Source organism: Chlamydotis macqueenii, chromosome 3 (assembly GCF_036417535.1).
Source record: "Chlamydotis macqueenii isolate bChlMac1 chromosome 3, bChlMac1.mat, whole genome shotgun sequence".
In the NCBI taxonomy this organism is placed as follows: Eukaryota; Metazoa; Chordata; class Aves; order Otidiformes; family Otididae; genus Chlamydotis; species Chlamydotis macqueenii.
Window position 1 is genome coordinate 53597112 of NC_141558.1, and position 121896 is coordinate 53719007.

The 121896-nt window shown below is 41.1% G+C and overlaps 2 protein-coding genes across 4 annotated transcripts; one reads left to right on the top strand and one right to left on the bottom strand.

Annotated features, from left to right (window-relative positions):
- The first annotated feature begins 29720 nt into the window (after positions 1–29720).
- VGLL2 (vestigial like family member 2) lies at positions 29721–36697 on the top strand. Of its 3 annotated transcripts, none has more exons than XM_086744777.1 (4): positions 29721–29854; positions 32047–32338; positions 33833–34348; positions 35306–36697. In XM_086744777.1, exons 1-4 carry the CDS (start codon positions 29774–29776, stop codon positions 35347–35349), a joined length of 933 nt encoding a protein of 310 aa, XP_086600903.1. In that variant the 5' UTR covers positions 29721–29773; the 3' UTR covers positions 35350–36697. The 3 variants fall into 3 exon arrangements, with proteins under 3 accessions (XP_086600903.1, XP_086600904.1, XP_086600905.1); XM_086744778.1 differs by having other exon boundaries at positions 35468–36697; XM_086744779.1 differs by having other exon boundaries at positions 29764–30056.
- An 11869-nt stretch (positions 36698–48566) lies between these two features.
- ROS1 (ROS proto-oncogene 1, receptor tyrosine kinase) lies at positions 48567–121461 on the bottom strand. Its single transcript, XM_086744593.1, has 44 exons — positions 121339–121461; positions 119516–119569; positions 117784–117843; positions 117070–117096; positions 114145–114205; positions 113337–113485; positions 111827–111965; positions 111144–111345; positions 110382–110458; positions 107931–108053; positions 106741–106925; positions 105471–105568; positions 104425–104936; positions 103586–103798; positions 102599–102709; positions 101916–102097; positions 100725–100916; positions 95909–96009; positions 94118–94332; positions 93628–93785; positions 92877–93039; positions 91777–92039; positions 90832–90895; positions 90016–90218; positions 89065–89276; positions 88278–88564; positions 87177–87353; positions 84503–84720; positions 83700–83841; positions 78991–79223; positions 75603–75779; positions 74399–74573; positions 73873–73990; positions 71664–71848; positions 71126–71218; positions 70268–70403; positions 69707–69869; positions 69370–69434; positions 66521–66650; positions 65377–65474; positions 64496–64699; positions 63269–63403; positions 58626–58789; positions 48567–48712 (listed from the first exon to the last, which is right to left on the bottom strand). The coding sequence occupies exons 1-44, from the start codon at positions 121459–121461 to the stop codon at positions 48567–48569; spliced, it is 6933 nt and encodes a 2310-aa protein (XP_086600719.1).
- Positions 121462–121896: the final 435 nt, after the last annotated feature.

Genomic DNA, 121896 nt, shown 5'->3' on the forward strand with positions numbered 1-121896 from the left:
TCGATGACAGTGTCCAGGCTGTATCTTTTAGACACAGTGCCCAAGGAAAACCCGAGACACTTTTCTAGGCAAAGTAAGATTTTGCACAAAGAAAGAAGCAGAATGAAGCACACCATACAGACCGTCTGGAGATATCAAACAATCCCCAACTAATTCTGAGATACAGGTGCAAAAAACCTGGTCCTATGTTCCTGTGGGACAAATGGGGAACTAGCAATTTTATAACTTGCCCCTACATCACCTAGAAAGTCTTCATCACAAATTAAAGCAAAACTCCAGAGCTGCTAACTCTCCCTCCCACCAAAGTTTTCTCACTGAAACCACAAGTACAGCCAAAGTCTAACTCATTGTCAATTTTTCTTTAATTTGTCAGATGGCAAAGAGATGGAAGGAAGAGGAAGCAGCAAATTTCCCTTCCCCAGCATTAGGAGAAACTGGTCACAGGAATAAAATATTTATGGCTGATTACATGGGGACAGTCAAAAGACGGAAAACACCAGCTATTAGATAACCCTCTGGCTCCTCTCGTCTAGCTGAAGCATGTGTTACCACATCATGTCCTGCACATTTCCAGTCACCACTAACTCATTACTTGCAGACCTGCTCCTTTTCCCTAAAAATGACAGGTGCTGGTGCTCTAACATGGATCGGTCTAGATGCATCCCCCCACTGTCCCAGTCTTCGCCTGGCTGGCCTTGCGGGAGGCTGGCCGGCATGGTGAGTTAAGCCTAAGATTCTCAGGATTCTCCACAACATAACAGCAATGCTTCAGAGAGTTTCTGCAGCTTGTTATGGTGGATGCCGTGCGTGGTTACTAGAGGGTATATTTTCATTTAGTCTGAATGCTTGGCACCCTCAGACTGTAAACAGAAGCCTAGGTAGAAATAGATGGAATTATTTACTTACAGTCTCAGTGATGAAAATGATTAGTCAATTAACTTTACTAACATACGGTATCTTGTGAGAAGATAAGATATTAACAAGCAAAGCTAGCCTCCAGATCGTGTCAAAAAAAAACCAAGCCTGCTGGCATTTAGGCTGATTTATGAGGAACTATGACAAGTATGCAAATTATGAGAATTCCCTTTTATGTTTACATTTGTGCATTTTTCTTTGGCTGTTTCTGATGAAAGGCAGATTAGTGCAGCTACTTATAATTTGATCTCATTGACACGAGAGCATTCAGCCTGGAGAGACGTCCTGCAGCCCCAACTTCCTGTACTGCAACAGGCTGAGGGCACTGCATTGGTAAAGAGTTTCAAGGGGAAAATGGCAGCTAAAATTAGCCATGATGACATTACAGGGATCACTGAAAAAAAAGCCTAGATGAAAAAAAGTTTATAACATGAGACAAGTTCAATTAGTTATTCAGTTCATTTAAGTAGTCCAGCTGGACAATTATAGACAGCTACCAATTCCATTACATAACCATGAAGCAATGTCCTCATGAACTTCTATTTGTGCATCGCTGTATCCGTCCAGGATCTCTAAATCTCTTTTCAGTTCACTTGTCAAATCCACCTCTCCTCTTGTACAGGATAGATCCTGGACTATAATCTAGTATGCATTACCCACGCTACATAATATAATTTATTGGTGTCTCAAGCCATGTAGGTGCTTCAAGCTTTCTCCAAATGAACAGTCAGCTCAGGTACAAAATGTAGTATGATCATGGACAGTCTGGACAGAGGTTTCAATCCATTTTATGTACATTTAAGTTCGTCCTCTAACTGTGCACTTCCACCCTTCTGGGTGGTTTTACTCCCCCTCCGTTAATCTGCTGCTCTTGTTCTACCAAAGGAAATGGAGCCCTACGGCTTACAATCAAGGAACGGGATTCCCTCAAACTCATCTAGCTCAGTGAAATTTGTTAAGGAATTAATTTTACAAACACTGCTTAGATCAAAACAGCCTCAAACTCTCAGCTTGACAAAAGTCACATGAGAAGTCCTGCTAGGGGAACTCTGTGAACTCTCCGTGTCTTTGATTTCAGTGAGCAGTTTTGGTGAAGTGTAATTCCAAGTATTACGCTCTCCAGAGAGTATGCTTTAGAGATTTCCCATGAGCATTCATTTCCCATCTTTGACAAGAGTCACTCAAAACAATTTGGACTCCTTATGACATCAAGGGTCCTTTCAGATAACCAAGATCCATCACTTCATGCAATGGCCAACACATAGTCCAGAATATGAGAACTAACATGCCTACGCTTGTCCATATGCCAGTATAAACCCCAAACTACCTGCACCTTCCTGATCTTTTTTGTGTGTCTGGACATCTCGTCTGTGCTAGTACTGGCAGATGTGGCCTGGCATCAGCAGCAAGCAGACATTTCTGACAATGAGTAGCCCTGATTTTGGTGCATTTGCTAGTAAGGACCTTTCATCTTGTAACTACCAATTTTCCCATTTCTGGCAACTGTCTCCAATGTGTTGTGCTGTAAGATATTCCAGAGCTTTCAATATTATCAGCTACTAGTTCATATTTTTTAATGTACTTTGGTAATCCTCTCTCCACTCTGAAAATTTAAAGAAAAATAAAATTAGTTTGTAGGTATATTACTTTAATGTGCAAAATAGCTGTTGATTTGAAAAGCTATTGCATCAATTGCAAAAATGAAATTTTCCATTGTAAGATTGTATTAATCATGTGGAAGACCCTCCCTCTCCTAAAATCAAGTGATGCTCAGCCTCACAGCACTAACCACTGCTAAGTTCCCAAAAAGCTGAAAGGCAGTTCAAAGGGCAGCGTACCCTAGCACAGGCAGAAAAATTTACTCCAGTTTAATTTTTTTCCACCAAACATAATGCTCCAAGGCGACCTACAAAGCTGCATGGTCACAGGAGTTCCCAGCCACCAGCTCACGAGGCGAGCAGACCCTGCACAGTCACAAGTGAGCTCCATAGCACAGCTTCTCCGTTCCCAATCCGTCCTCATTCCTAGTGAGATGACACAGGCTTCTCCTTTAGCCCTGGCCGACAGTTGGATACAAAACCCACCGGCAACCCCAGGGTGTCCTACTCTGTGACACAGTTTCCACCCGGAGGAGTTTCCAGCTCCTACAGCCCCACACTGTGGAGAGAGAGCTGGGCTCTGCGATTTTTCCAGGCAGTAAGCCAGAGGAAGGAAGGATGGGATATCTCCATCCACATTTGACCCACTGGAGGTGGATTTTAACCCAGGGATGAGGCCAGGAGTCCCCAAGGACACAGATGGCTGTCACACACTCTCTTATCCACTGGACAGACTGCCTCAAAGCACAGCACGCAGCCTGAGCCTTTGTGGCCACGTATGGTCAGTGGTCACAGGTCACCCCATGACAGCAAAGCCCTTGCTGGTGGCCCCAGACCCTTTGTCTTAGTCACTTATTCAAGGGCAGAGTGTTTGCGTATGTTCTTCCTGGCCATGGATTCATCTCCTTCAACAGAAAGATACTAATACTAATACTAATACTAATACTAATACTAATACTAATACTAATACTAATACTAATACTAATACTAATACTAATATTAATGAGATAAATGGATGAAAATAAAAACACTTCACATGTCAGTAGCCAAGCAATTATTACAATGTCATAGTCGATATCTCTTGGCCAGAGCATGTCCTGAGTAACCCAGATTATTTGGATCTGATTCCGGTCTGAACTTCTCTCACAGATCTGTAAAATTTAGAAGAGGGTTTAAAGGGCAGCCTTCCTTAGCATAAGGAAAACAGTCAACTGTAGTTTAATCTTCCCCATTGGACACTACCTACAAAGCTATCTAGTCACGGGCATTCCCAGATATCATCTGTGAACAAAACTGTACATCTCAACACTACCAAGGCTTGAATTTAGATCTAAACTTTGAGCAGGTCTACAAGAGTAAGGATGATACAAAAAAAAAATCTCTCATCTGAGTGAATCCTGAGCATTAGCCAAGCACGGTCACAATTTCTTCAGGGTACAGGAGTATTTCCACAGCAGCTTCCAGAGGAGTGAAGGGTAAGAGGCAAGGTATCACCACTGATCTCTCTCTTCTTGTGTGACTCCCACATGCTCCAACCAGCGACATCCTTTCTGCTGATAACTACAGAGGAGATGCAGCACTTCTTCCCGCCCCTACAGGCTGCCTAAAGGCGTGAGGCTTGTTTTCTTGACCATTTTTTTTTTTCTGTGAATGGCTGTGTAAAATATTGGAAAACTTTTGAAAAAATGAAAAGGAAACTTTTTCTCCACAGAAGAAATACTTTATCTTGGAATGACCAGTGAAAGAATCTCTAGAATATTTTCTTAAAGGACACAGCTACTGAATATCAAGCAATCAATTTTTCCTCTATAAAAATAAAGTCTTTCACATGATGTTACTTCACTGGAAAACTTGCAACTTTGCATTATTAAAATTCCTCTATTCCTTAGGTCAAATGACTTAATACTGTGCACTGTTATCAGTACAAAAATATCTCCACATACATATTCCTGGAGTAAAGCTGAGTATTAGCTATTAGCTCTATTGTCATTATTTGAACCCAAAGAACACATATACAGACATAAAGATTTTAGGAAGAGGTGATGTAGCTAGACAAGCAGCTAAAAGACATTACTTTTCACGCAAAGTTCATATCTCTTGTATTCTTAAACCACCCAGGATTGAATACTAGTATTTCCACTAGAAATATACACCTGTTTTTCTAACTAAACAGTATAATTCACATTCTTAAAGCTAAGAAAGTTTTAGTTTAATTGAAAGTAGCCCACATTGGTGTTTCAAACTTCAGTTACTAGAAAATAAGCAACTACCAGAAAACCTGAAAAACCTTGGGGAGAAATGTTGCTTCCTGCTGCTTCAAAACTTCCAGAAACTTTGCACCTCTAGCTCTAACTAGAAGCCAGTGGAAATTACCTGGGGCGTCAAAAAATACATGAAATATACTCCTGAGCAAATAAGCTGTTCTGAGCACTTGATTTAACCACATCATGGTTCAGTTGGTCACATAACATTAAAACATACTTGATACAACTTGATTAAGCAGAGGCTATCTCAGAAGTTGAAATGAAAGAGGAATCAAAGATTGTTCCTACTCTGGAAGCAAAATAGACACTGTCAGGATAATGTAATTTACATATCTTCCTCTTTTTCTTAATAGAAAATGGCAGTAAACAGGAGTAAAGTAATCAATTCTGAGAAGTACTAGGCCTTATATACTGTCATGAATATCTACACAAGACACTTGGAAGTATGTTTTTGCAGGTCACTGTGTTCCTGTCAAACCACTAGTACATCTCCGGTGTAACAGAAACAATGTGAAATAAAAATGTAAGCTCATCATATGAGCTCATTTATGCTACTGGGCCCTGAGAACAGTAACGTGGGATAAACAGTAAAGGCTAGGGGAGTACCCATCATTAATTACTGCTTAAAAATGAGTAGTCATAACTTGGATGTCTGACTTAATCTTATTTTTAACTTTCAGGTGGTGCAATACGGTTATCAGATGACCAGCACTTTGTTAAGCTATACAAATCCTTAGTCAATGACCTTTGTTTAAGCCATCCATCAGCTCCATCCTGTAAGTTGACATCTATTGTAACACAACTTGTATGTAGAAGTTTACCTGACATGTCATATCTGTCACGTGTGTCAGTAACAGCTACTGATGAGGTGGCACCAGATACGCACACATCTCAGGGCTCCGTACTAAGGCCGCAGTTAGGGCATATGTTATTCAGTCACACAGAAAGAATCCATTTCCCTTATCACCCAGCCTGGGGAGGGCACTGTCAACTTTCAAAGATTTTTTTTATGTTTTGTGTCAACTGCTCGAGTCTTAGCCTTGTTTCTATACGATCAGCCAAGACTTCAAACATCCTGACTGCTGATTCTGTAGCAGCAGTCAAACGTGGAGCCATTGACTCCAGCCCCAGAGGATCCATTCATTTTAACATCTGTTAGGTGCTCAAACATGTCTAAAATTCAGGTTGCTGAAGCAACTAACCCTAATTTTTGAACAAAAACAGTCACAGTCTCATTAAATACCCAGTTCTCACACTCTCCATGGATAAATCACACACAATGAGGTATGCAGTCAAAATCTTCAAGAGTCCCTAAGGCATTTCTGTCTTAAAACCAGTTTGGAGGAAGCCTATTGCCAGAGACTCCAGTATTCCGTCTTTGGATACAACAGGAGTTGCAGCAATAACAAGAGCGAGATATTCCACGGGAGTCAGCCTGTGCAACCTCGCTCAGTAACCACCGAAACAAAGAATTTCACTTCACCACCAATCAACACTAAATGAAATTATCTCTGCTCCAAGTCCACAGCTCATTTCATACAGACTTGGCCATGCAGCAGTGTGCATGCATGTGTGTATGCACACATAATACTTTTAAGATGTCAAATCAAAAACCCTCTGCTGCACATATCCTTCCAGGGGAAAAGACAAGAGAATGCATGTGGGATAAGTGTTAATTGCTTTGCATGAAGCAATACTGTAAAATACTCAGACAGTCTAATGATGAACATGGTAACTGAATATATGGGGAGTAGAACTGAGTTTTAGCACAATATCTCTGAACTGGAATTTGTGTAATCAAACTCTGTAAAATATGTCTAGACTTGCCTGCTGCTTAGAATAGCACCAGTCTGAACATAAAGCAAACTGCATTAATTTCTATGTATACTGTAGTTAAGATCACGTCGATGGTTGTTCATCTTAAAAGGTGAAGTATGGCATGTAATCTTACTCCTTGTAGACCCAGCTCAGTAAATTACCGTACCCTTAAACACAGGATTCAGCCTCGAGGAACTGTTTGTGGAATGGAGGCCTGATGTGATTAGTGCAAGAAATGAGAGAGTTTCAGAAGTGTAAAATAAAAGCTCCTATAAAACTGTAGCTTTGCAGGACAGCAACAGGCACCTCTCCTCTTACACAGGCAGCTGCTCCAGAAATACTCACTTGTTTACTGTTGGCAGCGCGTGCCCAAGGAGAGCACGCCTCCGCTCCTGCGCCGCAATTCAAAGGCGCGTGTAACGAGGCAGTGCGTGCCTGCTGAATCCTTCTGTCAGCAGATCTTCTCAGTTTTCACCTCTTCTTCACTACTTTGCAAACTCTCAGCTATTTTTTTCCCAAGCCGTAACACGGGGGCTCTTGGAGATTATTGCCATTCTCCTCCTGCCTGTCATACACCTAGTTTCCAAGTATGGTCACTATGAAGGGACTGTCGCTTGGAGCCTTTGTGGAAAATTAATGGCAGACAGGAAAGGGCAAAAAAGACAGGACAGATGGCTCTGTCACCACCACCAGCCTGCTGCCATGAGGGAGCCTCAGTGCCTTTGCAAAGGCCACTCTGTTCCACAGAGTTACTCTGAAGTTGATCCAATCGCACCCTTGGCAGCTGTCTTTCTTCTTTTTTCTAAGGTTTTTCCTTGCCCTTTGACTTACCGTGCTCTTCCACGTGGCGAACGCAAAAGGTCAGTTTTTAAATTAGTAATTGGGGGCTGATGGTCTGAAATACTGTTTAACTATAAGAATACTAGCATCTCGCTAGAAGTGGTGTTGAATACTGTTGTTAATAGGGCTTGTTTACTTGCTGGTTAAAATCCAAATCGGGTCAGCTGAGACCTGAAGGGGCAATGGGTAAACTTCTAATTTAGTAGGCGAATGGAGTGATGTCACCTTGCTTTATTCTTTACATGGCATTCTGTCTAGTTTCACTTTCACAGTGAAGCACACACCCATAGTATACTGGGTGCACATTGCAAGCACAAACAAATGCATCTCCTCATGCGAGCTGTGCCAGGCAAATTGTGGTTTGGTTTATGCTCATACTTGTGTAAAGATGTGATAAGGATTGTATGTGTTCAAAACATGATGAACTTCAACAGGGTGAATAAACTGTGATGTGACACTGGGCCGTGCAGTGAGAGTCCACAGAGAGAAAGCTAACACCCTATCCATTGGAGAAGCGGGGCTATAATCTCTAGTTATGTAGTTTCAGCCAATAAGGTTGTAATTATAGGAAAAGTTCTACCTTGTGGACATCCTAAGACAGTTAGCTGTGACAAAAGAAAAATTAAAGTCAGGCATATTTGCTTGCAAATACTGGTATGTTTGTAATATTTTGTTAATTAGATGCAAGATTAAATGTTTTTCATTTCCACCACTTTCGATATTGCAGGAGAACATTTCCAGGGTTGGACAAAATTTAAGAACTGGAAAATTAGACTGACAACCAGAAGAGCTAGTGCTCCGCTGTGATTTGGAGTGGAACATCTGAGAATGTGTCACTGTCCTACAGGCAGTATTCAACTGTGTACACTTGATGTGAAGAAATATCTGAGATCTCATGTGTTCCTCGGGACATTAATGGGAATTCTGAGACAGAAGGAAACAGATCATCAATTACTGAGGATTCTTGCCATTCCTGTATCTCACTCTGGAGGAGAGGTGCAGGCTGTTTCCCTACTACCAAATCTAGTCCCTGCTTGATGACAGCTTTTCCCATGATGGTTTTGCATTGGGCACCAACACTACTGAGTACTCTAGTGTAAATACAGCTACAGATTGCTTGCAGGAAGACAGTTGACACCTCTCCTTCTGGAGTGGTAAAAGCTTTTTCGATTGTTGTGAAGCAGGGGGTTTTTTTTGCCATCACAGCACCATATCACCAAGTCAGTGATGTCATTTCTTATGGAGAAGTCTGCTATTCCATGTACTGGAACAGGTTAATTTTGTATTCCTGATCAGACTCATCTTCAAGCCTGATTCAAAGAAAAGTTACAATGTTAAAGTTCTAAGGCAAGATGAAGAGCCACTGCGATGAAAAATACTTGTTCCGTAATGATGACTTAGTATGAAGTATTAAAAGAATTTACACAATCTGCCTGGAAAATGGACCTGAAATAACTGAGCTAGCTATGCTATAGTACTGAGGTTGCCAGCACCCAGTTTTGTGACATTAATCCATATATCAGAGAAGACCACTTTGTGACAATCTGCAACATGGGTAAACTCCGGTTTTGTGAGAGCAGAAGCTGAGCAACATATGTAGCAGCAGGATTTCGGGAATATCAGGGATGAGGCACTCTTCCTATCATAAAGTAGTCATTAATAAGTTTTCTAGACTTACTTGAATCATTCTGTATTCCTCCTGTTTCTTTGAGCAAAAAGAAATTGTAGCTCGGTTACACCACTTCCAGCAGACCTCACTTCTGCTTCCTGTTCAGAGAGATTAGAATGAGAGTGAATTTTATCTTTGGGATTTACAAAGCAAGATGGTACACAGTGACAATGTCACTTACAAAGTTAAAGAGGGAAGGGTGTAAGTCATTTTATGCCAACATATCTGCTTAACAAAATAGTAGCCTTACCTTGTCTGGGCCTCCCTGACGTGTTGGTGCTCAATGCCATGAACAGCAAGCACACTGTCCACTTGCAAAGCCTAATGTAGACACCGCTGTTCAATCTGTTGCCACCAAAACAAGCTGTCAGAGTCATTCAGTTCCAGGCCTGGAAACATCTATTTGTGTATTCTGCACCCTGTCCTAACTTAAATCAGAGGCTGAAATGAAAAATGTTCCTGAGAAGTATGTGAAAACATAACTGCAGTCCAATATTCACTCTTGGCAGTGGACATGCTAGGTAAGGCAGGTGCCATGCTGCAGTCCCTCATGTAGGAACTTTGAATTAACTCATAGGTGCAATTTCATGTCTTATTTTAATTATGCAGGTAGCTTCCACACTCCCTAAATTCACTGAGGGTCATCATCTTTGCCTTTTCCAGGATGAACTGGAAATATCCACCTTCCTTTGTTGATATATATTTGCGGATTATCTCCGTTCCTCTCCCTTCTCATTTGTCTTGAAACTTTCCCTAACAATTACCCCTACTCCCCCTCTTTAACTGGTCAAGTATTCTGTCCTTTGCCCAGTTGGATGACTTGACTTTCTTGGCCCTGGACTAGATGTGATGTGACATTTCTACTTGCTGTCCTCGAGGAATACAAATAACAAAGTGTTGTCAACAGAAGACAAGCATGGGACTTTTGTTTTTGCAGATGGAAGCTTTTGCTTGTGTTTCCATCTGCTCAATATCACTTCGACATATCAAAATGCATCAGATAATTTCCTTCCATTACATTTCCTTGTCAACAAATGCTATAATCCCCACAGGAAAGTCATGTCATGAAGAATGGAAGGGAAGAGTCCCCTGTAATCTCCATGGGAGGGCAAATACTGTGGCATTCCTTAGCTTCTCTTTCACATCCCAGAAGCACGACCACCTTGACCATGTTCAACCCTTGTTCTGTGTCCCCTCTTTATATGGCAATAAGTATATGTCACCACCATGAGATCTCAACAGGACAGAGGGAGTTGCAGAGGGAGTTTATGAATATCAGGTTGTTAGGCATTACACAAAGCCTAAGATGAGGTTACTTTTTCCAGGCTGCAAGCCTGAGTCAGGTGCTTGATGGAGAGTAACTAAATAACATCTGCCAGCTTAGACCACATGTTTGAAAAAAAAAAAAAAAAGGTGTTGTTAGAGTAAGCCTGGAGTTACATGTGCAAACTTGGACTTCAGTTTGTCTCCTTGGCAGTAAGCCTTGGTGTTACGAAGAGCCTATGTGAGGCCTAATGGAAAAGTAGGGTAAATTAAAAAATAATTGTAATTTTAATTATTTCATTTGTCAGATAGACAAGGAAAGAACATTCTTCCAGAAAAAGACTCAAATTTGAAATTTGAAGATTAAGCTGTATCCCAGGATTGAATGGTGATGGTAACTCCTCAGTGGCAATGTGTGGATAAGCACTGAATCAAGGCTGCCTGTTTTAGGAACAGACAAACTCATTGTGAATGGGGAGATGGAGCCCCCATACTTCACAGGTTCAGGTGGCAAGAAAGGATGTGCTCCTTGGACTGCAGACTAGACAGGAGAGTCCCACCTGGAGGTATAGCCACAGTGGACCAAGAAGAGCTCCAGAAACAGCTGTGGGAAGCTTCATTGCCTTTCCCCATCAGCCATGTCTCCTGTTTTTTCCTATTTCCTCTCCCTCTGGAAGAGCAACACAAGTGCTCCCAATGTTGTGGCAAGAGAAAAGGAGGCAGAGATTAACAAGTGAATGAAGTCTCTCTGTCTTCACTGCTCCAAAATTTACAAGCAATACTAATGAGCTACTGCTACCCGCAGCTTATTAGGAGAGAGAAAGAGGTCACATAGTCCCTTTTTTTCTGCTAACAAAAAGTCTTTATTGATAAGCAGAGACCAAGTCTCTGCCTTTCACTAAACGCAGATGTAGATCAGAAGTGATGTGGAGGCAAGAACAGTCATGTCACAGTGACAGTGGACCCATTTCAGTGTCTACCTGACACACAGCTGCCTTGTACTCACTGAAGTCTGGGGAACATGGAAAGACAAGGGCTACTCAAAATACTGCCACTCAGATATCTTACAGATACATTGTGTTGCAGCAAAGGGCTGGAAATAAGAAGGTCATGTGCAGTGACTCAGAAGTCATGTTCAGGGTAAGCAAGTAGTAGAGAGGAGGAGGAGGGAAGAATGGGGATGCTGCGTGTGGCTGGCAGAGAAGACGTTAGAAGTCAGGACTATACGAACATGACATGCACATGGTCTTGGTAATACAGGATGCTTAGAATAGACAGGGTGCCTAGGAGGACACAAGCAAGGTGTTGGATAACAAGTTATTAAATGTCAAGTGAATGAAAGTGTATTCTACACTGGGTAAGGTGAGTGCTGATCAGTTATGCCTGTGTCAGCAAAATGGGTAAGCAGTTACAGTTGCTCTTGAACAGCAGTTACATGTGGTTCAATAAGATGCCTGTATCACCTGGATGTTTAGAGCAAGAGAGATGGTTTGTATGATGTGATGGTTACAATGCCTTTGTGAGGCACATTTAGTCCTTATGAGCAACAAACAAGAAAAACTGTGGAGACTATTATTGAAATTGTAGAATAGGAAATTAATGCAGTCAGAATATCGACTTGGATGGCTCTACGACAGAGGAAAATTAATCAAAAAGTAAAGCTTATGTAAAATGTAGCATGTGTAGCTATATAGACATGTGTGCGTAGCCTAAGGGAAAAGGCGTGAAGAAACAAAATCTCCCCTAAGACAAAACACAGCCAAGGATCTGATTACCTCCAGACTAGCCTGGAGAGTAATTCCTGCCTACCAGAATTTGAAACATATAATTTCTTGATTCATTCTTACCTGCTCTCTAGTATTGAAGATGCATTGCTCTCTCTAATATCCCTTCAAAAAGCCTGTCTTACACTGGTAAGCTCATGGATAACCCACAGCCCTACAGGCTGGTTCTTGTTTTCAAAAATAAATATTTTGAAGAGGGAGGCTGCTGAGCCCATTTTCTTCATTAGTTTGGAAATACTTTCTATCTATCTATCTATCTCTGAAGTTGGTTTTGGAAGAGCATTAGCATTTTGGAGCAGCAGAGTGGAAAAAGAACCAAAAAGTTTCACCGACACTTCTGACCATGGAGAGCTCCTCTGGTCAACCTGAGCTCATCACTTCTTGAGAACAATTCCTTGCCAAGAGGCAAGGTCAAGGATAGATTAAGGAGCTCCAGTTTGCACAAGATTTAGGCAGGGACTGAACTATGACAACAATGCACAGCAGTCCGCAAGGTGCTGTATTAAAACTTTGCTTTCCTTTCCTCCATTCCACCAGCTCCTGTTGTTAGGAAGGATACAGGGAAGGGTTGTTTTCAGGGAAAGGTGCTGTTAATGGCATGTTTACAGGAACAAATGTAAAGAATAAGCACATTTTTGGCATATTCTCTCCACTATAAATCTAATACACTGTTCTATCAAAACAATGGAAACAATTCTTCTATATTTCCAAGGGTCCTGGGAGTTCAGAGTGTCACTTAGCCACTATCAGCTTTTATTATTTGATCTGACTCTTAAAATATTGGCAGTTGCAATTAGTCAATACATGTATCCAGAAAAACAAGCATCAATAATGTCAGCCAAAAGAGATATGTGAGTAGCTTCTGTATATAGATGACATTTGTTACTACTGTGGAGACTGAGATGAATAGCTCTGTGTGACTAAGTGCAGACCACAGGCTCTTCATGTCTGCATAAGAGCTCCTTAATGACAATTTGGCCATCTACACCGATATACACTTTTAAACTTTTCCAGAAAGCCGCAGTCAGCATGCTGCTTAATTCACTGACAGCAAAGTCAGCCTGCATTAAACTATTCCTATAGGAAGTGGACTGTCAAAAGGAAGCAGTAAGCAATATAGAGGCGGCAGGAAATAGCAGCTGGGCCATCACTACTCAGGTCAACTGGCAACAGCAAGTGGGGAAGGTGAGATCCAAAAGCAGCAAGAATGGATTCAAAAACAAGGAATAGAAAGCCCTCCTATTCAATTAAACCTTATGCATTTGAAATTATTTAGCAGCTCAACTCAAATAAGTAATGTAGATGTTTGAGCATTTAAGGAGGAATCAATCTTCTGGACTCCCTCAGACATTAGTGACCTCTCTGTGTCCTTGCTTTTCCATAGTCTTAAGCCAAACGAACATCATCTCTGCTTCATCATGTTCACAGAAGATACAAACCAATTCTCAAATACTACCTTTTCTCTTTGATTCCGCAGCATGACAGCAGTGATGAAACTAAGTCAAAAGTTTGCTTTTGTAGAAAAAAAAATGAACTAGGGAATTCTAGTTTGAGAAAACTATTGAAGGGATGATTTAATGAACCATTCAAAATTCTAAGCTACTTTTCCTGGAGAGAGGGATCTGTAGCACCTGTTGTAGTAGTGTGTCAGAAGCCATTGAGTGATGCTTGGAAGGTAACATTTAAATTTATGTTAATGAACAAACGCATCACTTCTTTTCTTGTGGAGGGAGTCAAATGTACAGAGTCAAGCGAACAGAGGTAATAGTATGTGTTTTCATGAACCCAAAGAAGACTACATTAAAAGATTCAGACCATGCATCTTTAAATAAAGGTGTTGCTGTTAAAGATGGATTTTTACACACTTTTTGAAACTCTAGATTCTGCTATTAAAACATTTCATACAGCTTGACTGAAAGATATCAAGCAAAAGATTTAAATCTTAAGAGTTAACACCTCACTAATGAGAATGTATGTATAATCACAAACCAGCTCTAACTCTGGCAGCTCCTCTAACCCTGTTCCCCTTGGTGACAGCCCACTTGCCAGTTGGACAGGTCGGCTCTGCCTTGCCTGGAATTTTCTTGATCTTCTCTCTTGAGTGGCAGCTGCTGGCACCTTGCGAGCATGGGGAATTTGCTGGCATAGTGTGGGTCAGGCACAGCAGATGCCTGAGCACAGCAGAAAAGCCAGCTGAGACCTGGCTAACTGAAGTCATAGAGCACTGAAAAAAGAAAGAAAACGGAGGAGGTTGTTGCACCAGACCTGAAAGTCTAATGTTTTTTTAATTAATTTCTGTCCAAAGAGTAACCAACCCCGTGTGCCATTTTCTGCCTGGACCATATTGATTAACCTGACTGCAAAGGGAGTGTGTAAAACACACACATGCACATGTATCTGGTGACTGCTAAATTCAGGTGCCAACAGGCACAGCCACCTCTCCATGGTGCCAGTTAGCAGAAGGCAGGAATATCCCAGATAATCAAAAAATCTAAATTACTACCTTGCAGTTGGGGCTAGTGCTTCAGTCCCCAGGTCCCCCCATCTGGCTCTGTGTGGACATAGTACGGGCACCACGTTGCACGTAGACCTTGAGCCAGCTGCACCTCGCTGTGCCTTGAGTCCAAAGTAGGGCTGGGAATGCTGTGCTGAGGTGTCTGATGTGGATCTACCTCGGCATCCTCCCATCCGAAGGGCAGCACACATTGGCACCCAGAGTTTGTCTGCCTCTGCAGCATCGTTTATACCCACAAAGAGCAATCAGCCCACGAGTATCAGATGTATTTCCTTTGGCTTCAAAGCTTTCATTAGACTGGAAGCATTTAAAATACCACACTGTTAATAGCAGTAGACATTTGCAAAAGCGCAGCAGGCGCTTTTCTTACTGCTCTGTTGTTTAGTAAGTGTATTTCTTATTAACTTCAAGCATCTTGCTTTGTGCTGTAACTGAAGATCTCTTGGAAATTTCTGTTAGAGCAACATGTCTCAGGCTGTCTCCTTAGTATAGTTTTCTACAATAAATATGAATCCAGCCTGCATTACCTACCATGTTTTTCTCAGGGTAGAACTCTCCTTTTTAACATACACATTTTTAAGCAGCTTAGGGGTCAGTTCCCACAGAAGTTAGCTCTTGCTTTATGCAGTCAGTGGAGATCTGATGGGACATTTCCTGTCCCCAAGTCCCCAATATCCCAGACAATTCTCTGAGCCTCTTTGCTGTGTGAGGAGGTGGCTGTCCCTGCAGAGGGGTATTTCATACCAGCCCAGGCGGCTGTGCCCGGTGTACATGCCCAGGAAGGCAGTTCCAGCCGAGTGTGCTCCTCCTCACCAGCACAACTGGCAGATACTGCTATGCAGCTCTCAGGTCATCAAGAGGATGATAGGACCTAAAATTTTACATACGCTTGTAGTTTTTTCCTTAGGGAGAACAACAGAGATGATCTTGTAAATAATGGGATTTCGTTTGGGTAGAGAAACTCAGTTGTACTTCCTATTAGGTCCTTCTGGTGTTGCAGAGGAGGCCAAGGCTTTTCAGGAGCCTGGAAGAAGGCAGCAGTAAGGAGGACCACCTTGGGAAGTGTAGGGCATGTACTTTAACACATCCCCTTCACAGTCAATATTGTGCAAACATTAATTAGGAAAAACAAAACTAAAAGAAAGTAAAAGGAGAGGGGAGAGGGGAGGGAGAGAGGGGAGAGGGGAGAGGAGAGGAGAGGAGAGGAGAGGAGAGGAGAGGAGAGGAGAGGAGAGGAGAGGAGAGGAGAGGAGAGGAGAGGAGAGGAGAGGAGAGGAGAGGAGAGGAGAGGAGAGGAGAGGAGAGGAGAGGAGAGGAGAGGAGAGGAGAGGAGAGGAGAGGAGAGGAGAGGAGAAGCATTTTGACTGAATTGGTTTTGGCAAATGGAAACTTCTGATTACTGGGCGATACAAAATGCCTACTTGTTAACCAGCTAGTCTGCTGCTGTTTCAACTGGAAATAAACTTTCTCAATTAAAGTACAGCCTTGTGGAAACCAGATGTCCTGGTTTGTCATGCTCAGGTCAGGAGAAGTTGTCCATCATACAACTAGATCACGACAGGGTGAGAAGCCAGGGCTATGGAATCCTACCATGAAAAAAAACTAATGGCATAATCTTATCTTTAGCAATCATTATAGGAAGTCTTTGGTCAGAAGGAAGCCAGAAAATCCTGCTAAGTCCTCTCCATGAAGTGGATCAGCTGCTATCCGAATTATAGGAGCCCAAACTGATGAATTACACATGGCGCTGACATTAAATCTTGGTGCGTCTAGCTCTTTTTTGGTGTTCAAATATGTCTACCCTCCCTTGGAGAGTCAGCATGTGTTGTCACAGCTCGGCTGCCTAATTTTAACCACTAATGGGGCTCGCTTATCCCCAGGATCCAGATTCAGGCCAGAAATAGGAAGCCGAGTGATGGTCATGTGTTTGACATGGAGCCGGGCAGCAGGCCAAAACACATTTGAGCTGGATGGAATTTCTTGCCCCTGTGAAAATGCAGTGCTAAATCTTCCTCCCCCACTCGCCTCTTTACACACAAGTGGATCTCTCCAGTACAGTGAACTGTCACCCGAAACTAACAAGGAGGATGTGTCTCCCAGCAATCCGAGCTTCGGTCAAAAGTTCACCACTTGCCAGCCCCCCTATGCCAACTTGGACCAAGATTTCTGGAATGGTTAGAAAAATATTTTAATGTAATTCACCTTGCTATGCTATTTCATTAATAACCTCTAAAAATGCAAAGAGTGCGGCCTTAAAATTCCTTGACATCCTCAGCATATGACTAATAATAATGAAACTTTCTCGCTGTCGGTGGAGCCACTCCGTGAGCGCTCTGTTTTCCCTGGAGTTTCATGGAGCCTTTAGCAAATGCAGTACATTTGCCGTGTCCATTTTTTACAGCCTAGTAACTGCTGTTCGGCTGGGGTCTCCTGAGCTAGCTCTTTGTCCACCCCACCAAACTGCACTTTCCTTTCTCCCTGCACTGTGCTATTTTTCTCACAAGAATATTTTGTCCGGAGGTAATTTGGACATGCGTGAAATACTCTTTTACACATTATGTCTTTCTTATTTTCTCTATATTTGTTTTGAAGCCAGCATCTCAATGTCTTCCAAAATATGTCACCCATGTGAAGCACGGAGTTGTTACCAGCCCAGGACTGCATGTGCTCCATACCACACTGAGTGAAAAGGGCTCGGCCCTAGGATGAGGACAGAGCGTGTCTGACATGCCATTATATAACATGAGACCAATGTATACAAGACCGTCTTTAAAAGTACATTTTACAGAGATCCCCATTTCTATATCTTACTTCAAGCATTTATTTCTAAAATAACCTTTTGGGAGTCAGTGGATGAGACTTTGCTCACTGGGGGTAAGTCCAGGGTTATGGAATTGCTTTCCCCTCCATGCCTGCATTCAGGCTGCTCAAACCAGGAGTTTATAAACCACTGGGTGCTTTCTAGGATTAAATTAATTCTAGATTAATTTTTTCCTCTTCGCTTTAAATTTTGCCCCAATGGCAAAAGCAGCGCAAAGTCAAAAGTGTTTCAATCTCAACACCTCTCAAACTAGCAACAAAACAGAAATGCTCTCATCCTCAGTTTTTTTTAAGCATGTAACAAGGCCTGATTAAGGCATCTATAGTGTACTCCAAATCCATCCTCGATAGGTCTGTCTCCACTGCACACTCAAACCTAATGGGATCATGTTCCACAGGTCCCAGGTGACACGCAAGCATTTGGAGATGCCGTGCTAGATGATTTGAATAGACCCTTTACCCAGCTGAAGCCTCCTCTGCACCTGGGAGGTTTGCAAAAATTTAGTTATTCTTCGGAGCTGGTGATTTTCCCATTATGAGAAGCACTTGAGATCAAATCAAGAGTGCTACCAAAACCCAAGAGAGGTTATAGCCTGAACATATTCTCTCCAGCAAGCTCAGCAAGAGAAAGAATTCCCTGAGACCCACCCCGCGCAGTGCCCAACTGCCCTATTTTGTGTCATGGGGTCTGTTCATACCACACCCAGCCAGAGGCAAACAGGCAGATCCAGAAAAGTGTAGAAAGGGAAAGTGGTTAAAAATTATTTTTATAGCCTGATGACCTTCCGCTGTGTTAATTCTAAATTATCCCTTTCCTAATAAATTAAATTTTTTCCTAACTCTGCCCTGTGCCTGCCTCAATTAACAGTTCATTTTTAGATTAAGTTTGTGCCATATGCACTAAGAATTTATTTCCAACAACTTCGGTCACTAACAGATGTAATCTTCTAGCACAGGTGAGGTTGGCCAGTGAAAGAGTTTTCCAGAAGCAAAATGGAGATGGAATACTTTTTCCAAAATATTTCCCTATTTGCTCAATATTTTCCTATTTGTTCAAAAATTGAACCCAGGAAAAAACTGTAACTTTCCAGCCTGTTCTAGAGGTAAGCAAAAATTGAACAAAAAGAAACAAAAATTTATCAAGACAGTTTAGTGACATTTTAAAGTCCAGAATATTCATGGACGTCTGTAAATATTCCCAGCCACAGTTGCCTTGGATTTTGAAATAACACAGACAACTAACAGTGGGTTTGGAGTTGCACGTTTTGTGGTGTGGACATTTGATTTGATTTTTAAAAAAATCAACAGAGACTAGCTTTCTTCCAAAGTATCGGCAGTTGTTATACTTCCACCAAACACCGCCACATAAACACAAACAGTGCTTTGGGGTTTTTTCCCATAGGTTTGGCTAATGTCTTCAATCACCATTCATAACCCCGTGGTACGTGGTGCAGGAGCAGCTAGAGTCAGAGGCAGGGGGAAGTGTTCCTTTGTAGGGACTCTCTGGGAACAGCCACTTCCCATGACTTCCAGGAGTGAAAGCAGGACCTGCTTCTGGCATCTTCTGGTTTCAGAGAAGCATCATCTACCAGCCTGACCACATGCTTTATGGTGGTAGTTTGCTAAGTGAATACAAAGTTTTACCATTTCTTAAGTGAAGCATAATTTTTCCACTTTTTAGTGAACAATTGGTTGATTGCTGACAGTTTTAGTCTCCAGACTTTCATTATCATTGTCAGAGAATGAAAAAGAATACAGGTGTGTATATCTATCTGTACATTATATACATATATATATACACATGCATGTGCATGTATATTTGTATACATATACAGACATACAGTTTTTAACCACTTTTATTGTCTTCTTCACAATAAACTGCCCATTTGTGACAGCATGTCAGAATATCTTTATCTGGGAGTACATCCCAAGCGGCTGGTGTACCAGTGGGATACCATTCTGAGCAGTCACAAACCCCATTTACCCAGAAAAGCCAAATGTGCATCTATTGTATATAAGTTGATCAGTGGAAAGCAGTCAATACATATAAACTAACCAAGCTTTTGGAAAGAGCTGTGTATATAACAAACATTTCTGCAGGCTTGTTCTTGCTGCACTTGCTGTTGGCCCACAGTGGCAATAGTGTGCTTTTGAAAACTTCTGTTCTGCATTCCAAACCTATGCCTCCACTCCTTTTCTTCTCCCTTTCCAAACCATTTTCTTGTTTTCCCAACTGTTGCTCACTATAGGTCAGTAAGTCTGTGAAGCTGGAAACCTCAGTGCAGGTGGGAGCAGGCTGTCAGAAGCATTTTTCACACATCAACAAGACCTGCCCTGAGTAGGTTTACATAGCATGGTGTCAAAGGAGGTTGTAGCAGCCAGCTGGCCATCCACGCTGGGAATGCTGCTTATACTGGCAGGGCTGAGATGAGGGTGCAAGTTCCTAGGAAAATGTCCTGATACAAATCAGAAGTGAGGGGCACCTACTGAAGGCACACACAGAGCAAGATATCACCATGAAAAATGAAGGAACAACGTTGGGGTCTCCAGGGGCTCAGACTTCAGCTGACTACAGCAAAAAGGGTGGAAAGATGACTCTGGTGGAGGAGGGGATCATAAGGTGAAAGTCTCCTCAGAGGGACCAGCACCTGAAAGCAAGATCATCAGGGGAAGCCCTGTCAAAACTGTCAACTACAACAAAACCAAATGGTGATCAGCTGAACACTAATTAACCTGTGCTAGGGTTGGAAAGATGTTAACGTTCCCAATACAGAGAGATTTCCAGTCATCCTTGAAAATAAAAAAAAAAAAAGAGGGTGAGAAAAACATGAGCTCAGTTGAGCTAAATGACTTTAGATTGAGACAAGTGTTTCCACCTAACACAACAGCAAATTGGAAATGTTATGAGTCCCTAAAAGAGATTGGAGGTGAATCTTGTCCATGAATCTGCTCCATATTAGCCTTCAGCCTGCCCAGTTCTGGTAAGACAAACTGCTCTTTCCAGTCCTTGGTTTGGAAGTTCCCGTCATATATTTTAGATCCAAAGGCTTGAGTTCTAGATATTAAGTGCTTAGCCTTCCCTTTCCATGAAATCCCATTCATATTGCCTCTACTTAGGCAGCTAATAATTGTAAGAAATTTATCTAATAGGCTGTTTGGTAGGTAAGAAGGGAGGCAGGTAGGTTGGGTGGGTGGGTGGATAGATAGATAATCTAGATAGGAACAGTCTAGCAGACATGTAAACAACAACTTCCAAAGCATTTGGAGCTCTTCAGTATGAAAGACATTGTATGTATTTTGTGCACGTTTTCATATATATTTTAATTTTGGTAGTTTTCTTCTGAAAAGCAAAAGGATTGACTCTTTGTGTTGATAAAAAAAAAAACTTGTAACCAACTTGCACTTTAGAATAAATGGTGAGTACAGAGGAATACAGCTGAAGAGAAAAAAAATGTGTTGGCTCAGAAATAATTGGCTTTTTACTAAGTTAATGAGGACAGTAGAGTGTTTTTTTCTGCTTAGTGTTTCTTGTATGTGTGGAATCAATACTTTAGCATGTGCTCTTCCGGATGCAGAAGAAAACACGGTTCTGACTAAAGCACGTCTAGCTACTTGGATGAAAACATGCAGTCTCGGGATGCCCTGAATACCCATTGGAAAGTTCATTTTACCCTTGTGCCAGGTTTCTCTCATCTATGTAAAAGCTGCGAGGCAGCATCACTGATTTAGGAGATTAACACTGATACAATTCATGGAGCAGGAGTCATCTTGCTTTTCTCAAATAACAGAAGCGTACAGAAGGGTGCCATGGGGCAGTAGCTTTTAGGATGCTGCTGGGATTGAAGGAAGGATATGTGTTTCCACATTTCCTCCTGTGCTGCAGAAGGGATCCCTGGGCTGGGTAAACTGGAGAAAACTCAGCTGATGAACACCACCCTATATTTATGGGGCAACAGGCTTTTGACACTGTCTCAGGGTAATGCACAAAAGTAACACAAAAAAAGAACTGGCAGTTGATCTCTGAAGCTCCAGTGAGGAGCAAGACATGCACCCCAAATTGGCTGCAAGCAGAAAAGAAGCAGCATACCCATAATTCTGCACATATGGACTATGAGGCAAGAGAAAGAGCAGGAGCAAAGAGGTTATGACATGTTCTCCAACACTGGCTTCAAACAGTGTAAGAACACTTGCAGGTCAATGGAGTAGGCACCTGGGTGTGTTTTGCTGAATAATGACTGGTCTCTCCCTCATGAGAAGATGCTCACCTGGAAAAGAACACAAGACCCATTAATCTGCATGTGATTTCCCCTGGAGTGTGGCCACAAGCTGTGCTCCGTACAGGAAGCGGTAGGAGCAGAGTGTCCTGTGCTGCGGGAATGTGAGGACTGTGGAGTTTGCATGGTGCTGGAAGGCGAGAGACTGAGGTATGGCTTGGCACAAGCTGGCTGGAAAGACACGGCATACTGAAAGACATGCTTCTGTCCTCGGGTGTGCAGGAGGCTGGGATGCACCACGGGAGAGGGAGAAGTTGTAAGGGATTCCTGAGGCTCCTGCTCTTCCTCTGGAGTATTGGGTTGATTACAGGCTTTCCGAAGTTTTTTCTTGCCTATCTCTGATTTCCCTGGAAATCATTCTCAGACTCTGCTTCAGCTGCCTTGCTGGAGCCGCCTGAGCAACTGCCAGCCTGCCCTGGGAAGGTACACAAGGGCTCTGGGAGGCAGCAGCATCCCTGCACAGCAAAACCACCTCCTGCAGTAAAGCCAGGTCTCAGTCTATTTGCAGGCCAGAAGTACAGAAGATAAGGACAAGAGTTACAGAGGCCAGTACAATTGTCCCCATGACCAACAATAGGCAATATAACAAAAAAATATCTTAATGATGAGCAATCTGGTTTATTTAATGCAGCAGTTGTATTATTTCAACAGCCAGAGACATAGAAATGGCTTTGAGCTGCCTTCCCATTGCACTCTGCATTTGCCCAGCTCTTCAGCTTTTATGCTCTCCTCTACAATAAACCATCCTCTCCTCTGGTCAGTGAACTGTCTGTGAGTTAAAAATGAATTTCTGAAAAGCGTTACTGAAAAATTTATGCCACAATCTGATCCTAAATTAAGTGCTGCCTAATAATTTTTTCTGAAGTAGCAACTCCAAGTATTTGTCACCCTGGATGCTTGGCTTTTACCAGCTAATATAGAACCTCAACAGAAACTTAAAAGTACTTTTTAAAGTTTTTCTCAGTTGAGTTATCTTTCTGAATTGAAAAGTGCATTGTCTTGCCTTGAGTGGACCCGCATTTCAAAAACTTGATTTTTTAGGACAGTTTCTCCAAAAATTTAACTCAGTAGACCAGAAGTTCATTAATGCATGCGAGCCTTCTTTAAGGAAGAAAGTTTAATCATGTGAGAAGTATGAAATGGCATACTTTCTGTAAATTGATGGCTCTTACCTCTTCTACCAGACCACTCACTGATTTGTATGTACATGTAAAACACTGCAATTCACAAAAGTGCCTACCTGAGCATGAGAAAAGATCCTTCTCTAAAATGCACAATCATCTTGTGTGAAGACCCCAGCACATGATCCTTGGTATGCACTTTCTGATTCCCCTTTAGAGCTGTGTTTACTGCATAGGATTCCACAATTTCATCTTTATTCTGGTATTTTTGAGTACAGGCAGTGGCGTGGGTCACAGATTACATGTGTCTTTAATAGAATCTGGAGCACCATTATTTATTACAAATAATTAATCTGCATACTATTTTCTTAGCCTTCTGTAGTAAATTAAATAAATCTACACAGATACTAATAAGAGATTAAGGCAGAGTTTCCAGCCGGGCTACAATATGGCTATGTATAGACTGTTTTTCAGTGGATTGGTCTACAATAAATAGGTATTATTATGAAAATCAAATGACATTTTATTTTGTCCCCTTCTCCCTCACACAGATTCATTGCACACCTGCAGTGGCTGTACCTTCCCTTCTTCCTTTCTTACCGCCTTCCTCTGTCTTTTTTGTTTTTCCAAATAAATTTCTGAAGATGGGGTTGGCTTTTGCAACCATCAGGACTAAAAGTCCTCTGTTAAGTCTGGCTATAAAAAAATTTAAATGTGGGCTCTATTCAGTTTCAGAAGTCAGGATATTTTTCAGCTTCTGAAATCACACCTATTTATGCCTAACCCAGGAGCTATGTTATTTGGGGCAATTGCAGGCAATGAGAACACAATTCCCTGTACCATGGCTCCACCTCCAGTATTTCGCTATGAATTTTCTTTTTACTTAATTTTGCTTAAAATCTACTCTGTAAACATTTTCCAGTGACATTTTCTCAGGACTTAGCCAAATACACTTTGAAGAAAAGAGAAATGAACCAGTGAGCCCCTCCAGCATAATATAATATTGCCCACTCTGAGCAATAAAAGTTTCCACTTGAGGAAGGCTTAATCATAAATTGAGAGTCTTCCTTTTCCTCATCCCAGCTTCATGTTGTTGGTGTTACACAAAAGTCTCTACAGACAAAAAAGCATATACCTTACTTATTTGTGCTCAGTTGAAAACCTGATCATCTTCTTGTTTCCTTGCACTGAGCCGCTTACTCTCTCGAGCTGCAGTCTTTCTCTGCCACCTATCTCCCTCTGCCTGAAATATTATGTACGAAAGTGGAAAGAAATATGCTTCTAAAATGAAAACATTTACAGGAATTAAGGCCTTCACATAAAAACTGCGTTCTTTTTCAAGACAAAGCACGCAAATGTATGACACCGTGCCATTAAATACACTGTGACTGGGTATTGCAGAGGATCTACATATCGCAATTACATCAAGAGTGTAGTGCCTGTATTAATATGGCTTGTGCTTAAAAAACATCCACAGAGCTCAGACACAGCCTGTTTCTAGTTTCACATCATAGCAATTTTTAAAAGTACATTAAACCAGAAAAAAAAAAAACTATTTTGTGCTTGGGAGTGCTTGTTAAGAAACGTTTTGTCTGAAATTGCCTCTCCGTCCTGAACACAGAGGAAGTATGTATTATTTATTTTATACACAAACACAAAACTATCTGTAGAGTGTCTTGGTGAATGAATCCCAGAACAAGCCAGATTCACTCCCCCGTTCAGAGCCAGGGGAGGTAAAGGGGTGCACAGTGATCCAGCTCAGAGCCAAATGTGCCACCACACATGCATCAGAAAAGCTGCTAGCTCTACTTCTGAGGGCAAAACTGAGCCTATTCCTATGCTGATTTGTGAAAACACTTCCATGAGCTTTCATATTGCAAAATCAAGCCCTAAATTCAATGTGTTCAGTGTGTTCTCACGCATGTTAATATATTCCCTCATGACAGCTCTAGATTTCCCTTCCAGCCCTGCATAATGATCTCTTCATCTGCCGCGATCAGTAGAGGAGAGACAGGTGATGCCTCCAGCCCATAAGGGCTGGGTAGGACGGGTGAGTGACACACACCAGATGCTGCACCCTGAGCCGGGCTGCAGCTCCCCTGTAAATACATCATGGAGTAAAAATCACCGCGTACATTCCAGCTGCTGCAGAGAGTGTCACTGGAGTAGACGTGTTGTCACATATACAAACACGCACCAAATAGTCTCTGTGCATGTGATTAATTAGCAGCTAACAGTTAATTCTTAGAGCCACAGGGGGAAAAAAGGAAAAGAAAAAAAAAAAAGCATGCCCTCAAAGGAAGATTAAAATTAATTATAAAATGTCTCTGGGGTTGAAAATTAAAAACAAAACAAAACTGAGCTCCTCAGGACAGTGAAGGAGACAGTGACAGGGAAGTCAGTGATATGTGTCCTTGTGCTATACTACCATACTGATTTTTATCTTCAATGTCAGTTAATTCTGTGTCCATGAAAACTACCAAGGCAGCAGCTCTTGAGCCTAAAGTCTTCTGCATCAATACAGACCCAGAGGCTGCACCTCAAAAACATCCCTGGAAACACCATAGTAACAGTTGCCAAGCCCTAAAAAACCAAAAAGCTTTTAGGGAGATGGAGCACAAAGACTGAAAAGATAAGAAAAAGAACAGCAATATTGATCCTAATTCATTTCAGCCAAATTTGGCCCATATAAACCCACAAGTAGTGCATTTAACTTAAAGTTAAGTATGTGCTGAATTCTTCAGACAGATTGAGGCAATAGAAAGCAGAAATAGGAAGCCTGGGGAAACCAAAGTTATCATCTCATAGAGGAGGCACTGCACAATATAAAGGAAGTGCGTACATAGCAAATGGACAAAAAAATGCAAGAAACTGGAGTCAACAGAAAATCTTCAGTATTTTGGAGCATAAATACTGGCATATAGGATTATAGGATATGAACACTATACAGCAGTATTCATATTAGCTAGTTTGTGAACTGTGCAGAATGTTAATCTGTAACTTGAAAGTTGATATAAAATAAATTTTGCAGGTAACATAATGACAGGAAGATTAGTGAGTAAGGTGGGAAATGGGACATTTAGAAAGACCTGAGACCGTTGCTAAGTCTCTTGACACTTTCAAGAACGAACAGCACACGAATGGAACCATTGGCAGCGTTGCACATCTAGGACCAAGGAAGGCAGGTGACAGAAAGGGTCCTGGAATGGATGACTTTACAAGGGGTCACGATCAGGTGTCACAGGCTTGCATGAGATTGCCAAAGCTTTCAGTCTGGGTACTTGCAATTTCAGTCAACTATGTAAGAGCTCAGAAGAAATGCCAGAAACATATGTGTACTGCCAGCTCCTCACCACCAAGCAGTCCATGGTTTTTACAAACTCGTAGTAGTGATCCTGAAAATACTGTGGTGATGACATTGGGAAAGCATGTCAGCATGACATGTCTTTAAAATTGTGTTGTGGCAAAATACCCCAACAACCATAAGCATCAGTGGCTAAGAAGGTATTCTACTTTATGTATACCTTCGGCAAGAGAGACATTAGAATAATAACAAGTTCTTGTGTCAATATTTTTTAAACAATGTTGAAAAATTCCTCAGAGTGCAGAGAAAAAAAGGTACAAAAATTATCTGAGGACAGGGGAAATTGTTGTAGAAAATTAAAGAGCAGCATCTATTTTGGCAGGAAAAATATATTATGTGGAATAAAATAAGTTTCATAAGAGAAAACATATATGAAAGGGCTGCTTAGTTCAGTAAAGTAAAGCATTACATGAAGCAACAGCTGGAAGCTGAAGCCAGACCAGCTGAAGCTGGAAGTGAGCAAGGCAGCTAAGCACAGCAGCAAACGGCTGTAGCAAGGGCTGGATTCTCCATCCACCTTGCGGTGTCTTCCAGTCGGGAAAGCGAGGCTTCCAGGAACAAGAAAAAGTTTCCATGAGTTTCTAAAAAAGTATATTATCAACAGCATGAAGTATGTGGCCAGATTAAAAAAAAAAAACAAAACAAAACAGAAAGATCCCTTCTGGCTAATCAACACTTTTGTCAGACATGATGTTTGCTGGTCCAGCTTTTGCACACTGGGTGCTGGCAGGCTGGCAGGGAAGGTGAGCAAACATTGTGGTGGGTACTGTCACGACTCCACTACTTTTTTCTCCCAGTCCTTCTGGATGTTGATGTTTTGTTTGATGACCTGTTTGCTTGTCCAGTGAGCCATTCACAGTAATACCCAATTCTTCTTTTCTGAAAGGTTCCAGCTTAGCAGATAACTTTGAATTGCTTTATATGAATGTTTTCTGAGGCGAGTTGTAACTTTCTGCATCTCACTGTTTATCAGAACCCGTAATTCTTTGTTCGTAACAACAAGACTTTCTTTTAACATTACTGCTGTGAATCGTTACCAGTGTATGACCACAGGAGTAGGCCCAGTTTTAATGGTACACAGCCAGTTTCCAGCCCATGTCCTTCCTAAAAGCGTGCTTCCCTTCATTGTTGTCATAATTTTCTCCCTGAGCTACCTCAGCTGTTTTTTTCCAGGCCTTTGTAGTTCTTTGTGTGACTCAACCCACCCAAAATTCTTTAGTTAGGACCAAGAAAAACTATTTCTATATAATTGTAAATATAGAGCTCATTAGTGAACGTAGTTTCTGACCTTTGCTTTCCAGGATAATTTCCCATACCGGGACTGACTTCCCAGAGTGCACTGAGAAGGCAAAACACCACCAGCACTTTTTCCACGAATGCTTGCATTGCTCTGCATTAAGGCACTAAAGCTTGCTCATGTCTTATATTAGACAGTTTTACAGTCAAATTGTCAAATACAGTCAAACTGAATTTGTACCAAGACGCAACAAACCTGATTGCCCTAATATATACCTGAGTGTGAGGTAAAACCCCTAAATTCAGCCCTCAAGGAGAGATTCTCCAGGGGACACAACCTAGACTGATGCCGCCGCATTGCAGCACCCAGTTACACATGTTGCTACTACACTTTGGGGTTTTCTTCACAAGAAGCAAATGCCAAGCCTTGGCAAGTCCTACCTTTGCTATTGCACAAAGGTGCTGGTGATGAGCTCGTAGGAAGGTGTGTTGTGTCTTTGGAGTATGTCTTCAAGTCAGACTCACCTTCTGAGAAATGGGCTTTTTTTTTTGGTATGTCGTCCAGTGTATCGTTACCTTTGAAACAGGCATGGATCTCTGCATAGTGGGAAAGCTCCCTGCCTCTCCAGAGCAGGGACACACAGGAGAAGTGGGATCCCATCGTCCCAAGTGAGGTCCCTTGGTCTCTTGCTGTGAGGAGCGGAGGGGAGTTCCTTAGCTGACCACCTTATTTTGGATGCTAGCCACAGAGTGAGTCCTTCCCTGTACTGGGGCTATTCCCTTGCTACTCAGGAGAAATAAAATGATAGAGCATGAGACATATTTATTTCTGAAGGCCTACTACCAACATTTCCTTCTCTTGTTAGCTCCCTGGCTACTGACACAAAATTTGCTTTGATGGGGGAAGGAGCGGTGCTGGGGCTGAACCCCACAGCCACAGCGTTCCAGGCTGCACTAGGGAAAATAAATTCACCGAAAAGGAAGACCAAAAAAATGTTTTAAATGTTAATTTTAAACCTTGCACCTGGTGCAGAAAAAATTGAAACTTATGCTCATTAGGCAGTGCAATATGATGTTGGTGAAGGATGGGCATTCAGAACAATTCCTAGCATTTGGAATACAAAACCTACATTTTGGGAGAAACAAAATAGAGACAAATATTATTTTTTAATTGTGAGAACTTTCTGCTAAAATTTAATTAAAGATTTCCAGGTCTTCGAAGTGTTCGTTCTTTTCAGATTTTCCCCCCATAGTTTTGTAAACAACCAGCATCTGAAAACCAAGTAATATTATTTCTCTTACATTTTCTGTATTGTTTTTGCTTTATTACAACTGCCTAAAACTTTACTTAAAACGGGTCTCTCTTCACAATAATTGTGACCCATACACGGTTTCAAAGGGTTGATGTTGAAATGAGAACGAGTATCTCCGTGTTAGAAACGAATCTTCCTCCCAGGCATCGCCGTCGAAAGCGCAGTTAGGATCCCTCCACCTATTTACACCTCTGCCTGACGTGCTCGGCAGAAAGCTGGGGCGTAAATCCAGTTCACTGTCACGGTAGTTTGTTCTTTTCACGCGCCTTTTGCCCTCGGCGTTGTTTTAGTTTCTGTGAAACGCAAAAGCATCGCCATTCCCGGCGTTTGTAAGGATTCAGAACTCCTGGGGAGACTCCTCCTCGGCAGACAACGGATTTTTCCTCTTTCGGTTCATCAGACCTTGCAGTTCCTCTGACTTTGGCAGCGGCATTTCCCGCCGGGCTCGGTGGGATTTGGGGAAGGGGGGTGGAGTGAGGGGTTACTCAGCTCCCTGCCTTTTCCCGGAGCCCCGTTTCGCCCCCGCCGGCAGTGGGACCCGACGAGGCGGGGGGCGGGGGCGGCGGGGCCGGCCCGGCCCGGGGGGGGGCGCGGGGCGCGGGGGAACCCGGCACCGGCGGCGAGGCAGCGCCAGGCGCCGCAAGCGCGTGAAAATAAATTAAATGAAATAAATGAAATTAAATTAAATAAAACGCGGTGGGAGAGGGGTTGCCCCGCTGGGCGAGCCCCCCTCGGCCATTCCGCTCCCCCGGCGCGTTTGCAGGAGGAAGCCGCGCTATAGGGAGGTAGGGCAGGGAAGGGGGGTGGGGGGGTGTCATCTCATCGCAGCGCGGTCACCCCCCCACCCCCCCCAACCTCACTCCTCCCACCAATGCGTGGTGCCTCTTAACCCCCGGGAGCCTCCCTCCCGCCAAGCACTGCCCCGCTTTGCAGAACGGGAGTTGATGAGAAAAAAAATAATTGCCGGCGGCGGGCAGCCATGAGCTGTTTGGATGTTGTGTACCAAGTCTACGGGCCGCCCCAGCCCTACTTCGCGGCAGCCTACAGCCCCTACCACCAGGTAGGTGCGGGGGGCAGCGGTGCGGAGGCCGGGGGTGGGAGGGGTGTTGGGCTGGGGGATGGCCGCCCGGGGCCTCGCCAAAAGGAAAAAGGGAAAAGGAGAAGGGGAGGGGAAAGGGGGGCGGGAAGGGGGGGAAGTTCTGGGAGCCGGCGATGGTGAGCGGAGCAGAACCGCATCCCACCCTGGCGCGGGGCTCGGCAGGGTACGTACCCCGGCGGGGGGAGGGGGGCTGCGGGCTACCCCGGGAGCCAGGGCTTCCTCTCCCCCCGCGGTGGCTTCTTAGGGATTTGGGTGCTTTTTTTTTCTTTCTTTTTCCCTTTTTTTTTTTCTTTTTTTTCTTTCCTTTGCTGGGACGGGCTCCATCCGAGGGAGGCTGCTGGGGAGCAGCGATGCCTTCCGTTTGAAGGCGCCCGGCGGGACGGGCATCCCGGCCGCCGCCGCGGGTATTTTACTGGCTGCCTGGGAGAGGGGCTCCGGGGTTACCCTGGGGAAGTCGGGGAGGCGAGAGCACCGGGAGGCTGCGGGATTTCCCCAGTTCGGCGCGGGGGAAGAGGAAGCCCCGGCTCCGAGGGTGGCAGGGCTGCGGTGCGGCGGGGCTGCGGGGATGCTCCCGGGGGTCGCTCAGCGGCGGGACACCGGCCCGGACCTTGGCCCCAACGGGCTGTGGGAGGCGGCGGGAGCCTGCGAGATCCGCGGGTGTTCCGTGGCCGGGAGCCACGTCTCGCCCTCCGCAGCTACCGCGGGTATCGATTAACCACCGGATTTCGATAAAGGGACCCCGGCGGCCGCGGGGATGTTTCGCGGCACGCACACAGCCCGTCCTGCGCGGGGAACTGCTTCCCCCCCACCCCACGGACCGTACAGTCTTGCGTGGGTCAGGGCTCCTTTTCCTGGGCTGCACCTGCAGCACACCGCTTTCTCTTTCGCCCTCTGGAGTTCTCTCTTTTTGGTGTTTTTGGGGTTTTTTTTTTAATCCTCCCCCTTTTTTCCTTCCCGAAATTAATTCCTTCCTCCCCCGGCAAAACGAAAAAGGGGATGGATGCAGACAGCAGCACCCCGGGCGCGGAGCGGTGGGGCAATCCCCTCCGTGCAGGGCCGGTCCCGGGGCGACCGGCCCATGGGGTGGTAGCCCATGTGCCACCTCCAGCGCCTGGCAGCGGGGCCGGAATACGTCTTACAAATAGCAAATGATGTCTTCCCTCACCTTGCCTTCCCCTCACCACCACTCCTCCCCTCCCCGCCTCCCCGGGCTTCGTGATATTATTTAGGGGGGATGATCATTACCTCAATGGCCGAGCTGGGAGCCAAGTGGAAAGGCGGCCGTTACGAAGGGACTGACATGATTAAATATCTCGCGTGTCTCGGCCCAGGGCTCTGACCCGTCCCCTCGGTGCTTCCCCGCCGGCCGCCCCACGGCTTAGCCTGGGCTCCGCGTCCCGTCGCTTTATTTCTAAGAAACTCCCAGCAGCTGCGGACACGCTAACGTGGATGAAGATGGGAAACATCCAGCAAACTTCTCAGCGCCCGCTGTTTCCCTACCTAGACGAATCCAGTAAAAACAGAATCCTCTTGTAGGAAATAATCTGCAGCTTCTTGCTGGCCGGGGAAATGCTTTTTTTTTTTTTTTTTTTTTCCCTGAAATGTGTTTGAGGCTGCCGGTCTGTTTTTTGTTTTGGTTTTTTTGTTGTTGGTGGTGGTGGGTTTTTTTTCCCCCTTCCTCCTCCTCGCCGCAGTGGGTTGCGGGACTCTTTGGGGCAGATTTTGCGAGCCGGAGACCTAGCGGCCCTCTCCTCCCTTCCCGCTGCCCGTTCTGCGCTGTGGGTGCCGCGCCCTCCGCCTCGTCCTCGCTTCCCAGTCTCGGCCCCCGGGCAACTGCCGTCCCCCCAGAAGCCGGCCTGCAAGGTGCCTTCTTGTGCGGGACTTCGTGCTGGGGACCCGAGCGTGTAACTCCCCTCCCGCCCGGTCGCTCCATCTCGCTCCTCATCTCCCGTTTTCGGGCCGCCAACCCTATTTGCAGCCCCGGGGTGGGACGGACATGCAGCTACGGGGTGAGGGAGGATGCTGCTGGACATCCCAGACTTTTGCATCCTCTGGAAAAGATCGCGGGAGCGCGCTGGGTGCACCTTGCGCTGCCCTGAGTGACCGGCTCTATTTCCTTTCCTTCTCCCCTCCCTCTCCCCCTCTCCCTCCAGAAACTCGCCTTTTACTCCAAAATGCAAGAAGCCCCGGAGAGCGGCAGCAGCGCCGGCGCCAGCAGCTCCTTCTCCGGCCACCCCGCGGCCAGCATCAAGGAGGAGGACGGCAGCCCAGAGAAGGAGCGGCCGCCCGAAGCCGAGTACATCAGCTCTCGCTGCGTCCTCTTCACCTACTTCCAGGGGGACATCAGCGCCGTGGTGGACGAGCACTTCAGCCGGGCGCTCAGCCAGCCCAGCAGCTTCTCGCTCGGCAGCGCCAAGGCAGCGCGGAACGCCGGCTCCTGGAGGGGTGAGGCTGCGGTGGGGCGCGGTGGGGGCTTGACTCTTTTAGGAAGGGGGGGGAGGGGGAAAGAAAAGGAAAGAAAAACTCTCTTCTGATCGCGCCAGTGCAACGGGCTGCCCGTGCCAATCGAGGCAGTCGGGGGGCAACGAATCTCCTTCACACCGCAGGCAATTTACTGGCAGAGGAATCAAACAAGCCACAGAGGGATCCCCTCGCTAAAAAAATAGGCTGTGTGTCTTGCCCTGCACGTGTCACCACCCTGGTTGATGCTGGAGCAGAGACAAGGATTGTAAATTTCTGAAAATGAGGGCTTTCAGACTTCCCGTGGCCCTGTGCTGGCAAGGCCAAGGCTGCGGCTGATGTGCTCTCCACAGCCATGTCCCGTTCACCCTGGACGAGGCTGTGGGGTACCCAGGGCAGAGGGGAATAACCTTCCGAACCCTCTGCCCACCAGGGAGTTAGGGCAGGCACTTCTTTCCAGGCAGTTTTGGGGACCCTCCCTCACAGGGCTACCAGCCCAGCCAAGAGCTGGTTTCCCAGCCTCCCCATGAATTCCTGTCAGTAGTTTCTGAGAATGAAATAGTAGTTTAAATATTTCACAGGCGAAAGTTATTCAGCACTGGAATTGATGGCAGGAGGGGAGAGTTCTTTGCTCGTCATCAGCCACTTCTCTTTCTGCTGAGCAATGCCAGGGCGCAGAACTGACGTCCCTCCCTGGCAAACATGGATCAGGAATATGCTTTTATTTGTCTCAGGAACACTATGCATTCCCAATTAATAATGCGTAATTTCTATCCCTGTGCTGTTAATAATCACTAGCCCATCTCACATGTGGCTTACCAGGCAAAGAAAATGCAAGGTCCTTGTCCTTTGCCTTGTCAGTCCCAAAAGATCTGCAGAACGCTTCCCAAATATGTTAGCAATATACCCAAGAAACAGGAGTAAAGTCCAGTCTAATAGATGGAGAAATTGCCCTCAGAAGTTCAGAAAATTCAAGCTGGCCTTTAGTCACATCTCGTGCTGTTCCTGCCCACTTTGACACTGCACCAAAGAAGCAGCCGCTTTCCTGGCAGGCTCAGGCATCCTCCGGGGTGCTGGGTGTAAATGCTTAGACAGGGAGATTACTACAAAAACAAACAAGAAAAATCCAACCCTGGAAATTGCTGTGATGCGTAATAGCTCTGACTCAGTTTTCACTTCCAAGGAAAAGAGACGTTTTCCTTCCTTAGACAACAGACTTTTCCCTAAATACACACTGAAAGAAAGCTGGAGCGAACAGTTTCAGTTTCACAGCTAAGCCCTGGGCTAGGTGTGTTGGGATGTTTGGCTGGAAAGGAATCTGTAGTCGCTGGGAGCAATTTCTTCTGTTGGGCAGTTGTTTGGGGGTTAAAGGAAACGAGAGGGCTTGTTTGGAGGGGATCTGTTGGAGGGAAAGGAGATGAGGGCTCGCTGGGTGTGCTCACTGTTGCCTTTCCTTTCTCTCTCGCTCCCTCCACCCAGACGGCTCCTTCCCGATGAGCCAGCGCAGCTTCCCGCCGTCCTTCTGGAACAGCACGTACCAGCCCTCCTCGGTCCCAGCCACCCTCAGCAGCCCCCTGGCAGCTGCCGCCCACAGCGAGCTGCCCTTTGCCGCCGCCGACCCCTACGCACCTGCCTCGCTGCACGGCCACCTGCACCAGGCCGGCCCCGAGCCCTGGCACCATCCCCACCACCACCACCACCATCCCCACCACCACCACCCCTACATCGGGACACAGAGCACTGCCTACCCCCGCCCTGCTACCATGCACGAGGTCTACGGGCCCCACTTCGACCCCCGCTATGGTTCGCTCCTGGTGCCCACCGCCTCTGTCCGCCCCCACCGCCTCACCCCCGCCTCCGTGCCCACGCCGGTCAGCCCCCCTTGCGAACTGGGCAAGAGCGAGGCGGGCACTGCTGCAGCCTGGACGACGCCAGGACCCTTCCCCAACGCGGCGGGGGATATGGCGCAGAGCCTCAGCCTCAATGTGGACGCAGGTAAAGAGCTGCTCTCAGCCCCTCCATCCCCCCTAGCTCAGCTGCACCCTGCCTCCCTTGCATCGCCCGTAGTAGTGCTGATAGACCTCCCCCATGGTAGGGTGGACAGGGTGCTGCTGTGGGGGAAATAAATTGGGAGTGGAAGCCTCACGGCAGACGCCCGAGCTCTGCCCTAGGTGCCCTTCTTGGGGCTCTTATGCCAGGCAAGCAAAAAAGGGGAGAATGGGACAGGGCAATATATCACCCTTCAAAGTTCTGGCACCCCTAAATGTGCCTTGAGGGTGCTGGCTGCTTTGAAGTACTCTTGTCCTGGCCCTGGCCTTGAGCAGCGAGAGCTGGGAGTAGGGCAGAGCCACCTCAAAGGTCACCACTGCCTTGCTCCCTCCACGGGCCGCCCTGAGGGTGGGAGTGCTGGCAGTCGCGGCGGAGCAGGCCCATTTCTAAACCCCTCACAGGTTCATAACCTTCTCTCCTTATTTATTTTTTTCTCCCAGTTTTTGAGAGGGAAGCACAATTGCATTTGCTGAGCAAAAAGGGGAATGGTTTTCCCCCAGTACTGGTATCCTCTGCCTGATAGGGTGCTTGGAAGTAAGGCTGTGTGGCCATAGCGGTGACAGAAAGGTGACACAGGCATTGCCAGTAGTGGCAGGTCCCAAGACAGGGGTCGTGCAGGCAAGGAAAGCTGCTCTGGTGGCAGTTCCCTGTGCTGAAGCTGGGTTATTACAGCCACAAATGGCTCCTCACGGCGGCCTCACTTCAGGCAGGAGGGACATGTGCCTGCCTGCAGCCTAGCCTGGGCTCTTCCCCTATCTCCACGGCCTCCTGGGACTCTGGGGAGCCCGTGCTTTAGACTGATGCTCTGATCTCAGCTGGCAGAAATGCAGTTTGTCTTTCTCTGTCCTTAAACACCTGTACCTATTTTTCTTCTTCCCTTTTTTTTCTTCTCTCCGTTCTCAGGTTTGCAGCCTCAGGATAAGAGCAAGGATCTATACTGGTTTTAGAGCTGTCCTTCACTCTTCTTCCCCTGGCTCTCCCCTGTAGATCTCTGCCTGTTAGACATGGTGGCATTCAGAGCTGAAATCGGGTCAGTTTGTAACAGCTTCTGATCTTGGTTTGCAGCTCGCCGTTACTCCTTCTGTGGTGGATCCCTTCTGAGCTGATGTGCTGACTCAAAGACTCCCAGATCCCCCCTTGCCCTTTTCCAAGCCCATCATGGCCCTGCAGCTCGGGGAAAGACAACGGGACTTAAAAGGACCTGGCATTGCAAGGACGGTACTTTAGACTTATTTCAGAGAGGAAAATCCTTCTGTTGCAAGAGGAGAGCCAAAGACATTGAACTTCTATTTAAGCAGACCCCACACCCGGAACTGCAGTCAGACTACTCTAAAAGAGTCAAATGACGTCGTGGATGGTGATGCAAAACCACTGGCCTTCGTACAGGGGGCAGAGGACAACTTGGGGTTTTTTTTTTTAGTGGTGTGAATATTTTTTTATGGCAGTGAAAATTATTTCTTGAATGCAAACATGGGAAAGCTACTTAGCAGATTTGAACTGGATTTTTACTTTCCATTATAGAAAAGTAAAAGGAGAAGAAACTGGAACTCATGAACATTTTCAGACTATCAAGGAACTGGTCTGATTTTTCAGCTTTGTGGTTGTGAGTGGCAAGTGTTTGGCTGGGGCCAGCTGCCCTGGGCTCACAGAGATGCAGCTGTTCCACGCACAACTGCTCAAACCCCAGAAAGACAAAAACCAAGGTGGCACTTCTCAGAGTTTGGCACAGCATTTGCATTGGATATCTAACGGTTGTTTGGTTGTGGTTTTTTCTTTGTTTGTTTTTTTTTTTTACAAGAAACATTTTCTGGTGAAAGTAAACCCTCTTAAAGCAGGAGGAGGAAGGAAAACAGTGAAGAACGACTCACCCTCAACCCAACAGCCTTTAAGGGGAACACCAGAAGGAAAGGCACATGATGGACAATAGGTCTAAGTTGCCTCTAATATTTCTCTTTGTCTACTTGTTGCTGTCTTTTTGTCACTTTAATAGTTGTTTTGTTTTGTTTTGTTTTGTTTTTTTTGAAAGGGGGACTAAGATATCTATTTAACAGTAGGAAAGCTGCATTAAAGGTATCTCCTTCTTTCACCCTGTGTGCTTTTATGAAGAATTAAAGCTAAGTATGAGAAATAAGGCAAACTGGAAACTTCAGGATGAAATAGGAAAAATACCTGTCATGTGGATGAAGTGAGTTATTCTATTACTTTGCATTAAAAGTAAATAGAAATCCTAGCAGTTGAAAATATTTTCTTACTGAGTAAAAAATATGGTGATAAATACAAAAGATAAGAAAATGCGAGGCTGTTGCAGTGCTACATTTTAGAGTGCAGTGTATCTGTAAGACGGATTAAAATAAAGGGGCTGCTCCATAACAATAGATAGTTCCTCATAAACCTGGTAGAAGAGGGGACTGTAGCATTCTGCATTACTATTGCACTGGTAAATTAAAATACTATTATAAGCTGATGAATAATTAATGCAACACCGTAGAAATGGCAATTTTCCCTTATACTCAAAAGCTGACTTTTTTACAGGCAAAGCATCTGATCCCAACACTACCATGCTTTGTTTTGGTCTATTTTTTTTCTTAATGTAATGTCTTTGAAGGCTGAAAAAGTTCAACACATGTAAGAGGAGAGTCCTGACATTACCCTTCTGTCACTAGGAGAAGCAGTAGAAACGGACTTTTGCACCATGATGAGAGTTTTTACCTTCCAACACTCTCACATAATCTGGCATAATGTTCACCACGTGTCAGAAAGGGAGTTACAGATAACCAAAACTCTCTTCTGCTAGCTTTCGGCTGGGCAACAACTCCATTTGTAGGAAAACTGATAGGAATCCCAATAGAAAGAATACGATAAGGCAGTGTGAGTAAATCCCATGAGAAGCTGGCAAGGAGCTGCTGTGAAATACATTGTGTGCAGAGCATCCCTGGCCGGAGGTTGGTAAATGGCACGAGGTGGCTTGCTGTGATTCCTTCAGCCAGACGTACCCCTGAGCTTTTCGCCCTCAGCCGCCGATTAGCCAGAGCCCAGACAAACTGTAAAGGGCAAGGGAAGGGCTCCAGGATTTATATTACCGGTTAAAGCAAAAATGTTCTGAGGTGTCTATCAAGAAAGGAGGCAGCAGCACTTTGCAGGAGAAAAGTAACTAAAAATGGCATTTAACTTTATTGTTGCAGAGGCTTGGAGGTAACAGGATCATTCTGTGAGCATTTGCCTGTGGGTTTTTTTAGGCTGTTTTAAAAGTTTTTTTAAAAAAAAACAATTAATCTGGCTTTAGCATTGGTTGTGCTTCACCACAATTGTTTCTTTTTTTTTCTTTCTTTTTTCCCCATCTCCTCTGTAATTCATAATGAGGAGGGCTGGGCAATACAGCCCAAATACATTTGGAAATATTCCTGTAAGCACAAACCAGCCATTTACTTTATCAGCATTTACGATTGATCTTGACTGTGAACGTTTTCAAGCATGAGACTTTATGTAATGAATACACGAGTGTTGGTTTTGACACTTGCTCTCCAGGTACTCTTTTTTATTGTTGTATTGTGAAAACATCCAAACACCAAAGTCAAGACTGTGGCTAAAGGTGTTAGATGCTATGCAAACAACTTTTTAAAAATGTTCCTTCTCTAGATGGACTGGTATCTGAAGGTGCACATGCCCTGCTTTGGCTAATCCTTGCAGAGTTTTGCTCCCTCTGTGCTATTCTGACTCCAGGGGGACTGCTCACAGCACCTGCTTTTAAGGCTTGGAAGTGAGTCTTTGCAGGACTGGAGCCACACCTCCTAAGGCAGTAACAGTGCAAATAACCTTGGTGCCATTTTGCAAGTCTGTTTTATTCCTCTTTGCATCATTGCTTAATCATGAATGCTTGCAGGAAATCTAAAAATGCAAAAGGAAGACTTCTTATATGTTAGATATGTCTTATATGTCATATGCTTGTCACACACCCAGAGAGCAGGGCTGTGATTCTTTGGTCCTGCAGCCTGAAGAGCAGATCCTCCTGCTGCGCCTTCTGCAAGTGTCATGCAGAGGGTAGCACTGGCTTGTGCTCTCTAGCTGCCCACCTAACTCCGGCTGGGACAGACAGACAAACGCAGCTCCTGATCCTGATCCTTTGGTGCAGAGTCCAGGAAAGGAGGCAGAGGGACAGGATCTGCTGCAGAGCACGGCAGCACTAGACATAGTGAGAGTATCCATTGCCGCTGAGTGAGAGCAGTTTGTAGGAGATTGCAGGGTGAGCTCTGGGTGTATTAACTGGAAACATTTATTTCCTATTCTGAAAATTGTTGAAACTTTGCAAAGCACAGAAGAATACCATTTTAATCAACTCCAAGGTTAATAGAGATCTATCAAGGAAAGGATGGAAGTGGGGATGGGACATGGTATTTGTAGACGCAGTGTCCACTTTACTGAGGGTTTCACTTCAGTACAGCTGTAGTTGCAGGAATGCAGCACAGAGCTCTTTAGACACATATATATGTGCCCTCGCAGTTACAGTCTAATCTTGGCGAGCTTTAGGGTAACCTTCCTTACTTCCCGCCTCCTTTTCCAGTGAGTTTTCCATAGGACCCGCCAGCAGAGGAGGAGGAGGGGAGGAGGAGGGAGGGTGAAAGAGAGTCCGAGTAATCCCCTGCGTCTCCCCTGGACTGTGTGCTGCCCATCACTGGGGAAATGTATCTGCCCTGTCTCCTCCTTGGGTCAGGAGGGACTGCCGTCCCTTCTCGCCTTCCCTTTGAAGTCCTATTTAGATTCATGACAAACTCTAGCAGGAGCTTAAAGGTTGGCCCCTTCCTAGAAGGGAGGAAAATGCTGCTGATAACTTTGGATGCACCAAGGTTCTCTGACTGGCAGTTCTCGTGCATCTTTTTTCTGGGCAAGGGTTGTAATTAACGTGCCCTTTTGATTACAGAAGGGCAAGCCAGCTCGTCTAGGAGATTGTGATGTCCTGGCTGGCTTCCCCGGCCTGCCACCCAGAGGAGCAGTTGCAGCAGGGGAAAGAGAGAGACTAGCTGTGTGATTATTTGGAGGCGTGAGGTATTGATTTTACAGGAGTAGGGAAATGGGAACAGAATCATAGAATCATAGAATGGTTAGGATTGGAAGGGACCTTCAAAGGTCATCTAGTCCAACCGCCCTGCAAGAAGCAGGGACATCCCCGACTAGATCAGATTGCTCAGAGCCTCATCCAGCCTGGCCTTGAACGTTTCCAGGGATGGGGCTTCTACCAACAGGGGATAGTTAGAAGAAAAAGAAAAATGGAAAAAAAGAAAAAGGAAAATTAAAAGATAAAAGAAAAATAAAAGGAAAATTTAAAAGTGACAAAAGAAAAAGGAGAAGAAAAGGAGAAACAGAAAAATGAAAAAGAAAAACAAAAAGCTTTACTTCAGTCAGCCCCCACACTTTGGGGCTACAGCCTTGGGAACAGTATTGCTAACTTAGTTCCCGGCACAGTTACACCATTCTCTAAGCTGACTGTGCTGACAAGCAGCTCAGGCTAGCAGGGTGCCCCTTTTCATGTCCATCTCTGATCACACAGGAGAAGTTACCTTTGCAGGGCACATTCTGCTGCCTCCATAGCCAGGCATAATCCGTGAATCACATGCACCAAATCTGTGAGTGGAAATTGTAATGGAGAGGCCCTGGGGTGCCATGTCCCCCCTCCTTCTGCCCGTGCCCTCTCTGCGTTATGTCCTGCAAGAGAAGGGGAAGGTACTGGAGGAGCCCGTGCAGGGCTGCAGGGTGCAGTGGTGAACACCCCTGGGCCCCACTCACATGCATGGGCACCTCCCTTTGCCATGCTTGGCTGCAGCTCACAAAAACACAGGCTGACCGAGGACTGGAGTGTTCCTTTAAGAACATGTTAGTTGCTTATTTACATTCATGGTAAAGGCAGGATGACTACCAAACAGGAGAGTTGTCCTATTAGGAGATGTAATACCGTGCTGGACGTCACTGAGGGTGCCCCGTCTCCCCACTACATGGCACATTCCCTCCAGTGTCACCTGGTCCGGGTACGGCTGCCAGGCACCCTCCTTTTGCATCACACCTCCTTCCTGGCCTCTTCACTTCTCCTCTCCTCAACTTCTGGTCCCAGCCCTGACTCTGCATCTCATCTCTTCTCTGTTCTCCTGCCTCACCCAGTCTCTGTCCTCCTACACTTACTACTCTGGCCCAGCGCTGCAGAAATGAGGAGCAAAGGAACGGCGTTAGGAGGGACACAAACTTTCCTATAAATGCTGTTTGCATGGAGCTGAAGCATCAATATTTCCATGATAAATGGAATTGGCCAAACACAGGCCCTTTCTGGAAGAGCTAGCATGTTGGCCTCAATCCTGCACCATACCCCTGTGGTAGGAACCAAGCCTTAATCCCCGATCTGGTGGAACAACTCCTTTTTTCCACAAGCCAAGTCCTTAAGGGCTGTGACAGCCCCAGTTGCACACAGACGCAAATGATTATTCTCCCTTGACAGACCTGCACAGCTCTCTCCTTGTATTTAACTGCAGTCCCAGGGAGCTGGATCAGGAAAGAGACACTTGATAGCTGCTGTTTCCGTGGTTGAAATATTTGTGATGTTAGCGCATAATCTGAAAGCAGAAGCTAATAAATTATAGGGTGCTAATTGGGGCCGGAGTGGAGCTGTCAATCATATTATCCTAAACACACAGAGACCCTCATAACCTAAAAAGGCAAGAGAGCCTCCGGGAACAGCTCCCAGTTGTCACTAGCCATGACCTCCACTTCAGTGAGAGCACAGAGAGTTTATTCTGCTAAGAAAATTCAAATCCTGTGTTTAAGATGGCACTTGTATTTGGTTTTGTTTACCCTCTTTGGGAGTGTATTTCCCAGAGCACTTTATTGTTTTGCTTTGCAACTTGCCACTCTTGCAATTTAAAAAAAAAAAACATGTAAATCAGACAAGAATCTGCAATTCTTGTATTTGCATAGCCTCTAGAGTAACAGTCATAAGTTCTTAGTCACAGTCCAACCCCTGTGCATATAGGCCTGTCTTCTAAAAGCCATTTTAGTGCTCATGTTTCTTTTTTTTTTTTTTTGCTTCTCATGCTCCAGAAACATATATAATTCTTTGAGGCTGCAGGAGTCTATGATCTGAGCCAGAGCACAACTGTGCAAACATGGTAGCAACAGGGCACTTGCAGCTCTAGTCACTTTGTCACCACCTTTTCTTATATTGCTTACATCAAGATCAAGTATTTTATTCATCGTATAATATAAAATTGAATCAAATGATGTTGAAGAGGTTTTTAGTAACACTTCTCCCCCAGAAATTAATTTCTATGTGGAGACAGAAAGGCATTTCAGAAAGCATTCCCTGGAGAAGACATCTGAACAAAATTAGGAGCAACGCAAAAGTGAGGAGTGGAAAAGTTTGATTTTGGTGGCAGTTTGACTACTGCATGCTGGCCTGACAACTAAGCCAAAGTAAGGTCAAACCCTTTTCCTGGTAACACCTCACCCAGCCTTTACTGACCACCTAAAATTACTGCTGCAAGACCACATGGTTCTGTGTACAAAGACTTCTAAAGATATTTCTAAATGTGTCATTTCCCCCTCATTTTTGATGCCTGTATTAATTATTTAATGCCAACCTTGAATGCTGGCAAGAAATAGGACCAATAGTCCCTTCTCAGCTTGCTTCTGTGAAGAGAAATGACAGCATCTAACCTGGTGATGCTGCCACTAAAGGCAAGAGCCATTTTTGAGTAGGGTAGGCAAGAGGACGTGTTTGACAACTGACTGTAGTTTATCATGGCCACTGATTTTGTTTTAGTAGATTCAGGTAGAGGATAATTCTTCATGCCTTAAGCAACAGACTCAAAAATTATGGAGTGATATCTCTGTTAAGATAACAAAGACTATGTCAGCAGACAAACTGAGGAAAGCACAAAGCTGGCAAAGTCCTACTTGAAGAATACAAGACTGCACTGTGTAAGTAGGTTTCCATCCTTGGGGATGTGGTGATGTCAAACTGAAGAAATATGAAGATGTGAAAGAAGATATTCTCATAAAAGGTTAATTATGTAACTCTCAGGCTTCTTCCTCTCCTGTTTCTCTGTAAGAGAAATCTAAATATATTTGTAACTGGAAGTTACTGAGAACTTACATGTGGTCATCCCTCCTGGAAAGGTGTGAAAATTGGATATGTGAAGAGAAATACACCAGGAGATTAATTAGAGTCATGGGATTTTGGTGCTGCAAAACAATGTTGAAACTCCACTGAGTTTCCTATAGCACAGGTGAAGAGGTATGCTTACTGTACTGCATAGGACAACAAAGGCATTTCAATGGCCTGATCTCCAATGAACACTAAGTGACTTGTACCGTCAGGGAAGACAGGAGAGAAAAAAAAAAAGCAGGGAAAAGAAGATCCAGCTATGTCAACATCATTGCAAAAGGGATTGATATCTGAACAGAGAGTGGCTATTTTACAGCTCCATTCTAACCGTAAAAGATAGAACGCAGTGATGAACCTCCTCCAAATGGAAGACATCATCTAAATAAGAAGTTAACACGTTATAAAAAAGGTTATTTTATACAGCAGTATCAATCATGTCACTGGCAATAATGACAATATTTTGGCATCATCACTTGGCTTTGATGCACTGGGTTTCTGGTTATTTATTAGAGTTAAAACATAATGTCAGTTAGAGGTGCCAAGTGTCATTATAAATAGACCCATGATCGTTTGAAAAATCCACCTGGTATGCAAGCTCCTGCAACTCTCTTCAGTGTGTGTCTGTAAGAAAAACTTTCAAGAAGCAATTAAAAGAAGTGAAAGTGAACTAGAACTTTTTAACCACTAACAGACATGTCAGGGCTATTTTACAGACATTCTTTTTTATAGCAACTATTTTCAGATCTGTTATAGCTGAATTAAGATCAGCTTTGTGTAGAAGGAGGTAAATTTGAATCCAGAAGAAAGGTTGCCTTTACAGCTGTTATTAAAATGCATAGTCCTAAACCTGAATCACAGGGAATCAATTTCACCTGGTTGTGTGTGGTAGAGCCACACCTCAGGACTCAAACCGTGGTAGACAGCATGCCACAGATGTGAAAGAGAGAGAAAAAAAAAAAAAAAGAAAAACCTGGAGACATTAGTCAATCCAAATAGATGCTAAAACCTACTCTGCTGAAAACAGCTGTGGGAAGCAAGGGTGCAGTGACCCTGCTGCAAGGATCTTTCTGCCTTTCCATACACGAGGGAATCAAATTTTGAGGGACCGTGTGATCTGGAGGATGTTACTAGTCTCTGTTATCTAGGGTACTAGGAAAGCTGAGGAACAACTTTAGTTTCAGCCCTGGGCTGTGGCTCGAGCTTCTCAGGTAAGCAAGGGTGTGGTGGACTCAGCTCTTGTCTTTCTTGTCCCCACCACTTACTAGTTTTTGGAGGTAATGAAAATTAATATAAAACACTTGCATTAGCAGTGTAGCTGCACAACCTTTTGCCTTTCTGGTGGTAATTTTTAAGTTTCCCGAATCTTGACATGATGCCATTGAATGCCTTGACAATAAAGTCACCCAGGGAAGATAAGACCTGAACATTAAATATAAAAAAGGCAAATAAATAACCTTAATATCCCACATTTTAAAGTCCTATGTGATACAAGCAAACACATATTTTGCCTTTCACATCTCAAAAAATCCTCTTTTCAAGCTGTTTAAGTTTTCTCTTTGGAGCTCGTGATGGCCACATTCCCACAGCTCATGTCAAACTGCGGAGTACTCCCTCTGTGGCACATGGGGATAAGCTAGTGATTCCACTGAAGCCTGGCATATCTCTCAGCAGTAGCTATATGCAAACTTTCTATAACTCTATCTTTCACCCAGGAAGGACTCAATATGTTTTTTTTAAAGCATTGGCTTTTCCTTTGTGGGATCTTGATTGTGGTCCTGAATGGAAAGCATGGGGTACACAGGTTTTGGATAGATCTGGTGATCAGTATGTGTCAGCTCAAAAGTCCTTGCAAGCAACCCTGAAAAACAGAAGTGCACTGATGGTCGGGTGTTACCACCTGCTGTAGACCAAGGGAACTGAAGATAGCAGACCTAGAATTGATGCCACTGAAAATACTGCCTTAGTAAATAAGTAACATCTGCCCTTGGCCCTTCACATTTACAAAATAATTTACAAACTTTAATTAATCACCACAGCATTTGTGTTATGTTGTAGTAAATACTATTCATAGGTAGCAGTAAATATTTTTCATCCATTCATATGGATGTCAAGTCTGCAGCTGAGAGATTAAATAAGCCAACTAAAGCCACATAGTATGTCCATGTCTGTCCAAGCACGGCTCAGAGTTCAGTCGTTGCCATTTGAGAGCCCAGCACTAGTGGGTTGCATGTGGTGTCACATCCTGCAGCATGCTCACCATCGCTGCTCAGAGATCTCGCCAAGTGCCTGTGCTGGCATCAAGGAGCAAGGAAGAGCCTGAGACAGTAACCGGCTGCGACCCAGAGACTCACCTAGGTCATTCCCCGATCAGCGCCTGGGGCACACGTCTCTTCTTCGTGGGCAGGTTAGAGACTGTACTGGGTTGGAGTTTATTTTCTTCATAGCTGTTCGTCTTCTGCTATGTTTTAGATTTGTGATCAAAACAATACTGATAGCACACTAATGTTCTAGTTATTGCTGAAAAGTGCTTGCACACCATGAAAGCTGCCTCTGCTTCTCACTCTGCCCCGCCAGTGAATAGACTGGGAGTGAGCAAGAGGCTGGGAGGGGAGACAACCAGATGACTTGAACTAACCAAAGAGATATTCCACACCATATAATGTTGTGCTCAGCAATAAAATGGAGATGAGGGGGCTTAGGGAGATTTGTCACCTTTTGCTCAGGAGCTGGCTCAGCATAGATCTACCTGTCTCAGGCCAAATTTTCAGAAGCTAAAGACTCGGGGGCAGTTTCTCCACTGCTATATATCAGCGTAGCTTAACATATTTAACCTGATTTACAGCAGGTGAAGAGTGGGTCCATCTGCTTTATACTAGCCTGAAAATGATGCTTTTGTTAAGAAACTTTTGGAATTGCTGACAGGGACCCCTATGCATTTATGATTCAAACTTCAGACATCACTTTCTGGTTCCTCCAGCTCTTGCAGAGGGAATGTTCCCGGGACAGGTTTCTCCTTTTATTTAGATTGCTTCCTCTGGCTTACAAGAGAGTCCAGAAAGAATTCCTCTTACTACATAGATATCACACACTAAACTCAGTCTCAGTGTATGCCTTAAAGAAAGAAGGTAAAATGCACTATATTACCTCTACACTTGAGGATGAGTTTCAGGAGTACCTCACAGAAGTGTGGTCACAAGGACTGCTTCACTTGTACCTTTATCTCACATTTAGTCTGTCTAATATGTCAGGATTCTTTTCTCCCCTAAATACATATTTCGTTTAAATGACATTATCACCCTTAAACACATTTACACTTATTCAAAAACCTATAGCCTTGAAAGTCAAGATGCTTGAACTCAAGGCTTTCTTGAATCTTTCCCTTGATCTGCCACAGGAGGAGTGCCAACTGTCAAAGACAAACACAGGCCAGCTAGCGTCCATTTCCCTGCCCAAGAGAGATTGTGCTAAAAAGGACTTTCATTTTTGTCACCTCTTATATATGTGTCTCCTGTACTGTCTCCCCTACTGTCTCCAAAAGTAGCTATGAAAACTGTCACCAGGGGCTGGCTGCTTGAAGGCAAGAGGTGTCCTCCTGATGGTGAATATGAGTTGATGAGTAAAATGTGAATCATCATGAAGAGTTTGAAAGAAGAGAGGAAGCATCACTTCAATGATATCTAGAAGGTGAAATGATGAAGATATTTAAAGAGAAGGGCAATACAGAAATGTGATAGATTAAGAACTCTTTGCAAGCAGCATCATGGCTGGATGCAAGTGAGGTAAGGCGGCACACACCAAATTCAGCTTTACCATAACTCAGTGGAATAGTTGCATTTGCATACTTACTCCTCTAAGGCAGGGAAATGAGGGAGGGAGAATAGAGTGATGGTTGGGGCCATGCTCAGAGCTGACAACTTGTATCACTGAGCCTGCCTCAGATCACTGCACATACAGGGAAGGTTAGGTATAGTATTCAGCAAGCTATAGATCAGGATCGTTAGATTGGATCGAAGGATTTGTGTTTTATCCAAACCAATCAATTTTTCATACTATTAGGTGCAAAAGGCATAGATCACTGGTCAATATCCTAAGCTTTCATTTATTAGCAATGCATTAAACTTGACACTTCCTTCTTCATCATGCTGTGATAAATCCTCCATTAAAACTAGTCTTGTCTTGCAATACTTACAAAATGTGGACAAAGCAAGACTTATCTTCCCCTCTGTTCTTTTGTGCCACTTTGGGTATTTGTGACTACTTCAAGACCTCAAGGGTGTTACTTCTGCATGCTGTTTGTCACTGACCCTCTCCTTACCTGCTAACCCACTTTAACCATGTTGGATAGGCTCTTCCATGGTTTTTTTCCAACTCATACCTACATGAAACTGAATCGACTTGAGTTATCACATCACAGAAGTGGTCACGAGGCCTGTGAAAGGTGTTGCCTAGACAAAATTTTGGCAGGATTGAAGGCTTCTCTTGCTAGGAATAGATATCATACGAAGTCTTGTTGATTTTCAAAATCTTTGTTTATGGCTTGCTGACCGAGCAGTCCTCTTGAGTGGTCACGCATGCACCTGAAGTCATCCAGGTATGGTTACTACAGAACTGGGATCTTCCTGGTTTCTGGTAAGCACGTGCTACTGGTTATAAATGTTATTCATGTTTAAGTTATTGAAATGGAAGGAATGGCTGTACAATCGATCAAGCAGCACTTGAAGGGGAAGGAAACATTACACAGTATTTATTTATTTATCTGTTACTGATAGTCTGGTGAGCATAGCTTAGGAGAAAAAAAAAGTAGTGCTGCAATTGTTATTAGCAAATCTGGCTTGTACACTAATTTATAGATGAAGAAAAAATATTTCTATAATTATAGACTGCTCGAATGGGCTTTGTCAGGGACTTTGAAGAATCCTAAGTCAAAAACTCTCAATTTGTATTTTGAGTAAAATGGTCAAAACACAAATTTCTTGTTCATCTGTGTTGAATCTCCATTTAGGAAACTTTTGAAGCTTGATTTCAGTAGAGTTGCATCTTAAAAATATCTGCATTCTGACACAAGATAGTGCCTTTACTACTCTTCAGCATCCTCCGTTATCAAATTTTTGCACAAAAGCAGAGCATATTTCTAGCTTCCTGACAGATGTCAATTAACAGCTTTGCATAATTTGCAAACCACTATTCATGATGAAATGTTCCAAAAAGCTTTTTGCTGTCTTTTATTCAGTAATGATTTCTATATTATTTTATTATATAATTTGATTTGATCTCCGAACACATCAAGAAAAATTTCCCTTCACCCAGTCTGATAAATAAGCCAAGATGATCAATATTAAAAATGGAAAGGAAACAAAATGTAAGAAAACAAGCTCACCTAGATTCACAGATCAATCACTATGCAACTTGACATTCAAGATTATTGGAAGCATTTTTTAAATTAAATAGTAAAATAGACCATCCCCAGGAGTGGACAACCCAGTCACTCTTCTTCAATTACTTTCTGATTTGGAGTTCATAAAAATACAACAAGAATTTATGTTCCTTTTTGAATTTGTAAAATCTTGTTTGTGCACAATGAAACTAGATTTCGACAGTTTTTTTTTTTTATTTTCATGAGTGAGTTGGTCCCTTCTTTGAGACAGCATACCAGTATTCCCTTTTCGGAAAGACTGCCTGTGTCTGAGGCATATGTGACTGTGTAAAATTAATCAACATCACAGTAAAATCATTTGCTGTCTGATTGCATGTTTTATTCCTTGAAACTATCATCTCCTCTGAAACACCCAAAACATAACATGTAGAAAATCAAAAGATACGTAATTGTTGTCTTATTCTGCTACACATCACTCAGTAACATGATATTTTCTGGTAGTTTTAGTGTTTTAGAGAATTGTTAGGCTTTTTTAAGACATCTCTGTAAGTTATGACGAAGTGCAGAATATTTTTCTTGACTTATATCTTCTTTGGTAGACCTTTTTCTCTTCTTTCCCTCTTTCTTTCAAGCAGAGGGAATCAGGCTTAAATAAGTTCAGCAGAATTGATGCTTCCTTGATCTTGGTTGCCTTCTGTGACTAATACCAAATAATTTAAGCCCTCTTGATTCCTTGTTTCCATTAGCATGGTTGAAAGAATACTGTCTGAATCAGCACATGGAACGTCACTATCTGCATTTAAAAAAAAAAAAAAAAAGAACAGACAACAGCCCAGTGATACACATGCAGTATTAGAAAGCAAACTAAGTCAGACAGCTGTTGCAGAAAGTTCATCTAGTGATTGCATAAAGAGTGACTGATGATTCAAATTTATTTTTTGCTATTGCCTGCGTGGACTACAGCTTTAAGCAAATCACTTAAACAGGGTTGGTCATCACCATTCATACCTCCACAGGCAGCAATACAGTTATGAATACATGGCTTCCTTCTTTTGGTAGTAAAGATAGCCTGGATAAAGCCACAGTGATTTTAGTCTGTACCTTCAGGTAACCCTGCTAATAATACTGCTAAAAAGTCCTCTAACATAGGCAGCTTTCTACCTACTAAATCATTATATACTGTCTCTCTGGAGGAGTTGTAATATTCTGTCTTTCAGGAAGCCTGAACTCGGCAATCCAGTGTGTTTTTCCCATCTCTAGAAACTTTGTATTTTTTTCCCTAGTTTGATGCTGTTCACATACACAGAGTTGCCTGAAATCTATTGCAGATTATAAATCTTTTTAAAAACGTAAAAATTGTTAACTAAAGGCTCAAGTTATAATTGCTGCTATTTTATGCATTTATTTTTGTAACATATACCTTCTTTTTTTACACTTCTTATTTTACTTCACAACTGGAAAATTAAGCACATGACTTTCAGGGTTACCTGTTCAAAAGAACCACAAGAACTGTGCTGTTGCACTAGGCAACATCCAATTTATTACGTCGCTATAACCACAGGCCACCCCCCAGGTATAAAGTCAGAAGTCTGTTCCACATGCTACAGTCCATTAGGAAAGCCTGTCAGGAAAAGTCTGAAGAGTTTTGATTTTAGAAACCTGTTAGCAAGATGGGGACCAGGACATAGAGCAAACTGTGGTCACATACCACAGTGACTGACAGCTACGAAAAATCATTTGATACTCACTTTGTCAGTTCAGGACTATTATGGCAATATTTGGTAATTCAATGTCAACCAAGCCTTTACCAACTGGTACAGCTATTTGTATTTGGTTTTTAATAAAGCTTTTAATGGGAACCCTCAGGGGCAAGTTGCTTTGGAAAAGGCACACTGGCAAATGCTGAGGGCATGTTTGCAGAAAACTCATAAGAGAAACCTTAAAATAAGGATCCAAGTAAAACTGGGTATTTACAGACCAGACATATGCCGGCTGACCTGCCTAAGTATAGAACACTAGAGGAGCATTCAGATTTGTTTCCTGTATAAGTATCTGGAACTGATGAGGTGATGTTTACACAAATGTGAGTATGAGGTCACTGAGATATTTTTACCAGATATATAGATACATTACTAATTCTTTCCCCAACAGGTCTGAAGAACCACGGAATATATAAAATATTATAATCCCTTTTCAGCCTATGCTCCACTGTGTTTCTCATTATGGAGAAAAAGAGCTTAAAAAATCAAACACCTTGCCTTGGTTGTACTTTTTCAGCTTTGGGGACAAAATAAGCAAGAAAGACTATTTTTGCAGAATATTCTTAACCTGTCCAAAGATAGAGGAAGAACATGTTTATGTCCTTTCTTTCTTGGCTACATTGCCACTTTCACAATTAGATTTTTGACTACAAGTGCCGTTTTCCTTCACTGTTGTGTCATCTCTTAGCGCAGTGTTTGGCTCGTAGGAAATCTTAGCTGTACAAGCCAAAAAATCTATGCAAAGATGTCAAGTTATGTAGCACAGTGTTTGCCTCTCATGTAAGTCAGCAAAGCAAGCAAATAATTTTTGCTCACTTGGTTATATGATGAATGGAGATAGAAGATAGTTAAAATGAGCAATTGAGGGGAAAAAAGCATTATATGTTGTGAAATATCTGTAGAAATTTGAGAGCTAGAAGCACCACCAACACGCTGGGAAGCCATAAGCCAATGCAGAGAATTCTGAATAATCTTTGAAAGCCCCTTCCAAAAAACATTAAGAATTTGAAGGAATATAGAGAGAAGCTTCAGTGGGGAGGCAGGTCAGTATATTCATGAGATATCATTCTTTTCTTTTTAGTTTTAACATTGCTAAAATTAGTTGATTGATGTATAGTCATGCTGGGTTATACGTGAGTAAATGCAGAATAAACCATGTGATGTGATCCCCTCAGATTTCACAAGCAAAGCCTGACTGAGCCAACAAAACACCCCGAGAGGAGGCGTCCAAGGAACACCTTCATGGAATCTAAAGTCGTGCTGGGGAGTCAACTCCAAACCCTTAAATCCTGAGGGGTTGTCTACACTGTGAAGTGCCGCATAGTGCAGAGCTACCCATGTTCGCTTTAAACAACCTACCTCATAGCATGAGGCAGGCTAGCTCTGGCAATCCAGAGCTTTGTACAGGCTGAGAAGCACTCTGCTGAGAAGCAGGTTCCCACTGAGCTCCATGCTGGCTCAGGTAGACTGCTTCCGATAACTAAAATGGCACGTTGCATAGATACCCGTCTCAGGTCCTAAATGCGTATAGCTTTCACCTTGCTGGACACTTTTCCTAGTAGTGGTGTGCTTAAAGCATAACATCTGAGCCAACCTGCAGGTAAATTAATTACAATGCATCTCTCCAGGGGTAGGCAGAAGCTTACTCTAGAGACCCCGCGTTAATTGACGCAAGAAACTCTGATCGTCTGACTCATACTAACGAGAGATGGAGTTTGCTTGCTTAGCCTCCTCTGAGGAGACTGGTCCTAACCTGATAAAATCTGTGCTTTCCCCTTCCCAATCTCAGCATCTCGGTCGGCTGCTTCCTGCCGCAGGGCAGCTGTGGTGCTGAGCTGGGTCATGTATCCTGCCTTGCAATCACGGAGTGTTTTTGCTTGCCTGCTCGGTAGGCTGTGTGGGCTCACAACATATTTTGAAGTCCTGGCTGGAAGGGTGCAAATTTTTGTGATGTCTTGATAATCAGATGATTTTTTTGGTGTTTAAGTTCAGAAGGTGACAACATAGAAGAAGAAAAAAAATTGTCAGTAGAAAAGCTGATTGGTAGACATTGAACAAACTGATCTAGAGATGCTGATCTTCTATTACAGCTATTTCAGGGCCAGATCCTCAGCTAGTGCAAATTAATAAAGCTCCATAGAAACCAGTGGGATGCCACTGATTTACACCAGCTAAGTAGCCAGCCTGAGACATTACTAATTCGGGGTAACATAATACCCTACGATGCTTAGCACATTCAATATGGTAAGGTATTTAGAAGTGCAGCCACATTTACTTTTTTCAGATAATATCCTCTTGTTTTTCTAATACATGCTCTGCCCTTTCTCCCTGCCACACAATGTACGTGGTAGTAAATAAGAGACTGGCTGACTTACAGGCATGGCTGAAAGATGTACCCCACAGTGAACACACTCAAAAGAAGCGCTTGATGACATATATTTGTTATGGGTGAAAAAGGTGGCTATTGAACCCTGACTTCTTCACCTCAGCTATGTTGGGTATCTCAAGGAGATAGTTCCTGTGTGGGGAGTATTTTCCTCATACCTGCTGGCCACCTGGAGCTGGAGGTGCTGTGTTTCAGTTTCTGCACATTGCCAGTAAGAATATAAATAGAACAAATATATATCCGTTTTAATACTCTACTCTGTATTATATATCAGTGGAGATATATCTGTGTTTCCTGTCTAATGAAGCATATGATCTTGCATGGTTTGAGGGTGACTCACCAAGCTTTGCTATTCTGTCAGGCACTAAAGGTGCTAAAAGGGAGAATTTTGCTCATGCTGCATTTCCACTGCATTAAACTGCTTGAAGAATTGACTGCCTGTCTTACCTTTTATTTTAATAGACTTCTCAGAGATTTGTGGACTGAAACCTCTGTGTGCAAGAAGCTGTCTTGGGAATTACAGATACAAACCTGTTTCTTATCTTGTTTATTATCATTTATAACATAGGAGCACCAAAAAAAGGTCAATTCCACATTTGCTGCAATACAGTAAGGCTATATAAATAGGAAAGTACCCCCCTTCTCCAGGTCACAAAGCAGGATTCATTTTACCAAGTTTTAATCACCTAGATCTTAGGTGTCCAGTTTAAGCTCCTTGCCTAGAATGCCTTTACAGTCAATGGAGAGAAAAAGGAGCAAGGAGTCCCTTTGTGGAGATGCTTATTTCACATCCTTACCTTTACACAATAACATCCCCTGAACATGTCTACAACTCTCTGGTGACCGTCAAACAGCCTAGACAGCCAGCATAAATTGAGTGCCTAAATTTTAGTTGCTTATATCTATACACCCATACTATGCAAATATCAGCTCTTATAACATCCTACCATCTGATTTTTTTTTCCTCAGTCCAAGACAAAATACTAGCATGACTTTCCTTGCAGTATCATGTGGCTCACATGTGCTTTCTGGAATCAAACAGCATCTGTCTAGGGGACAGATAAGAACTGATCACACCACCAAGTCCCCCTTTTCCTGCAGCATTGTAACCACTCACTGTTTTGGAAGAAGCCTTTTCTCTGACCTCCGCTGGATTTGGGTCAGCCACTCACTAAGCTAAGTGGGAAAGAGGATTACTGAATTTCAGAAAAATACAAAGGAGACTAGATACAAGGTTTTAAAAATGGCTCTTATCAACACATCTGCTTTAGAGAAGCTTCCATTTGTCCAAGTGATTAAGTTCAGAGAGGTGTGTGGAACAGTTTTTAAAAGGCAGATGGTTTTAGGAAAATAAACTGACAATTCTTACATGGGGAGCAGCAGAGAGAGCAGATATATAATTAATGGTGAAATCACTAATTCCAGATTTTAATATCAAATACCTTCAATACAAAGTTTGGGTTTGAGATTAAAAAAAAAAAATACATTTTTAGCAAGTACCTTAATTGCTGAAAATATTAAATACACAGAGTGACTGGCTTTGGAAAAAAAAAAGCAAAAAATGAAACATTACAAAAGTCTAACTGGTTTATCTTCCCACATTTTTCAAGCAACATCTCCAGCTTAGGGATTTAAAAATTAAGGGACTTGAGGCCAAGTGTATTTTCTTTTAGTCTCTAGCCTTGGGTTTTCTCTGACGCCCACCAGCTGCCCTGCATCTCCTCTTGCCAGAGGAGCCACTTCTAGCAGTAAGAGCGTGGTGCTCCAACACAGCTTCTGAGCAATTAGACATTTTTTCCTTATAGGTCCAAAAGGAACTGTGGGGAGCAGCCCTGATAAGAATAGTCCCCCTGGGTCATAAAGGCAAGGAGCCGCTCCAGCTGCTTAATGCCCAGTTGTCTGATGCCGGCAAAGACGTTTGCCAAAACAAACAGGTGTTTCCATCCGTAAAGAGGCACGCTTGGGACCTGAAAAAATATAGTGCTGTCTTGCATGTGCAAATGTAAAAAGTTATGTCTGAAAATAGACGGACTGGTTATTTTTACAGCAATGCAGGGTCATCCTGTTAGCATGCTGATTCATGACATTTCATTCGCACTTCTTGAAACTGGGGGAAAAACAGCCCATCTTTCAGCAATGCATGGGGACTCTGGTGTCAGGGCCTCTGTTCAATCAATTCCCATTTGATTCAAAACCCACTGGTGTCTCAGTCCTCCAGCTGGATAGTGCTTTCCTCACTCAAAAAAAAATGTTACTTAATGCCCATGATGAATGTCCTGGGAGAAACCTATAAGAGCAGGAAGGAAAAACTAAACTGGCAGAGCCGTTCCTGGTCCTGACTTTGTTTCCCCCCCTTCCGAAGCAGCAGTGCCAGGAGCTGCTGGTATTGCTCAGGCGTATTTATTGCCACTTGATGCCTCCTTTAGAAGGGTAACTCTTGCAATAACAAAGCCGGTGTCCCTTTTGCCACCCCCACGCTGTCCTGTTAGCATGCTGTCCAGACCACTAAGATACAACCTATCTTCAGTTCACCCACACTTGCAATCTGCACATCATACTGCACCAGCATTAATGTTGTTGAGGAAATCTAACATTTCCCAGCTCTCTCACCTATGAGATTGCATCAACAGCACATAGAGACTTGCCAAATTTGTGGCTACCTACAGGTAGGTAAGGCTCAAACAGAAAATTCCATGTAGGGCTAAGGATCATAGTTATTTTGAGGCTGGTCGTTTCACTTTGCTTGACATTTGACTCTTTCTTTTGGAACCAAGTCTCCTGGTGAGAGCAAGCATTTCTTGGCGGGCGGCTCATGAGAGGAGTTTCATTACACACAAAGGCCAATGACCACGTAACATTTTTGGAAAATGTTGTCCAGGATAATCCACCATAGAAAAGTCTTTTGGATTCTTTGTTTTGGCTGTCATCTTTCTACTACTACTATAAACACAAGAAGTACCTCATTTAGTCCCAGCTAAAAATGAATTCAAACTTATGGTTATTTTAAAAAACGCTTACTTATACAGCATTTTACAAATCACAGACTGAGACATACTGCATGCCCCAAATTGTTTCCAACAGGATCATGAAGGAGTGTGCATTTTCGTCTGGAGGTCTGGCTAGAACCTGAATTGCCGGTTCTTGCTTGAATCAACTGCACTTCTGGAGCCCACGTTTCACTGAACTTTGCTGTGAGAGATTTGCAGGCAGAAAAAGAGCTGAATTAATTTAAGGCTGGAAAGCTACAGAAAACTGACACGTATGTGTCCTAATCAGATAATCCAGCAAAACTAAGACATCACCAAGATTCCAGGCCTTCAGTCAAGTACGCAGCATAGGGTTTTAATGGGCTTACAAAGACTATAGTTGGGGAAAGAGGGAGATAATCTACAGATAAATTATCAATATATGGGGAAATAAGTATGTGCATTATAGAGACATGTAAAGAGCTTATCAACTGTTTAGTCTTTTAAAATACATCTGAGTGAAAGGGTCATACTTAGATGAACAAAATTCAAGCTATACTGTTTCCTGATAGACATTTGCTGTGCGAAAATCATGAAGTCTGAAGAGAAGTTGAGGAGGAGTTTCGAGAACTGAAGCATGGAAACATTGAATGGAAGCATGTAAACAGATGCTTGTCGCAGATCCAGCAGTGGGTCTGTGGCAACAACACCTGAGGAGAGCTTACGGAAAGGGAAGAATGGGGGGAAGCCACAAGAGGGAATAGGGCAGCTGGTGGGGAAAAGGGTGAGGCTTGGGGAAAGAGTGTGCCGAGCAAAATAGGCTGGCCCTGAGAGCTATTGCCAAAGCTCTGCCTGCGTTGAAATTGCTTTACACAGTGGACCAGATTTTACCAACTAGGTTATTATAAATAGGCTTAATGGAGTCTGATTTAAAAAGTGACCACTGCCAATAGATTCTTTGAATACAACATACATTATAAAGTACCACTATTACTAAGACTATTCTAGAAGTCCATTACACAGCCCCATTTTCTGCAGTAAACTCTTTTTTCAAATTTTAACCATTCAAACTGGAACTTTTCATAGAAGTCTCAATCCACATTTTGCTTTTCAGTATCTTGGCCATTTCTAAGAAAGTTACTTTTGTCCCTGGCAAATAAATAATGCAATGGCTTTTTCTCTGTGACCTCTGCTGCATGGCAGAACCTGAAATTTTGGCCAAATAATGTTTTTTACATTAAGAATATCTATTTGTCATCCCAGAGAAAGTAATAATTTGCCTAGATCAAGCATATTAACAGCAGGGAAAGATCATGCTTAGCTGGCACACACTAAGTAGAGACTTGGACTGAAGCTAAAAATCCTTTTATGTTACTTCTGTGCCAGGCTTGCTCCACCAAAAGGATGACAAATTCCAGCCTGTGCCCCACAACTGCAAGCAGTAGAGGGGCAGGGTCATATTTAAAAGTTTCAGCCCTGCTAAAGATTTTAACAGATATTGATATAATGCCACAAGAATGTCTTAACTCCCTTAGCTTTCATGTTTCTGTTGCCTGTGGAGTTAGGGAACGCAGAGCAAAGATGTGTAAGCTAGGAAATCACACTAGCTCAGGAGTAGATGCAAGCAGCTTAATCAGCACAACCCTGTGTCCAATGGATGTTGTATTTCTGTAGCCATCTTAAAATTACGCATCTAGTCTGAGATGCTGTGTCCAAGGTGAATATAGCAAATCCTTTAGATTCCAGCCATCATCGGTGGAGAAAAAGGCAAAAGGTGACCCCTTTCTTGCTATGGTACATGCCTAAAACATGTGAGTGGTCACTCTCTGGAGATGTCTGTTTCTCCTCCCAACCACAGAGATATCTAGAAGAACATCTTAGTTGAGAGTCCTAGCATCTAGGCAGCTGCATTTAGGCGAGATAAAGTCCATCCAAAATGAAAGGCCTAGTATCTTGGGCAAAGTGCCTAATTAATTGGCTGTACTCCTTTCCTGAGCTAATGCCAGGCTTAGATTTGCACCAGATTAAGTATCTCTTTCCTGAACTCCACTATTCAGAGAGAAGATGCCCTTAAAGAAACTAGGAAATTACACTATGTGCAAACACACAAAGTTCTTTATTAGAGCATAAGTGTGCAAAATCTGCTGTTAAAAAAAAAAAAACCAGGAAATTATAGCTTATCAGTGCTGGCTTACTTTGGTCCCATCATGTCAATGCTAAAGTCTTCAGTCTTGTAATGACATATAACCGTATCACGCACAGACTGGCTCTGACAGAGGGAGAAATCACGATGGAGATGAGATAAACTGACATTTGTAAAGCTACACTGAATGAATGATAAAGATTAGCAAAATATTAAGTAGGCTATCATTAACTGAGCATTGGACAATGCCAATGAATTGAATATAGAGAGAATCCTGTAGAAAAATGACTACATAGTTGTGCAGTTGAGTACTGCATTATTCCTGGAACAGATCAAGAAATTTTTAGGAAATCACAGAATACTGATCTATCAAAACTGTTTATGAAGCAGAGTTTGTTCCCAGTTCAACAACATTTTGTGAAGAGACAGAAAAAAAAAACTTTAGTAATTTTAGAGACAGATAGGTTTTGCTTTTTTAGAATGGAAAACAATTGCTTTCACAGGAAATATTTTTCACTAGAAAACCATAATATTCAAATAGCTTACATTTTTTTTTTAAATCTGTGAAATAAAACTGAATTATTTCAACTGATAAAACATTCTTTTTGCTGATTTTCAGATCACACTGTTTACTGAGACTTCACTTTTTTCTCTACGTTTAGCCAGTCAGGAATTACTGGAAGATGTGAAAAGCTTCTTGTTCTGGCCTTGTCAGGTTGTTCATTTCCATATTTAGATGGTTTGAATCACAGACGACTTTAAATTTGGCATCATCTACTTTTTAAATTCCTGTCTTCCTAACCTTAACAACATTCTTATGAAATTGGGCTTTTTTGTGTCCCATGTGTTAAGTATCTTTTTCCTAACATCACCACATTTTATTCATTCACAGTGTGCAGAGCACAGGCACACTGTGACTCCTGGCTGGAGGTGTCACAATTTGGGCTAGGATAAAGTCTGCCTTACGCAGGTACCTAATTTATGCCTCAATTTCAGGCAACTACTGAATGAGTAGTCCTAAAGGAAGTGCCTAACTGCCATGTTTAGCTAATGGAGAGGGAGTAGATGCCTTTGAAATTGGAAGAGATTTCTACTTGAAAGCCTTCAAAAGCTCTCCCAACTGTATAAGGCACTTAAGCATTTACTTTGGCAGAAAAGAGTCATCAAGTATCAAAAATTTAGATGCAAACTGGATGTCTCCGTGAGGCAGGCGCAGTTGCAACCTCATAGGGGTTTTTTGCTTGCTAATCTTATATGTGCTTTACCTCATGCATCATACCTACTGAATTTTTACAAGTTCATTATGAGAGATCTAAGTCTCTGCTGTTCCTATTTTATAGGCAGAGAATTTGAGGCAGTGACAAATGCAAAGAAAAGAACTGCCGAATGCCACTTGGTTACAGTTCACGGGGCAGAAGCCACGAGGACAGCAGGTGCTGGCCCAGACTCACCTTCAAAAGCTTGGTTGATGACTCCGGTTGCTGCTTCTTTGTCTTCAAGGTAGTGGATGAAGCACAGTGGAGAGTGTCTTATCTCTTGCAGTTTGTCCTGAATGTAAGAGAAAGTAGGCCTGTTGTGAGGTTCTTGAGCCCAGCATCTTGTCATTAAATCACATCTGGAAAATAAATTGTTAAAATGCAAACATTAAAGATAAAAGAATCATTCATCTCAACACTCCTAGTTAAATCATCTGAGCAGCAAGTTTGGCTTAGATTTTCAACTTCTGAAAATTTTGTATGTGGTACAAAGATTATTGTTAATGGCTGAGGGAAGGAAAAGCAGATTAAAGATCAGTTGTCAGGAATACTTGGTATGAATACTTCTGATTTTTCAAATATGGATATTTTTGAGATTGGGAGCAGCTGTAACATTAAAAAAAAAGGAAAAAAAAGACATATTTGCCATTACTATCTGCTCTCACTGAAGAAGTCATGAATATTTTCTAAGAAAACAGACAAGGACATGATTGTCTTAGGAAAAAAAAAAAAAAAAGATATTTAAAACCAGAAATTAACCTGAAGCTGTCAGCTTACTTAATCTTTCTTCAACTCACACTACCTCAAATTTAGGGGAAGTTCAAGGCAAAACCTCCAGCACAGAGGAGGTTAATTTAGACTTCTGCTTCCAGACCAAAACAAATAGGAGTAAGTTTTCCCATCAAAGGCAAAAATGGTATGAGTTTCCTCTGGGTGCAGGGATCCTAGCTCACCTTGCACAACAGTATCTGTTCCATTCAGAAAAAAAAAAAAGCCTGCCACTCTGGTTTGTCTAAAGGATAGGGCTGATTTATATTGCTTACTCAAGGTGAATCCAGGCTACACAAAACCAAATCCTACAAAAGCCAGGGGGAGTCAGGCCGCAAACCAAAACACAGACAGCACCTGGATGTGCTAAGTGTTGGGAGTGGAGGGGAGTCTTAGGATCTCAAAACCAGAGAGTAGTGTCTGAGCAGCCAGTGAAAGGCCAGTTCAGGAAGCTGCTACTGGAATGTGGAGTATTCACCTCTAAGCCCTAAGTTCAAATCCTCCCCTGACAAACAGCCTTCCAGACCTGCTGCTATGTGATACCAGGCGTTACTGAGTTATGTGAAATGAATTGGCTTGCTCAGATCTTCGCTTATCCACCTCAAAAAGCTAACTGCTGTCCTTTACCGCCTTTGGGTATTTTGCAAAACATTTGGTGACAGGTGGGAGAAGTCTCTTGACTTCCAATTTTTCAATTATATTTTTCATTAAAATATTAGGGTTGGGTGAGAAACATGTGTAGAAAAATTAATTGAGAACCACTTTTCATCAACCTGTATCACGTGGTTGTGGAGTTGGACAGAGTGATTCTGGTTTTTTTTCACAAGTATCCTGTGAAGTCTTGAAAATCTGTTTCAAGAATCTAGAAAGTGGTAGTGACTTTCTAACATTATGAATCATTTCATCTCATCGCTTACTTTCAGATGTACTGATTATTGATGACATTGAAAATATAGACAGAAAAGTACTGAACAGGATGCAAAAGTGAGGTGAAATAACTCTGGTTCTCCTGCTGCTGCCAGCAAAGTGCCTGTCACATTGAATTCAAAAGCCAGCCTTGGATGCTGGAAGCGAAATAATCTGCTTTCTGGTCATGCTGCTTGGTAAGATATACAAGAAAAAAAACCTGAGTTCAGGTGCTGTGCTCTGCTAGGTTAGCACTTGGGCTCTCTTGTGCAAGGTGTAGCAATGTAGTAAAAGACGTGACTGAGTATACTGCTCCTCTAACAGAAAGGAAGAAACAGGCAGACATAGGCCAACAGAGGGAGAAAGAAACAGGAAATGATACAGAAAACATAGACTCATAGGATGGTTTGGGTTGGAAAGGACCTTCAAAGACCATCTAGTCCAACTCCCCTGCCATGAGCAGGGACATCTTTCACTAGATCAGGTTGCTTAAAGCTCCATCCCACCTGACTCTGAACACTTCCAATGATGGGGAACCCTCAACTTGTCTGGGAAACATGTTCCAGTGCTTCACCACCCTCATTCTGAAAAATTGCTTCCTTATATACAGTATAAATCTACCCTCTTTTCATTTATGAAACAAGAACATGACAAATGTGGATTCTGAATATTTTTGTATTCCTAAGACCAACCGCTGTCTTTTTAAATAGCTATTTTTTTATTGGACAATCTGCTTTACAAAGCCATTCAGTTTTGTTAATGAGTGGGGATATTCATTGCTGCCAAAACACTCAGAACTTATTTCTTATTTTAATTATATTCCACATTCTTATTTCCTAAATCAAATTACTTGCTGGTTGGCTTAAAATATTAATACCAGATAGAACTGATATTATTCACAAAGTATTTAATTGAGATATGCTTTAGGTTTCTAATGACAAAAACTTTCATGCTGTCTCAGAATGCTGCAGATTTTGCATGGACAGCTGTTTATGGCACGATATTTAGCTTTCAAGACATGTTTTAAATCACATGGCATAAACTTTCCCTGTCCCAGAAATGCATCAGCATGAGACCCGTCAAGAGGGTGAAAGTCAAGTTAATATGCCAAGATGTACATGAATGACAGCATGAGAACATTCCTATATTTTCTTGGGAGCCAAACATGGCCCAGCAAATAGTGCATTGCTTCACTATGAGGAAGAGACTCACAGGATTTCAGGAAGAAATGAAAAACAACAGATCCAAACACAACATCAGCCAAAGGTTTCTATTAGGCTTAAGAACTAGCCTGTACACCTAGATGTACACCTACACACCTACACTTCGCAATTGTGTTTTATCTGAGTGGGACAATTGTGTCCAATAGAGATGCATACATGGGGCAAATAAGAATTTGAGACCCTGGAAAATCCAAGAACTGATATTCAGTATCTAATATTGGAGGCTGAAAGTGAACAATTCTGAAATGTGCTTTAGTGCACCGAAGTTACAGGACATTACCAATTTTCTCTCACACAAGATGGAAAATACAATTGATGTGAGGATTTTCTTAGAAAAGGAGAAAAATTGTTTGGATGAAGAGGAAACCCTGCTTTAATCTAATGCATTCTGAGCAACCCATTCTTCTCTCCCACCCTCCAAATCCCTCGAGCGGTGTGTTCCCAGAATCAAATAGCAAAAGCTCTTAGTTTGCGAAACTGAAGTTTCTTCAGCAAACTCAGTTGTGTAACTTTGCATGGGAGAGAGAATTTGGTGAAACTGCAGCTTCAAGTCAGCCAGCGGTACTGCACTTTTACAAATTCTCATGGCTGCAATCCATAGCCTTTCAGGATCTATGTTAAATTAGCTCAGTTCAGTTCAAACCTTGACATGCTCTTGCATGCAAGCCTCTCACTCAGGTGGCTGTGCCTCATGTGGATCTCTGACTGCAAAAGTAGTGCCCTTCATATATCTAATTCATATTTTAATAAATGTGGCTCATTTGTAGATCCCCAAGCCCCTTTTCCAATTCATTACCAAGCTTTACCTATCCATACTTCTTTGGGAGAAAGCAGGTGATTGCTTCCTGGAGTAACATCTTGTGGAGACAAGGGGGAGCTTTTCTCCCACCTGTGAAAAAAAAAAAACCCAATCCCACTTCCTTAGTGCTTTTACACCCCAAGGTTTCTGTGTCAGCCCTACTTGCCTTGCAGTGTAAGCCTACTACAGATTTCTAAACACTTCTCAGTTGAAGTAGTTTGGCCTTTGAACTCTCTTCCTATCAGTGATGGTTTGTTTTGTCAAATGACAATGAGCAAGCCAAAGTGCCAAGGAGACAATTACTGACTGCTGATGTCCTGATGCAGGTTCAAAACCACAAGGAGGGAAGCAGGAATGTCAAGAATCCCAGCATGCCATTAATGACCTAGCAAAGTAGCAAAAAGCTATTTATGCTACTGACAGAAGCTGCATGCAGGTGCTGAGTGCTCAGCAAATGAGATAAAAGATGGTACAAGAGTCTAAGAGTCCATTCAGATCCTTGGCTTTCAAAAAGTATGTTACTGCTATTAGGTCCTGATCCTACAAGTTAAAACAGGCAGACCAGCGATTAAGCCCTACCTGCTATGTTAAATTTAAGATCTGGGACCTTAAAAATTACTTCAAGCAAAGTTTTCTTGATTCTTAAGATCTGGTCACTCATTTTAAAGGCAAGTTATGAGCCTTTGTGTGAGCTTGAATATCAAACTAGCCTAATTGCTGCAACTACCAATGAGAAAGCCAGATATATCTTCTATCACAGGCACATGGTGTACAGAGACCAGTAACTTTTTCTTAAAGCCATCTTAACTTTTAACCAATACCATCAGGCAGTCACAGCCCATTATCACATTACTACCAGATTCATGCCCAAGATTGATTTTATATTGTCACTGAAATCCTGTTTAAAAGACCAATATCCACCATTCAGCTTCAATACTTAAGTTCTTACTCACAGGCTACACTACTGAATGAATTAGCAGCAGGTTTGCATCTACAAGTGCTAGCTGTTTTATCTGAAAAAAAAATGGAGGATGTTGAACTCTGCATGGGCATAGGTAACATTCAAAATGATGGGCATCTGGCAATAAGTCTCTTCCTTCTTATAAATATTATCAACAACATTTAAGCAAAAAAAAACTTACAGGTCATCAGGACAATTGTTTGGAGATTCCAGCCTTCCTCCTGATCGTACATGGTGTAAAACTTCTGTATTGGAGAAACCTGGATATGGCTGTTGACCCAAAGTTAATGTTTCCCACACTAAGACTCCAAAAGCCCTGAGAAACACCAATAAAAAAAAATAATTATCATAGTCATCATGAACAATCTCCCTACCAACAGTTAAAATGCTTCTAACCTAAGAATAAGACTCAGTTAGAAAAGTTAGAGAAGTAAGAAGTTTTAAATTTCTGTGAAACAATTCATATGTCCTTAAGTCGGCCTCTGGAATAGCTAAAACAAATGTGTAGAACTGACACTTTCCCAGACTCCCGGAGATACAGCTTAGAAGACATTGACTGCCCACAGGTTCCCTGGGCAACACTCTCTCGTTGAGCATGTCCTCACTCAAACAAGTGTTTAGAAACCTCTAGAGATGTAGTTGGAAATGGAGAGAGACAAGTTCTCCTAAGCACCACTCACAAAGCAATCAGCACCTCATTTGGTTGAGTGGCAGACAAACGGGTGTTCTGCAGCCGCTGAGGACTTGGACAAGACTGGTGGACTGTAGCCCACTATGAGTACCCATGGCTACGGAAATCAAAACTTGTGTGAATCTCAGGTTTAATGGATCTGGCTCGGGTTGGTTTTATCCATGCCTCCTGACGGTGGGTCTTTGCTTCTTCACCATAACTCTAAAGCAGCCGAATACACACTTTCAGTAAACCTCCACAGGAAAGTATTGTGATCTTCCCTTGATGATGCTGAGAAATTTCGTCTTCAAAATAAAGAAGTCACCAGAAGAGGGTGAAACAGTATGGGGAAAGTATTTGGCTGTAGGAAGGAAATGCCAATTAACTTAACAGAAAACAAAATGGAACGGGATGCAGGCAGTCAATTCACCACCCGATCAAGCAAAAATCACATTGTAAGTCTAGTACAAAATTGTTTGATTGAGTAACAGAATCTCTTTCCAGCCAGAATCCAAAGCTAGAGCTCAAAGCATTAAGAAATATATTAATGTAGGTACTGTTGTGGTGCCAAACTTTTCATTAGCTCATGAAAATATTGCTTAGGAAGAAATCTATTTTAACCTTTAAATTATTAGAGATGGCAACATACAGCCTTATAATTGCTACTGTAAACCAATATTTTCTTGCTGTGGGATTTAGTATGATTATTCCCACAGCTATGTGGCTGCTATAACTCACCAGACATCAGAGCGATTTGTAAAGACACCATCAAAGAGGCTTTCAGGAGCCATCCATCTGACAGGTAGTAGGCCTTCTCCTCTTTTTCTGTAATAATCATTTTTATAGACGTCTCTGGCAAGTCCAAAATCACCAATCTTTACTACCCGGGAGGAGGTCTCATATTCCTTCTCAGACACAAGGCAGTTGCGAGCAGCCAAGTCCCTGATTTGTAAGGCAGAAACAAGAGGATAGAGTTAGCATTGCAGAATAACTAAGGTCAGAAGGGACCTCTGGAGGTCATCTGGTTCAACTCCCTCTTAGAGCAGTGCATAACAGAGCAGTAATCTATTAGCAGTAATATAATAGAGCAGTGCCAATCTCAAGGTTGAATCAGGTGGCTTAGGGCCTCATCCAGTCAAGTTTTGCATATCTTCAAGACAGGAGATGACACAGCCCCTCTGGACAATCTGTTCCAGTGACTGATCCTGCATGCTGCGAACAATATTATCTAATTTCCCTTGCTGTAACTTGTGCCTATTGCTTCTTATCTTTTCCCTGTGCACCTCTGAGAAAAGTCCAGCTCTGTGTCATCTGTAGCTACTCATTAAGCAGATGAAGACAGTAAATGGATCTCCCTACTTGCCCTTCTCCTTGTTGCACCGGATACAATTCTTGCCTAGGGTGCAATGAGTCCTGGATTCAAATCTTAGAGTAGTCCACTATTTGGTGAGAGAATTGTAGGTCATTTTTAGCAGAAAAACGTAACATTAAATTTTACTCGAGGGCTCTCACCTTCCTTGTTACATTGTGATATCTTTCCATGTATTTTTTCCCAGGTAAGATAATTAGTCCCAATATTGTGGGTAAACCTTGCAAGACTAAGGAAATTAGTTCTGTACCTGTGTATAAAATGCATTTTCTCTAAATAGACACAGCCTTTGCAAATATCCAAACATATATCCAGGAGGTCAGTCACTGTCAGTAAGGGACTCTGGAGCTACAAGAAACAAAGACAAAAGTTAGCCATGTCTTCCAGCTACAAACTCAGAATTAAACCTCCCTATGCAAAGATGGTATTGTTACCTACTTGAAATGTATAGGATTTTTCCAAAACATGCAAAGCACAGATGCAAAATCTCTGCATGTCTGTAGAGCGAATGCTGATTACTGGCAGTGTAAACTGCCAAATCACTGCACCGCAAGGCAGGTGAACACATCTTGGTGTTTGATTTGGGGCTAAGGATATCCCAGGACCTTCAAAAGTTCTTCTTCACTCTAGTGGAAGAAATGGGACCCTGAAAATTTCTCCCACTATCAGATCAAATTTGGTTGCTGCTGTATTAATCAGTATAATATATTATTCTGGTAGAACACATGTATATACATTTCAGTAGAATTCAATCAATACTGATTGTGTATTTGATCTGATCATGTAAATGAACTCAACAACTGTTATAATGCTATAAAATTTCAGTGTCGAGTCCTTTTGACCTACAATCTTACCATCTGTATTTTTAATTTGCATGCTAACTATGAAAAAAAAATTACTTAATTAAAGACATTTATTCTTTATTCTTTTCTCCTTTTTCATTCTAAAGAATTTGAGGATACAAATGGTAGAGGTACAGGAATGGTATTTTCTTGAATGCCTGGACTATGCACATTAAGGATACTGCTACTATTCAAAGACCAAAAAAAAAAAAAAATCACCTTATGAGGCCTAATAGACCAGATACATGACCACCATTATTTATGATCACTTTTCAAAGGACTGTTCATGGTATTCATAGAGACAAACTCAGCAGATATCTCACAACTAAAACCACAATTTTGTGGTCTAATGATATTCAATCTTCTTCACAACAACTCTGAATGCAAGGTCAGCACTCAACACTGGGGTCCCAGGGCGTTAGGGAAAAACCAGGTCACACCTTGAAGGCACAAAAACATCTGGACATCACCATGGCCTTTGAGGAAGGGAAAAACTGAGAAATTGTGGGCAGTTATAGGTTAAAAATACAAGTCTCATGGTCTTTACCGTACCTTTTGCTTTCTGGCTCCTCGTAAATAGCTAAGCAGATCCCCTCCTTCCATAAGCTCCAGTATAAGGTACTGAGGTTCATTTAACAGGCACACGCCAAGTAACTTCAGAATGTGGGGGTGATCAAATTTACTAAAGAGAAGGAAACAACTGTAAGATTACATAGGAGAAATCCAGCCTGTTGATAGCCAATAAAGTGCATATAGCTGCAAGCAATGAATGAGCAGTTCAGCCTTTACAATCCTTCCTCTACCAACAAAATGATTCAGTGACTCACAGTGCCTGGGTTTGCTCAGTCATGAGGAGAGTTCAGGGACATCCTTTCCAAACACAGGCTTACGCTGTGCTTTGACGGATGCTGTAATGCATGCATGCATATTAAAAGCACACTTCATCCTATTTCCAGGAAGCAAAGAAAGATAGCCAAATGGCAATCACATCTAGGAATAACACGATTTGCCACTTGTACATTAAAGGTATCTATGTTATTTTAGTAGAGTACTTTTACTGCTGTATTCACAGTAGAACTGCTGTTTCAGACAAATGCACAGAGAAAGGTAAAAGCATGAGGTGCAGCATATAATTTTCACAATCCAGAGGAGAACTGTTTCTCACAGTACATTTTCAAGAGAAACAAAATCCACACAAGGAATACTTGCAGATATGCTAGTAATTGCCTGGGTGTGTCCAAAAAGATAGGGATTACCACACAGCAATCAGCACCCTCAGATCTAGCACTTTTCAAATAATGAAGAATATTTATTGCCCCTGTCAGTGCTGATATGTTTACAATCACATTTCTTGTGTTAGAAAATTGTTTTCCCTATGTGAAAGGACTTGCACCAGCAGTCAGAGAAACTTGACTCTATTAGGGAAACTGGTGATGTCCAAGGTGCTGTCAAATGCTCCAGTGTAATGTAAACAAACAAACAAAAGAGAGGAACATTTTCCTTCTAACCTCTTTCAATCCACGTAATCTTAGGTGTGGGCAAAAACTATTTAGCAAAAAGCTTGATTTCGAGCTCAACATTTCCCTCTGACCCCCAGCACATATCTCTCACTCAGACAAACTTTGGCACTCTCAAGGACAAAAAGAGAGGAAGGAGCATCTGGCACTTTCCTTACAGCTCAAGCAGCCCTTTCTCCACTGAGCTGTCATTCCTTACTTCCGAAGCAATGGGATACACCCAAGAATTTGCTGTATATATTTGTACACAAATAACTCACCAGTAACCAATATCAAATGACCGTTTCAAATACAGGTAACTATTTTCCCATTGCTGCATAGCAATAATAGAAGAAACAAATAGTCCTTGCTTAACTGGGACAACAGGTATAACACTATAATCCAAATTTTAATAAACATCCAAAAAGGCAAACAAAATAAAAATTTCATTTAAATACCTAATATCAGGGTTTGTAAACAATCAGGTCCAATTATGTTCCCTTTTTGTCCTTGGTTTCATTTATGAGAGCTTACAGATGAACATTAAGAAAAATCATTAAGCCCTTTGTGAGGGAATTAAATCACTCTTTTTTTCACATTAGAAAATGAAAGATTTAAAGCATATAAAACATATACATTCTTTTTATTATTATTTAATGACTACTGGGAGTATATAATATTTAAACTTTTTGATTATCTTCATTTCTATATGTCTATATTGTATTGGTGTACATACGTGGTAAACACATTAGTGTTTAAATTTAAATATAATATTATACAATTATATTACATATACAATACATATATATAAATTTATACAATTATATATTTTTCCAGGATTTCTGGTTTTGGATTATTAGCTGTAAAAAAGGAAGCAGAATTGGGAAGCTTCAGAGACTTTAACTATGAACACATATAATTTTCATACTACACAGAACAGAGACCTTAACTGGGTTTATGACTGCTACACAGACTGAAGATAGACTGTAGGAAGTTTACACACAGCACTTTTTCATGAAGTTGTGCTTTAATTACATGCTTCTCTTTTGGTTTTCACAAGCATCTTACCTCATTTAATGTACAATGTGTGGAAAAAATTTAGGCAAAGAAATGCAAGATTTTTTTTTTAAATATGCAAACACACAAAAAAAATGCTGTGAAAACCAATTTCAAATTTAGTAACACTATGCTTTCTGCACGAGATATAAAATAATTTATTTTTCAAAAGGTGCTTCTAATTCTGCACTCATGAAATAGAAGTCAGAGAAGTGCAGAAGCACGTCTGAGAACTAAACGGTACTCTCAGTCTTACGTTACTAGCTGAAAACTTCATCTCAACTTCTACTTGTCACTGTGGAGACTCTGGAAAACCAGATTTCTAGCTGACACACAGACCTTTCTATGTGAAATTCTCACACTGATGACAGATGCATTGTTTTCTTTAAGTCTACCTCAGTAGAAGAGGTATGTGGCAGCCTCTAGTGGTAAGTATGCACATTTTTAAAAAGGTTTCAACAGTAAATTCAAACTTTAAAGCATCAGCTTGTTTTGATAAGTTTATTTTGATAAAATAGGATTAGTCAGACGTTGTGCAATTGCCTTTAACAGCTAACTTAGTTCTAGGGGAGAAAAGATACTGAAACATGTCGGTCCAAACCCAAATAAATCCATGATATGAGCATACTAAACTTGCAGTCTACATCTTCAATTTTGCTAAACAGTTTTATAGCTTTGTTTTCATAAGATTCATCACTAGTGATTTCATTTTTAGCAGAAATAAGAAAACACACCAAAAATGACACAGTAATTTCTTTAGAGGAAAATGTTGCTTTCATTCCTCTTGAAGGCCACCACCCTCAAGTGCCACTGACTTCAAAAGGTGCCCAGTGGCAAAGCTGTGCCTACCTCATCAAGTGTGCCTCCTTCAAGAATTCACTCTTCTCATGGTCTGTTGCACCCTTCTTCAAAGTCTATTCAACAGAAAGCAGAAGTATAATAACGCTTGGTTCACTACCACCATTATCATGTAGTGCTTAAGTAAAGCAATCAGACATAGACATGGCCTTAAAAATGCAGTATTTTCCGGCAATCACTACGAGAAGATATGCTTAGCTTAAAGTGAATTGCAAGAAATCCTGCAAGGAAGTATCCAAATCTGTCAATATCTCTGTGATATAACTTCCGAGCCAAATCTCTTTGCCCATCCCATTCTGTTGCCAGAGAACTACACAGCTGCGATTACCTTGACTGCTACTTTGGTTTCTCCACTTCCATCTGCCAGGATATCTACTGCAGTCCCTTCATACACCTCTCCAAATGCTCCGCTTCCTAGCAGTCTGTGTAAGTTCAGTCTGTCCCGAGGGAAAGCTGGCAATGATTCAATCTCCGCTTGAGAAGGAAGAGTGCTACAAAACAGCAATAGTAGTCACTTCTTAAGAGTGTTTGAATTGTTAAAATTCTTCCTCAAATGCATCTGATACTATTTGTCTCATCAGGTACATTTAAGGGGAGCTCAGGTGAAGACTGGATGTTTTGGAAGTCGTTGGAAAGCACCAGGTCTTCTGCCTTCCCTGTGCACTCATCTTTTTTGCCAGTGTGAGCATGCCGGGTGGGCTAGTGGTAGTCCAGGCCAGAGTGCCCGCTTAGGAGCCAGCACAGCAGGGTGTACCTGAGAGCAGACCAGCCCTGCTGTCAGATGCAGCCCTTAATCCTACCTTGAGGTATCAGAGATGAGCGCACTGATAAAAAACAGTCCAGGGAAGCCCTCTTGGATGTTTTTGTGCCTTTTGTGCCAAGGACATACCTGACAGCATAACAGGCGTTGGCAAGTCCCACCGCCTCAGCTGCCCCTCTGAGTTCAGCTAATTCTTTATCTTCTGTGATAAACACTATCTGTCCAGGTAAGGCTGTTTTTCTGGGTTTCCATCTTTGATGCCATGCTGGAACAGAAAAGCAGACTGTCAGATGTTTCACTCTGAGAGCATCCCAGCATGCAAGCAGGCTGAAAGACTACAGGTATTCTGTTATTCCATTCAACATCACACCCCAGCAGCTCATGTAAGCATGACATTTCCATCTGGCCACCATTTTTTTTTCTCACAAAAGACAGACAACTGCTCCTTGAGCTGAGAAATCAGTCAAGCATCCACTTTTGTACATGGCAAGACCCAAACCTGAAGGGCTGGTGCCATATTTCTGGGAGAGGATGAGGAGTGAGAGGGCAGGACCACCACGTGTGGACATCTACCTCTAAGAGTAATCTCTATATCTTTTCCTCAGGGACAAAGCTTAAGAGGGAAAAAATGGGAGTCTGGTGAATAAATGCAGTACTCAAGAATTACAAGGTACAAGTTTTCACAAGGATACACAGGAATATCAGAGCTCCTTCAGCATTCCTGTGCTCTCCCTGCAGAGAATCCACAGCAAGAAACGCCTGAGCACAGAGTGAATTAGTATTTTGTCCTAGATACTGAAAACATAACCAGCCACCTCTAGGGCTCTAGGGCCTTGAAGAATGAGAACACACAAATTCCCCCCAGCTTCCACCTTGGGGATTGTTCAGCATTTCCCTAAATCTGGAGGCCAATTATCTCCCGCCACCTGAACTGCCTCTTACTGAAGCCTAGCGAACAAAGGCTGTGCAAAAAACTTGGCCACATACCAAAACCAAAGAGTATGAGCACTGTCAAGCTCAGCACAACAACTCCAATCACAGCAGCAGTGGGAACAATGGTGCCTGGGGAGATCATGATATCTGTTAAATAGAAAGGGGAAATTGGTTAATGACTGTGCAAACAAACCATATCAGTCTTATGGAGCTGAGCAAACCTGAGAGAACCCTTGAGCTGCCTGCAGAAAGCTCTCTCGTAGGCTCTATGTAGATGTCTACATTTGGTCAGACTAATCCTCTTCCCCTAGGTGTGGGCCACCAGTCCTGTGGTGATGATCTGCTGTGTACATGGAAAGAGAAAATGCCGAACTGCTTGACACTCAAGGTGTTCCAGCTGAAGGCACAAAGTAATTCTCACATCCTTACCCAGCGTGGGAGCTTGCCCTTACTTCAAGAATCATACCATCATGCAGACTGCAGGGCCACAGAGACAAATTGGTATAAATGACCAGAAGTAAATCTTCAGAAGTCAGTGTAATTACTCTGAATAAAAAACTTGATTAACAGAGTAAGAAAGTACAGGACATACCGTCACTCAAAATGATGTCCTTGCTCGTGTTGCTGTATTCACCAAGTCCCAGCACATTTGCAGCTGCCACTCTGAACTGGAAAGTTCCTTCTAAGTCCTTGGCCTTCCATGTGCAAATACCAACACAGGAGCCATTGTAAACCACCTCCCACGAGGACTTCACTTTGCTGGTGTCAGACTGCTTCCTGCAGCAGGCACAGCAAAATAACACAGGTTTGTCATTAACACGGTGAGGGCTGTTTACTGCTTCCCCTTCGTTCTTCAGTTTTATGGTCTTCACAACATCTCTCTGCCTGCAGGAAACCTCAATCTGCTTGTGGCGTTTTAGCTACGATGCCATTTCAGCAATGCTAGGGATCATACATCTTTAGTTTGGCATTGGAAATGAAATGGTAGAATTTTTTAGACACAAAAACCTCCAGCACTCTTTCACCTGTTTCAACGTACACCTCACAGCCAAGATTTCAAAACCTTCTTATTTAGCTTTCAGAAAAAAAAAAATATAAGCTATTTTTGTGTCCTGTTAGAGGTTTTTGCCTTCTGGGGCCCAGAGTAATTCAGCGGCTCTTGTGCATCAGGTTACACAAGCTAAACAGGAAGCAAATCATTGGCAGTGAAGACACAATTCTTTAGCTAGCCAGTTTCCCATAGTATCTGCTGACTGCTGGGTATATTTCTTCCTTTCCCCATTGGACTGAGATTGATTGCTCACAATAAATTCAGAGCTGATTATTCACCAACCAAAAGAAGAACATGTATTTAAACTTGAAAGGCCATATCTGCAATATCATTTCATGTCACACAGAACTGTAATATTTCATGTGAAATGACCTTCATGAGCATGTCAATCATTCTCCCAACATACTTCAAGGCAGAAAAAAGGTCAAACACTTCTAAAGCAAAAAGTAATGGGAAAACTATAAGTCCATGTCCTTGGTGTGGACAGATCCCTACCAGAGCTGTATGAAAACCAGGGGTTATTTGAAAGGACAATGCAAGTTTTTTCTGCAATACTATGCAACTGACCTAACATTTTTCTACCTGGCATAAAAAGACCATGAGGCTTAAAGTGAAATTCAGTCAAAAACATCAGCGTGCACATTCAGGAGAAAAGTTTCTTTTGTTAAACTAAAAAAATAACAACTCAGAAGTGTTATGATTCCAGTGATTCGTAAGATTCCAAAGAAGATGGAGCCTGGAGAACAGTGGCTAAAACACAACCCTGACACAGACCAAGGGACTGTCCTTTCTTTACCCATCCACAGCAAGCCAGGTACAAACTGGCTGTTGGCATATCAAAATTATTGTGGTCTCATAGCATGCAGGTCAGTGCTGCTGTACGCTCACAGAACTGTATGGAGGAAGCTTACAGCATCAGGAAACTATGTCTGGGTGAAAACTTATATAGGTAAAGTAAGCTCAGCTCCACAGCACTGTCAGTCCTTAGCTTTCATAAGCACAGAGTTAACTGAGGAAAAAGAAATAATAGTTGAGCTTTAAAAATTGCTTCCCGATTTCAAATGTCGTAGGAATATCTTAGAAGATGGACTCTCCCTATTTTTAAATACTGCATTAATTTAGCTTTGCACTGCCTGCCTTAAACGGGCCCCTCGAGAGTCATGGTCAAAAAATTAGAAGTTTCGAAGTCACTACCCACAACAATATACTCTAACCTGTCCATTCATCCCTTCCAATACCAGTACAGGAGTAAGTGTGAACTGGCACTCTACAGATGCTTAATGAGACAATCTGCATTTGATGATAGAGCACTTTAAAAATTATCTAGTCACCCTCTGTTGATGGGAATACCTTATGATTCTTTCTGGCCACTTTGTAATGCCTTTCCATGAGTCCTCTGAACACTAAAATATTTCTACATATAATTTAGCTCAGAATACATCCTAAATGCTTGAAATTTGTGATTTGAAAATATCTCTGAATCTTCTTCTAATTCACCAACATATATCCAAATATTTCCTTGTATTTCAAGGTTGGTCTGAAAATGTTAATTTATATTTTCTTCTAAGTTTTCCAGGAATTTCTGGACATGATGGCTTCTTAGTTTACCCAAGAAAGAGATCCCATGAGCAGGGCCATTTGCGTCATTGATATTTCACTCTTCCCATCAGAGCCAAACTGAAGGCCCCTGGACATCCATAGGTGTTTGGGGCTGCTCCCTATGGGAAGAGTGTCTGCACACATAGCTTACCTGCTTTCTAAGATGTAGTAGGTCAGTTTGCTTCCATTGTCATCAGCCTCTTCCCACTGTACAGAGTTTTTACTGTCTTCTGCTTTTTTTGGAACTCCTGGCTTGCTGGGAACACCGGCTTAGGCCAAATGGGGGAAGAAACAGAACCCTTAAAATATGTTTATAGCAAGTCAAAGGGCTAAGGTGCACAGAGAAAAATTTAGATGTGTACATGAGTGTTTAGACATACAAAAGAATGGAGGATCTACATCAATAATCTGCATGGAGAATGAATCTTTGGCCTTCTCTTTGCGATGGACGAATTTCAAAATTTTCATTCACATGCAGCCTTTCATTAGTAGTTATGATCTTTTGCCCTATTACTTTTGCAGATGTGGTACTGTGTTATTATTTATTTTTCAAACACATATAACTATTGTTTCTTAATATAAGCAAATTCCCTGGGAAATTTTACAAAATATTGTGTTTGAATATTCACATCCTGAAAATAGTCTCAAAATCTTGTTATCCTACATTAAGTGCTTACCTGTAGTTTTAAAGCTTGTTGAAGAGGAAGTGCTTTTCACTCCTGTAACATAAACTACGGTTACTCTTACTAAGTAGTTGGCTGAAGGAAGAGTTCCTGTGAGATTGCATGTGTAAACAACATCTGCTGTGCATGCAGTGCTTGCAGGAGAAAACCAGTCGCTTTTTGTTTGCCACTAGAAAAATAAAACATCATCATGGTCAACTTTCTTACTCTGCTGGAAGTGTGTCACAGTTCTGTTCCTGGGTAGATTAACTACCTTGCCACCTTTTAATGTCATAGGGCAGAGATTATGCGTGTGCTGTTTCAATCATGGGACTTTGTCCTCTTAGAGACCAAGGACAAACTTAGGTTTTTTCCTTTGTTTTCTGGAGACCTACAAGTCTTGGCAGCCACAAAGGACAATAGATTAAGTGACCTCTTTGCACAGCCAAAAGGAGCCTTGCCCTCGCTTATGTTTGTGTAGCTTATATTTCCAGATCACCATGATGTACCTATGAGTTCAGCTTGCCATGATGCAATTGAAAGGAGGCGGTTTAGTGGAATTGTGCTATGACATTTGTTTTAGGGCAGATGGGAAATGTTTAGTGTAGACCTAAGGAATCCGATTATCTATATTAAGGAATCTACGTGATCCAGTTTAGCACATGACATTTTCTGTATCCAGTGGTCCAGACATTAAAATCTGAAGCTCCCATCCATGCTGCTGTCACTGCAGCACTTTCCTCCACAGTCTGCTCTACTGGACTAATTTTTCTCTCTGGCATTTTCTCCTAAATTCTATCACAGGAAAATAAAATTCAGATACTAGGCTGTAGCTGATATTTAATGCTGAAAGCCCCTTTCTTCTCTTTCTTGTGCAGAGCTGGCACAGGATTTGTAGCTACAAGCTACAAGTCTGAGGGAGGGCAGTGAGGAAAGAGGGAGGGGATTCTACTGAAACAGGAGACCTGGGAGGAATTCTGGTAGGGTCATCCAGGATGTCCTTTGGCACTATGGAGTATTAAATTCTACAGCTGCACTCCCCCTTGTTCCTGGCAAACACTGCCTCCATCCTGCCCCTTCTGAGCCACTAAGACTGACATCATCATGCCCAAATTAACCACTGAGACTCTTCACATACATCCTGCCACCCTGTCCTGCTCACCAGGACAGAGTGGGTTAAATTTGCTCTGATATGGAAAAAGCAAAGGGGTATTTTTACCTTACGCAGCTCAAACCAGAAGCTGGTTTCATTGACGTGCAGAGGAGCTCTCCATTCTAGCTGGAAACTGGTATTTCTGGGAACTATATTGACAGGTGCAGCTGGAGTGTCAAAAGTTTTTGCAATAACAGGAACACTTTCGGAAAACCAGTTCTCGTTGGGATGAAAAGCAAGAACCTAGTCAAGAAACAGATGAACTGTACAGTACCAGACCAGCAGGAAAGGTGGCTTTAATAGCTCTGAGGGTTTGGAAGACTAGCTGGTTTCAAAAAGACAATATTCAGGCAATGTAGATACAGATATAGAAACATCTTGAGCTCACAGCTGTGGCGTTACACATTTTCGGGCTGGAACTTCATGGCCTAGAGTCCCCTTCCTCAGAGACCTTTTTTAGTTTCTCATTTCATTTTTCTACCAAGACCCTTCTCTTTCTAGACCTTTCTTAAATTCCACACAGGCATACAGATGGCACATCACACACTGGGCAGTGGTTTAGAATCAGAAAAACACAAGATGAGGAGACGCCTTAGCACACCACAAGGAAATATGACTGATGTTTGGGTACACATACTTACATAAATAGGTTTATAGGTGTATAGATATTCCTCATTTTACCACCCAAATAATTAACAAAAGCACAAAATAAAATTAAGGACAGAACAGACCCCCTCCAGCCATCAGCTGAATGTTCTCCCAGCCCATGAGTGAACTGTGATAAAAACTCTCACTGTATGTAATGCATCCAGTGTGCATTCTGCAGACAACATATTTACTTGGTTGCTTTTGAAAATGTCACTCTGGTGACAGCCTATTTATTGTTCTCCTTTTAACCCTTCATCTGTAAAGGGACAACGGGTATGTTTTGTTTTTACAAATCCACACTGGACATTTTTATTCCTCTGTCATGCTCTAGATGATTGTGTACCAACTAATATAGTCCTAATAATACCTATGTGTGTCCTAATATTGTCCTTAAAATAACTTCAGGTACTGAAGTCACACAAAGTGGTTGATAGTTTTATTTTTGAAGTTAATTGTGACTTTGGTAGCTCTATGGGACTTCTTGTCTTCTAAAAGTTACAGAAGATAATCGTGAACACTCAAGAGACTATTTTTAACAAACTCCTTATGTAGTTTAAGGCCATCAGATGCTGCTGACTTAGATGAATATAACCTGCATAAATAATATTTAACCTGATCGTCCCTTCTCCTGGTCTGTTGCACTATACCACTGGGTTCATCCAGTTGTGTTAAATATCGTAAGTCTCTTGTTCCTAAAAACTAAACCAAAAAAAAAAAGCACCAGATACTGCAACCTATTCTTCCTTTTGTCCTCCTCTTCAGGGTGCTATCAGAGCCTTCCCAACTGCCTTTTTAGTCCTTTCTACTTTGAACTCCTTTGGTTCCTCCACCTTCTCAATTTTGTCTCCATGTTAAGTTATTCTTTTCTGCTCATTTTTACAGCAGTGACACATACTCAGGCACGTAATACCGACATTACTTCAGGATGGTGCTCCCATTGCCATTCCTATCTAAAAAGCCCTACTGCCTGAGTTTGACAGCAGGGGTGGCAGGGGGACAGATGTGTCTGCCCCTCAATTCTCACCTTTTACAGCCCAGCATATCTATGTGAGCCACCAGAGTTTTTGTCCAATGCTGATGTGGGAGTACACATGGACTGCAGCAGCTAATGGATGGATATCCCATTCTGCTACTTCTGCTAGCTAGCCTGAGGCCCCTCTTTGCATTTTTTAGTCACTGTTAGTCCTCTGCATTGGTTAAAGGGTCAACGTTGATATATTGCTCTTGTTGTGAACTTTGCAGGTGTGTTTTATAATATACTTTTATTTAAAATGTGACTGCTGCCAAGACAGAATAAGTCAACTATTAATTTAGTCTATATTTCTATGGATATATCAGGCACCTTTTGGTTTACTGGACTAAGAAAAAAATAATTTTTTTTTGCTAAATGGAATATTATTTATTAAAGGAAAGGCAGCAATTGGCAAAATGGCCGAGTCTGCTCTTGATGTAGCATACAGAGACATCCCCTTTAAGAAAGCTTCAAACATGTTACTTTCCTGAGAAAAGCCTTTATATTTCGGCCATTGTACTCACATAGCCCTGTTTATAGAATCATAGAATCATAGAATTGTTAGAGTTGGAAGAGACCTTCAAAGGTCATCTAGTCCAACCCCCCTGCAAGGAGCAGGGACATCCCTGACTAGATCAGGTTGCTCAGAGCCTCATCCAGCCGGGCCTTGAATGTTTCCAGGGATGGGGCATCCACCACCTCTATGGGCAATCTGGTCCAGTGTTCTGTAACTCGCATTGTAAAAAATTTTTTCCTAATATCCAATCTAAATCTACCCCCCTCTATTTTAAAACCATTACTCCTCGTCCTGTCACAACAGGCCCTACTAAACAGCCTATCCCCATCTTTCTTGTAGGCCCCCTTTTAGGTACTGGAAGACCGCTGTCAGGTCTCCCCAGAGCCTTCTCTTCTCCAGGCTGAACAGCCCCAACTCTCTCAGCCTGTCCTCATAAGAGAGGTGCTCCAGCCCTTTTATCATCTTCGTGGCCCTCCTCTGGACCTTCTCCAACTGGTCCGTGTCCTTCTTATGTTGGGGGCTCCAGAACTGGACACAGTACTCCAGGTGGGGTCTCACCAGGTCAGAGTAGAGGGGGAGAATCACCTCCCTCGACCTGCTGGCCACACTCCTTTTGATGCAGCCCAGGATGCGGTTGGCCTTCTGGGCCGCAAGGGTGCATTGCCGGCTCATGTTAAGCTTCTCGTACACCATCACTCCCAAGTCCTTCTCCTCAGGGCTGCTCTCAATCCATTGCCCACCCAGCCTGTATTTGTGCCTGGGATTGCCATGACCCAGGTGCAGGACCTTGCACTTGGCCTCGTTGAACTTCATGAGGTTGGCATGGGGCCACCTCTCCAGCCTGTCAAGGTCCCTCTGGATGGCATCCCTCGCTTCCCTTCCTACCCTTGTTGCAGTCCACCTAGTCCTTCACAAATAGATCACAGTTCCAGGCATCCTCCTTTGAGAGCACAGGTTAGGCATCACTTGACTCTCTCTTAGCATATTGTGTGAAGTATCAGGGCAGTAACAGCAGGATGGCAGCAGAAACTCCTATTTACCCTTAAAATCTGTGCTGTACTCCCCAAATAGAAAAGATCTCAGTTCTAAGTAATTTAATCTGAACAACCTATGTAGGAATAAACTGTGATGTTTGATTTTCCTGAAGACTAAAGGACTGAGAGAACTCTGACAAGTTTTGAACTCATATTTTCAAAACACACAAATAGCTTTACAGAAGAGCATTCTGAAGATTCGCAAGTTAGGGAACAAACAGGTAAAGCTGCTTGTAATTATACCTTGAATAAATTGTCTGTTCCAGATTGGAGCCCACTGACAGACCAGGCAAGTGTCCCATTTGGAAATTCACTTTTTCGCAAGGGTGTTGCTGGGACAAGAGGTAATAAATTGACAGATATTTGATAGCGGATGGATTCTAGAGGTCCATTTGGCTTCAAAGGTTCACTCCAAGATATGTTGATGGTCGTGTCAGACAAAACCACTGTCTTAATGGAATCAACTGCCTCTGGTACTGAAACAGAAAGAAAAATTAATCTCTTTTTAGGTACAAGTCTCACTAGAGATTTGTTTATTTATTTGTTTTATTTCCAGAGAAGTCAAGAAATGACACTGAGGAAAGAAAAAAAAAGGTTGTTAGTATATGAATATGATCCATTTACAAGACTGACTCTCTACACACATAAAACTCATATTCTTGTATAGCCAGTCAGCTGCAGACAAGTTCAAAATAGTTAGAGAGTCTTATTTAGTATCTCCTTGGCTATCTTACCACGAAAGAAGACAAAAAAAAAAAAATACCCAACTGCTGTCCTATAGTTATATAGATATTTATAATTGTATCACTGGATTCCTGCTCTCTCTTAGTTTCCTAATCAGGGTCTCAGATATGAGTTTATTGTGATGCTTTCTTGGATATGCTCTAGAAAAAGCACCATGCACTGTTCCAATTGGAAATTATTTTCTTCAACAGAATAGTTTGAAGGAATAAAACCCAAAACTCAGCATTTTTGGCCATCATTTACAGTTTTGCTCAGAAATACACAGTCTGGCTGACCTATGTAAGAAAAAAACTGGATTGCTGGTCTGATGTCCATGCCAGCTGGTTACTCACTAATTGTTTTGGAAAAATCAACCCTTTGTTTGAAGCTTTGAGATCACAGACTTTGAAATGGTATATGACATGCCCCAACTCTACATTAAAAATTATTTTTTTCCTGTTAAACTGTCCAGATAGGCAAAAAGTTAACAAGTCATTACACTATGTTTCCAACACATCTGATGAGTACATACTCTGTAATTCATGTCCTAGTATTTAAGTCTAATGTGCAGTAGCTGGACTAGTAAAGACGACAGATTTCTCATTTTACTAGCTAAAACATATGTGGAGTAAGAGTGACACTCTGTGGCAAGAGCAATGCATTAATTTTTCAAAGTTGTCTTACTTTTTTTTTCATTCTCTCTTGCTATTTGTTGGAAAGTACAGATTAATTCAAAGTTCTTTCATTTCATTACAGAAATGGGGGAAAGGCAGAGGGAATTCATGCAGCTTCAGAGGTGTGAAATAGTGTACACACTTCAAGAGGCTCTAGCAGCATCTGATTACAATTTAAACTAGCAGTTACATTCATGAAATTGAGAGCGTAAGTGCTAGGACACATGCATTCTGTTTACAGCTGCTTGCAAGTTTTTCAACAAATTGTGAAAAGCTCTGAATGCTGATACAAATACATATTAAAAATGCTCAGCTTTAGGGGGCAGACATGTTTTTTTGATGTTTTAATTGTTTTTATTTTTTTTGTCTAGGACTTTATTTTGATCCTGACATTTTGTTTTGCCACAACTGGAGAAGCCTGTTATGAGTTTCATGTTTCATTTTAACTTGAGACTGAAAAATTCCATTTCAATGGAGCAAGCCAGTCTCCCATTTCATATGCTACCTTTGTATTTTACCACTGCAAGTGTGTACGTAGCTGCAGGATCGCTCATTTTACCACACAAAGAAGCAATGATGTGAATTCTTGCCATGTCTCAATAATATTCAATCATCTTATTCAATCAGTGTGTCACACAAATTTTACAGTACAGATGTGGATTCCCACGCAAAGAATTGAAATCTACTGATCATAGGACAGCTTTTCTTGTTTTTTGCCACAGACTCCTTAGGAATATGCTCATAATATTCAGATATCCACATAGGATGAGAGTCTATTTGCTTAATGCTGCAGATGCTAAGGAGTCTGACTGTTAAGAGAAAAAAAAATAGCATGGTTATAAGAGAATTTCCAAAGAAGCATCTCTGGATCCCAAGAGAAGAGTGGCAGTATGCCTGCAACTCTTGTTCCACTTTCATTTGAAAGATTAAAAGAGGTTCATCTTAACCAGAGGTTTTCTTAAGGGGAAAAAATGTGATTACTCCCAAGACAAGAAACAAGGAATGATCTGTGCGTAAGTGGAGCCACCAGTAGCTCACAGGTGATGCCTTCTTGTGAACAATGGTGGCAAAAAAAAAAAGACATTACTTGTTGTATGGATGGGCCTTTAAGGAAACCACAGAGTGCATCCCCCAGAGAAGAAGAAAGGGGATCAGGACCACTGGCATGTACTTGCTGGCAACTATTCTGAATAAAATATTTCCTTGGGCACAGTAGATCAATAAGGGAAAAAGATGTTGTGACAAGTAAAAACACAGTGGTAGCTGTCCTTATTTGAATTCCAGTTGCTTCAGCACCGCGTGAAGCAGCCAAAAGCCAAGCAGAGGTAAAGAGAGAGAAGATGAAACCTTAGGACTTCTGCTGTGGCACCCCAGATGCATGTCACAATAATATCCTCACAGCTGTGCAGTCTGCACAGTTGTATGTCACCTACAGCTAGCCCTGCTGTGGCTGGGTTAAGCGAACAGATGCCCAAGGACCAGGTGCTACTGTGCCTCTCAATTTCACTCCCTCACCCTCTCTCAGGGAAGAACTGCTCCAGCTCTGCAGGACAAGAGCCATGTGGTAAAACTAGTGATGGTGGGGGGGTGAAACTCAACATGAGCTAGTAATGCACGCTTGCAGCCCAGAAAACCAACCACATCCTGGTCTGCATCAAAAGAAGAGTGGCCAGCAGGTCGAGGGAGGTGACTCTGCCCCTCTACTCTGCTCTGGTGAGACCCCACCTGAAGTACTGAGTCCAGTTCTGGAGTCCCCAGCATAAGAAGGACATGGGCCAGTTGGAGGGGGTCCAGAGTTTTCTTTCTGAGAGGTGACAAGACCTTCAGAGAAACTGGGGTGGTAGCTGCCCCACAGCTGCAAACAGGCAGAGTGAAGCAGAAGAATCTTCCTGCCCTAACTAAGGCGTTTCCAGCCCCAGCAGACATCTAGCTCAGACTAGCAGTATTCTCAAAGAATAAGGACATCTTGAACTCAGGCTGCCTATGAATCTCAGTTACCCTTGTGGCATCTGAAGAAGGCTTCAGGGCCATGTTGGCTTCAAGGACAGATGGGACACATGCTGGCACTCACAGTGCCAGCACCTGGTCTGCATTAAAGTGCAGCAGAGAGTTTAGTTTCCTTGCTATGACGTTTCCCAGGTTTCATCAAATGTAAGATGAGAAGTCAATAGTTTTGGACTCAGAGGTCTGAACCCACAAACAAAAACAATATTGCTGCTTTCTATTTAGTTAGGGAACTAAGGCAGCACCAGATCTATGTTCTGCAATGGAAACTGCAGAACAGGGTGGAGAGGATAACTACGAAAGTAAAGGGTGGAGGACGAATGCAAGAGGAGAAGACACAGCAAGAAATACATCAGTGATCAGGCAAAAACAAGTGTGTTTAATATGACTGAGTTCTCTAAGAGACCACTGAAGATCTGGACAGTGCTTTGGAGTATAACAACAGAAAGGGAAATTTGCAAAATCACACACTCAAAGCAGGAAGTGGAGGAGGTGTACTCAAGAGAAAATCTTTAAAATAAAACACATCTTTTGCTTGCACTCCATGTTGTCTTTTATGGACAGCACTATGTGCAGGTTTTCCCCAAATGTAGCCTTGGCTTGTCACTTTGTGAATGCTTCCTGCTTTTCTAGAAGGTGAGCTGTGCTCCTGTTATCCTTTTCTAGGCTGCCGCTACCTGCTCCCTTAGACCCTGCTGCAAGCTCTTGTTCCTATCCTCTTCCATTGCATCAGCAGGTCACACCTCATCCCAGAGTACAGAGGTAGATCCACTTAGGCACAATTACATTTGGCTGCCTTGCCATCATATCTTGACCTCTTGTCTTCACTCATATCTCTCTCACCCATTCACTCCCATCAAAGTTTCTTGGCTTTCTTCTGCCATAATTGGATACATTTACTGGTGTGTTTATTTCTTTTTAGGTAAATCCTAACCAGTCCACTCTCTGTCCTAAGCAACACAGTGAACAGGCAAGTTCAAAGCACTACTCCTAGCTTTCTTCTGCTAGTGTGAAAGAGACTGAGAAGAGCACTTGCGAATTGTTGAATCCAACTGAAGAAGTGCGACTGGCATTCACGTCAAGAGAATTAAAAATGAACTGTCGTCTTTTCAGCCTGGTTCATAATAAACCAAATCTGCATTACCCTAAGAAACAGTAATTATGAGACTAATGTCAAGTCAAGGGGAAAAAATCTTAATGCTGAATGAAGACATAACACACATATTTAAACGTAAGTAACGACATACACATTTAAACACAATTTATTAATAATGTGGTCCGAGGTGGAAACTGCAACTGCTTAGCCGCTTTTGACCACAGTTTATCTTTCCTTAGAAAGCCAATGAGCAAGAGCGTTAAAGAATACATACACGTCTTATGAATCTTACAGATTCATCAAACCTGGTTGCCAAAACCTTGTGAAGATCTACACAGGTTGCATTTTAAGCAGAAAATTTCTCTGCTTCCTGATTTGCAACCCAAACTTACACACACCTTCCTTTAACTGAGATCAGAATTCTGTTCAAAATCAGAATAAAATGTGAAACAAACCTCCATACAGGGTTGTGCCAATTGTCTCTTTTCCCATAGGCAGCACTTCCTGATCTGAATAGTAGTTCTTCACTGCAACTTTTATGACATAACTTGAAAATGGCTGTAGATTGTCTATGACAGCTATAGGATCCTGAAATTCCTGTAATTCAAAATCAGATAATAAACATGTATTCTTAGAAAAGAAACTCATATGTCACACCAATTATCTGTCAATGAAATGAATGTTAAAAAATAATACAGTAGTGCTTTTTTATTCTAATACACTTCAGCATTAAAAAAAGAATGTTAAAATGATAGTTTGGGTAATAGGTCACTAAAGAAAACACATACCAAAAAACAAGCTGAGGTGTAATTAGCATGGCTACAACAGCCCATTGTTCAGTGGCTGGTACTTAAATAGGAAATGACAAAGTCCAAAAAAAATGTAGCAGATGAAAAAATTACTAAGGCAAGTACAACTACCATAAAGCACATAAAGGCAAGCCGTATGGTTGCTGGACAGTCTCAAGAGTTATTTAAACAGATTCATATCTACCATAACTGTTTTTTCTACAAGTAGAAACTGAAGACCTGTTTTAACAAGATTTTAGCAAAGGCATGTTAAAAGTAGAGGAGTACTTGCACGAAGGAAAGCTAAGCAATCTACCACTTGAAAAATACCGAACAGAAACAGGAGAAGTAGAAGTGGAAAAACTCCATGATAGAAAGTTACAGAATGGTTTATAAAATGACTAGAAGTGATATCACGTTCCGTGTTTATATTTGATGTCACATACATTTTTGTTCAAAAGTAGCCATACCAATGTTTTTTGCTGTAGAGCAGACAAACGGTATCTTGAGTTCCTGTCATTGTTAGTCATTTGTCCGAGAAATACCAGATATGTTGGCGTAGGCTGCGATATGCCGGGGCATAGTTGCTGCAGTGTGACAGATGGCAAGCTTAACGTAAAACTGGTGTTTGTCGCATCAAGTATAGTAGGTTTCTCAGTGTCTGGCAATAGAGTCAGGCATCTTTTATCTAGGAAAGATATTTTTTAAAAAATTAATTACTTCTAGACCAATCCAAACTTGCATGGGAGCCTACCATCATTCTTATGAGAAAGCACAACCACAAGTTATTCCCTCTGCTTTCATAAAGAGAAATAGAAAAAAAATCCCACCTGAATGTACTTTATTTGATTACTTTCATGGATACAAAAATAGCAGTCATCAAAGTAAAGTCTCAGATATAGATTTACTAAAGGTACAGATTTACTGAAAAGAAAACATAGTTTCTTCTCTAAGTACTTAAATGCCTTGGAAATCCAGACTGTAGTTGCTGTATCATCAAGGGCAGTACTCACTGATGGGTCCAAACTTGCTTGTCACACGAGAGACAGATATGCAGAATAGATAGTACCTTTCTTTAGCAATTAAATGTTACCTCTTTTTTCTTCTGAACAGTTTTTCACATGTAAAGCTCATAGTAACAACAGAGAAAGGGAAGACAAATTTTGGAAGGAGAAAAGGAATCTGTAGGGAGAAAACAATAGAAAACTGCTCTCTGATAGTAAATAAAAAGTAACAAAAGAAAACCCCTCATCACTTGATGTACTTTTCAAAACAAATTAAAAATATGCTAAATGGACTTGCTGCCAAGAAGGAAAATATTAAGGCACATGCATGGGGAAGATGGAACAAGGACAAATGTTTGCCCTTAGCCCAGAACAACTGACCTCATTGTTGAGATCTTTTCTCCCTAAATGACCAACCCTGCCATTCCTACCAAAGGCAGGTTCATGCATGTAAAAGAAGGAGAATAAAAAAGTCCATTCAACAGAAATAAATGTAAGGTTGAATCTTTTTCAATTTTATAGTTACTTAGAGTAGTAACTCCCATGTGAAAAGTCCCAGATGGAATAAAGAATTGAGTCATTTTCAGAGTTGAAGTTTCTGTCAGGCAGTTCCGTAGAAATGTGTTTCCCTGACAAGAAAGTCCTTCACTACATATTCAGTCCCCTTCCTTCTAACCCTGAAGAGAAATCATTCTCTCACAGAACCTGCGACAGGACAATAATTTTCACTGAGTACTTCTGATGTGTTAAATGATCAACTGACATCACATCTCTGGATGGCAATTAAATAGGTTAGAATGAAAGGAAACCCTAGCACTACCTGCTCACATCACTAAAGCAATAAAAAGCATGTCAGTCAACACAGTTGGTCTTTGCAAACATAACTTTTTCACATATACACCATTTTCCTTCAGTACTGAGAAGAAGAAAATATTTTCTTATTTTAGTATGTTCATTTACCTTTATCTTAAACTTGTATGAATAATTCTTGCATTGTCCCACTCCCCTTCCCCCAAATGCCAAGGCAGTGTATTCATACAAATATATTTGCAGCAGTCAAGGTAAATAAGAGCAGCTCTGTGGGGATCGCTGTGTAGAACTAATCGCTTTGGACTGAAATTCAGTTCTTCCCTTTCTGCACCAGCTAAGCCTGGGGCTCTTGCAGGAAACCCTGTCCCTAGGGATAGGGATGGGTAGATTCTGTATCAGGACCAAACCAGGCTTCTGCACCAATGCCAAGCCCACACAGACCTGATGGGAACAAACTTGCCCAATGTGCTGGTAAGAATAGACTGGGCACTGGTCAGAGCAGCTGCAGGAAGAAGTAACTCTACTAGCTGCCCAGAACAGTGTGAAATTTTTTTATTCCAAAGAAGTCCATCCTGTTAAAATATTCTCTTGCATATTTGTCAGATTTTTATGCAAAACTGAAGTTAAATAATTATTTTTAATATATTCATCATGCTTGTAGCTGTTCTAAACATCTGCGTTTACAAAGGTAATCCCTATGGGTACTATGAATCCTAACTTTCTATTAAAACTATTTTTTATTAATTTCATTATCATTCTACAATGGTTTGTTTAAAATATTAGGAACTCTTAGTGAAGCCTGGGTCTACTGTAATGTAAGCTGTAATTGCCTCTCAGGTACTTCTTTATAAATCATTTTAATAAGCAGAGTTCTTATCTCTTTGCCTTTGCAAGGGCAGACATTTTTTTTTTTCAGCTTTGCATATTTGTGAACAAGATCGAAAATCTGCATCATAACAGGGACCGTTATCAAACTCTTGCTACAATACTTTGTGGACACATTTCCTCTTTCTCTGTGCTTTAATGCGCTCCACCTTTTCTAAATCTCCAGGTCTGACACAACTTTGAAAGTAGGCTTGGTTTGGCGTTAACATCCTGAGCCTTTGACATATGGGTAGTGTTCATCGTCATGACCTTCCATGCAATCCAACACAAGGCCAGTGCTTATACTCATCCTTTTAAAAATGGGCATAGTAAATTGTTTCCCTCTAGAAGGTGTCTGAATCCATAAAGCATACTTTACATAAATACAAATAGCATGATCTGCAATTCAAATACATATCCTGAAATAAATCTGTTAGATTTACAAAACAACCCAAATCCCCTCTACCTGGATACAATTGTGCTGCTGAGCTGCAGGCTAAGATTTTCAGCTCATTACTTGCTCTCTTCTGAAGAAAGTGTCCTGTGCTTTCTTTATTTGCTCTCCAAATTTCACTGTGTTCCTTCATTTCAATGCTCCAGTATATAAATTTCTTATCTACAGTCAAGCTGCCAATTTTCTTACCTGTAGGAAAACATTGTATAGTTAAGCTTCAGAATAAACCCTGAGCAGACAATTTTACGGGAGCAGATGAGTGCTTGTGTTCACAGCAAGTCAATATGAGTGAGCATCTTTGTCATACCATATCTTCAGCAACCTCCCCTGGAAAGGAGGTTTCTGATATTTTCCAGTAGGTCTCGTGAAGCTGAGACACTTTGTTGTTTCAGTTTACAAGAGCAGATTTGAAGGGTCTCTATTATCCATAGTTATGAGAACTGGAATTCAATTAACAAATACCAGAAATAAAAGACGAGCAAGAGATGTCTATAGAAACTTTTATCATTTTTCCAAGATGAAAACCTCAGTGCTCTGCCATCTCCAAGGAACAACTGAGATAGCGTCTCTGGTAACAGAACAGCTTTACCAGCACTCCTCCAGAAATGAGCTGAAAACTGAGCAAGCACAATTAAGTGCAACATAGCTAAGTTGTCATGCAAGACTCTACCTGCATGAAGTACTCTCCCCACATATTGAAGTTTGCAATGCCACTTTCAGGCATAACTTAAGATGATATTTTATCTTTTCATTGAGATAAACCATAATAGCTGCATCTAATATGAAACCTTAGCAAAATAATGTGTTGAGACTATAAGTGAAAACTATTGACAAGTAGCATTCGAGGCTGTAGTGTCTCCATTTGATTTACATTTTACTAGGATACATACTCACATCAGTAAACATCCTCTTGCTGCTCTTTCTCCTAGTTTGTATCAACAGGCTACGCAACTGGAAACTCACAAGACAAACATTTTGTCCGTCTTGCCTATAGACAAATCAATTTTATCAAGAAAGTGCTTCACAAATGCTATTTTGCTGAAAGGAACATAATTTGATGTCAAAGACAGCAAGAATCACAAACTACCTAGAAACGTAACAGAGCACTCAGACCTTGAAAACTTGGTATTTTGGTAATTCTCCAGCAGTGGCAACCATCCACATCTGAGGCCCATATTTCGTCTCTTCCTCTGATAAAGAGCAGCTGGGTATTCTTGGAGTCAGACACATCTATACTCATAGGTCTTCCTAGCTCTGCTTCTGCCACGTTACAGGTGCAGTTGCTCCTCAGCTGTTCTTCTACTGATATGTATCCCATAATGTGGTGCACGGTGTTATTCAGAATATCATAATAAAACATGTTGTTGCCATAATCCAGCTCTTCCATCCAGTACAAGCGGCTATCAAATAAAATGTATTACTTATAGTAGAAAAATATCAATCTGAGCAGTCTGCCCTAAATGCAGTTCTATGACTACAGTCGCAAACCTCCCAAACATTTAAAACAAGGTAACTAAAGCAACGTACTTGCAGAGTGATTCCAGGTGTTTAAAGGATATTTTTGAATTACTATTTTTGACTGACTATACTGGATAAAACGGTTACTGTAAAAAATTGTTGTCTTGTGCTGACTTTCACTTACATCACTTAAATAGAACCACCTATCAGTATTTAAGCGTCATTTGAAATCTTTACTCAAACATAGGCGTCTTTTTGAAGTTAGATAGATATATCCAAGCTCAACTAGCAGTATAAAAGTAGAACTACATCAAGAAATTCCTGAGATATACAATGCAAATGACTCATATTGAAAGATCTTTTTTTTCTTTAATAGTTGATGATTTCATGAAAATAATTTTTAAAATATGCTTTTAAAAGTTTTTACTAATATATGCCTTACCTTAAGAAAGGATATGAAAACAGAGATGATACAGTTGAATTAATTTTACCCAACTGGATGTTCAAGGCTTTTAGAGATTTTATCTTGAGCTCAAGATCAATAACAAATATTTGAGTTTCATTCCATGATGTTTTCAGGGCAACAAAGAGATGTCTTGCAATCCAGTCAACGGTGACGGCCGTGGCATTACGAAGATATGTATCTTTGAAAAACTTAAGAAAAAAATATAAACATTACTAAAACTGCTTGAGAGCAGTATTTTCCCACCTGATGCCAGGACATTATGAAATTAGGTTTGTTTCCAAAATAATTTCTGCTTGGCAAGTAGAAGTCAAAATATAAAGAGATGCTGTGGAACGAAGATTCTGATATTTTTATACAAATGAAAACTATTGCTTCACAAATAACGGTTGTTGCTTCCATGTTGTTTCCATATTCTTGACGTTAAAATGAAATCACATTAATTTAAATTACATTTGATACAAAAAATAAATTTATTGTATTTAATAGTGTGAATTTTAAATTAAATGTCTGTTGAAATATCTTATCAACAAAATAGATGTTAGTAAAATCGTATATGTTTAATAGGAAAACTTTACCAATGGCATACTCTGGACTATTCTAATAGCTGTTGATGACAAAAAAAAAAAATCAAAGTCTAAATTTTATTATACTATACATATGTGTATTGTACTGCTAGAAAGGAAAATCATCCAGCTAATCTCTTTCACATTACATCTCATACCAACTGGCAGTCATTAAGAACATTATGTCTTTCTGGTTCTGTTCTTCCCACTGTATTTTGTCATTAAACGTGCTTTGTTTATCATGCTTTTTTGTTTCTGTTTCAAATATGCAGTTTTGACTTCCTCAAAAAACATAATTAACCCCAAAATAATTACATTAATGGTCACATATTTTCCTCAAGAAAGGGAATGAACAAAGCAATACCTGCAACTTTGAAGCAGTCTGTATATTCAGAAGAAAAAGAGAATCTTCTACGATATAGTATGCTTTGTCATCATTAGCAGTATAACAGATGTCCTTTACATTTGTCTTTGCTGAAAGTTCCCATATGGTATGATTATTGTCTATGTCAGTAAGAAACAACTTGTTGGCAGAAACAGTTATAAGAGTTGGGACAGGGAAAAGATCTGGAAGAAAAAGGGCAGAGCAGAATTTACATAAAACATTCTAGACAATAGCAGTCATTCAAATTATATTTGGTTGTATGTCACAGCAAATAAATAAAATAATGAGATGTCTTCTTGTTACATGCAAAGTCCTAAGATTTTTTCAATGGTTTTGTGGATGCTTACCTAACAAATCTAAGCCTAGTAAAATCCAATTTGCTCACTTAATTACATTTAACAGCCCAACTTGAAATAGTCTATGATGTCTAGTAGATCTCTAACTCTCCTGGTGACCTTTCACAGCTCAATTAGAAATACTTTATAATGTTTAGCAGTATACAGATTATAAATCAAAACCTGCTGTTCCGTACTACCCTGGGGTTGCCTAGAAAAGTCGATTTAGTGTAGTTTTGTGGAAAGGCTTGACATCCCTGAAATTTAATCTAATGATAAGAAATGTGTTAACAATTTTGTGTCAGAAGCTGTAACTCTTTCCTCTGTGGTGTCTACTGTAGGGTGGAACAAATGTCGCGCAAAGTGTTGGAGGCTATTTATCAGATTACCAAATTCCTGTACTGTCAATTTCAGCAGCTATGACACGCAAACAGTGAGATGGCATCTAAGTGGTCCATACCTGATGAATTCCTCTCTGCTATATCAGACAAAGGTCCTGGACCTACAGAGGTGAAGGCTTGCACCTGTGGGACAAAAGATTGTTGCATATGTTAAATAGCAACATAAATAATTGTATTCAAGAGCCTGTAAACTCACAGGTAACGACAAAACCAGAACCCGACCCCCTGGCTGCTCAGCTTAGAACATACGCACGTGCTCTGTTCGACCTAAGGCTGTGCTGGTCCCTTCAAAGGCTACATTCAAGGTCAGACTATGGCTATGAAGGGGATTTTAAGCAGTGGCCCAGAGAGTGACAATGCATGTTGCATCTATCAATCAGAGCTCAAAGGACACCAAATAGTCTTGTCTCTTTCCTCAGCCTGGAGCAGTTCCTACTGTTGGTTGATGTGGCAACCAACATGGTGTTCTACCTCATCAGTACCCAGCCTATTACATGCTCTCATGTTTTTAACTTGTCTTTCAAGCACATATTCTCTGTGTTCCAAACCTTTTACCACAACAAAAATATGACCTTTTGACGAGTTTTAATATGGAAATCTCTTTTTATGGATACAGTATGAGTCCTTGGATTTCTCCAGCAGTGGAACTTCTCTTGATCTGTGGCTCTGTTTTAATAGCCTGTCACTCTCCACCAGCTCAGACAAATCTGTGTTTAACTTGCAGCTTTTAGCAGTGGCTTTGGGAGACCTCTAGAAAAGTTTATTTTGGGCCTCACCAAACCTGCATAATATTGAAACATTATTTTGTACTTTACTTAGTGAAGAATACAGTATGTAGAAAGGTTAAGCCAGGTATCCAAAGGTGAGTCAGTGAATCAGCAGCTCCACAAGCAGAAACCGCAAGTTCTTGCCCCAAGCCCAATAACATCTCCTAAGCAAACACGTCAGGCTGCACTGATAACATCTACCATCTCACATGAGATAAGCTCAGTAATTTTTCATACCTGAAACCTTACTGTGAGGCTAGGAAGCACATCTCTGAGAGAAAAGAGCATCAAGGTGGGTTTGACGTTGCTTGTGTTCCACTCTGTGAAAGTGTCAGCAGTGCCATTCTGACGCAATAGTTGATAGTAAACTCTGAACTGTGTTAATACTCCATTTTCCCTTTCAGGTCTGTCCCACCTGAACTCCACAAAGACTTTCTCATCACTTTTATGTAGGTTTTTTCTTACTATATATATTCTAGTGTTTGTAGGGGCTGAAGGAACTGTATATATATTAAAAAAAAAAAAAGATAAAAAACCAGAGTGAAGTACTCCTATTAAAACACAAACTCTGCTCCATATTTACCTCTTAGTTTTGAGCCTGAGCTTTACAACCCCAGTGCTGATAGACACAGATAGCAATTGATGAGGTGTAAATCACAGAAGAATATCTAAAACTTCGTGGTAATTCCTTTCTGTTTTTCTTTGGTGTGTAGGTATCTGATTTTAATTTGCTTAGCAAAAAAAAAAGAGCTGTATGAACACAGACAAATGCACTCTTGCACTCAGACTGAGACATATCTATTTAGCCAAGTCCTGTGGGTGACAATGGAGCTGCAAGAATTTTCACGGTATAGAGCATACTCCATCAGCCCTCCTAGCCACTTTGAAGTCTACTGCAGTTCATAAGCTTTCTCAGTGCTCCTGTCACTTAGCACTATATTTTAGCTGACTTTATTTGACCTACATGAGTGCAAAAATAAACACTGAAGTAAAAAGTACATAAGCTTTATTAAAAACTTAATAAGTGGTTAATATATTATATGCAGCCTTTGATGGTCATTGTAATGGATCTCAATTTATCTTTCCTGCTCATAGTCATAGGCACGTGGTGGATATATTGTCATGGACTTTCTGTTCCAAATTCTATTGCTGCAGCTGCGTGCATTTATGTGTGCAGTAGATAACTGCCAAAGATACTCAAGAACATGTCCTTGCAACTCTGCCTGCAGCTGACTAGTCCTGAAAGCTGCTCATTCCTCCCCAGGGTTTCACTTGCTGACACAGATCTGGTCTCAGTACCCATTATAGGTGAGGAATGGGATTTAAAATTCTGGTACCTCCTTCAGGGGCTCGAAGTAATACAGATGTTGTTGGTGCCTTGCCCCAGTATGTGTATGGAGTGACAGTAAAATCAAAGAGTGCAAATGGTTTCAGCCAATCAACTCGATAGGAAGGCACTGTCAGGTTATGGTGATGGAGGCACTGTTCACTCTCTGAAGACTGTGAATGAAATAAAACAAAATATTTATTTCCCCTTCAGAAAGGCCTTCAGTTTTCCAAAATTCCCCTCACCAAGCTGGTCAACTAATTCAAGACAAAGCTTTTCTTCCTGTGAGTGATTGTTTTTTCACTAACTCCTGTGGCACCACAGTGATGGGTAGCATTCTGCTAGCAATCTGCCCTTTGAAATTAAAGTACCGCTTGCCAAACATGCTAAAATTAAGAGTGGATGAAGGCTAGATCTCACATTCAGGCAAAGGCTGTCCCACTGGGAGTTCAGAGGACACTTCTGTATGAGTTACTGTGAAAGTCTTTTTCACACTTTGAGCACTGGGAGCTCCTCACCCGCACGTCACACCTCAGCAGCTAGCCCAGAGCTACTGCTAAGCTCGTGTTCCTCCCGTGCTGGCCTCAGTGGTGGAGAAACAGGACAGCTAGCTTCATATTTACAGTTTAGTTTAGTTGGTTGACGGATTTGTAAATGGTGGAAAAGAAATGAACTGTATTTCTGTTTAAAAATAGATCCATCAGCAAGTTGGTGCAATAATACATGTAGATAATAAGGAGGGATTGCATGAATATCCTCACTTGTAGAGCTTTCGATCCCATGCAGTAAAAGACTGTTCCCCATTCCACATTTGTGTAGGGACTCCAAGTGATGTGAAAACTTGAAGAATTTCCTTTAATCCTGAAGGAAGACTCTGGCACTGAATCTGGAATCACTTTTGGTGTAAAAGAAAAATTTCCTGTCCATAAAGAGAGGAAGAAATAATAATAATTTAAAGACAGTGAGCAATAGGTAGACCTTTCAAACCTGGCTTAAAATATTAAAACACAATGGAAAATCCTATAAGTTGTCCTTAGATAGAAACAATGAATAACAACACTGTATATTCTTTTCAGCCATACCCATTAGCTTTTATAATTGCACGTTATCCAAGTATAGCCAGATATATTTATTAATAAGTTGCTGTTGTTGTTATCTTTTGTCAAATGACTAAAGAATTTAAAGAATGAAGAATTACAGGTTGACAGTGAATACCTTTATTGAGGGGTTTAGATAAAGAAAATAATGTACCTGGCAAAGGTTTAAGTGATGTATGAACAAGGGTAAAGGCTGCAAACTCTGCTGGTTGTGAGAAGGGAACGCTAAGGCTCTGATTGACTTCCTGAGTTGTGATGAACTGAAGACTATTAACCCAGAACAGACGACCACTGTAGTACTCCAGTGCACCCTGAGACATTTCTGAAGTACTCCATGCTGCAAATTCTGTGACGATGGCATTACCACAACTGTGAAAACACATATGAAATAAGCAAATCGAAAACACGTGTAGAGAGAACAAGGTTTATGCAATGTTTGACAAATCAATAAGTTTCTCATCATTCAAATTCTTAATATTTATGTGGGAAGCAAGAAAACAATTTTAAAAGTTTTCTATAAGTTCTCTACAGCAGAATCCTTTTCAGAATGGCACATTACAGGACCTGCAAAACAAAGCCTTCAGTCCCTTGATTTCATTAGAAAACCACTATAAAATGGCTTAATATTCTGATGTATAGACATAGAAAATTTAGTATTTTTAAAACCAGTCCACCTTTTCTCAGTAGTTCCACTGAAACAGTGGAGTCTACTTCACAGCATGAGATTCATCCTACTTCATTAGATCAGGTCCTTAGACAAATTTACCCTGTTAGTTTCCTCGGTAACCTTCCATTTTTATGAAACTATTAACATTTTCCTCCACTGCCGTCACTGGAGATTTAATCTGTCTTGTTACTTCTATGTTAAAACTTACAGGCCTTTTTTGGTCCGAATATATCTTATGGGTAAGAGATTAAATAATTTGTAAGAGGCATCATTTTGCCACCTCAGAAATGTCTTTCAGCTTAGACATACGCTATCCAAAACAAATTTTGAAAAGCTTTGACACGCCATCAGGTCCATTACAATGGATTACTTCTAGTGTCTCTATTCTGGCGTGCCAGGGACAATGATTTATGGCTGCCAATTGGTTCACAATGGAGCTGCATGTTCTAGCTAAAACTAATAAACATATTTTGATTCTTTAAATGTTTACCATTAATCATAGCTAAAATCAGTCAGAAAATTCAAAAATTCAGCTGATTCCACACAAAGCCAACCTGCAACATGAGCACATGTAAATACAGATACTGTTCAATTAAGTTTAAGACATTTAATCTGATGCTTACCAAAAAAAAAAAAAAAAAAAAAATCACTCTCTATAAGAGAAGGACCAAAAATGGAGTTTCATGAGCTACCACTCATCATGCACCTGGCACTTAGAGAATAAAATACTATTTTTCTCAAGATCTTAGTATGTATTTGAACTGACCCATAAACATGGGGGGGGTGTTTTTTGTTTGTTTGTTTGTTTTTAAATACACCTTTCAGGAATAATTGAAGGCATTTCATGCTCAGGATGATCAAGAGAAAAGCCTGATGAGTGCTGATTGCTCAGGTGAGAAAGTGGTGTCAGTTCAAGTCCCACGCTCCGTGCAAGATGAACAAGATACAGCTCTAGGCACTTGAAAACTGTCAACTGTTAAAAGTGCGGAGATGAAAATAGATGATAAATGGAGATTATTTCCTAAAGCTAAGTCTAAAAATTGATGAGTATGACCTCAGTTCTGTTGAGCATCCATGGTGTTTCTCTTACTGTAAAACCATGTTAACAACCATCTCAACATGTAGTTTGCCATCAGCTAGGTGTGACCATTAGCTCTTCTTTTGTCTGTTGTTAAATTAGTAACTAGTGCACCCAGCATTGGACAAAAAAAAATTTTTAAGAGTATCACAAAAACTAGAAAATACAGACTTTCTTACCTCTGCTACACATTTACTTACCCTTCTTTGCAAAGAGAAATTCTGTATAGGTTTAGGCATAGACCATCTTGCACAAGCCAGTAAAGAAAACCATAGCTGAAATCCAGAGTTAAACCAGCAACCTAAGAAAAAGAAGTTCAAATGGCAATTTAAATCTGCCTTCACTTCTGAGGTAGAAGCCTTTAGGCATAACTGTTGTCTAGACAGCTTCATGAGTAGCTTTTTGGCAAAAATATTGTTGGCCAAAATAACATTACTACTATGAATATTTATTGTAACATGAAGAGAAGTAGCACCAGAAAATAATCAGGTCCTTGGTGGACACCTATTCATAGTGGCTGATGATTTTCTAGACAGCATTTTATGAGCATCTGTCACAGTGTTCATCCCTGAAGTATCTGAGTACTGCAGATATGATGGCAATAGCGTATCAAGTGATTAGTGGAGCTGCTTATCAAAATTTACAGAACGCCTCTGGCATTTTAATATTCTTTGGGAGAAACAGGTGGTTGATATCCAGTCTGAAAGTCAAAATCACTTTTTGAAAGAACTATTTCAGATCTTTTGTCTTTGTTTTCTAGCTTTGATTTTATGCATAAAATATTTAGTGTATTGCATTATTTGTGGGAAATGCATGCAAAATTTCTATTGATATATTAGGTTAATGAGGAAATTAAAATATTTACATTTTTGTAAATAATCTATGATTAAATAAAAGTCAGGGTGGGGAATGAACAGTCTTGCTGTTCATTACTTCAATATTTCATCTTTGTCTAAATTAGGTGCAATATTTTTTGTTTATTTTTAATAGGAGCTAATACTCAAAACAGAGCTTTCTTGCTTTTGCAGTAAATAACAGATTCAATACCATATGCAAAAATAATAGAAATCAGACATCTAATAATCTGTTCTGTGGGTAACAAAGAATTTGCTTCCACAAATTAGTCTGCTACATGTTATCAAGTTCTGTCTGTGCCGTGTCATTAGGACAGCTTACAAGTCGTTAGGGGCCTCTCTGAACACCTTTTCCAGAAGCTCTCAAACTTCACATTGAAACACTAGTGGTAGCTATTCTTTTATAAGCTTAAATTTCCATTATGGATGTAAGTGGAGCAGCCTTCTTTTTTTTTTTTAACTCTTCATTAATAAACTGTAGAAGATGATGACAGGAAAGCAAATGCCATATCACTTAGTTATCTGTTGGTCCTTATGTAATCACATTCTTGACATATTCCTGTTGACACAGTATGTCAGAAAATCAAGGTTTGAATGATTGCTCCTGTAGGTTTTCCTGTTAAAAATATCTTACAGTATGTATGTGCCTGAGTGCATATTTAACCAAGCATGTTGTATTTAATCCCATTTACCTATTCTTCCTCCTATACTCAACACCAGATTACATCTTCCTGAATCTATTTTACTTTTTTAAACATTTGGGTCTTGTTTCCTTGCCCCACTTTGTTTCTGCAGCTGTTACGGTTTCCCACAGATGTGCCCATCTTTTTTTTCTCCTAATCCCCATTAATAAAAGGCAAAGAAATATTTGTACTGTTCATGTTCAGGAGTTTTAGGCAGCAATTTAGCACCTCCCTTGTGTTATGCTTCAAAAATGGCCAAACTTTTTCCATTTCAAGAGAGGTATTAGTCTCGGACACAATACGTAGTTGTGGTAATGCAATGTAGCTGCACATCATAAGACACAACAGAAATTTAGCTACTTGAAATACCCCTTGACTAGAAATATTAAGAAGCTACGCCTAGAGGGTCCTGGCCCCTCCTGCATGCAATGCACTTTGCTGCTTCCCTAAATTACTTTTGTCCCAGGCATGTTGCATTACATTTGTAAGTGTAAACTACTTACAAAGTGTTTTGGAAATTCTGTGCCAGATCCTAAACTGGAATAAACCAGAGTAGCCCTGCCAAAATCAATCAAGCTATGCCAATATGCACCAGCTAAACTAAACAACTGATTGGAAAATAAAATAATTGTCATGAAAGTATCTAGTTCCTGCCAAAGAAATTAGACTTTCAAAGCTCTGCCTTCATATTTGTTTAGGAAATCTGTTGTCTCCATAGTAGTCTCTTCTATTCCTATCACTCAGATTTCAAGCTAAAATGAGATACAGCTATACACTGCTGAAGACCCTGTACTGACCAGCTGAACAGCAAATCTTTATTAGAAAAACAGCTAGTAAATACGAGTAAGATCCAGTTATGTAGGTAATATTTTTTAACTGTTGGATAAAAGCAATTAAGTATTATATCTATGTTTTAGTATTGAGGTAAGAGGTACAGCATTGTACAAGGAAGATAAATATTTTTACTTGTGCAAGCATATATTTGCAGCTTTATATGGGGCAATAAGGACCAGCTCAATAATCCCACCATTAAAGAATATTGTACTGCCCTTTTTTCCTGATGGGTTTATTTTGGGTTTTGTTTTAATAAACAAACACCTGTCAGCTATAACCGGTCACTTCACAATCTAGGTGTTTTTACTTGGCTTTTTTCCTGTACACATCACGGCAGGAGGGTGAGTTCAGGAAGTCAGCTGCAGTTAGGGGCAGCACAGAAGCAGGAGAGGAGATGTTTGTTTGTAGGAGGTGTGAATAAGTGGATGGTTGAAGACTGGTATCACTGACTTAGAGAAAGGTGCAGAAAAAAATTGACAGGAGCAGACAAGCAGTCTTATTGCTGCCAAGGTTCTTGAAAACCAGAACAAGAAATTTAAGGTTAGCATGAGGCAATTCGGAGAAGCAGGTAGCAAATCTAAAGAGAAGGGCAAGGAAAGAGAGGTTCAGCACTTAGAATAAACTGCAAATTGACAATTGTTTGCAGCAGATCACCCAGATGATATGCGATAAGTGTGCCATTGAGCTTGGGCAGCATATATCTTCCCATGAAGACAGTCCACACCAGCCAGCTCCCAAAGAGAGGTGTGGAAAATAGAGTGACCCTTTGCAGCACAGACATTTCTTGCTACGTGTGACAAAAGTTTTTCAGTTCCTTTGTGTTTGAGTTTACAAGTTTAGCAGGTGCCACACCAGAACCAGCTTTCCCTCTCATCCTCAAAGCTTCATGAACGTAACAGGGACCTGTGAGATGAGCTAGCCTTCCAAATGTTAATTACCTTTTGGAGACTAAGCCAGGCCTGGCTTTTTTTATAATCAGAGAAACAACAACCTCCTTTCCTTTGGGAAAGAAAATTGTAATGTTCTGGGGATTGATACAAACCTAACCAAGAGATGTAGATCTCTAAAGTTTCAAAAGGGTCTTTATCAAAGAGTATCTGTCTTCAGGTAAAATGGGAGCGCAAATTGTAACACAGATGGAATTTTTAAAAAGGCTTCTTTAGCAAGAGCTGCTTTTTAAAGAAAGCTGTTACAGCAATAATATATCTAAATTAACTTATTTTGTGGCAGTCAATCTATCCCTTACTCCAGCATTTGGGACAGAGTGTAAAATCCTACACAGGCTGTGGTTTGAAGTGGGAAGCATTCAGCTTTTCTTTGAGAGAGACTCCCTAGAGTAAAAGCAGTGCAATAGATGGGAGAGTTTCCTCAGGACACAGCCTGGGGTTCATCACAGAGTTACAGAATCATTTAGGTTGGAAAAGACCTTTAAGATCATCAAGTCCAACTGTTAACCTAGCACTGCCAAGCCCACCACCAAAATGTGTCCCTAAGTGCCACACCTACACATCTTTTAAATACCTCCAAGGATGGCAACTCAACCACTTCCCTGGGCAGCCTGTTCCAATGCTTGACAACCCTCTCTGTGAAGAATTTTTTCCTAATATCCAGTCTAAACCAACCCTGTTGTCACTTGAGGCCATTTCTGCTTGTCCTATCACTTGTTACTTGGGAGAAGAGACCAACACCCACCTCGCTACAATCTCCTTTCAGGTAGTTGTAAAGAGCAACGAGGTCTCCCCTGAGCCTCCTTTTCTCCAGACTAAACAACCCCAGTTCCCTCAGCCACTCTTCATAAGACTTGTGCTCCAGACCCTTCACCAGCTTTGTTGCCCTTCTCTGGACACGCTCCAGCACCTCAATGTCTTTCTTGCAGTGAGGGACCCAAAACCAAACACACTATTTAAAGTGTGGCCTCACCAGTGCTGAGTACTGAGTTTGCAGTCCCAATCCCACTGGCTCTCAGAGTCCTACAGTCCCTGCTATGGCAGTAAGGGCTTTTCTTGCCAGAAAATTGTGTCATCCATCACTTTTTTTCCCAGCTACATGAGGAGGGGAAGGGAGGAGAGAGGAGGAAGGAAGCAAGCAAGCACAAGCATGGCATCTGTTGCCAGCCCCATCTCTCTCCTCAGCAGAGGCAAGGGCTGTCTCTGCAGCACCACCTCTGTAGCCTGAAGGGCCACTCTGCTGTCACTAGCCTCAAAGTGGGGGGGCCCACTGTGTCTAGGCCCAAAACTGGTCCTGTCAGGACCTGTGAGGTGGGGAACATCACAGAGGAGGCAGGATGCTGTGGAGCTCCAGTTCCATATTTTGATGGGAAAGCCAGAACTGACCACTAGACTTAAGCCATTTGGAAAAGGCAGGTACCTTTCACACGTGGGAAGGAGCAGCATTGCAACTATAAGGACATCTTGGATGTCACATTTTGTTGCAATGGTCTGACTTTGGAATTACAGGCCAGTTTTTGTATAGCTATTACATGATTTAATTCTTACCTTGTTCTCAAAATGATACAACATTACAAGAAAGGCATGTTATTTTTCTAGTCATAACATGGCAATATTGACAACCATGAACACTGACTATATTCAAGAGATCGAACCACTAAAAACACACTATTAAAAAAAAAAAAAAAAATCAGTCACCTGTTTACCAGAAAACTGTAGATGCTCTTGTAACATAACATACTCCTCTCCATTCAGTCTTGTGCTCTCCACTGAATACGTTGTGGCCCAGTACAAATAGCCGTTTACTGAATCCACTACTAGATTCTTCACTAGGAACACAACATGAGCCACAACATCCATGTGGCCTCCCAGCACTGATTTTCTGTAGATCTAGGGACAAAAGAATTGCTTTTAGCATCACATCTAAATCATTAGCCATAATCAATTAAGTATATATAAGTGACTTTTCCACAGCTGTTTAGCAGTAGCTTATGCAAGCCTTAGGCTTTCAAAAACTAAACCTTTTGCATTGAAAGCCTAAACCTTTTGCGTTTGAAGTATAAGGATGAAGAATAAGGCAAAATTATTAGTTAATGTTTGCCAGAAAGTAACAAAAGGAAAAGCTAAAATATCTCTTCCCCTTGACTTTCCCGGTTTTAGCAGCCTTCTGTCTGACAGAGTTTCTCACCCACTTCATATTCACTATTCACAAGTGTAAATGAGGGTGCAAGGCAGTGTGAAATCTGGCCTCCTAACTCCAGTTTTTAAAACAGCTTCTGACTTTGCACTTACAAGAAATGAAAGGCATAATTTGACAGCACTGCATAAATTAGCACTGCAATTTTGAAGTCAGATACCTTTTAAAATAATTCACATGTCAATGTTCCTGATATGAGAGTGTACGAAGTGCAATTGTAATTATTTTTTTTATCTGCAGTGATCTGCAAAATATCACGGTACAGAGGCCAATCTTGAAAATCTCTGTGTAAATAAATCATGTCAAATTTGCTGCATATATAAGGATTAAAATAAAATCCATCTACTTTTTATCTGAGATCAACTTGGCAGCCTCCATTTTCACTATCTTCACTTATTTTTACAATGTTGAATACACCAAAACTGTTGATAGTATGTTTGATTTGCCTGTTTTGCATGTGGAGTTCAGTATCCTGCATTAGTGAACATTAGTGAACATTTCACTCCATATTTTTAATAACTCTGGAAAATCATACAAGGGAAGAAAGGCCTCCTTGTTCTACATTATAATAGCAAAGGTCCAAATATATCTCAGGTTGCAAGAAGTAAGGCATATCTTCATGAATACTGTTTTACAGTCTTTCTTATTGACTTTAGGGATTTTTTCCTTTGAAGAAGTGCGACTAAACCTACCGTATTTGCTTTGCCAGCCCAGTACAAGCATTGACCCAACCAATCAAAGGCCAACACCCTTGCATTTCTGATGTCAGATAAATAAGTATTCTCAGTGATATGCTCTCTTTTGTTCAATGACCAGGTCTGAACTTCCCCCATGGAATTAATCCAATAAAGAGTGTCATTATACCAGTCGAGGTCTTGAAGAAAAAAGGGAATATATTAAGCATTTCACAAACATGTAAATAAATAACATATTTTAAAAAATAATTAAAATTAGCCAGACACTTCAGTTTTTTTAAAATCAATACAAGTGAACAGTTAACATGAAGACAGATCATTTCTTATAGGAATACAATGTACATATATAGTACATATATAGCCCTGATTATTACAAATGTATGACATATATTGAGATGCTTGAGGCAGAACTACTTAGTTCAGAGAGTTGATTTTAGCTCTGCTGTAACTGATGATGTTATTAAGGTTTCACTAAGGATTAATTTGATCCGTGAAGTAGAAGAAAGAGGATGGACACAATGGCGTGGCTGAGTGAAGCTGCTTCACTGCACTGCACTGCATTCAAGTCTAGACTGCCGCAATGAAAGCTCTTGTCTTTCAGTCCTGTTGATGAAATTTAAGAGGAGCTAATAAATGCCGACAAGTCTGTAGCAGCAGCATATGGTTTGTCTAGTATTTACCCGAGATATTTCCTATATGAGGATAGAGGAGTTCTCCTGGCCCATAGCTATCCAACCGTTGCTTCCAGAGCCCTTCAGCCCCCACTGCCAATATATAGGGTTCTTCTTCAGCTGATAAAGAAAGAAGATTGCAGTTGTGCACACCAACAAGCAGTTGATGTATAATATTTGTATTTCAATACCAGGGGTTCTTGTTTCTGGCAAGATACAGAAGCACAGTTAAAATTGCCCCTGCCCTAAGCAATAACAAACAAAGAAGAAAGGCACGAAAATATCATAATTTGAGAAACTCAGAGGTTCAGGGCAGATTTAGGTCCAGAACAATAAGGCAATTTGGAACCATATTAGATGCCTAAACACCACTATGGTTTTGGACCTGGCCTTACCGAAGTCGAGCAAAAGTCACCCCTAATCTCAAGAGTCAGTCCAGTGCCTTAAGTTGAAAATTATTTTCCCCTCAGATATAGGTTATTATGGGTGAATTAGGTTTCAAAAAACACCCCAAAGATCTAAAAATCTCAGACATTGTGCACACATCCATTTGCCCCATTATCTAGGCTCAAACCAAGGATTTTCAGGTTTTAGTGAGCCTGCACTTTCCCATAAACTGTCATTAACCCCCAAGGCACTGCTCAAACCACTTCATACTAGAAAGCACTTTACAGAGCACAGGAAAGGAATGACACCTCTCATACCTATTCATTTGATAGTGTATCAAATAATGTGTTTAATAGTGTATTTGCATTAGAAATATATCTATAAGTAGTAATAATAAAGACATAATATATAATATCATTATAGTAGCCAGAAATCTTACTACTTTAACTAAAAGCAAATTTATTTATCCTACATTCTTTAAGATTTCTAAGAGAATCCCTTCTGTGCCCCTTATTTTGCAGTCTTTGCCCAAAGCCTGAGCCTCATCAGGCAGAAAGCTATATGCATAACTTGTTCTTCATTTCTCCTAGGTGGCAAAGCAATTCTCACCTTCTTTTAAAGTTGTGCCTCTAAATGACTCTGACCATGGCCCTTCACCAGCAGGAGACACAGCTCTGACTGACATTTCATATGCAGTGAAACTGGCCAGCTGCTTCACTGTAAACCTAGTGTCGCTAAGGTTTGAGACAATCCATTCCTCCTCAGATGGACGCTGAGATGACACTTTCACGTCATAAGTCCAGTTCTGCCAAGCAGATAGGCCTGTGAGATGCAAACAGTTATGTTATTGCAGAGTAGATTGCTGTAACAGAAGTTACACATTCTTTGAGAAAACTACATCAGAGATTCATTTGAAAAATGTCAATATCAGGGGAATTAGGAAAGGGATAAATTAAATATTTATGCTCTCTGCCTCTAGGACCAAATAAGACTAGTGGTTCAATCCCCCATGAAGAATGAAGTTGGAAGAACCAAAATTTTCCCCAGTCACATAATTTTCTGCTGTTCAAAGACATATGCGCAGAGGACAGAGACAATAGCACAGTCACTGATCAAAAGCCATTACGTCTCTGGCATGTATTTTCTGTGTGATATCAGCAGCCAACATTACTGCTACCCCTTACCATACTTAAGAAGGAGCCTTGCTTAAAATTCTTTGTAGATGACAAATGACTTACCAATATAAACTTGTATTAATTTAGCTGGACAATTTAGCTATTATACTGGCAAATCTTGGGTTAAATTTTTCAAACTGAGGTAATTCCACATATTCCAGCAGGAGCAGCTATTGAAGTCACCAAAGCCCAGCATCAGGAAAAACCAAACCAGGATGTTATTCCTTTAGAAAGAAAAGGACTAGACTTTCAGGAGGAAATAACTGAACTTACTAGTTCCAATAGTGCGTTCAGGTGGTCTCCAGCTGAGCACGGCTTGATCCGATCCAAATAGTGCCATGACAAGCCGAGGAGGAGTTGGTAAAGGAAAAGGCTGAGTTGATGACCCATAGAGAAGCAAGTTGCCAAAGCCGAAGTACTCTGGATACGCCAAATTGCAATCCACAATATACTCATTGAAGCTAGAACTCCCCACTGGAGAGATCTCCTCGTGGAAAACTGCCCAGCCATCTGTGACAGTAAATGTGTTCTCCTCATAAACAAAGCTCTCCATGTCATTAAATGGCACATGTGATCGCAGTATGTGAAACTCTGAACCATCAAGAAAACTTGACACAAAGGCCTGTTCTGTTTTGTTGAAGAAAATAAGTCTCTTAGATTGGAAGTTGATCATGAAGTCTCTCAGAGCGCTGGATTTCACTACTGGGGAAGCTGCGGAGGCAGTGCCAGGAAACAGTGGAAGGCTTGCTCTGTATATGCCATCCTCCAGGAGACAGAAAATATAGCTGGCCATGAAGCAAAATAAACCCAAATAACTACCGTGCAAGAACTCTGTAGATGAGCCACATGTATTTTAACAGCTCAGAGATGTGCCTGTCTTTACACAGATGATAGGAAAACGCTTCTGGTGCTATTAACATATATCCTGGGAGAATTAAATACATCACTTTTTACCTTCTGGGGATTTTCCTGGCATATTATTGGAGAATATTCTCCCACAATACCTCAAGTGTTAAGCATGGACATTTAAAATGCATAGAGCTTCATATTCATAAAAGCAATGAATGAAAACCAAATTTCTGCATTGGAAATATTTTATCTCCTCTGCTAACATCCTAGAGAAGAAAATGCAGAAAACAATACTGCATGGTGTCACTCTTGTTCCAATTGTTTTGTAGTTTGTTGTTCACTGCCAATTGCACTTTTTTTTGGTAAGGGAAGAGTTTGAAATGGGAACCTAGATGACTACTGAAGTGAAGAAAATTAGAGAGGAGCTTTATAGCACCTTTGACACCAAGTACTCAAAGGAGGACACTTACCCATTATAAGGATCAGCTATAACTTTCCTAGGGGACATCATATAAAGAGGAGTGATGTCTTCAGCTGCCGTGCAGTTCTCTAAATGGCAGACATGTATCTGGGGAATGGAAAGAAAAACTGGTGATGCATTCATAGGGCGCTTGCTAATAAGCAAACAAGCTGACCCAAGATTCCTTCAGGGGAACCAGACAATGAAACACCTCTCTGACAATCCTAGGTCCTTCTGGGATCCTGAGTTTTCAGTCACCCGAGTATAACACTTGCTCAGTGTGACAAGTATGAATGCATCCATGACAGCTCACCCTGAAAGAGCTGTCTGTCAGTCACCCTCCTCTTAACTTCCTACCTCTAATCTGGAAGGAAAAGCCCAGTTTCGGGGGTATAGGCAAACTATGCTTTGAAAATGATCTAGCAGGGAAGGGAAAAGAGAGAAGGAAGTGCTTTTCTGATCCTGGGAGCAACACATTGGGACTTCTCTAATCTGCAATGGCATCAGAAATCCCTATCAGTAAGTTTATCTACAGCTCATTTGTATCTTTTCCTTACTACTGCTTTTCCTGTTCCCTGTAAGCAGTGAGCAGAAAATCGGACATGGCAAGAGGCTTACAAACGGAAAGAAAAATATATCCCCCACAAACCATTTAGGGCAACTTTCTAGTCCTTTGTGCATCTGAGGATTACAAAGGTACACACAAAGTCTGACCATTAGTGTAATTGATGTTTTATGAATAGGGAATCAAGTACAAGGTTGTCATCTACATTTTTACTTCAAGTTGAAACAGTTATAATCTGAGCTGTCATCACTGATATGAAACACTTTCCCTCTTGAACACCTTTTGTCAATTACAAAGGGCATTGTAGTCACTAACTAGTTATCTGACCACCTTCCTGAGGCAGAATAGGAACTGAACAGGCTAGACAGAGAACTGAGTAACAAAAACAAGGTTGCTTATATTCAGTATGAGGTGGGTGTGAAGTCAGTTTCAAAAACTAAGCAGTTAAAACCAAAGCTTTTTATGTCCTAAGTAGAAAAATAAGACAAGGACACAGAGTTCCATATAGCCTATTTGCTTTAAATATGACCTGATAGTCAAGTCTTTCTTCTTTTTTAAATATCTGAAACATGTGAGTATTATTAAAATTAAAAATCTATTTCTATAATTATATTTTTGCATATATATCTATATATAAAGCAGATTTTCTCATGTAAAATAAATCACAGTAATCGTTCAAATGAAGTAAGAAATTAATTAAGCCCTAGAGGACTACCTTTTTATTCATGACAAAGTATATCCTCTGGTAAAGCCAGTCGACTGAGATGGATGTAATATTCCCCCAGCCAGCATAAAAGAGTGTCAGGTCAGATACATTGGACATATTTGCAGCTCCTTTCACCCAGATGGAATTCCCCTCAGAAAAATAGACAAGTTGTTGATGAACATTCACAGAAATTCCTAAAAATAGACAGATACGTGCACACAGACAGTATAAGAAATGTTCCAGTTTTTCAGTTACTTCCTCTACTTGCCTTAAAAAGAAGTATTTTTTCAATCTGCAACTCAACATCACTGGAGAAAAGTTAACTGGTTTTCTCCTCCACTCCTAGTGTTCTTCCAGATAATAAGGAAACTTTCCCATTTGCTGTGTAAGTTACATTATTATAGGCAGTTGCTCTTCAGAGAGGTAGTCAGACAAAAAGAGAATATATAATATGCAAACCAACTGACAGTGATTCCCTCTCTCCAGGGCAAACAGATGCAATTTGCATCTCCTCACAAAACACCATTCACTCCAATTCAAGTTAAACATTGTCTGTGCCACCCCTGTACTATCAAAGGATATTTAGTCAGGGACTACATCCGTTCTCTGGTGCTTTTGTGGCTCTTCAGTAGGTAAACTCAGATTTCCACACTGTCTCCAAGGACCAAATACAGCATCACTGTAGGTAAGGAACACTCCAGTGGCAAGTAATTTGGGATAACATGGTTGTCTGGTGACTTAGGCTACCAAATGCCTTGTTACAGAGCTCTGTGCCCCAGACTAGCTATCACACCAGCATACTCTTCAGTCAGTGCTTTTTGATACTTTGTGTTATTTAATTCTTAAGTCTGAACCACTCCACCTCCGCACATTCATGTTGAGAAAATACAGTCATTAATCATAGGAAAACATCTGTTTTGGTTTCATCTTACCTCCATTTAGATATCTATTATGTAAAAATCTGGCTCCAAAGTAGCTGCCTAGAAAAGGTTGTGCTAGGAAGGACAATTTGTCTCTTTCCAATGCCTGTCATTTCAAATAGGTCAAATCATGTTCTGAAAGTTCCTATTTCTCCCCATTGACTGTAAATGGAGGCTGGATACTGTCTCAGGCTAGGTGAGGTGCGTTCTGTCCTTGATGAACACAGAGGTCTAAGTTGCACTTGAGAGAAAAGGAGAGAAAACCTGATCTGCTTTTACCTGTAATATTGCGGTGTATAATACCATTTTGCAGGCACTGGGCTGCTTTGAGGAAATGTTCCATGTGTCTCTTCCTTAAAGACTGGTGTCTGGATAGGAAGAGCCATGTTGCTTTTTCCTTAACTAACAAATGGAGAAATTCAGAATTAAGATAGATGACTGCAACGCAGAGAATAATATTCCCAACTGAAATACCTCATTAATAGACATGCATATACACATGTACACACATATATACATGCACATATATATTTTTATACTAGCAATGACTGACTAAAACTCTTTGAGTGCTGAAAGTGGACAGAGGTTTATCATTACAGTGCCTTCTGGTTGCTCACCCCAGAGACTGCACCACTGAACTTCACACCATCATTTCCTGTAGCAGCCGTGAGTCCCTAGCGAGGGAAAGTCAGCTGGAGCAAATGGGACCCTATGGACTCCCAAGGAAACAAAGGTACCAAGACATCCATGTCGCTTGGAGATCCAACGGAAGTGGGATATTTAACCCCTCTGGGCCTCTTTGAAAACTCCAGTGGGACTAGAATATTATCCCACAGAGCTGGGGAAGAGCAAATAAGTATGTTTATTTCACGTGCTTCATCGTGCTGACCAGTGATTTTTTCAAGGAACAAGTAGTAGAGATAAAGATGATAATGGGATGATATTATCTTCTTCAGAGTTGATAAATTTAAAATACGAGGTTTTTTTAATAAAGTCACAGATTTTAAAGTCAAGAAGGAAAAGTTTGGTCACATAAGCTGACTTTGTGCTTATACAGGCCCAAGTAACTTACATCAAAGCCTCTGCAGCAAATCCATACCTCTGTCTCGGCTACACATTGCTCTGGGAAAGATAGCTAGTCTTGCTTCTGAATATCAGATCCCTGAAAATCTTGCATATCCACTACTAAATTGATTCACAAGGTAGTTACCTTCATTTTAGAAAGTGGTGCATTATTTTGAGTTTGAATTTCGCTAATTTCAGTTTCAAAACAATCCTTCCCTTCCCCCCCCCCCAGTTTAAACAGCTGTCTGCTATCAAATATAATTTCCTCATATGGGTGTCATGAGAACGTGATAAAATGCCATTTAATTCTTTCCCAAATAATCTGCAAAGATTGAGCTGCATGCGTTTCTCATGATACACACACCGCAAGTCACTTCATTAATGATCTCTCCAGAGCAGAGTAGAAGAGGCCAGTATCACCTCCGTATCTCTTTTCCAGGGACATTTATTGCAATCTAGCCCAGAGATCAGATTCTTTCCCTGACTCTTCTCAGGGCTCAGATCTACACAGCTCAGTACCTGATGCAGTAACACCATTGCTGAACGTCATACATGAGGAAGGGTTACTACTGTTCATGTTAGCGCAGAAATAAAGCTCATGCCAGTGCAATGCATGGGAATCAACTGACCTTTTACACGGTGGCTAGTAAGGGGAGGTGGAATAGTTCCCCACCACCAGAAGGTGTTTTTTTGTGAGGTTAGAGTTGTTTGTTTGTTTTCTACCTTAAATTGATTGATTGGTAATTGGCTTGACTTAATGAACACAGTCAGGTGTACCAGCCTGGACATTTCATAAATGGCACAAAAGTTTATGGCTCACAGTCAGCCAACCCTAGAGCAAACCTCTGTAGAGTCTCCAGATAAGCATATATTAGCTCATATGTGAGCTACCACTACAAAAAAAAAAAAATTCATACTTTAAAGCATTGGAGAAGCTATAAGCTCAGTTACTCCAACCAATATCAGAAGACCAATATTCAGAGACAGACTTAAAGTGTTTGCTACAGCTGAAGTTTCCAGACGTTTGACAACAGGACATCTTCAGGAGGAGGGGAGCATCTTCTGTTTTCTTTTCCAAAGATACATTTTAGTAACATTTATTTCATTCTCATTTATGCTCTATCTCAACATGTACCTTTCTCTGGCAATTAATTAATATTTCTGCAATTCTTTGAATGATATTTGTTGTGTATCATTACTTTCATTATTAATTAGTTAATATAGTAGTAAAATGGACATAATTTCACATATTTGGCATGACACTGAGGATGTTTTGAAAAAAGTGTTTCATATTAAGCATTTAATATTATTAGAAGAAATACATTTGTTTTTTAGCTGTTAAAATCTCATCTAGAAAATGGTCTTATGTCCTCTCAGTCACTGCCTTGGACCACTGAGGTGTTTTTCATCTATGATACAATTCAGGCCAACTTTGTTTGTGCCTACCAGCATCTCAGCTTATTACCATGCTGTGTAGCCCAATAATATCTACAGCTGAAGAACAGGACTCTCTCTGATATGCTATTGACTCCTCAGTGTACAACTCCTTGTGATGCACTGTTTACAGTCTAAATATTATTCTCTTCTGTCAGGTACACGGCAGCCCAGAGAATGTGACTTTGTCCCCAGGAGCAAACAGTGATAAGGACCCTACTACTTTTGTACCTTTGGACTCTGGGGTTGTGATGTTGGCTTCGGCAGGGGGTCCAGCACCAAACTCATTAACTGCCACGATACTGAACCTATAGTAAACCAAAGAGACAGGTTTTGGTTTGCAGGTTCCTTTTGAAAGATTGCTTGAGAAACATTTTATCAAGTAGGGCAGCTGCTACAGAAGTGCTTGACTTTTGGAAATTTCCCATTTAACTATAATGCTCTGAGAAATTTATAATAAAAATAAAACCAACCACAATCTGGATTCCCCAAAGGTGGGACAGCAACTGATTCCTCTAAATTAAAATTCAAGATAGTGTTTCAAACTCAGAAGAGCAACTCAATGTCATTTCAAAGGCAGATCTGTATTTACCAGTGCAAGAAGAATGCAGGTCTTTGTCTTTAATAAAAATAAAGGAATTTTTCCAGCTGTTTAAAGGACTGGAGAGGACTGCTCTGTCGTTCTCTGAATATAATGAAAATATGCCACACAAACTTAAAAAAATGAAAAGCAGCAGCTAAGAAAATGCAGCCTGTTGGCCCTATATCAAATTGCTTTTCCTTCCTTCCCATCTGACTTCCTTGTAAGCAGGCAACTCATCTGGAACAACTCCATTATCTCAAGAAAGGTACCCTTGCTTTTGGCAAAAACAAGATAAACAGCATAGTAAACAGCATAATTGTGCATAAGTGGTATTTAGGCATACCCTGTACTATCTGGGCAAGAGGTGCTACAGCACTCTTGGCTCTGTTGATTTTCTTTTCTTTCCGTACCTGTAAGTGTTGTTTGGGAAGGTGGAGTAGAACTGAAAGCTATGCCCTGTTGAGGCTCTCAACAGTTTGTGATTCTCACTGGTCAGGAGCAAGTTATATCCAACAATCAATCCATTGGGAAAAAGTGGTGGAGACCAGCTAACTTCAACAGTGTTTGGACTTGAACTCTGAATATCTTTAATGACAGGAGCTGTTATGGGAGCTGCAAGACACAGAAATAAGTGACTTTGAGATGGCACTTAAGACATTTATTTTTTTTTTTAGGTACATTTTTAGGTTTCATGCCTGTTCATTCATTTGTACTAATAAATATGATTAGAGACAGCATAAAATTTCAGCAATGGTTAACTTTTTTTAGTGTCCAGGAAAATGTGTGTGCATTTCAGTCAAAAAGTTAATATGCATAATCATGCACAAAAGTATCCAATGTGCCCTCACAATTTTGACCATGTACTTTTCTGTGCATGCTTTTAAAACTAAAAGCAGGAAGCAGCCCTAAATCTTCTAGTTCAAACAAAAAGAGCTCATAGTATTTTAGTTTGGTCTTCTGCAGCTACCCAGTAGACAAAACACAAATCATTCTGAAGATTAAGCATCAATGTTTTCTATAAAAGAACTAACAAGGAAACGTAAATGTTTCTGATATGGTCCTGAAAAATGCAATTAATAGTGTGGTTCAATACCTCCAAAAGCATGCGTCCGGTAACAGGGACTCGACGGAGAATGGAGCTGCAGCTGAGATGTAATGATCCAAACTACTCGAAACACATACTCTGTGAAGGCTTGAAGGTTTTTGACTGTATATGAATTTTCAGACACCACCTAGATCAATACACAGACACAATTATTTTTTTTCTTCCTCTGTCTGCAGTTAGTATGCAGGGTGTTCCCAGGGCCAAAGCGGTCTCATACAATGATATACATATTTCAGAATACTAAAGTGCAGCATCCTAAGTTTAAATAAAAAGAAATTCTGTGAGTTATTTTCACCACAGACTTTGATTTTCCATTCTTTCAGAACTTTTTCTTTTCTCTTCAGAACACACTAGCAAATCTAAGTAATGATAGGATGCATGGAGGGATAGATGCAATATAATAATAAATTTGAATAATAAGGTAAAAAAAAACCTAAATGGGCAATGTATTTTAAATTGTTGATATGTATACTACAGGTTTAAGATGCAAAGGTGTCTAGTTACCCTAATATATTTATGGTCTGAAGTAATTTTTCTCCATTATTTCACCAATGATTAATTCAGAAGAACTTCCTGCTTAGCAAATTATCTTTACCTTTGATTTTTGGCACCAATTAACATCCTCTGCAAATTGGTCCAATAGAGATGATAAGCATACAGTTGACGCAAAAGGACATAATATGAGAACAACCATACTGAGTCAGAACAAAGGTCTATCTAGCCAAGTATTGTGTCTTTGACAAGAAGCAAAAAATATCTCTAGGGAAAGGCATAAAAAAAAGAAAGCCTACATTAATATTTCTCTCTAATACTCTCAGTCTTGGCATTTTATAAGCATGACTCAACATGAAACAATGGCAATGTTTGCACTTAGTAAAACCCAATTTTTTCTTCCATTCATTTGTCCAGTCACTTTTTGAACCCCATTTAGTAATTTTAGTAATTTTAATATTTAGTACTTTAAATTTAGTAATTTAACATCCACATGTGCCATGAACCAGATGAATATTTTAACTACACATTCTGCAAGAAAGTACCTTCATTTGCTGGTTTTGAACCTGCTAGTTTCCATCAAGGTCCCTAGTTCCTGTATTGGAGAAAATGAGTAATAGTTGTCCACTTCTCAGCTTCTCCATGCTACTCACGATTTTGTAAACCTCTTTCATGCACATAACATATTATCCAATGTCTTTCTAAAGTGAAGTGAAAAGCACAGATGACAAACACAACCAGTGCCCTGCAAGTACCCTAAGAATCCCAAAATATTTTACCAATCTTAGCCAATTCCTAGAAAAATATAAAGGAATAACTTAATTCAGCAGTAAATTACAGCTGTTTCAAAATCTAATCATTACTTTCTTTCCTCATGGGGTTTTTGATGTGATTGCACTCTATTAATAAATAATAATTTTTTTTTTCTCCAATGAAACAGGACTGGATTATAAATAAAACCAAGAACCTATTTCCTTGCAAAGTAAAAGGAAGCGTCCTTCTTTACCTCTGTGTATCTCCAGTCTCCAGGGAACTGCTTGAACTTCCACTGGATAATATATTTCACCCCAGAGATGTTAGCTGGCTTCCACCCTAATGTGACATTGTGGCTTCCAATGGTAGATGCAAATGGTGCTCCAGGCTTGTTCAAGTAGTCTGAGGGGAAAATACAACACAGCGGTATGAAAAAAAAACCTTTCATGGCAATTTCTGGGCCTTAAGGGTAAAAGCTTATTACCCCACACATCTGAAAGCTGTGAAGCCAATAAAAACACAGCAAAGAATATGTTGAAAATGTTGCTGAATAATAATAAGTAAGCCTGAACAGGGCCAAGCTTAATGTGAACAAATGTGACAATAAACCTGCATTTGGGTAAATGCAGTTTTAATTACCAGTACTTGGTAAAATTTTGCTGAATAGAAACCTAGAGAAGGTATGGGAGACTTCTGGAGAGATTTGCAAGGAGCCTATTTCAATAACACTGTATTGGCCCGTTTATTCCCATGTAAGTTGCAGGAGGTTTTGGCAATGATTTCAAGTTAGCAGACAAGTCTTGACAAAGTATAACCTTAAACAGTTGAGACTGGATTTTAAAAGTCTCATGTCCACGAAAGTGAAGGAAAAAAGTTTTACTATAAGATTGAGTTAACTTCATTGTATTTGTTAAAAGAAAAAAAAAAAGAGGAGTGGTAATTTTCTCATTAATAAAAACACTCAGACATTCCTATTTTTTTCAAATAAATCTACAACACTATAATCTTAAAACTGAATTTACCAGACTGTGAATCAGACACAGAACTCTATTCAGACTTACTCTGTGCTTCAACTCCATATGCGTCCTCTGCACGGCTACAGCCAAACTTACAGGAAACTGTCTGTGTAGGGTACAGAACTCACTGGTTAGTTTTGTGTAAAGGCAAACTTCCTCCTAGAACTGTGTAGACACATTTTAAACACATACAAATCCTGCGGACATTTTGAATAACATACAAACCTTGTGGAAATCATGACATTCATTCTAAAAAATAGCAGTACACAAACTCACTCCAAAGAGCTTCCTGAGAGCCTTTCCATCAGTTCACTGGGCACTGAATTAGGGTTTTTCCTCCTTACACACTGTCCCTTTGTGGAAAGTATATATGTATGGGGCTACATTAAAGTTGGAAATAGACTTCAATGACAACCGTGGAGTCAGGAAATAATGTCTTTAACTTGTTGATGATACATGCCACATGTTGGGTTTCACCCTTTCCCTGCTTCATGCCTTTCCTATGAATGAGTCCCATTCTTACAAATGTACTTCCAGTCAATTTTCAAAATAGTTGAAATTAGTAATTTGTCCAAGCAGCCATGCCTAATTCACACTTCCTTGTTAGTAGTTACTCCTCCTGGTACAGTTGTGCCTACAAGCCGCAAACATAACAAATAACCCAGGACAGTGAGTTCTCCACACTCGCTTCCTAAGAACAGAAAACTCCTAAGAGTTTTCAGTTTAGGTAGGGAATATAAATATACTGTTACCCTGCTTTATAGTTAGAGAACTTAAGAAGAGGTAGTAATATTTTACAGGTAGATCTCTGTAGCATAAAAATTACACATAAAACTGCATCTCTTGAAAAGCCAAAACTTTTGAGAAGTGGTGGTTTGAGCTTTTCTAGACAGGCATTTTATTTGGGCTCATTTTATTCCGCAAGTTCATTGAGCCTATAAAATCTTGATGTTTGCTTCACACAGCAGCCACCTTTCAAGTTATAATTAACCTTTACATCATTCAGAAGCAATTCATTATGTTAAGTGAGCAAATTTTTTTAATTGCTCTTCCTGTCATTCTAGGACATACACTTCCGGCACCTTACGGGAACTGATAAGGCATGGTATTTCAGACAACACAGTCGCAGCTGAGAAGAATTTAAAAACTTGCTTAGCAGTATGTACCGATATACATTATCTCACATCTAGGCATTCAGTGCCAAGTGCAGGCACTTAAAAATTTTTTTCCAGTGTTTTCATATTCTGAGAAATAAAATGCTTCCGGATGGATTATAATGACTGTTAGCAGACAAAGATCCGGGTATTAACAGACATCAGTTATCAACTGTACACGGGAGCTTTCATTTACAACCAAGTTTTGTTTAGTTTGTAGGGGATAGTGTCCCTAGATTACATGCTGATTCATAGTGCTTTCTGCTTCATTTAACACAGACATTTCTGAACATTTGTTTTTTGTCATGTTTTTCTTTCTTCTTGTGATCTTTGTCTGAACCATAAATCCAATTTTTACTTGAGGTAAGAGGATTACTAAAGCTCCTAGCCTTAGGAATTTTGAGGGAAATTTGCCATCTGCTCTGCCTGAAACCAGGAAATCCTCATGTATTCTCCATCGATCAGAACTGCCCCAGTATGAGCCAGATTCTTCTGCCCTTTTTCATGAATTTTCCTACAAAATTCAGTGGCTAGATGAGAGGTAACAGAAAATTCTGTTTCTAGATGAGAGGTAATATCCAACAGGAGTATTAATACCAGATTTCAGTCCCCAAGTGCAGTGACAGGACAGAGCTCAGCTAACATCAAAGGAAAAGTCCTGCTCTTGCTCCCCCTCCTTTCCCTTGCAGACTGCTATGACCTGATCCTCTGACCTGGTGCTCGCCTAACCATGTGGGGAGTCAAATCAGCCAGCTGATCCAGTGGAAAAATAATCCTGCAAAAGCCCTGGCAGAGTTAGTGAATTTGATTGACATACTGCATGGCTGACAAAAAAAAAAAAAAAAAAAAATCACCCTGCACTAATTCTGTGTTTCTACAATAGTTGGTTACTTTTTGGTCTGTTCCCACGCTCAAAAACCATCATTTAGCATATTTGTAAACCTTCATCATGGTCACAATTCCCCAGGTTTGAAAAAACATTTAAAAAGTAAATTATTTCCATCAAATTTCCAGCTTGCCAATGAGTTTGTGCTCTACTCGAGATTCCCTCCAACTCCTCCATCACCTGCTTGAAGTGTGTTGCTCCCATTTAGGTACAACCTCCATACTGAGGCCTCAACAATCTCTAACGCAATCCTGCAATTGTCTCATCCCCATCCCATCCTACACTCTGTGTTCATGCTAAAAGGGCCCCAGAAAGGCATAATCTTTTTATCTTTTTAGGAGCAGTTTGTTGCCTCATACTTTTTATTAATAACACCAGTCCATCTGCAGCGCAGACCAGGCACTCCCCATTTGAGGTCTCTTTCTGAAGGGGAACATGCTGCCCCTTACTGAATTGCAGTTTACTTCATTTGGACACTCTACCCAGTCAAGAGTGTGTTTTGTCTTCTAGTTCCTGCTCCTTGTTTCAACTTCTCCCCAAGCTGGTGTTATACCAGCCTTAATAAGCATTCTCTCTGGTTCATCTTTGATGGCATTAATGAAACTCTAGGTAGAACAAGACTCCTGTGAGAGCCTAGAACATAGTTTAAATAGGTCTATACTGAGTTCTATGCTGGTGTGATTAGTCTGCTTTCTTTAAAGCAATATTCTTAGCTACACAGCAGTTTTCAATGCAAACAAGTCCTTAGCCACCGTGCTGGAAAGCAAGGATTCAGGTACCAAACTCATTCTTCAGCTTTAGGGAGCACAAAACAATTAGACCTGAATTGATAAAGTTTGCGTATCTACATTGTATTTCTTAGCACTATATGGACATAGTAACCACTGTAATGGTAACTTTTTTGTATTGGTCTGATAGCATTCAACTTACCTCACATGCTCTGGTGTATGTCTTGTTCTGCCAAAAAGCAAATTGATAATATATGGGATTAACATAAATATAAACACAAAGAATTTCAAACAGATAATATAAATTAATTAGAAGTTTCTTACAGTAAAATTACACTGCAAAACCTTATCACCAGCAAATAATTAAAGAAGGAAAACCCACACTTGAAAAACCAGAAAGTCAACATCAAAATGATGTCATGGATGAATGAGCTTCAGGTGTTCAAGAGGTCCAGAAAAAAGAGCAGTTTAAAAACTATCATGGCAGTTGTCCCAGACCAATGCTAATTCTTATCCAGCTGGTTTAGTTAAAGCAAGAATTCAATCTAGTAAAGGCTGCGTGCTTCATTTACATCTGCATATAACTCCGAGACGGGCCCCAACAGGGTAAAATCCTGAAAAGCACCGATTCTTTCTCAGTGTCTGAAAATCAGGGTGAGTGGTTCAGCTTAATGCACTGTGAAATGCCCCACATTTTGACAAACACAATGAAAACTTTTGATATTACAGGTGACTCCCATAGTAAGAATTATTGGTTTCCCAAAAATGTATATACAAATGTACTGAGAGAAAATACGGACATTACATCCATTCACAGAAAGACTACTCTGGTAATGTTTTCCACATCTGCCACCGGATAAGGTACTTGATGGACTGGAGACAAGTGCTACAGAACCAAGGCTAAGGCAATACTCACACATTTCAGTGGACAATTGATTTGCACTGTTGCGTTCCAAAACTGACATCCCTGTGTGCACTGCAAAGACAGACAATGGCTTTTAAAAGAACTTTGAAATCACATTTTTAAAAATAAGGCATACTCCAGTGCTAAGAGTGAGTACAATAGTTCAATTTCCAGCTGCAGTAAAATATTCTGCATGATCAACTCATTTAGTTCCTTCATGCCCTGGTTCCTCACCGATAAGATAGGCAACTACAGCACTTTGTAACAAAAATACTAAATATACCAAAGATGATAGGTACTCAAATACTACAGTAATAAGGTTGTGTTGCATAGTGCCCTTCTCAATGTAAGATCAAATACAGAGCAGAAGGAAAAATAAATCATTCTTAGAGGTTGTTTTGTGCAAAGCAGTAGATGTTCAAATACATGTCGAGCTCTGCTAAAGACTTTTACATCCTTGCATGTACTGAGAGCACTAAAAGGACTTCAGGGCACCAGAGTAGACTACGACCAGCAGCTGAGGACAGACCTCAGCTTTACACAGGCCTTCGGAAAGAGCTGCTCCAGGGGCAGAAGGAGCCCTGGCTAAGGCAGTTCATGTTCCATCCTGCTCTGGGAATGAGTCAGCCAGCCATGATGTGTGTGGTCAGTACTCCCCCTCTCCCAGCTTTACTTTGCCATTTGTTCTCTGGGGATGTAACAGATATGCAGTACACAGCACAACCAAGCACAGTAGAAAGCCATTCAACACAAGCTCCCCGCTCTCCAACAGGCAAGGAATCAGAATTAAAACCATGAGTTTTCAAAAATAAATATTATGTATTTGGTATTGGATCTCACTTGTCTGTTCTGTCCCATCCACTTCTTAATGGTCACATACAATTTTCTTTTTAAAAGGAAGCTGGAAGGGAACAGCTTTGAAAGCAGGAGACTGACATCAAACACTGCAAAGCCTCATGAAAAAAATAGTAATACTTGATAACACTAAGCAAAGATACACAGTAAACTAAATAAGCGAGGCAACCTTGCTATCTATTGTCATGACAACACAGCCTTTTATGGTCCCGACATCATAAATGACCCAGCCTTGCTAGATAGCAGGTGCGGAGAGGCTGCTTTCCACGGGTCTCTGTGGAAAATATTGATGACTGAATTCTCCACCACTCTTCAAAGAATATGTATAACTGCCAGCTTGAATTGCATTTGAAATCTAATCTAGGAGAACATCAGCTAAAGTCCTCACAGGAATGCTGCTTTGGAAAGCTCAAGTTAAGCTAAAGTGGCCCCCACGATAGACACAACTATTTGAAGTCCTACAGAAGTCTAAATTATCAGAAATCGACATTTTAAGTTTTCTCCCATCAAATCACTGTGAAAAAATATAAACTACTTAACTGTGCAAAGCTAGCTGAATAAAACTGTCTTAATGATTCACATTTTGGAGGCAACACTAGTTTTGACTCATTTTCTCAAAAAATGAGTGGTTATGAACTTTGTAGATCACAAATGTGAACAAGACTCACATCAGAGATCCACACCCTTTACACATTTTCTTTAAACAAAAAAAAAGGTAGTTCTGTCTTTAATAATTTAAGCCAGATCTAAGCACATAATCTACTGACTTGCCAGACAGGCAACTGTGCAAATTTATGTGAAATCTTTCACAATATGATCATTGTACCCATTTTATTCAAATAGCAGTAACATAAAGTGTCAGTAATTAACAAAGTAAACCATTACTCACTGCTCCAGTGATATCACTAACATTGCAAAGGTTAGTAATTCCAAGTTCTCCTTCCTATAAGAGAAATATATACATTTTTACAAAGAATCAAAATGTTTCCCCAAAATGGAGATTAAAATATACTAAAGCACCAGTTTCTTGTAAAACAAATTTTATTTTACTAATGTTGCTAATTTGAATAAATTTATTGTTGGCACACCAGTAGCTCCTCACTTGGGACTAATTTCAGAGTACCATCAAAGACATTGACAGAATCAACTAGTGTTAATTAAATTATCTCAAATAGGAATTTGGCTTTCATCTCCTGATTCTGGTTCACTGAGTGACTAACAAATGCTTCATAAATACGTTGGGCATAAATGGCAAAGCCAAGTGGCTTTGACCTCTTGGGAGCAGAAAGACCTTCCTTCAAGCTAAATGCCTTTTGTCTGCCCTCTTTTTGAAGGGGTTTTACACAGCCATTTGGTGACTGCCCTTCCTCTCCTACCAAAAGTGCTCTTGATCTAAGGTGCCTATTTTTCCACATCATTCAAAGTGTGCAGAACCAGTCACTGCCTGTGAAGTGCAAATGATTTGAGGATGTGCCTAACAGCTTTGGAGAAGCTGACTGTTAGGTCTCAAGTTTTGTCCTGCAAACAGGTAAGAGCACTCTTAATATAACAACTCTCAGGAAGGAGTTTTCAGCACACTGGGCATGCCGTGACAATAGTGAGAATCAAAGGTGCCACAAAGCAAATATGAACACAAGTAGACTGGAGGCAAAAAATAAGATTTACAGCTCTCAGACTTCAAGATTGTATTTTTCTTGTCTGAATCCCTTACACAATATGTTCACTGAACATGAATGTGACTTTCCTGTCTTTCAGAGCTGAGTGGAAGAGCAACTTATTTCTTATTCTGAATTAATTTAAGCTTAAATCAAAGTATTCCTATTAAAGTTTTCATTGCATGATAGGCTTCCATCAGGGAAGGCAATTAACTCTTTCACTGGTGTAAGAATTAACAAAAGTTTTAAAGGAACGGTCAGATAAATGTATGAAATAAAATGGAGCAAGTCCTCTGCAGTAGGTTTCCACAGCTAGTTAGCCCCAAGGCACAAAAGGTCCTTTTACAGAGCAAAGGTACATGATCTTCTAAACAACATCAACGTTTCAGGCAGATAGAAACAAGGAGGTAACTTCTGAATGCCTCACACAGAATCACTCTTTGGATCTGAGAGGTTTTGCTTATCTTTGTTGTGCATCTGTAGAAGGAGAAATAATAAATTCCGCTTGACTTCTCAAAGGAACACTAAGAAAGCATAAGATTAAAGATCCAACCACTTACATTAATACTTAAATAAATATTCACAATTAAATCATAGGTGACTTAAAAAAGAAGCTGAAACTAGTTCAGGATAATTGTGTAAGGTACAGATTCCCAGCCAAGTTCTTGTGAATCTACAGTTTTCCTAGGTTTACATAAGAAAAATCATAGATTAGACAGAAACTGATATGGAAAGTGAATAAACTGAAAGAATGAAGGTTTCTCTCCTTCACCCTCACCCCTCTAAAGATCCCTCCAGGGTCTTTAGAGTTTATAGTAATTTCAGGAGCTGTTGGAACAGAAGTATATAAAGAAGGTATAAAATGAAAATTCATGCTATCTGGTTAATGGAATCTCTTCCTTACCACGTTCCACAAATTCAAATGTTAAACATTAGTTCTCAAACTCTGCTTTTACTTTAAAACAATTTTGACAAAACTGATGCATAATAGAAAATTCTTACAGTGCTAACAACCATCTATGTACCAAAAGATTAAGTGTATTTTTTCAAAACTTACCAGGTCACTTGTACATAAGTTCTGACAATTTTTTGAGAAAGTACAATATGCTGCAGAAATCCATACACAGTAAAAAGTACTAAGTCTGTTTAGCAGGAGATCCCGCAGGCAAATGTTCCTCATAACTTAAACTATTTCATCTGGTAGTCTGATTCTTTCCTTGACTTGGCCATACGAACTCCTTTTAGTCTAGATGACAGAGACGCAACTGTGAAATTTCTGCATTTCAGTTTATTAAATATTTTTTAAATCCTTGTTTACATTCCGTTCCTTCAACAACTTCTCAACTTCCTGGAGCACTTGTCTTGAAATTGCACAACATCTATTTTATAGTTTCTTATTAAACCACTGAAACAAACGAGTTGACCAATGAAAGTCAGCGTATCTCCTTACATAAATAATACTAACGTAGAGAGGAAACTAAGTGTAATGCTTTTAATCAGGTGCTCCAAGCAACACGGAAACAGGGAAAGTGAGAGAGAAAACTGGCCTAATCTTCATTTCTACTATGATTAAACTATTTCTAAATATTTTCAAGTAGATATAACTAAGAAAATT

Coding starts and splice junctions, on each gene's coding strand:
- VGLL2 (XM_086744779.1), top strand. CDS start 29,913: ATGGCCGCCCGGGGCCTCGCCAAAAGGAAAAAGGGAAAAGGAGAAGGG. Junction 32,339..33,832: donor GAACGCCGGCTCCTGGAGGG/GTGAGGCTGCGG, acceptor CCCTCCACCCAG/ACGGCTCCTTCCCGATGAGC. Junction 34,349..35,305: donor CAGCCTCAATGTGGACGCAG/GTAAAGAGCTGC, acceptor CTCCGTTCTCAG/GTTTGCAGCCTCAGGATAAG.
- ROS1 (XM_086744593.1), bottom strand. CDS start 121,461: ATGAGGAACATTTGCCTGCGGGATCTCCTGCTAAACAGACTTAGTACT. Junction 89,277..90,015: donor AGACTGCTTCAAAGTTGCAG/GTATTGCTTTGT, acceptor TTTTTTCTTAAG/TTTTTCAAAGATACATATCT. Junction 87,354..88,277: donor CAAAATACCAAGTTTTCAAG/GTCTGAGTGCTC, acceptor GTTTTCCTACAG/GTAAGAAAATTGGCAGCTTG.